This window comes from Trachurus japonicus, chromosome 16 (genome assembly GCF_045865225.1).
Source record: "Trachurus japonicus isolate A0001 chromosome 16, Traja_1.0".
NCBI lineage: Eukaryota > Metazoa > Chordata > Actinopteri > Carangiformes > Carangidae > Trachurus > Trachurus japonicus.
This window is the reverse complement of record NC_140922.1, coordinates 12496535-12612190: the sequence shown is the minus strand read 5'-3', so window position 1 is coordinate 12612190 and position 115656 is coordinate 12496535. Positions and strand designations below refer to the sequence as shown.

The 115656-nt window shown below is 41.7% G+C and overlaps 11 protein-coding genes across 22 annotated transcripts; 6 read left to right on the top strand and 5 right to left on the bottom strand.

Annotated features, from left to right (window-relative positions):
- Positions 1-3556: 3556 nt before the first annotated feature.
- On the top strand, positions 3557-23529 carry chd4b (chromodomain helicase DNA binding protein 4b). Of its 7 annotated transcripts, none has more exons than XM_085801519.1 (41): positions 3768-4040; positions 4376-4605; positions 5167-5291; positions 6209-6463; positions 6576-6691; positions 6811-6910; positions 7017-7224; positions 7362-7483; positions 7620-7743; positions 7918-8090; positions 8659-8904; positions 9246-9449; positions 9592-9803; positions 10181-10312; positions 10402-10501; positions 10726-10917; positions 11256-11456; positions 11690-11827; positions 11936-12057; positions 12156-12329; positions 12466-12607; positions 12713-12962; positions 13072-13196; positions 13292-13384; positions 13504-13645; positions 14373-14542; positions 14739-14913; positions 15830-15916; positions 16878-16969; positions 17161-17294; positions 17483-17627; positions 17738-17894; positions 18486-18571; positions 18672-18930; positions 19006-19062; positions 19308-19478; positions 19639-19747; positions 20256-20388; positions 20508-20703; positions 20879-20954; positions 22176-23529. In XM_085801519.1, the coding sequence occupies exons 2-40, from the start codon at positions 4533-4535 to the stop codon at positions 20914-20916; spliced, it is 5778 nt and encodes a 1925-aa protein (XP_085657645.1). In that variant the 5' UTR covers positions 3768-4040; positions 4376-4532; the 3' UTR covers positions 20917-20954; positions 22176-23529. The 7 variants fall into 7 exon arrangements, with proteins under 7 accessions (XP_085657640.1, XP_085657642.1, XP_085657639.1 ...); XM_085801517.1 differs by having other exon boundaries at positions 3773-4040; positions 14739-14925; XM_085801518.1 differs by having other exon boundaries at positions 3783-4040; positions 14736-14913.
- Positions 23530-27355: 3826 nt separating this feature from the next.
- ptpn6 (protein tyrosine phosphatase non-receptor type 6) lies at positions 27356-43337 on the top strand. 5 transcript variants are annotated; one of them, XM_085801546.1, is made up of 16 exons: positions 27356-27382; positions 27785-27807; positions 29423-29545; positions 31177-31371; positions 34879-35062; positions 35990-36106; positions 36377-36505; positions 37383-37479; positions 37596-37675; positions 37826-37972; positions 39030-39161; positions 39279-39433; positions 40619-40686; positions 40781-40932; positions 41286-41350; positions 43049-43337. In XM_085801546.1, exons 2-16 carry the CDS (start codon positions 27800-27802, stop codon positions 43143-43145), a joined length of 1749 nt encoding a protein of 582 aa, XP_085657672.1. In that variant the 5' UTR covers positions 27356-27382; positions 27785-27799; the 3' UTR covers positions 43146-43337. The 5 variants fall into 5 exon arrangements, with proteins under 5 accessions (XP_085657672.1, XP_085657671.1, XP_085657673.1 ...); XM_085801545.1 differs by having other exon boundaries at positions 27782-27807; XM_085801547.1 differs by having other exon boundaries at positions 27356-27386.
- Positions 43338-45051: 1714 nt separating this feature from the next.
- Positions 45052-47955, top strand: rbp5 (retinol binding protein 1a, cellular). The gene is made up of 4 exons (XM_085801590.1): positions 45052-45483; positions 45873-46057; positions 46612-46713; positions 47537-47955. Exons 1-4 carry the CDS (start codon positions 45408-45410, stop codon positions 47588-47590), a joined length of 417 nt encoding a protein of 138 aa, XP_085657716.1. The 5' UTR covers positions 45052-45407; the 3' UTR covers positions 47591-47955.
- Positions 47947-57482, bottom strand: LOC146971938 (tumor necrosis factor receptor superfamily member 5). Its single transcript, XM_085801602.1, has 8 exons — positions 57013-57482; positions 56690-56818; positions 55226-55372; positions 55025-55118; positions 54658-54731; positions 52685-52795; positions 49690-49824; positions 47947-49176 (listed from the first exon to the last, which is right to left on the bottom strand). The coding sequence occupies exons 1-8, from the start codon at positions 57071-57073 to the stop codon at positions 49028-49030; spliced, it is 900 nt and encodes a 299-aa protein (XP_085657728.1). The 5' UTR covers positions 57074-57482; the 3' UTR covers positions 47947-49027.
- Positions 57483-57882: 400 nt separating this feature from the next.
- Positions 57883-68271, top strand: c1s.2 (complement component 1, s subcomponent .2). Its single transcript, XM_085802470.1, has 24 exons — positions 57883-57960; positions 58255-58453; positions 58542-58722; positions 59340-59462; positions 59731-59924; positions 60534-60684; positions 60775-60890; positions 60983-61064; positions 61159-61293; positions 61408-61482; positions 61607-62400; positions 63440-63561; positions 63911-64124; positions 64467-64650; positions 64759-64899; positions 65320-65525; positions 65633-65780; positions 66120-66238; positions 66348-66426; positions 66521-66655; positions 66996-67070; positions 67154-67359; positions 67439-67653; positions 67902-68271. Exons 1-24 carry the CDS (start codon positions 57947-57949, stop codon positions 68269-68271), a joined length of 4278 nt encoding a protein of 1425 aa, XP_085658596.1. The 5' UTR covers positions 57883-57946.
- Positions 68272-69253: 982 nt separating this feature from the next.
- On the top strand, positions 69254-73795 carry tapbpl (TAP binding protein like). The gene is made up of 8 exons (XM_085801571.1): positions 69254-69578; positions 70507-70719; positions 70813-71082; positions 71215-71415; positions 72303-72470; positions 72556-72659; positions 73238-73463; positions 73579-73795. The coding sequence occupies exons 1-8, from the start codon at positions 69527-69529 to the stop codon at positions 73644-73646; spliced, it is 1302 nt and encodes a 433-aa protein (XP_085657697.1). The 5' UTR covers positions 69254-69526; the 3' UTR covers positions 73647-73795.
- Positions 73796-75264: 1469 nt separating this feature from the next.
- vamp1b (vesicle associated membrane protein 1b) lies at positions 75265-80841 on the bottom strand. The gene is made up of 5 exons (XM_085801593.1): positions 80060-80841; positions 78921-79065; positions 78379-78537; positions 77756-77807; positions 75265-77325 (listed from the first exon to the last, which is right to left on the bottom strand). Coding segments are annotated over exons 1-5 (375 nt in total). The 5' UTR covers positions 80062-80841; the 3' UTR covers positions 75265-77308.
- A 1580-nt stretch (positions 80842-82421) lies between these two features.
- mrpl51 (mitochondrial ribosomal protein L51) lies at positions 82422-85192 on the bottom strand. The gene is made up of 4 exons (XM_085801591.1): positions 85001-85192; positions 84730-84825; positions 82864-82971; positions 82422-82757 (listed from the first exon to the last, which is right to left on the bottom strand). The coding sequence occupies exons 2-4, from the start codon at positions 84818-84820 to the stop codon at positions 82561-82563; spliced, it is 396 nt and encodes a 131-aa protein (XP_085657717.1). The 5' UTR covers positions 84821-84825; positions 85001-85192; the 3' UTR covers positions 82422-82560.
- A 5641-nt stretch (positions 85193-90833) lies between these two features.
- On the top strand, positions 90834-93743 carry lag3 (lymphocyte activating 3). Its single transcript, XM_085801568.1, has 8 exons — positions 90834-91074; positions 91176-91296; positions 91439-91659; positions 91966-92223; positions 92343-92651; positions 92757-93008; positions 93136-93257; positions 93617-93743. Exons 1-8 carry the CDS (start codon positions 91023-91025, stop codon positions 93710-93712), a joined length of 1431 nt encoding a protein of 476 aa, XP_085657694.1. The 5' UTR covers positions 90834-91022; the 3' UTR covers positions 93713-93743.
- A 427-nt stretch (positions 93744-94170) lies between these two features.
- plekhg6 (pleckstrin homology and RhoGEF domain containing G6) lies at positions 94171-105056 on the bottom strand. Its single transcript, XM_085801597.1, has 15 exons — positions 104973-105056; positions 103284-103497; positions 102020-102154; positions 101591-101728; positions 101146-101241; positions 100980-101030; positions 100552-100701; positions 99965-100075; positions 98811-98960; positions 98578-98712; positions 98174-98293; positions 97944-98076; positions 97734-97849; positions 95920-97364; positions 94171-94470 (listed from the first exon to the last, which is right to left on the bottom strand). The coding sequence occupies exons 1-15, from the start codon at positions 104990-104992 to the stop codon at positions 94299-94301; spliced, it is 3186 nt and encodes a 1061-aa protein (XP_085657723.1). The 5' UTR covers positions 104993-105056; the 3' UTR covers positions 94171-94298.
- A 1324-nt stretch (positions 105057-106380) lies between these two features.
- On the bottom strand, positions 106381-111368 carry tnfrsf1a (tumor necrosis factor receptor superfamily, member 1a). 2 transcript variants are annotated; one of them, XM_085801572.1, is made up of 10 exons: positions 111162-111368; positions 109632-109742; positions 109417-109519; positions 109174-109299; positions 108917-109069; positions 108722-108800; positions 107818-107867; positions 107291-107466; positions 107083-107203; positions 106381-106946 (listed from the first exon to the last, which is right to left on the bottom strand). In XM_085801572.1, exons 2-10 carry the CDS (start codon positions 109704-109706, stop codon positions 106648-106650), a joined length of 1182 nt encoding a protein of 393 aa, XP_085657698.1. In that variant the 5' UTR covers positions 109707-109742; positions 111162-111368; the 3' UTR covers positions 106381-106647. The 2 variants fall into 2 exon arrangements, with proteins under 2 accessions (XP_085657698.1, XP_085657699.1); XM_085801573.1 differs by having other exon boundaries at positions 107083-107200.
- Between the last annotated feature and the right edge of the window lie 4288 nt (positions 111369-115656).

Below are 115656 nucleotides of genomic sequence, written 5' to 3'. Positions count from 1 at the left end.
CCTCCTCATGTCGTATTCCTCCTTTGTGTCCCCTGTTTCTCCAAGTGACGTCTTCTGCTGTCTCCCACAGCAACGCCATGGAGATGAGCTGGCCACTGTCATGTCCGGCGCCTCTGTTATGCTCATCCCTTCACCCCTCTCTCGTAAATAACTTGCCCTCTTTTTTTTATCTTTATCTTTCCCCCATTTTGTGGACATTTTATCATGCTGAAATGGTCTGGTGCTGATTGACTGTAGCCAGGTTGCAGAGCCCAAAGAGATGCTTGTTAAAGCTTCAGCATGACATATACATAGAGATGACTTGCATTCCCTCAGTTATAGTGGGGGGCTGCAGTAGACCTTGAGAGACTTGAGTGAGGTGGGGCGGCTGAACTCGTCTTACTTCGTCCACTGATGCTGCTGACTATGGGATGGATGAGTGGCCTCAGTCAGAGATGATTGCCTCAGGGTAATTTTGAACTTCATGAACATACCTCCCTCCATGAAGGTCATTATGAGATATAAGTGTGACCCGTCACCTTTTGCTCTCCCCCTCCCTCCCTCTGATACTCCTCTACCTGCCCCGGCCGTCGGAGCGCAGATGAAATAATCATATCAGGCAGAAACATGACTGCCGTGCATGAGCACGCTCACATTGCTCAGGCATCTCTGCCAACAAAGAGCTGAATGCACTGCTGTGTATGGATGTGTGCGGAGCGTGTGCATGAATATTATGGGATGGCGGGCGGTGGTGTTGTCAGGCAGGGAAGTGGGGGCGGCAGAGTGGGCGGTGAGCTGTGTGCACATGGGGGGGGGGAGGGGGCAGAGGGAATGGACGACCCATGAATATTATGGAGTGATGGTGGTGGTGGTGGTGGTGGTGGAGGAGGGAGGGTGGCACGGGAGGTGTATGGAGTGCGCGAGGTGGAAAGATAGCTGTGCATACGGGATGGAAGGAGGAGGTGTTGGTGACGGCGCTGCACGTGAGCCCATGTGTACGCGCATACATGCATGTGTAAGGGGCATTCGAGCGATGGTAACAGACAACGGCCAGACATAGGCCTTTGTTGCTATGCGATCTGCATGTACCGTACCGTGGGGAATATTGCAGTGTCCATCGCAGTGGAGGAAGCAGTGGAAGGCCTCTGCACTCCCATTTCGACAGTTCGTGCCCTATTCAAGCAGAATGCAACCTCTGGTGCAACAGGGATCTTTGTGTCTGTGAACAAGAGGAGCAAAATGAGTACATCTTATATGACATGCCGTTTTTCACTGTCCATGGTCCTCAGGGAGCAAAACACAGACATACAAGAGGAGTTTAATGATTACATCCCTGCTTTACAGTGAAGAAATTAATAATATTACTCCTACTCTACGCTATTTTATCATGAAAATTAAAGTAAAATGAATAGTAATCTATGCTCATCAATCTCACTTAAGCCTTAACAAGCAGCAGCCTGCCAGCGGGCCAGTCACTCACAACAATCTCATGATGTGCAGCCAAACACTGTTTGAGCCAGCTGAATTTTATTTAAATTCTAGTGGAGATCCTATGGGTTCTTTGCAGACCAAACATGTCAAGCTCAATATCGGGCTAAATGTTAATATAATGTAGCACAAGGCATCTAACTGATTAAGTGGTACAGCTGCTTAGTGTAAACATCATAAAGCTTCAATAAAGAGCTGAAAGAGGATGATATGGAGTAGGCCTAACAGTGGATGTGATATTGTCATCAGACAGCGTGGAATATGTCCAATAAAAATAAATTGACAGTTTAAGCTACAAACTACAGTGGAAAAAGATTATGTATGTGTTGTTCAAAGACCAAATCAGATTATGTGTGATAATGTACAACAAAAAGAGCCTCTCACTGTGTATCAGTAAATCTGTCTGCAAAATGATCAGTATTGCATGTGGTTTCTGACCCACTGCTGAAACATTTTAAATTGGACCTATTGCACACAGACCCCTCCTCAGCCAAAAGCATCTTTTCGTGGGCCATTCTTATATATTTATTTATTCATTGCTTTTGGTTTTTTTTTTGTGTGTGTGTGTTTTGTTTTAAGGTTTTATAAATCATGAAGCATAAAACCTGCAGAACCAAGTGCAGCTGCGGTTGACGCTTGTTTGGTGTTTGAATCAAGCTCTAGTACCATTGAAAAAACTATTTTATCACAGCTATAGCTACTACTTTAATGGGTCTCTCATGTGCAGCAGCTCAGGTGTTGTTTACTGTCATCCAAACAAAATTTGAAGGCAGCGATTTGTGTGTTTTTATGAATCAAATTTAACACTTCAGGGAAACTTGCTTGCTTGTGACCTGCATCCTACAACATAAGAGAAAGAAACTAGCAGGATATTCACCAGGAAAGACTGTGGAGGCCTCGGGCCTACTGAGCAGGAGCATGAGTGTAATTTCTTTATGTATCCAAATGTGATTCAATGTTATAAGGAATGCAGGGGGGTATAAACTAGTATGTCTCAGATTAGTGTCTCTTCGAAACGATTAGACACATTTGGCCTTCAAGTGCCCAGTTTATGCTGTTATTTAGACTTGTTGCACATTCAAGTGTTTTTACTTCGAAACAGAGGTAAGAACAAAACAGACCCTGCTGGGCCAAAAACATCATTTGGGATTTATTTATTGTGAAAGAGATTGTACATAGTAAACAGCACAGGGCCAGGGCCAAGCAGACATGTGTGCAGCTGTAGCAGGCATGTAATGGATATTTAACTTAATTCTTTTGTACAGTATAATTGCCATTTTGTAGTTGATGTGGTTTGAATGCGCTCAGATCCTTGAATGTCAAATCTTGGCAGGAAGCATTCACGGCTATATTTACTGTTTTGATAGGGGTCCAATGCGCAGCAGCTCGAGCCTTATTTACTGAATTACAGACAGGATTTGAAGGCAACATCTTGTTGAGTTTTTGTGAATCAATTTACTCACTTTTGACCTGCTTTCCTCCACAGCTTCGGACCGTGTGGAGCTGGTGGTTAACACAACACCGGCCACCGCTCTTGTGCACTTGAACACCTGTTGACCTGAGTCGCACTTGAAGGACTTGATCCACACATGGTGCGATGGTGGGTCTTCTTGGTCGACGAGATGTGTGTGGTGCAGTCTGGCTGCTGTGACGGCGCTACGTTGAGGCCTCAGCTGCCTGCACCAGGGATGCTGGGCAGGGTTACAGCAGCATCAAAGTCTCTGACACACATCCAGTGCTGTACAGGCCGAGCCCAGCAGGCCTGTTTGACCTGCACACAGCACTGCTGGCGTGCGGTCTACCTGCGCCTGGATCACACCAGAACAAAACTGAAGCCTCTTTGACTTCTTGGAGTAGTCATTCCCACTCTCAGGTGGATGATGACTGACTATTATGGTCTGTCACCAGTGGACTTGAGCTCCCCTGGAGACCATGTGACTGGTGTTTTTTTCTTTCTTGTCTTTTTAGGAGTTGTATATTATGGGATGTATGCTGCTACTGCTGGAGTATTATGGTCTGTCTGTGGGAGTGGGGGGGGGGTGTCACCATGACAACGGGGTTGCTAAGGGGGCTGGGACTACTAGTGGAAAGGGGAAGGAGTGTGCATGCAATGAGCCTGGTGCATGCATGTCTAGTAGTGGCAGTGTGCATGCGCACGTGTGCGAGCGCGCGTGCTTGGTGGAGGGGGTGGGGGCAGGCTGAGTATTATGGTCTGTCCGTTGCGAGGTAACTATGCAGAGTCCTGTGTGAGTGTGGGAGGGGGGGGATTATTATGGGATGTCTGCCCCCTTTGTGTGTTTGTGAGGATGTTAGCTAAGCTCTGCCTGTGAGGTTGGGGGCGAGAGAAAAGGGGGACGGAGCAACGTGTTTTGGGTCATTGACGGCTCTTTTTTTTTTTTCTAAAAATTTCGCTGATCCCTGGTTCAGCCGGACTTGATGAATGAAGACTAAATGACAACAACTGCCGCACAAACAGCGTGACTTGTGTTAATTCTTGCGCCGAGGGAGAGAGGGAGCGCGAGAGAGAGGGGGCTCACCTCGACCCGGGACTACACACACATACACACACTACAGTAAGTTTCTAATGTGAAGGTAGGCTTTCAATGCTTCAACTTTTCTCTTGTGTATTGTTTTAACTCGACAGTGCGAATTTGCCGCTCACACTTGGAGGCAACGCTGGATGCCACACTTTGCTTCATTCACTCCTGTGTAGAGAAAAAAAATTACCTGCAAATCAACAACAGATATAATGTCAATGCACAGATGAGATAATCTAGTTATCCAACTTGTTTGAGTGCGCAGGTGGACAATGAGATGCTGTGTCATTAATAGGCAACGAGTGAGGATTAGCAACCAACCAGTGCCATTTATTTATTATTATTATTATTATTTATTTCTTTTTTTTCAGCACCCGCCGCCCCCTCCCTTCCTGGACACCCCCGGTCCATTCTCCAACAGTCCCACGTCATTTTCCCTCCTCCCTCGCCGACCGAGGAGCGAGGAGCAAGGTTTAGGAGGGATTAATCCGACCAGCAAGAAATTAAAATTAAAAAACGCTGGGAAAAATGTCGGGCAGCGAGGATGAGAGGGAAGACTTTGGAGCCGCCGCGGACGAGCAGCGCTCACTTCTCCACCACGGTAAGCTCGCTGGCTGTCCCCCCTCCTCCTCCCCGGGAGAGGACGGTCCATCTCCCCGTGACTGGAGCCCAGCTCGCCCCTCGCCGAGCCGAGCAGCAGCAGCAGCAGCAGCAGCTAGCGTTAGCCGCGGCTAGCAGCTCCAGGAGGAGTCGGCTCGGTCCGTCCGTCACTCGCCACCATGACAGATTAGTTAGCTAACTTGGCGAGCAAGTGTCCGTGGTCGAGTCCGAGCCGTGACACCCCACGACCCCGCCGTGGGGTTTTTTTTTCCCCATGAGCGCGGGCGTGAACTGTCAAAGTTTCAAAGACAAGTTTCAACCTGTGTTGTTGTGGCATTCACGCTGCGTGTGTGTGTATGTGCACGTGTGCATGCAAGTGCGTGTAGTGCGTGTGCGTGCGCGCATATCTGCCAAGCCGTGCCAGTGCGCGCGGTCCTCTGTCTGTTTTCTCCCTGTGGCCTGCAGCACTGCTCCTGTCTGTCCGTGTGTGTCCGTGTGTGTGTGTGTGTGCGCACCGTGTCTCCTCCTCGCACTAATGAAAGCGTGTTGTTGTCGCCGGCAGAGGAGGACGAGCCGGAGGATGCTGTGTCTGACGTAGAGGAGGTACCCAAGTCCAAGAAGAAGAAGAAAGCCAAGAAGAGCAACCGAGAGAGCAGGAGTAGTAAGAGACAGAGACCCATCAGAGAGGTCAGAGAGCTGCCAAACTTTTCATCTTTAAAGAATTATTTAATATTTATATACTTATTATGGTCACAGTTGAGCTCTTCAAGTGCACCTGTCCTTCAAGGCTGTGACCCAGATTGTCAGACTTGACTTTGTATAGATTTCTGCAGCTGTGCAAGTGAAATATGAAAAAAACCCAACAGCAGGTATTTATTTATTTACGGTTTAATAGCGCACACACACAGAAAATACAAGGACCCCCTTCCCTGTAAGCACTAAGGGTCCCAACAGGTCCAATATAACTGATAGTAGAGAGTGAGACTGAACTTCTGTGAGATTATACGTGCTTACAGAGTGTAATAGATGTAATAGTTTATGGTAAAATAGGTGAGATAATCACATTTCCATTTAGCAATTATTATGATTACCTCATCGTCTGCAGATTAATGTCTCGATTAACTGGTTAATGATTTTTTTCCCCACGAAATAACAGTAGATTTGAAATGATTCTCACTATAATTTGGTCACACATTCACCCAGACTGCTTGTTTAGACTGGCAAACAGTGAGAAAACCAACAGCAGTCAATTAACAATAATATCAAAAGGCAGTGAATCCTCACATTTGAGGACTACGAGATATGTAAAATGTAGATGACGTATAAGAAAAAATACTGTAAAGTTTAATTCAGTTTAACAGCAGTCAAGTACAAATCTGACAGTTGGCTGAAGAGGTAAAGCGATGTGCACTGACCAATGCTGCTCTGTGGATGACAGGGCAGAGCTGTGTGACTGTCCATGCAAACCTCAGCCCAGCTGAGGGAGATGATGTTTACAAGCAATAAAACAAAACAGATGTCATTTTAATGTGTAATTTATAGTTGAAGTGATAAAAAGCACCACTGCCTCCCAGTAATTAGCAGAGTCATTTGTTGTCTTGCAGGAGTTGCCAGTCAGTTCCCCAGAGCACCTGATTGGAGTAGAAGCAGCAGAGAGAGATGCGGACGAGGGAGGTGTGCGGTCAGAGAGTGAAGGAAGTGATTATGCTCCCGGGAGGAAAAAGAAGAAACGGCTCAGCTCCGGCAAAGACAAGAAGAAAGGAGGTGCGGCGGCAGAGAAGGGAGGCTCGTCCAGTTCAAAGAGCAAACGCAAAGAACCTGAACCGGATGACGATGAGGACGACGACGACGATTGCCAGGTAAAGATTCCTGCAGACTCCACTGCAGAGTGCACAGCTGTTTTCCTCAGGCCCAACATATTGAACTAACCTCCCCTGGTTTACTCTTTCAACCTCTCTCCTTGTGCCTCAGCCTAAAAGCTCCTCCCAGCTGCTGGAGGCCTGGGGCATGAAAGACATTGACCACGTCTTTACTCAGGAAGACTACAGCTCCCTCACCAACTACAAGGCATTCAGCCAGTTTGTTAGGTAAGAACCCCCCTTTTTATACGACCAGTTTTATTGTTTGTTTCGACCTCATTATTAAGGAGCTATGCATGTATGAAAATAAGTAATGACTAGATTTCTTGTAAATGTTTTGGCCTTAGGCCTTTAATTGCAGCTAAGAACCCTAAAATTGCCGTGTCCAAGATGATGACTTTGATGATGGCTAAATGGAGAGAGTTCAGCACAAACAACCCACTTAAGGTACTGAAATACTGAACGAGCCAGAAAATCTGACTTATAATAAATGAGATTTGTCTTTCATGTGTTGCCGTATAACTGTCTGATTCTGTGCCGTGCTCCCCTGTAGGGCTGCGCTACTGCCAATGCAGCTCTGGCGGCTGCCAACGTGGCTGCAGCTGTGGAGAACATGGTGGTGGCAGGGACAGACGGAGGGGCAGAGACCAGCGCTGCCCCTTTACCTCCACCTGCTTCCGCTCCTGCTGCTGCCGCTGCGCCCCCACCGCCTGCTCCCCCAGCGCCCCCGCTCCGCAAGGCCAAGACCAAAGAGGGCAAAGGTACAGTAGGACAGATGAGGAATATGGTTATTACAAGGTCATTGTTTAGTTTAGTTTATTTATGACCTAAGGTTGAATTCCTTGTTGTATTTTTCCCTTTATTGATCACTTTTGTCTTAAACATTTGGTTTTCTCAGGTCCCAATGCTCGCAAGAAGTCGAAATCTTCGCTAAAGCCTCCACCCAAACCCAAACCCAAAAAAGTGGCTCCTCTCAAGATCAAACTAGGGGGCCTCAACAGCAAGAGAAAGCGTTCTTCTGTAAGATCTTGTTCCTGTCATTCACTTCTCATGCTTGAGAATAATTTAATCAGAAAATTGATAGTGTATGATAATATAAACACCTTTTCCTCTCCTTCTCCTTCTCCTCTCTCTCTCTCCCTGTCGCTCAAATCAGAGTGATGAAGACGAACCAGATGGTGACAGCGACTTTGATGACGGCAGTTTCTCAGTGTCAGACGGCTCCAATCGTAGCAGCCGTCCTAAGAAGAAGCCCAAGAGCGCAAAGAAAAAGAAGAAAGGTTTGGAATGGAAATATTACTGAAATAAAAAAAAAAGGTCTGCTCTGGAGGGTTTGCTTTGTCAAATGGGATCAAAGTCAAGGCCAAGATGAAGGCTATTACTGCTCTCACGTCTCGTTTCTCGGTGTCTCGTTTTCTTCCCTTCCACTCCTCTGTTAACGTTCCTCTCTTTAGTGGAGACGGAGGACGGTGACGGCTATGAGACGGATCACCAGGACTACTGTGAAGTGTGCCAACAGGGAGGAGAGATCATTCTGTGTGACACCTGCCCCAGAGCTTATCACATGGTCTGTCTGGACCCTGACATGGAGAAGGCACCTGAGGGCAAGTGGAGCTGCCCACACTGTGTGAGTACTGTAATCTCACCCCTCAGTGCTGTGCCGAAAAGGCCATTAGGTCATTAAGTTAGAGAAGAAGTCTTAAGGGTAAAGATGACACCTGTCTCTGAAACGCTGCTCTGTGGAAGTGTGTTCCTAGAAAGTTGCACCTACATGAAAAAGATTTTACTAGAAAAGATTTTGACAATTTTTTTTTGGTGTTTTCCATTTCTCTTTGTCCTTTACTGTACCCGCCACCCCCCACCCCCCCACCCTCCCTCTTTCCTCTCCTATTCCCCACCACACGCCTTATCCGCCCCCCCATCCCCCATTTCCTCTTCTTGTTCCTCCCCTCCCACTCCCTCCCTCCCCTCTGCTATGGCTCCACGCGCACACGCACATGGACACGCACACGCACACGCACTCACCCCACCCCCACCCCCTCCGCCCTTCTAACCCCCCACCCCCCACCCCCACCCCTCTCTTTTTCCTTTCACTCCGTTCCGCATACCTTCCCCTCGTGCCCCCCACCCCCCCCCCTCCCCCTCCTCACACCCCCTCCCCTTCCCCTCTGTCTGTCTGTAATTCTGGCACCAAGGAGAAGGAGGGGATCCAGTGGGAGGCCAGGGATGAGCTCTCCGAGGCCGAAGGGGAGGACGAGGAGGACAGGAGGGACGAGGGGGTGGAGGAGGAAGATGACCACCACATCGAGTTCTGCCGAGTGTGCAAGGATGGAGGGGAGCTGCTTTGCTGTGACACCTGCCCCTCCTCCTACCACATCCACTGCCTCAACCCTCCCCTCCCTGAAATCCCCAACGGAGAATGGATCTGCCCCCGCTGCAAGGTGAGCGCCATGTGCTGGTGCGTTTTGAGTGTGTGCGTGCGTGCGTGCGTGCGTGCGTGCGTGCGTGCGTGCGTGTGCTCATGTGGGTGTGCGCACAGATTGCAGATTCCATCTTGTGCACATTTGTGCTGGATATAAAGAGCCTTTTCTCTGGCTGTGGATAAGTTTGCCTTTAGTATTTTAGACTTTAGACTTTATTATTACAGTCATACAGAGCCGATATCTCATGTCCCAAGAATTCACCCATATTCTGTATAAAAACAGTCATCGGTAAATTGCTTCCTTTTATTGATAAACATCCTTTCCTTGATTATTTCCTTTCCTCCCATGTTTCCTAACAGTGTCTACCAATGAAGGGAAAAGTCCAGAAGGTTTTGACATGGCGCTGGGGGGAGCCACCAGCCCCCACACCTGTCCCCCGGCCTGCTGACCTGCCTGCTGATGCTCCTGATCCCCCGCCACTGGTGGGACGCAGGGAGAGGGAGTTCTTCGTCAAATGGTGCAATATGTCCTACTGGCACTGTTCCTGGGTGCAGGAGCTACAGGTACACTCACACTCTGAGACTGTATCCACCTATGGCTGAGTATGTGCTTTGTTTTTTTTTGTGTGGGACATTTTTCTGGTCCCTAACACCCAAAACTCACATGTTTTTTTGTCTTTACCCGCCCCTGTCCCTGTTTCCCCAGTTGGAGCTGAACTGCCAGGTGATGTTCCGTAACTACCAGAGGAAGACCGACATGGACGAGCCACCGCCTGTGGACTTTGGAGGCGAGGGTGACGAGGTCAAGAGCACCAAGAGGAAGAACAAAGATCCTCTGTTTGTCCACATGGAGGAAGAGTTTTACCGTTATGGAGTCAAGATGGAGTGGCTCATGCTCCACCGCATCCTCAACCACAGGTAGGACACAGTCTCTTAGGAAATATGTTCTTTACACATGAGAAGAAATCCATTTTACCAAATAATCAAGGTGAAGAATCAGACGGAATTAGTTTTAACAGACTATTCATGTGGGCTCTTTGTGCATTTCTATAGTTATAGTATATGTTTCGTCCCATTATTTATAATTATAAGATGCTAAAATTAAGTGTAAAAGTAAATCAAAGCTATGATTGTTAATTGAATATCATTTAATCCCTTGGAAAGAATCAGAATAATATAAAAATAAAATAGCATAACTTCTTATTTTCAGAGAGAAATTATAGAGAAAGCACATGTTATGTTATATATATATATGTTATATCATAACTCCCTCTATTTCTCTTTTTTCCCGTCAGTGTTGACAAAAAGAACAACGTGCATTACCTGATTAAGTGGAGAGATCTTCCCTATGACCAGGCAACCTGGGAGAGTGAGGACATGGACATTCCTGAGTACGACACGTACAAACAGACCTACTGGAATCACAGGTACACAGAGACAAACAAAGGGTTGTGTAGTGTTTGTCTTCAAATTATTTGTGTATGTTTTTCACCAAAACGGCCTTTTTCTCTTCCAGAGAGTTGATGGTGGGTGAAGAAGGCAGACCTGGCAAAAAGCTGAAGAAGCCAGTCAAAGTGAAGAAGGCAGAGCGGCCACCGGCTAATCCAGTTGTAGATGTAGGTATCTTAAAAATGCCAAACCAAAAAAAGAAAAAAAAAAGAAAACAAACTTTTCTACCCTTCACAACCTTGGTGAAACTGATCCTGTTTTTTTTTTTTTTTTTTACAATGGACTGATCTATTATTGATGGTGAAATGAAGGCTCCTTGTCAGTTTTCTTGTTCTGGCAGAACAGAAAGGCAACCTGAATTTATATTTTTCCTGATTTATTTTCCCTCCAGCCCACCATCAAGTTTGATCGGCAGCCTGATTACCTGGACAGCACGGGAGGAACGCTGCATCCTTACCAGCTCGAGGGGTTGAACTGGCTGAGGTTTTCATGGGCTCAGGCCACGGACACTATTCTGGCAGATGAGATGGGTTTAGGCAAGACTGTACAGACAGCTGTCTTCCTCTACTCATTGTACAAGGAGGTGAGGAGCTGTTTAAATGGACACTGGAAAGTTTTGTGTGATTTACGAGTTTGTAGGTAGATTTTATTTAGCTATGATGATAAGACAGGTTTACTTCCACTGACTCTCTATTGTCCGGTCTGCCCACTCCTGTCAATCAAAGCTAGTTGATGGGCTTCAGACATGTGACACACATTAACTCTGCCCAATAAAGGGGATGAGTTCAAAGTAAGGAACTCTATCCTAAAGGCAGGGCAAGACAAACACAACCACTAGTTCATGTATCTTCTGTTTTCACCTAATACCAAATCATCTTTATATCCAAATGTTGATCCTACAATCTTCTTCCACTGGTACAGGGTCACTCCAAAGGTCCCTTTCTGGTCAGTGCTCCCCTGTCAACCATCATTAACTGGGAGAGAGAGTTTGAGATGTGGGCCCCCGACATGTATGTGGTCACCTACGTGGGGGACAAGGACAGCAGGGCTGTCATCAGAGAGAACGAGTTCTCCTTTGAAGGAAATGCCATCCGAGGTGGAAAAAAGGCCTCCAAGATGAAGGTGAGGGGGAAAAAACAGGCCAGTGATGAAACCAAATGAGATGAATGAAAGTTTGTAAAAAGATAGAAAGAATGATGTGATACTGATCAGTTTGAACTTAAATTAAAAGAAATATTATTAGTTAGTGTGTGGCACTTCATCACCAATGACCAATGGCAGATGCCCTGATTGTGTTTCTGCTTATTTGACTGTTTGGCTGCTGAATTGCATCCCTGTTTCTCTGTGCTTTACAGAAAGACTCAACAGTCAAGTTCCACGTCCTGCTGACGTCCTATGAGTTGATCACCATTGACCAGGCTGTGCTGGGCTCTATTGAGTGGGCCTGTCTAGTTGTGGATGAAGCACACAGACTCAAGAACAACCAGTCCAAGGTAACATAAAACACTTCTTTATTTAAGTTTGTGTGTATACCTGCACACCTGCTATTTAGGTTTTCATTGCCAGTTGTCCAAAATGTGCTGTTCTTTTCCTATTACTAGTTCTTCCGAGTGTTGAACAACTACCCACTGCAACACAAGCTGCTGCTGACCGGCACTCCCCTTCAGAACAACCTGGAGGAGCTCTTCCACTTGCTGAACTTCCTGACCCCAATGAGATTCAAGTCAGTATGAGGCCGCAGCACATGTGGCCGTGTCTCGCAGACACAGTGTAGACGCCTACATCGACTGTGTTTATTTATGTTTTTCTTTCTCCCTGCAGCAACCTGGAGGGGTTTCTCGAGGAGTTTGCGGACATTGCCAAAGAGGACCAGATCAAGAAGCTGCATGACATGCTGGGACCACACATGCTCAGGAGGCTGAAGGCCGATGTTTTCAAACACATGCCCTCCAAGACTGAGCTCATTGTTAGAGTTGAGCTGAGCCCCATGCAGAAGTATGTAATAAGAGATTTGTTTTAATCAAAATTAAACGGAAGACTGGCATTTCTAGATGTTATTAGTTTTGCATGGTGCATATATTCTGATCTCTTATTATTTGTTTCACTTTTACTTTTTATTTGTTTCACTCAGGAAATATTACAAGTTCATCTTAACCCGCAACTTTGAAGCTCTAAACACTCGTGGTGGAGGAAACCAAGTCTCTCTGCTCAATGTGGTGATGGACCTCAAAAAGTGCTGCAATCACCCCTACCTCTTTCCTGCAGCTGCCATGGTACGATTCCTGTTCTTCACACAGTAATGTGGGGACAGAGAGGGTGCGTGCTGTATTCATTGAAGACACTTGTTTAATGCATGCTTCTTCCCCTCTTGATTGCAGGAGGCACCAAAACTTCCAAATGGCATGTACGAGGGCAACGCTCTGACCAAGTCTTCAGGAAAACTGCTGCTGCTGCAGAAGATGATGAGGAAGCTGAAGGAGGGAGGCCACAGAGTCCTGGTCTTCTCTCAGATGACCAAGATGCTGGATCTGCTGGAGGATTTCTTGGAGAACGAAGGTTACAAATACGAGCGAATCGACGGAGGAGTCACTGGCAACTTGAGACAGGAGGCCATCGACCGCTTTAACGGTGAGACGTGCACATTCACCGCATGTGTTAAGAATCAGCTGCTGTGGCCACCAGTGTCTAACTGTCGTCTTCTCTGCACTGCTTTGTTTTCTCTTCTTCATCCAAACAGCTCCTGGAGCTCCTCAGTTTGCTTTCCTCCTCTCCACCAGAGCTGGTGGTTTAGGCATTAATCTGGCCTCCGCAGACACCGTGATCATTTACGACTCTGACTGGAATCCCCACAATGATATCCAGGTATGCACACCTTCTTCACCGTCTTATCTGTGTGAGCGCGTGTGTGTTTATTTGGATGATATGTGATTATGCCGTTTGTATCGCGTGTGCTGTAGGCGTTCAGCAGAGCTCACCGTATTGGCCAGAACAGGAAGGTGATGATCTACCGGTTTGTCACCAAAGCCTCTGTAGAGGAGAGGATCACACAGGTCTGGAAAATACACATGACAAGAAATTACAAAAACCCTTAAAACTGTCAGCTATTTCAGGATTCTGTGAGAACCTGCTCTTCACTGGTTTTTGTCTCCCACCTACTTTGCTCCACCAGGTGGCAAAGAAGAAGATGATGCTCACCCACCTGGTGGTGCGGCCCGGTCTCGGCTCCAAGACGGGCTCCATGTCCAAACAGGAGCTCGATGACATCCTCAAGTTTGGAACTGAAGAGTTGTTCAAGGACGAAATTGGAGAGGGTGAGTTGACTTTAACGCACTGTTAAAACACAGTGTATATATCTTTTTATGGTCCATGAATCTGTCCAGTATTTAACCACATTTTACTATTCACAGTAGAGGTTGACTGATAGTGGATTTTTAAAGGCCGATAGGAAAGGGATAGTTTGGAGCAGGAAAAAGCTGATAGCCAATTAATTGGAGCCCATGGGGGAAAAAAAGAAGAATCAGTTTTAAAAAACTTCCAGAGTGTCACAGCAGAGCGGTGAAGTCATACAGAGCTCATGAACTACTTACTGTAAATAAGAGCAATAAAACTTTGTGGTAAAAAGCCCCAAATGCCTGTTGAACCTGCAGAACCACCAGTATGATGAACGATGTATATCTAGTGACAAAGGTGTTAACCTGGCCTTACCTCTGTAGATTTTGTCTTGACAACACAATACTGGATCCGGTCAGTTTCATAGTAATAATTCTGTATAACATGCTGTGTTGCATGTTATAAGGTAAGAAGCAGGGGCTCTTTGGTCAGATATTCAAACAGCCACATTTGTGAGAGTAATTAACAATGTTTATATTTTTGTTGTTTGTCTAATTTAATTAATGAAAGAAAAGAAAAGCCATCGGTGTCAGTCGATGGTTGTTCAGTTGTTTGAAACCAAACTATTTAAATAATTTCATTGTTCTGCAGTGCACACAAGTTTAGATTCTGCTTCCCTCCCTTTTATTTGTTTTGTCCTGCATACAGGGGACAACAAGGAGGATGACAGCAGCGTGATTCACTACGACGACCACGCAATCGACCGCTTGCTGGACAGAAATCAGGATGCCACAGATGACACTGAGCTTCAGAGCATGAACGAGTACCTCAGCTCCTTCAAAGTGGCCCAGTATGTGGTCAAAGACGAAGACGACGAGGTATGAACTAGTGTGTTGCGTGTGTTGTTTCAACTTGACAGGGCTTGGTACTAGTAGAGTTATCTATCTACCTTTTGTTTTTGTTACAAACTTACATACAGTATAATGGCTTTACATTTAAAAAAAAAGCTGAATTCACAAACTTACAGTCCGAATATATTCAATATGAATGACTGTGTTGAATTTCGCTGAGGAGGAGGAGGTGGAGAGGGAGGTGATCAAGCAGGAGGAAAGTGTTGATCCCGACTACTGGGAGAAGCTGCTCCGACACCACTATGAGCAGCAGCAGGAGGATCTCGCCCGCAACCTGGGCAAAGGCAAAAGAACTCGCAAACCGGTCAACTATAATGACGGCTCCCAGGAGGATCGAGGTATAAGACAGGGTACAGAACAATATCTAATGCAACTTCTTCTTGTGTGTGTGTGCTGTGCAGTGCTGTCGGTGTTTGTGTGGTGTTGATGTTATATGGAAGCAGATACAGTGAGTGCAATGCATATTTTCTTCTTTCTCATGCTAAACATCCTTAGAAAAAATAGTTTGTCTTACAACCAGAACCGTCTTGATAAATTCATGTTACTCTCAGTTAACACAGTTGTTTTGGGTTTCACTTGACACCCAAGAAAGAAGTGTATTTTCTACACTCACTGTGTAGAAGTCAGTAACCAGAGATGGCAATGAAGTGAACCTATATGTTTAACTTTAACTGAAGAAAACACAAAATAACAAAAGAGTAACAAGACGATAGTCAGCAGTTTCTTCTCCTTGTTTGGGCAGAGCGACGACATGATTATTTGGCAGCAGTAACAGCAGCATGCTATTGTTATATAGTGTATTTATACAAATGAAATCGTACTGAACAGATCTTAATCAGTCAAAACTCTAACAGACAATTAGTTTGTGATTGGACGGTGTTTATTATTATTACTATTATTGTAGTTGGACTCGTTAAGAACCGCCTCTGCTTTTTTTAATTCATTCAGTTGTGAGGTCACTTCAGAGTCAGCTGTGTGTTTCTAAAAGTTTTTTTCATCATACCAGTATGTGTCGAAGTAGGCCCAGTATTTTTTCCCACTGTTTATTGTTTGCAAAAGTAATAGGTAATTGAAGAAGTTTCTTATTTTGCGAGTAAAAATGTGGCTCGGAGATAGCAGCTAAATAAAGGCAGCCCCATGTGGAGTTTGGACGTGCTTTATCTTATCTTGAGTCGATTTCTGTCGAGTCAGTGAAGAGTTTTGTCTTTTTTATTTTCTCGAGCCTTAATATTTCTCTGTCTATGCTTTGTGCAGACTGGCAGGAGGATCAGTCAGATAACCAATCTGATTACTCAGTGGCCTCAGAGGAGGGCGACGAGGACTTTGATGAACGGACTGAAGGTACGGCTCACTGATTTGATCACTGCTGTTAGAAGAGCGTGCGCGCGTGCGCGTGTGTGTACATTGATGGTAAAATGGCTCATGTCACTGCTCTCAATCGTTTACATAGATGTATCTGAAAGGAAAATATTAACAGCTCAGAGTTTGACCTCCCTGTTTAGATGAAGTACAGATTATGAGGAATCTCTGCTCTCGAAGCCCAAGTTCTGTCTTTCCACTAACATCCTTCAAACCGCCCCTGCAGATGTTTATTCAGACTCAGACGACAGCTACGATATCTTCATTGACAACATCAACAACAACTCGCGAAACAAAACTTGCTCCTGCATCATCTGCGTTGAGCGTAGAAAGGCAAAAGCAGGCAGAAAGAAATTGGAAAAGGCAAAGAAGCAGACAAAGATTTTTCAATTCAATGGTTTCTCAACCAGATGAACTGTCAACTTGCACTTTAAAGTCATTGCCTGTGTTCAGTTTAAGTGTTAATTAAATTGGTTTACAATGCACCTACCAAGACTTGTGTGAAGAGGAAAATCACTTTGTATTGTTTCAAAACAGACTGTTATATTTATAATTTTTATGACTTGTTATTTGTTTTGCAATTCATTTACAGGATGTACATGTTCTGTACTCTTTATATTTTTGTTTAATTTAATTATGATGCTGTTAATTCACTTGTATTAAATCAAATATACTACAATGGTGCGTTCAGTTATAAATGTTCTTAAAGCTTAAATGCTAAAAGAAGAAGCATGTAATTGAGAGGAGGGACAGCTTCAGCAGGATCAGAGTGTGGCGTGATTAGTGAGTAAGTGGAACAACTTCACAGAAAAACTGTAGGACGTTAAGAGCACACATGACCAAACATCAACAATTCAGTTTTGATTAAACTTGTCCTGGATTGAGTGTTTGCTTGACTGGGCACTGTGTTTCAGACTCACTAACATTGTTTATTTTCTTTCAGCTAATGCCCGCAGACCGAACCGTAAAGGGCTGAGGAACGACAGGGACAAACCTCTGCCCCCGCTGTTGGCCCGGGTCGGCGGGAACATCGAGGTGAGTCTTCCATCTGGTCTCTTATTCATCTCATGTACAGATGAGCTGAAACTTGAGAGACATGTCCTGCCAAGGAAGTATCAAGAAACACTGAAGGAGCGCTCCTGTTTGTCACCTTCGCTTCTGCATAAACAGAAGAAACTGAAAATGAATCATGTAATTGACGTCTTAACCTCTTAATCACCTCTCAGGTGTTGGGCTTTAATGCACGGCAGAGGAAGGCTTTCCTAAATGCAGTGATGCGTTATGGGATGCCTCCTCAGGATGCTTTCACCAACCAGTGGCTGGTGCGCGACCTCAGAGGGAAATCTGAGAAAGAATTCAAGTGAGTCTCCAATGAGAAAAGTTTAGAATAAAGAAAAAAAAGAATAAAGTGGGGCGATGGCACAAAAAGCCTCTGAATGCTTTTTACCCGTCAGGATATTTATCACTTTGTTTAATTTGTAGTTTTCCTTTAGGCATTTCTATGGAGTGTGTGTCCGGCTTCAGCTTCTCTTTCACACATGTCCGCAGGGCTTACGTGTCTCTGTTCATGCGTCACCTCTGTGAGCCGGGGGCTGATGGAGCTGAGACCTTTGCAGATGGCGTTCCACGCGAGGGTCTGTCGAGGCAACACGTGCTTACTCGCATTGGTGTCATGTCCCTTATAAGGAAAAAGGTATGTGGTTCTTACAGGGATGAAATAAAGAGCAAAAGAGTGAGTCATTTATTTGAAGAAATATTCAAATACAGGATTAAATCACTGATGGACTGAGATATTGGTAACAGGTGCAGGAGTTTGAGCATGTGAACGGTCAGTGGTCAATGCCCTGGATGGCCGAGCTGGAGGAGAACAAAAGGGCTGCAGCTTTGGCTGCTGGCGAGGACCCCAAGACTCCGTCAACCGGGACCCCCGCAGACACACAGCCCAACACTCCTGTCCCAGGTACACACACACACACACACACACACACACTGCAGAATTGGGTGAAAATGTGAATAAATACACACCTTCATCACCAGAGCAACAAAATTAAACAAACATGCTGTAATTTCCTTTTGGCTTCATGATGCAAAGTTCAACAGACAAGAAGGAGACGTTTCTTCTGCTGTGACAAGCAGCAACACACTCGTGTGTCGTAACAGGGTCTTCGTGAGGATGTTTTGATAAATTACATGCATTTCTGTTTCCTCTTAGTCTCAACCTCAGCATCTAATTCTGACCCAAACTTTTACCCAAACCAAAATGTGATATGAATTCACACTTTGAGCTGTAACACAACTGTAACCCAGTGATAAAGCTGTGAGAACAGTTGTTTCTTTGTGTTGCATTGAGACTGTTAACCCTTTAGTTTTTCTTCTGAGCCAAACAAGACAGACTGACAAGTTTATTCACTGACGCCCTCTTGTGGTTTACATCTCTAAAAACATGAACAAACTAATGACCGACCACCAGACACTTTTCAGTTTTCGACTTATTCAGCCACTAAGATTCAAACCATTTACTGACCATTTCACATGTCGTCTGTATTTACAGAGGATTTGTCTAAATCAGAGGACAAGGAAGACGTAAAGAAGGAAGTAGAGGACAGCAAAGGAGCCAAGAAGACAGATGACCCAGAGGTAAATTCTGCTGTTACCCATCTTTGTTTTAATGTAGCAACATTATTCTGGTGTTGGGAATCAGATTTGTCTAATTTGTTCCCGACTACCTCTCCCACAGATAATTGAAATCCCAGATGAGTCTGAAAAATCCCCCGTGAATGAAAAGAAAGAAGGAGAGGGAGACTCTGGGGCAGGAAAGGAAGAGAAAGAGAAGGAGGCAGGAGATGGAGATAATGGGAAAGAGAAGGACGCTGAAGATTTGAGCAAGGAGAAAGAAGAGAAGGACAAGACATCTGACGTGGGGGAGAAGGACCCTCCTGCCGTGAAGGGTGAAGGCTCGGAGGGCAAGACAGACTCGGAGGAGGACAAGTCCAAAGGTGAGAGGAACGATACTGACACTGTTTTCACAATCTCCTTTCTCTGTGATTCTAAATGTCTTTTTCTAATTTCAGTGGAGGACGGCAAAGACGAAAAGATGGACACCACTTCGGCTGCAGAAGAAAAGAAAGGTAAATACATAAACTCCATATCAACACACTTTGCAATTAAGTTCATTTCAGTAAAATATTAACATGTTCCCTATGACACATCCTTCCTGTGTCAAGGAATTTATCCATTAGATTAAACTTAATACAAAGTTTCACCTATGCCGTTGGTATCATAACTTTTTTCAGTGCATGCCTTAATAATGATTAGAGGATGTGTTTGAATGGAAACTGTCATGTTTCTTTGTGTGTGTGTGGTTTTCTCACAGAGCAAAAAGAGGAGAAAGATGGCGTGAAAACAGAAGAGTCTGGCAAACTGCAGAACGGAGAAAATGCCAAAGAAGGAGCAACAGCTGCGCCCGTGGTTAACGTCAGCGAAGAGAAGAAGAAAGCCACCAAGCAGAGGTTCATGTTCAACATTGCTGACGGAGGATTCACAGGTGGACACACATGCACACACACACACACACACACACACACACACACACACACACACACACACACACACACACACACACACAGACTAACAAACACACATACTCGTTACTTCTCTCCTTTCTCTTCTCTTCAGTCTTTTGACCTTTCTCTCCTCCTTTGCAGAGCTTCACTCTCTGTGGCAGAATGAAGAGCGAGCAGCCACCGTTACTAAGAAGACCTTTGAGATTTGGCACCGTCGTCATGACTACTGGCTGCTGGCAGGCATCATACAGTATCCTTTCAAATGAAAGAAAAAACCTCAATTCTCTCATGGGATCACTGTTGATTGGACAAAACAAGCAACTTGACTTTGGTCAGTTTGGACTTTTTTCTGATATTTTAAAGATCAAACAAAGAATATAAAACCGGCAGATTAATGGCTTAGTAAAATAACAATTAGCTGTGGCTCCATATCGCATGGTTGCATTTTAGATGATAAAAACTATGACACTTCAAAAACAGGGATGAAAGTCAAACTAATTTTTACATTGAAGGGGTTCTGTGGTGCACAGCTTTATTTTGGTCAAGTCCTGAATGTGGCATGCCTATGTGCAATAATTTAGCATTTTGTAAAACTTTAACATCATGAATGTTAAGTGAGAAATAAGCGTAGGATAAGGGTGCATTTTGAAAGTATACATACACACACACACACAGCATCGAGCATCTGTCCTGCACCTGATGATAAGAGAAAACCAGCGTGAAACGACGTTGCTACACTTAACCCCAGCGTCTCCCAGACACGGCTACGCTCGGTGGCAGGATGTGCAGAACGACGTGAGGTTTGCCATCCTCAATGAGCCCTTCAAAGGGGAGATGAGCAGAGGGAACTTCCTGGAGATCAAGAACAAATTTCTGGCCCGCAGGTTCAAGGTGAACTGAGCTCTCATTGTTGTCACATTTCCCTATGTCTGTGTGTGTTTCACTGTGTCTGCGTCTCTTATCAACACGCCTCGCTGGGTATTCGCTGTCTCTCTGGGTTTCCTGTGCAGCTACTGGAGCAGGCGTTGGTGATCGAGGAGCAGCTGCGCAGGGCGGCCTACCTGAACATGACAGAAGACCCGGCCCACCCCTCCATGGCCCTCAACACTCGCTTCAGCGAGGTGGAGTGTCTCGCCGAGTCCCACCAGCACCTCAGCAAGGAATCCATGTCCGGGAACAAGCCTGCCAACGCAGTGCTGCACAAAGGTAAAACACGTGTAAGGCACAGGAGTCGAGAGGGTCCTCATTGACCCCAAAAATGAGTTTGAACCCAATTTAAATAATGTTTGAACACAAATTCATCCTCTGCAAGGAGCCACAGCAGGGAGAAAAAAACACTTTGTTAATGACAGGATAGCATCTTCCATCTTTTTGACCACAGAACCGTACCAACTGTTGCACCAGCCCATTAACCCATAAAGCCAGGCCAGAGTGCTTCTGTGGTACTGCAGTGAGTGGTAGGAGCATTGTTTTCAATATTCTGCAGTATCATCTCACCATACCATTTCCTCAGCTCGAGTCATAACAGTCTGTTGTGTTTACAACTGCAGATTTCACTCCTGTGAGAGAAGCACCTGAATGAGAAGAGTTTGTGTTTGAGCGTTAGACAGAGGACCGAGTGTCGGCTGCCGAACTGCCAGTATCAATATGAAAAGAAAAAAAAAGAGTGCAGCGGTGTAAACACATTTAAATGTCTGAGCTGCAGTCATGGCTGCCAACGTAATCATCCAACACATCAGGTGCAACACTGGGTAAACACAGAGCAGCTTCCATGTTTGAACAAGGGGTGCTTTTTATTACATCATGTGGAGAAAAAAAAGCTCCTCAACCAGCCAGTAATCCATCTATGTGGATTACTGAGAGAGGCGGAGCGCCTCTACAACTCCAGGGCTGAAAATAACCATTATTTTCATTATTAATTAATCAGATCATCATTAATTAATCATTGACTATTACTTGTTTGAAAATAGCAAAATCATATTATCCAGTATTATCCATATTATCATATTATCCCAGAGTCGAGGTTAATTTCCTCAGATATATAAATGTATCCAACCAACGATCACCATATGACACATTTGGATGAAAAGTACTAGTAGCCAGGGACTTCCTGTTGAGTGACTAATTTTTTAATCAGACTATATTTTTCAGATTTAAATCACACTTAGTTGCTTAGTAACAACCACCTCCAACTTCTCCCATGTGCTCCTTGTTCACAAGAGGATCTAGAAAATGAAAGATGTTTATCTCCCTCTGAGGAGCTTTAAACACTTAGACCACTCACTCAGATTTGAAGACTTGAAGGGTAAAACATTTCATACTCACTGAGATTGTGAGGGTCTCCGATGTCCAGCCAGTGTAAGAGACGATGCTGGATCGACCTCTCATTCAGTAAACATTGATTGTTAGTACAGAGTACATGATGGTGATGGGGGTCGACCATAGTAACTGTTTAATTTACAGATGGACTGCTGATGTTAGCCTGATAGCCATGTTACAGTAGCTCCTGCTAACAGTTCAACCTACCTCTAGTGCACAATTCACCAAAACTGGTGAAATCTGGACGACTGCATGTTAAAAAAATAAATAAAAAAAAAACCTCTAGTTTGATGCCCTGAGTTTCACCAAGCAGCACGGACAAAACAAACTCACCCCATTGACATTATTTCTACTTCCAGTTCTCAAACAACTCGAGGAACTGCTGAGCGACATGAAGGCTGATGTCACGCGTCTCCCGGCAACCATCGCCAGGATACCACCCGTCGCCGTGCGGCTGCAAATGTCCGAGAGGAACATCCTGAGCCGATTGGCCAGCCGGGGCCCCGACGTCGGCGCTCAGAACCAGTCACAGACCTCACAGCAGATGCAGGTGCCGCGTTGACCAATCACCTCGCACGTTTCACGCTCACCGACTGAGGCCAGTCGCCCTCACCTCACCGCCATGTAGCAGACGTCCTCCCCCTTTTCAACCGCCATGTACAGCACAGTCAGGTTAACCACCCCCACCCCACCCCCCCTCCCCGCCCCTCGCTCTGCACCCACAACCCATCTCCGGACTCAGAAGAACTTCAGCTGTGCTGCTGCTGGACTTTGACTTGGAACGACTGGAAGTGTAGATGTAGGACGGGAGTGAATGAAGGAATCTCTTCCCTCTCTGTGGCAGACTAGAACCGAGTGTCTCTCCTCCACTGGGATTCAAATGTAACTCCTCTTACCTGAGCACTGTCTTTGTGACCGTACCACGGGCAGCTCCACCGACCTGTCCTGTTCCGTCTTCACAGCAGGGTCAAACATGTGTATGTAACTATGTGTATCATGACGCTGGCGAGGATAGACAGGAGAGAAAGCAGCATGTTTGGAGTTTACTGGTGCTTTGTAGTAACTTTTGGATTCTTAAAGAAATCAAGGGATTTTATTGTGCTCATTTTCACCTTTAGAAAGTTGTGAAATTTTAACTTTTTTTTTTTTTTTTCAACTCACCTGTCCTCACCTGTATGTGTGCGTGTGTGGAGAGAGAGAGAGAGTGTGTGTGTGTGTGTGTGTGTGTGTGTGCTTCCAGGATGTATGTACCTACAAACAGGGCAAATTGATGTGCATCTCTACTGCAGAATGCCCCCACACTGAGAGACTGTTACTCCCTTTTCTATCAGCCGGTCAGACCTGTTACCTCTTCCTGCATCGTCACCCTCCATCCCGAAACCTCCACCTGCCCCATCAGGTGACCTGATTCAGGATCAGCTCTCTGTGCTCGCGCCCCAACTAGCACCTCGACATTCCTAACTGCACCGCAGAATAACTCCCTGGAAAACTTTTCTGTGTCTCTGTGCCCCAGAATATGGACATGCAAGGCTTTTAGGTACATGGGATGGTTTAGAGAATGATGGCAATCTTAAGTTAATTTAATTTCTTACTGTCTATTGTTATGTTGTTTTACATTATTGAATATTATTATTATTATTGTTACCACCTTGTTGTTTTTATCATTGCTATTTGTTTTTATGGACTACAATTAAAAAAAAAAAGTCAACCGTTTTTCAAGGTTTGTTCATTTTAGTTCAAAGAAATTTTATATTTATGTGTTTGTTTTTTCCTTAGGCAGTTACTGTATTCATCCTCTTTTAGCCTTGCTCACGGCGTTGCTTTGGAGATGGCAACATCAGCCTTTAACAACGGGGTGAAGCATTGTAGTTAAATTTTGCTGAGACTTATTCTCTTCTGAGTAGAAAGCCTACTGACCTCTGTCATCCTGTTCTCACCTCCGTGACTTTCACTTTTCTTGGTGTTTGGTAAAATTTCCAAAAAGGCATTGATGGATTGACTTGTTTTATAGTTACTTTGATTGTGATTCTGTCTTCCAGTGGCATCATCAGGTGAAACGTTAAATTTGTCAGTGACATTCTCGGCTGTAATTTGTGTGTCACTGTATTCAGCAAGTGTTGGTTCATCACGCTGAAGTAAAACATTGATCGCTCTCGCAGTAAAGGTCACACCTGCTAAACATTATGTTTGCACTTTTAAATCATTGTTGGAAAAGCATGTACAGATAAGTAAGAGAACATTTACAGTATAAGCAACTTTGTGCTTTAGTTCAATGCTGCAGATGAGCATTAGCAGCTGGAACAGCTTCAGTGCTCTTTGACAGAGACTCTTCAAGTCTTCTCTTGAATCTACTGGATGGATTAACACCACTTTTCCAACCGATATCTGACTGCACTATCCAAAACACTGGTTAATAATCTCCCATAGCTCCATCTGAAATTAGATTTGGTGGTTGAGAAGGCCACAGCACACGATTCACACTGTCATTTTTATACCAGTGACCCCCCCCACCTTTGTTTCAAAACTCATTTCCTTTTCCTCTTTGTTATGTAGAAAATAACTATGAGTGCAGGACTCATTTTGAGTGTGTATCTTTGTAACACATGATAAACTTTGCATACAAGCCTCGAAAGATGAACTAGCGAATTTACATAGCAAATGGTGATTTGCAGGGGCAGACGGATAATTCAAAGGATAGGTTTTCAGTATAGAGGGGTCCGAGAGAGGAAGAGCAAGGGGAAGAAGGGGAAAGGAACAAGCAGATTTTCTCCCATAGATAGTTGGATAATTAAGAAAATTGGAGTAAATTACAGGGCGGCAGGACTGGCTGGGCTGGTAATGGAGCTTGATAGCTTATCATGTGGGAGAGTTGGAGGCCAAACACAAGCCGGACTGGGTGCAAGCGAAGGCGGAAAGTAAGAACAAGGGGAGCTAACTAGCCAGACCGTGCACGAGCTGTAATATAAATGTAACCTGACTCTCTGCGTGAGTTTTTATTTTGCTTGGAGGTGGAGAAACACTGAGCATCATCATCAGGCAGCAGCACAAAAAGGAGAAACTGGATCCAACCCATCACTTCCTTGTGCAGACGAGTCCAAACTACCAGGGATCCTGTGTGCAAAGGGGAGCTCAAACAATGTCTTGTGGGTGAGTATCCTACATTTTTGGAAAATGTTTATGAGGTAAAGTTACTTCCTGTGACATATTTTGTTTAGGCTTTTCCAACTCTCCACTTCTTATGAATGCTTTTGTCCATGTTTGATGTGTGCCTTCCAACACGGCTGTGCATGCTTTCTGTCACTTTGCTTATTTTCTATTTTCTAAAATCTTTACATCTCTTTTCACCAAAGAGACTTTATTTTTCTGTGACAGTTTCTCAAAGTGCCTGTAATCAGATTTGAATTTAGCATAGTAGAAAGTTTATTCCATTCATGGGCTGAGATGTGATGGTGATGCAGATCCAGATGGGTATAAACACATTTTTAAAAAGGCATTTGACAACTCTGAATTTTTTAACATCTCCACTTTTTTTAAAAGAACTTTCACAGTCATGTGTGTCAATCCTGTCAGTGTGTCGGTTTTTTATTCAACTCCAAGTATTTATTATATCTATCATAATACCAACTATAGGAGTGGATGATGTGGATTAAATTCTGTATCTCAGTATATATTATTTTATCTATATGTCACTAAAAAGGGAATTTGCATATTTGTTTTACCACTTCAGCTAAAAAAAAAAATAAAAAAAAATCAAATACTGACATAAAATTTGATGATGCCATAAAAAGCACCCGCTGCATTGTCCATTGTGGTTTCCTACACATAGAAACATTGATGCCACTGTTACGGGAGTTATGAAATCATCTGATGATAGACAACTGCAAATGATCTCATGGTGCATGTTGGTATATTGTTGACCTCACTTTCAGCCTGAATGTGGGACAACCCAGAGTAAGAGCATATGAAATACAGTTCAGAGTTTTGTATTAACTGAGCAGGAGTGATGTGATGTTAAATCAGTTGTTTCAGCCCTGTTAAATAATTACTGATGCTATATTGTGTAGCCTTAGACATAGGGGAATTAGTAACACATCAGCATGTGCAGTAGTAAAGAACAACAAAGATAAAAAGCTGTGATGTTGCTATGCATGTCATTTGCCACCTGAGCAGTGAAGCTCTGTTTGTGTCACTTGGGAGCAGAAGTCAAAACCAGCCCCAACTGTTAAACCCAAGAGGCTGCGTGGAGAACGAAGCAAACTGCAATAGCAGGCGTTAACCACGGTGTATGACACCTGCAGTGTGTGCGTGTGCATTTCTGTATCTGTGTGTGTGTACAGTGTGCAGGCTGTAGCTACAACTGTGTGCAACTGGTATGTTTTTCCACTTATTTTTCCGTTTTGGCTCAACCACGGTGTCAGTGTCGGCTTTGTGAGGTTTTGTTCTCCCCTTGCACATGATCACCGACACCATAAACAGGCTGTTTAAAGTTCACAGCCTCATGAGGAAGATGCGTGTGGCCTGGCAGAGGAGTCGACATGTTTCATGTGAATTCAAATATAAAACCTCTTGCGGGCAGACAGGATTTGCAAGGCAAATTTGGATTACCTGTTTGTTTCGCAGGTTGTAAAATGTTTGTTGCATTTATCACACACGTTGTGTTTGCATTTGCAGCCCAGCTTTTCCTACAGTGTGTATGTGGATTTTTGTGCATTGTGTGGAAACAAGTGTGTCTCTTGCAAGCCTCTGCATGTTGCATCTTTTCATTTCTGGGTTATTGCCCTGGTGGTCTGATAGTGACAGAAACTCACAGTTAAATGGTTTACCAGCTGAAAGTTACACACACACACACACACACACACACACACACACACACACACACACACACACACACACACACACACACACACACAGAGAGGTGGGAAGGCTGAACTGCAAATAAGGAAGTGCTCTGTGACTTTGACCTTTGTGTGTTGCAGACAGTCATACACACCTGGAAGTAGAGAACAGAGTAATAGCAGACAGGTGGGTGGGCAAAGGGGAAAAGCTTTGTAAATAGGAGACAGAGAGTTGAAGTGTGGGCTCGTTTGTAAAAAGGCAGGAGGAGCTCAACCTCGCATTGTGGTGGATTTTACATTTTTATTTTATTTCATCTGGACAGGATTCATCTTTACATGGAGTCATTACAACCACCACTGCTGTATTTTTGTGTCAAGATCTGCATAGGAAATGAGATGAGAGAACAGGTTTCCAGATAAACTTACCCTAGCTACTGCAAAAAAAAAAAAAAAGTGGGTTTTTGTTGTGGTCGTCTTTAAAAAAAAGGAGAAGGGAAAAAAAGGGTCTGTATCTGTTGGAGGAATTCCGGCTTGTCAGCTTTTTTTGGTTCCTTGTTGCTTTCACTATTTTGTGAAAGGGGACGTAAAAAAGGAAGGAAGGGGCGAGAGAGAGAGAACGACAAGAGAGAAGGAGGAGGAGGAGGAGGAGAGACAGACAGACAGACAGACAGACGTACACAGCCTGAACGTCTCGGCGAGGTGTCAGTTGTGTTCAGAGGCGGCTGGGAATAGTAAGTGCTCACCTGCTTTTCCTATTGGGGGCTGGATGTAGGAAGGATAGGATTGGGCGGAGGGAAGCGTGTAGGGAAAAGAGGAGGAGAGAGCGGGTAGTTTGAGGTTTGTGGAGTTGAATGTGGTGTGTGAGACGGAGAGAGATGGGAGTCGATGTTTCTTTTTATACAGTATGTGAGATGGAGGGGATGTCTGTCGAGTGAGTGTGTGAAAGAGCAAACGCATGAGAAAGAAAGTGGCATATCTGGCATTTAAGCGAGTATTAAAGTTGAGGAAGTAGCGAGGGAGGCACAAGCTGTTTTCTTTGTAACGTTGGAGAGATGTAACAAACAAACTCTACGTATGCTGTTGAGTTGTCTGCACATGTTGAGTGACGCTTTCCTTTTCTCTCGTCCCAGAAGACGTGAAGAGACAACATGGTTCGGTGAGTGAGGCCCTTTAATGGTTTTAGACGACTATAAATTGTTCACCAACTCTGCTTGTGTTCACTTGTGTGTTTTGTGCAGGGCGTAATGACTTCTCTGTTTCCATTCCTCCTTCTCTCTCTTACCCCAGCTGTCGACCCGTCCTGCTCTGTTCCTCTATCATGTGATTTATGATGTGTTGTGCGCCGTTCACTGTCTGATTTGCGTAAAATAAAATGTCTAAATGATTTTAGTTGAGCAGTTCAGGAAGAAACCTTCTTCAAAGGTTGTATTTGTTGCGTGGTTGTCATTATCTGAATCTCATGCTTTTATATTTCTGTGATTAACCTTTTCAAACCGTGGTTCTCAGTCTATTTATTGTGTTAAAGTGTTATGGCATCCATAAAAGTTAAAGGGAGGACACATTCCAGCACAAAATCAATCTGATTGTCAAAACTCATACATGTGCAGAGTGCGCCATGTCTAGAATATAGATTTCAAACTCTATAGTTCACATTTTAACACTGCATTAATGAGGAAATCTTCTCTACTGCATTATAATTTAATGTGTCTTAGTCATTGACAATGTACAACAAAGATAGAAGGCTTAATTTGAAAGTTGGAGGAAATTGCCAATAGACAACCAAACATTTTGCTGATATTTGTATTTAATAGTGGCTCATTCAGAGCAGAAACAAACCAAAAAACCTCTAGTCATAATGTTTTTCTTGTGTTGGTTCAGAGGCTGTGAGCTAAGCACCAGGAAATGATAAAATATTAGATATTTCGTCCGTACTGATGCAACTGTGTTAAACTGAGTACCGGTAACTCAGCTTCACAGTGTTGCTCAAAACCAGAGCTTCAGTGTGTCTTTAGGTTTGACCTGTGGACATGTACAGTATAGACTTGTTATAATTTGTAGGCCCCATGTAGTGAAGTGACAAAGTGAGCAGAGGAGCAAACAGGTTTTATTCTGAAGAATAACGGACCATGTGGACGGGACTAGGAAGGCAAATAACATTTAGTTTCGGTGTCAGTTATAACTATTGATTAATCAGTGATTTGTTCTATGTAAAATAATCACAAATGATCATCTAAAGGTACAGATGTATTTTAGTTTGAAGGTTTTCACAATCAAATAGGAGTAAAGTGATAATTTGCTGTTAATGGACGGACCACTAATACCTCTGAATGAAAGAAAGAAAGAAAGTAAGAAAGAAATCCTTTTATTGTCATTGTATGGACATACAACAAAATTAGGGGTGCAACTCCCTCGCTGCTTAAAAAAAAAAGAAATAATATAATATAAGACGACATGTTAAAAAACATATATGCCACATTCACCACAATCTTATCTAGGCTGTGGTGAAATCTGCGTCTCCTGCATTGAAGCTAGACAGGAGATTGATACAGCTCAGTGGAAAAAGCTGAAAGAAACCACAGTTTTGTGTACTTATCTTGTATTTTTATCTGTAAAATACTAGGGGACCATGTGTTACTATTTGTTACTATGTCAACCAAATGTTGTGAGGAAATAACTCAAGGTGTGGACGTTTAGATTTATCTGATGGTCACAAGTGCAGTTCTGTTCATACTGAATAATCATTGTGTCTGTATTTGTGTGTGTTAATGCAGATGGTTCCACCGAGACATCACAGGCTTACAGGCCGAAGAAATGCTCAAGACTCGAGGCATTCACGGCAGCTTTTTGGCTCGTCCCAGTAAGAAGAACGTAGGAGACTTCTCCTTGTCCGTCAGGTAATAGCGCAAATACAAACCCCTTTTGTGGCTTTACTAATTCCACAACTGAGAAGAATTCTTAATTTCCTTCTTTTATTACCATACTGATAGCCTCCTCTTTCCCCCAACTAACCAAAACCCTGAAGCAGAACATGAAGGAAACACCAAACTGTTAATACGGAGCCTGACGGACTGACAGAGGGAAGGTTTAGCTCAGGAAACCCTGATGTACAACACTGATCTTTGAAAACTAAGAAAGAGAAGAGATGTACTGATCACACATACAATGCTAAAAATGATCCTTGACATCCTTGTTACTAAATATAACTCTGCTGAGCAGATCAGTGCTGAATAAACACCCTGAACCCCTGGCACATTCAGTTTAACTGATAACATGCGTGTGAGTTCCTGTTCAGTTGATGAAAAGCTTCTGTAGAGACTTTAAGATCAGTTACTTACACATCACACACAGCGCTGCAGCCTGAGGTTAAAAGAGGCAGAAGTTGGAGTCCGAAAAAGTTTTGTACGTGATTATGTTAAACAGAGGAGCAGGTTTTTGGGCCAGTGCATTGTGGTTATATTCATGCAGTTGTGCAATAAAATTGTATCTCCTCTCATGAGCAGGACCCTTAAGGCCAAAAGCCTCAAGGTCAGTCTGATAATACTGAATGAGTGGATGTAGTTTATAGTTAAGATTAATTGTGTATTTTCTGTTGTGGAATAAATGTTTATAACCAATAATAAGAAAAATGTGCTAATAGCTCTCTGAAATTTCAAGCACTGTCAACAATTAATTATTGAATGTTTTATCAAAACTTCTTGGAGCGATTAGTGTGTAAAACGCTTTCTTGCTTTTGCCTTCATTGATCTTTAATCTTTTTCTGATACATCACCTGTGAAAGTGCTTTTGGATTTATACTCCATTTGTCCTTAGTAAATAACTGTGTGTAAACAGCTGTGAAACAAATATATAGCATTATTTTACACTTTGATTCTCTTATTGAGTAGTTTTCTCATGTTAACATGTGTTTGATCTTGCGACCTTAGAGACCACAGTGCTAATGAGATGGAGCTTTTAAACTGAATGAGTGCGATGAGTTTGATTTTTCACTCACTCACGCAGACGTCACAGAAGCAAGAAAAGAATTTGGGATTATGATTTCTCTAATCTTAAATTATGATGACGATGTAATGACGATGACGGTAATGATTTTTATCTAAACCAAGAATTCCCTATAAGTGACAATGTGATGAGAGGAAAAACGAATTCAGAGAACCTCTTTTCTTGCTGATGTGAAACAACCCAGGCAGCCAGAGGACGTCTGTCGACCCACTGACTTCAGTCTTTGCACGACAGACAGCACTGAGTACAGACACTGAAATGTCACATGTATGTGTTATAGATAAACACAGCTTCTCTATACAGAACGCATTGCAGAGTTCAACTGGCAAATCAAATAAAGCTGTTCCCAGACCTGATTTGTGGTTGAACACTGAAACATTTCATTCTTCTTTTTGTTTAGTGTTTGTTTAGTTAAATGTTATTGTGCGTGTGTAAATCATAGCTAAAACCCATACTTTCTTTTTTTGTCAAGGAAAACTTTGACGGTTAGTTGATGTGGCTTGGCTGTTTTCTGTTTCTGTCTCAGGGTGGGTGATCAGGTGACCCACATCCGCATCCAAAACACAGGAGACTTCTACGACCTGTACGGAGGGGAGAAGTTTGCCACGCTGTCAGAGCTGGTGGAGTACTACACAGCAGAGAACGGCATCCTCCAGGACAAAGACGGCACCGTTATCGAGCTCAAATACCCCCTCAACTCCTCGGACCCCACCACAGAGAGGTCTGTGTCACCCCCATGCTCACTACCTAACCCCTGTAGGTTATTGTGGCCCACAGTAGTCGCTCCTCTGAGCTGCCTCCTCCTACACTTTCAGTGTACTAGTGTTTGGTTAGGTGGTTAAATCAGCTATGTATAGTCAGCTGAGATCAGCAGCTTTTCCTCTCAGTGCTTTTTATGTACTGAGGCTGAAAAGTGGCACTCACTGTACATTTTCTCTCCCATGGAGTTTTCATCTTTTCCTATGGGGGGAAAGACTTTGCATCTGAAGCCTCTTTTTTAAGTAATTGAGGTGTAATAGCAAGCAACTTTGTTTGTCAAAATGTGAGTCAGTGAAAATAAACACCCACTCTGCAGACGCTGATAGCCCGCAGCTGTCGAGGCTTCATTCCTGCGTCTGCCTTGTGGATCTAATGAGAGTGCTGTCAGTGTTTCTTAAAAATTTCCATTCTGGGTAACACCTTTTCTCAAAGTGCAGCATCCACACGCTCGATAAGACGCTATGAAGTAGTGGTTAGCAGCTGTGAAGCCATTTTCAAGTGTTAATTATTGTCAATAGTTATAATTTCAACAACACCAACGTGCAGTGATGGGAGTTGGGAGTTAACAGTTAACAGTTACACCAGTCAGAAGATTACAACTACATACATATAGTTGTAATAGAAATTATGTCATTAGAGGGTTTTTTTTCTAGTAACGGTTTGCTCTTTCTGTACAGATATAGTTTATTCTTCCCCTCTTGTCAACTTTTTATTCCTTTGTTTGCTTGGTCATTTTGCTCTGACTGTAAGTAGCCGCCTTCTTCCTCTGCTGCTGTAAAACCTCGTTTACCTCCAGGAGATCAACTAACTTTATCTTATCTTTTTATTTTCTACTTCCAGTGATGTCATAAATATACTGCTCGTACGTACTTATCTTAACCTCTGATCTAAGAAGAGCACAGGGAAACTGTTCCTTTTCGGCAGGTGAAGAGCTTTATGGTGTCAAATTTAGTGATGGTTCACAATCCAGGTCAATTAAAAAAAACAAGAAAACGAAGCAAAATGTAATTTTTCAGTGGAGCGGGGACTTCCTCAGCACAGAAATGCAGCAATGCAGCTCAAGACAAAACCAAACAAACCTACGCACAAAAACTAGCTACTGCTGAAGTTAGACCAAGAAACAACGTAAAAAAAAAGAAAAGAAGTAGTATAAGAAGAAGTATTAATATTTACTTTCCATTTCCTTTTTTATATACTTGAGACCCAGAAATCATTTTAAGATTAAAAAGAGGAAACGTCGTCATTAATTTCAACCATTCAGCAAAATCAAACCCCAATAAAAGCTAATTAATGCACGTCAAATATGGATATATTCCTGCGGTCGGAGGAAGACCTCCAATATTTATAATCACATGTTTGCAAAAAGGAGAAACAGAAGAGAAACTCTTTTTTTCTCCAGCAGGAAAAATGGTGCTTTTTACTTTTTACAACTAACTTTCAGTAAACACTTTGGCTGTAGTGACTAGTTGCTTTGCAGATTAAGGTTTTATATTTAACCTTAGATGGACTTCTGAAAAAGACTACTACTGTATATGTAATATAATAGCTTTTACTTCGACATTTGAATCAACACAAGGCATTTTAAATGGGAATGCTGACAGAAACAATGCTGCATGAAGATTACTACTACAACTAGAGCATGTTCTCGCTGCTTTTCTGTTATTTGTATTTTTACTGATAGTAACGTGCATGCATCTCTGCTTGCTAAATATAGCCGCAAGATAAGTTTGCAGCCATTCTCTAACATCTGAGTCTGTGTGTCTGAGCCCTCCGCGTGACTCCTTTGGCCCGCTGCAGCAAATCAGATAAAAACCTTCATTTGTTTGCTTGTTTGTCAAATGTAGGTTCAAAAAGTAGGGGTTAATATTATTGTTTCTGAACAAATCTGCCCACTAGTCTGAGCATCTGGGTTCCGTGACATTGCTGCTGGAGGTGGCGTTTGTCTCCCAGCTGGAAACATTGTGCAGCCGTAGGCAGCTTCAAGTGGGTTAACGTCCAACTCTTTTATGACTCAAGGAGGACACTGCTTTCTATCGTGCATGTGCATGCGTGTGCGTGTGTGACACTCTGTACTTCACACAAGCTGGAAGCTCTACCCTCTGCAACCCCACCTCCCTCCCCCCACACACACAACCTGTCCCTCCCCTCCCCCCTCCCTCCCCTCCTCTCGTCCTTCTCTCTCTGTCAGTTGTCTAACTTCCCTTTTGTTGCTGCGGTTGGAAACTTTAAGTTTTGACACTTTTGAAAGCAATGGCCAGACCCGACTTGTCTTCCTCTATTGCACACCCCATCATGTTCTTGCTCACTCAACATCTTCCTCATCTCACATGGCCTTTCTCTCTCTCGTTCTATCTCATCTCAGCCAAGTGTGATTGCATGCACCTCGCCAGGTCAACGTGTGGTGCACTGTTCTTTTGTGCCGTTTTCTCGTGTATCTGGCAGAGCATCTCTTCTCAGAACGGAGGAATGAATATGGTGTGACGCCTTCATTATCACATGTGATCAGTCAGGGTTGCTGACATGGCTGCAGCCAGGCTCCTTCCACCTGTACCCCGACGATAAAACGACAATTTAGCAACAAGTGCACAGCTAAGGTGTTGTCTTCAATGGTGCAGCCATCCATGAGTTATATTTTTCAGCGCAGAGAGTTGTTTAGCGCGTGCAAATTTGTGTGAATGCTACTTTAAAAAAAGAAACTGCGGTGGAGGTGCCTCACGCACCCTGCTGTGAATAAAAACTGTCAGGTTGAGTCTAATTAAAGCGTAAACTGTGATTGAACTGAACTGAATCATATGAAGCATGTGCAAAAAACATGATGGGAGCAGTTGGTTGTGTTTGTGCGCGTGCGTGTGTGTGTGTACGTGCGTGTGTTGTGGTGGTGGTGGTGATGGGGGGTTATCTGAAGATGTTACATCGAAAGGGGGGAGGGAGGGGGGGAAGGCTAAAAATACTTTGTCCTCTTCAGCCATGAAATCTGTCATCAGAAATTTTCCGACCGCAAAGCAGGAAGTTTAGAAGAAGAAATCGAGAACTGTGCCTAAAATTAAGTCACAACCCAACCCCGACCGAGTGTGCATTCACTCATTCACACATGCGCTCCACAAACACACAGAGAGTACAGTGGTGGACTTAAATATGCTCTGCCTGTAACAGCATCTGTAAATACTGTTTTTAACTGTCCACATTAATGATACTTTTGTGGGTTTCTATTTCTACTCACTGATGTGTTCAGCAGTGTAATGCATGTCTGTCTGACAACCTCTAAGCCTTGACTACACAGAGAGATGCGTGTCAGCCACACTGCTGTCACATAGTAGTAAGTAGGAGGCAGCAAAAAAGAGAAGATGTTTTTTTTTCTCTTCTTTGAACATTTAACGGTCTAATACCTGCATGAGAAAGCATATAGTTGCATGTCATTTTGCACGTCATGAGTCACAGAGGCTGCATCGTGTTTTATTTTCTGACACAGGTGGTACCACGGTCACCTGTCCGGCCCAAATGCAGAGAAGCTCCTCAGTGCAAAAGACGAGCCAGGGACCTTCCTGGTCAGAGAGTCGCTGTCCAAACCCGGAGATTTTGTTCTGTCTGTCCAGACGGACGAGAAGGGCAAAACGGGAGGAAAGCGCGTCTCCCACATTAAGATTATGTGTCAGGTGGGTGTGTGTCAGTGTGCGCTTGATAACGGGTGCATGAAACTATGAGTTGTTGTGTTTTTTTGTTCTTGTACAGTATTTGTCCCTGAAACAAATTCACATCACATGAAAATGCTGAGGGGTATTCCCAAAGTTGCGTAGCACTCCTTTTAAATAGGTTTAAAGTGTCATTTCCCCTATGTTGTGCAACAACAGACTGTTGCTCATATTTCAACAAAGCTATTGGTCAGGGAGGGTTTCACTTTAGATGCTCACCAGCAGATATTCACAGGTACAAAGGCTAGTTCTATTTCCAAGAAAGAAACACACGAAAACCGCAAGGTGTAGTCTGTATTGTGACTGTGAACGGCCTCTTAAGATATTCAGAGCGCACCAACGGGTCTCGCGGCCGTCTCTCAAACTCATTTTCATAGATTGTACTATTCAGTCACCAGTCACCATCTAAGGCCTTTGCATTTTATTTTTAGCTGCGGTTGACCTCACAGAAAACACCGTTCAGGCTTCATTTAAATGAGACCTATTGTTTTTGTGAACTGCTGGGGTGCAGAAGATTAATGTGAGATTACTGGAAGGGTCACAAAGGCCTCTCTATGAGCACGTGGTGAGTTTGTCCACCGTGCTCAGCCCTAATCTTCAGGGACTACGTTACTACGGTATACGGTCTGGCCTTTTTACAGAGGAAATCATTTTTATCGTCTGTAAACTGTCATTTAATTGATCAAAATCACTTTTGGTGCATGTGCTTTTCATTCTGTAAGTTTTCCATTATTTTCTATGCTTTGAAGGATATGTAAAAACAAAATGTTGCATGTTGTTACATAATTCTGTCATTTTAGAGTAAGTAATTTTCCATTCCTAAATGGTCAACACGTGTTTTGAAACTTTTGGAACCAGTTTGTCATGTTGTGTGTGTTTGTGTGTGTCCAGAATGACAGATACACAGTGGGGGGCTCAGAGATGTTTGACACGCTGACAGACCTGGTGGATTACTACAAACGCAAGGGCATCGAGGAGATTTCTGGGAACTGGGTGCATCTCAAACAGGTAGACGGGACTCACTTCATACATAATGAACTGCTCAGAGCGTGTGGGGTCTGAATTTATTTCCAAATTGAATATATTGATTTAATAACATGGAAATCAGTGAGGTGAAGTAAAGGGCAGAAACTTATTTTGAAATGTGAGCAGCACAGCCCACAGATAGGAATTATTACTCACATCTTCATGTTCGTCTTAGTGATTGATTACTGCCTCGTCCTTCTCTTTCATCTCAATTATGATTTTCCTCTCCCTCCCTCGCTGTCTGTTTCTCAGCCGTACTACTCCACCCGGGTGAACGCGGCAGATATCGACAGCAGAGTGAAGGAGCTGAATCAGACGGCGCAGCAGAAGCAGGAGGGCGAGGGAGAGAAGAGCAAGGCGGGCTTCTGGGAGGAGTTTGACGTAAGATTTGACCCCGGCCTCCGCTCGGTTTCCCCTCACTGTTTCTCACCATGGTTGTTTATCTGCGGTGTAAGGAACCACGCAGTTGTCCTGATGTGACGGAAAGAAAATGATACATTAGGCATCTCAGTACAGAGTGACTGAAATGTCCATCAGCATTTTACATGAAGACTTACTTCCTTACTGTGACCAACTGGAAAGTAGAGTATAGTACCATCTTGTGGTGGTGGAAAACATCAACTTACACTCGCAGTCACGTTGCATAATAAAAAACTTTGTGAACGGTGTATGGACACTGAAAACCTTGATTATTGAGTGACAAGAAATGGAAAGGATTCCTTGAGGTTCAAAATGTTATTACAATAAATTGCAGGTTGCTGAAGCTAGAACTGTAACTAACTACTGTTTTCATTGTTTATTAATATGATGATTATTTTCTGTTATTATTCTTAATTAATCACCGAAATATTTGACCATAAAGTAATATGTAATTGAGTGTTATATCTTTAAAATTCTTATTTTGTCTGAACGACAGTGAAAAGTTAATGCAACGAAAGACAAACAGGAAATGAAGAAAACTGTCACATCTGAGAAAATGGACAATGTTTTGAATTTTTACTGTAAAACTGACTTAAATAATGAATCCAGCACTTAAAAAGTTGCCATTCTATTTATTGTCACACCTCTGGTGGAGAGAAATCAGGTCTTGTTTTATTTTGAGTTGTATAAAGTCACTGTTTGACACTCTCATTTTAAGATTTGTTGACGTAAGTAAGTAAGTTAAAATGATTACAAAAACTGTCACTATGATGTTGAATGGACTATATGGTATCAGTGTGTGGTTTGGGTGTCACAGTCTGTGTCTCTCTCCTGTCAGACTCTGCAAAAGATGGAAGCAAAGGTGAAAAAGAGCAGAGAGGAAGGACAAAGACCTGAAAACAAGAGCAAGAACAGATACAAGAACATTCTGCCCTGTGAGTTTTGCATCTTCTCTGAGTCATAATGGTCAAAATGATGAAATCCACATTCCTGCAGAGTTGCTGCTCTCTCGCCATGTCTCGCTCTCTAACCACTTGTTTTCTTCCACAAGTCAATGACACCAGGGTCACCCTGCAGGACGCTGATCCTAATGTAGTGGGGTCAGATTACATCAATGCCAACTATGTGAAAGTAAGTCAGCAAAGCCTCAGACAGACCCCACAACAACACAACACGATGAAAACACAACAGCAAACTGCATCCTCCTCATCAGTGAAGTTGTTCTCAGCCTCCAGCGATGTCGTGTTGATCGTGTTTGTGTATTGATCCGGTGTTTTGCAGAACACCCTGTGGGAGTCCCAGGACCAGAAAGTTTACATCGCCACTCAGGGATGCTTAGCAACAACTGTCAATGATTTCTGGCAGATGGTATGGCAGGAGAGCACGAGTGTGATTGTCATGACAACAAGGGAGGTTGAGAAAGGGCGGGTGAGTATCAAGCGATCATGAAAGCTGGTTTAAAGTGTAGACGAGTGTTTGTGTGTGTGTTTGTTTATGAAAAGCTGAAACTGTCAAAGTTGATGTAAAAACTCACAAAAAATAGAATAGAAATATTGAAATATAATAAGACATTTTAAAATATAATGACATGACAAACTCATTGTTAGATCTCATTCTTTACAGTGATATTGTAGCCTAGGTCTGCCAGACAACCTGATATAGGCCTACTCAAAATCTTTCCAAGAATATTTGTCTTATTTCTTATGAAAATGTCTAATTTCTAGTCAAAACTAATCTCTTTCCACTTAAAATAAACTCATCACCTAAAATTTACTTGTTTTTAGATCATTTTCACTTGTTTCAAACAAATTTTCATTTAAATGAATAGAAAAATCTGCCAGTGAAAGCAAGTTTTTTGAGCTTGTAATAAGAAAGAAAAACTTGCTCCACTATCAGATTTTTCTACTTATTTCAAGTGAAAATATGTTTGAAATAAGTAAAAAAAAAAGTATCTTAAAAACAAGCTACTTTTTATGTGATGAGTCTTATTTTAAGTATAATGAGATTTGTTTTGACTAGAAATGACATTTTGACTAGTAATAAGAGAGATATTCTTGGTAAGATTTTGAGTTTTTGCAGTGTACACACATCATTTACTGTATAGAGCAGGCTTCATCGAGCTCTAGGGGGGTTCCCTTGTACCAGATGTTTAATGTAACTGATATTTTGTCAGTTTACCTTGTGCTCATAAAGGGAACAGTTACTCACTGTTTTCTAGCTACAGTTGACGGTTGCTTAAAACCACGCAAGGATGCGACTGTAAATAAATTAACCATCTACATAAGAACAAACTAAAATGCTCTAAGTATCATAAATATTAAAACAAGTATGAGAAGTGACAATTAAAAAGTCATACATTGCAAATATATCAACAAATATACAAAATACTTATTATTTTCAGAAATAAAATAAAATAAAATGAAGCCAAACTGTTTTTTTGGACATGAAGTGCCTTTCAGATGAGTCATTATTTATCCCTGTGCAGAATAAATGTGTGCCGTACTGGCCCGACCTTCATACCACCAAGGAGGTGGGGAACCACGTGGTGACTTGTACGTCGGAGAGAGAAGCTACTGATTATAAAGTACGAGTTCTGGAGATCGCTCTTCTAGCCAAGGTAAACCTCGACCAGACACCGAACTCACTTTACTCACTCACCTCTGTGTATGGAGAAGATGAACTTAAAGCTCAATACGTCGGCTATCTTTTCACCATTCTTATTTCTCTCCGACAGCCCAAACAATCTCGTGAAGTATGGCACTACCAGTACCTCAGCTGGCCCGACCACGGCGTCCCACAGGAGCCGGGCGGCGTCCTCAGCTTCCTCACTCAAGTCAACAATAAACAGGCTGAATTCCCCAATGCTGGACCAATGATCATCCACTGCAGGTACTGACTGACAGACTGACAGACGGAGCCCATGGTGGTCCTTGGGGATGGAAAACGCAGCGTAGTGACTGAGCAGAGTGTAACCAGGGATCACAGATATTTGTTACGTCAGAGCTGTTATTGGTGTTGTTTTCATGGGGCTCAGAGCTCAAACTGTGGAGGTGTGTGATCGCTCAGAGCTCTTAGACTTAGACTTAAATAACCAATTCGGGTTCGGCTTGTGAATATTTTTAGCGTTTAATATTCTCTTCATTGGCTCACCCATTAATAGTTTCGGCACTAAGCAGCTGTAATGCAATTCTCCTTGTCCTTGGCTCTAATTCAAGCCGTTATTTCTGATCTGCATTCTGGAGATGTGAGGGTTTTGCAGGATGTGACAATGTGTTTCCCAGATGGAAGTTGAGCCAAATGGTGGCTCACCCCACGTGTCAGAGAGATCATCAATCCTCAGACGTTGAGTGTGTGATGTGCTGCAGGCTCAGGTTTCATAATGTTAAGTTAGGTGATAATACTTATAGGTTAAAGATTAAAATGTATCATATTTTCAGGATTAAGATTAGTAGTCGAACAATAGATTTAAAGTCAACTCACACTTTATCCTATTGGAATTTTCTCAGTGTGACGTGTGGTGTGCTGAGGCCGTCTGTGCCTTCTTTTACAAACTTGTTGTTTGAATGGTTATATGGATATATGACCCTCGTGTTACGTATTTTTGCACGCAATTATGTCTACAGAGCTACACAGCAGTAACAGGATGTCCTATACTTTACTTTCACACGTTAGTTCCTGAAAGTTGTGGCATGTGGCTCCTTAAATCAACACAACATTAAATATGAATATGAATATGAGCCGTTCACCATTAAAATATGAGAGCAAGAACAGGAAAGTATTAAAGTCTCCTATCTTTTTAATCATCTCACCACCCCTCTGATCTGTCCTGTGGCCCCTCAGAGACTGGGCAGGAACCAGAGTACTATGATGAAAGAAAAACTAGTTTGTTCTATGTTGCCAGCCATTATTATGAAGAGCAAATAATAAAAATGCATTTTGTTCCCCCACTGATTTAGCAGAGCTGCTGGTAGCTGTAGCTCTGATGGTGCAGTTTTTTCTTTAAATGCATCTTGTTTTGATGAATGGAAAATTAATCTATTAATCAAACTAAATTTCTTCTGTGAATTTGTGCAGTGCTGGAATCGGTCGGACGGGCACAATTTTGGCGATTGACATGATTCTCGAGACCATTGACACTCAGGGTAAAAAACAACAACATTTTAAACACACTTTTTTATTTTCCTTTTTGTGGTACAGTCTCCAACCTGTGCTTTCCAATGTCATGATTCCCTGTAGGTCTGGACTGTGATATTGACATCCCCAAATACATCCAGATGGTGAGGGAGCAGCGCTCTGGTATGGTGCAGACAGAGGCCCAGTACAAGTTCATCTACCTGGCTGTGTCCGAGTACATACAGACCACCAAAGCCAAAGACTGTGCCTCCATGGTGAGCTACTGGGACAGAAACGATAAACGACTCCCCATCAAACACATCAGAAACAAAACACACAGGTTTATTCTTGGATAAATATATATAGTTTTGGGGGAAACAGGTTTTCAAGAAGGGAAAATAAAGTTGTGTAGGTCAATAGGCCTTTGCACTTTTTGCTGCTGACTTGAACAGTGGAGCAGACTGGTTCAATACCAACAGCGTGATACGTTATCAGAAAGGAGATTGTGAAAGATGAACATTGACCCTGAGACAGAAAACACTCAACCACATAGACAAGACCAGTCACACGACCTCTTTCTCTCTCTCGCTCTGCGTATGCCTTATCTGACTGTTTTGCTCTTCCCCAGGAGGTCGAGACGGAGTATGGAAATCTGCAGCTCAAACACCAACCAGCGAGCAGGAAGGTCTCAAAGTGAGTGTGTGCGTGTGTGTGTGATTTGGATGTCCCAAATACATTCACATCTGCCCTCTAAACCTCACACTGTCGCCCTACTTTCTTTTAAACCCTATGACTTAGTCACCGTCCTCAGCCTTATGTCAGCAGTTTCTGGAGGAAGAGCCGAGCTGCAGGTCGTCTCAGTTTTTAGAGAGAGGGAGGCGCGGGCGTAGAGAAGATGTGTTGTAGCCGTAGCCTCACCCCACAACTCCCTAGTTGTCACACACACGCTGTGACTCACTCTCCAAACTGCAGCCATCAGCCGTTGTTATTTTTACTTGGCCAACTGAGAGTCAAAGGCAGACCGAGCTTCAGTTTTCTGGTGTGTAATTTAAATATGGCGGCACGTTTTCAGACAGTCTCTCCTGAGACGGTCACTTGGTTCCTTTCTCATCTTGATACAGACACAATGTGATGTTGGAAAAGAGTGAGGGGTAGGCCTGTCACAATTATTACATAATTGCCTGATCGCAATCATTTTAGCTGACCGCAATTATTTAGCACAATCGTTAAAATGGTTTCCATTCATCTGTATAAAAACAGCTGGCTGAAACAGAAATGTCACATTTCCATCACCATTTCCTTGCCATTTTCCACCGTTTGAGGTTTGACTGGTCCTCTTTTAACGACATCATCATGTTTCGCCCCCAAAGGAGCTACATGACACATGAGTGGAGCGCCACAAACTATTTATCTCCGGTCGCTTCATTTCTAATATTCAACAACCAAATTTCGATGATCATCCATTGACATTAGCATTATGGTTATAGTTGCAAGCCAATAAATGTCTCTTCTTCTTCTTCATTAGGTCTACTGTATGTGTATTATTAAGCTTTGTTTAGGTTTATACTATAGTAGTGCCATAAGATGATCAGAAAAAGACAATTAAATCGTTAATCACAATTATTTGTATGGCAATTAATCGTCAACCAAAATTTCCTGATTGTGTCAGCCCTAGTGAGTCCCGTCACAAGTGCTCAACTGAGGCTCATGAAACGCTACATTTGAAAGCCAGGTGTGAACATCTGGTTCTCTTGAGGACACATGTTAACGCCCAGATGCCCTCATCTTTCAAACCTCACACCACCAATGTAGGTTTTCAGTTATATAATGCCAACCCCAAGCTGAGGTAACCCTGATGACATCATTAGGGTTGATTGTTGTGAAACTCTGAAAAAACCCCGACCAGTGACCTGAACTGTTTTCACTTTGTGTTAGTGAGGAAACTGGGGAAGTGACCTTTTAATGATGCCAGAGATAAACAAGAAGGCAGATATTTTTTAACGGTGTAAAAACAAATTGAAGACACCACGGCCTGTTGTTGTTTTGTTTTCTGAATAATGTTTTTGCGACCTCTGAACCTGGAGCTGCTCATATAAATGAGGACTGGTTTAATTAAGCAATTAGGAAAGAAAAACAGTGCACATGCACGGGATAATTCAGCCCAACACGCTGTAAACTTTGACCCAGTTGGAGCTCTTAATTTGGCTGCCAGCTTTGAGTAATTGATTCATGCTTGGTTGGTCAGTTTTAATCATTCTCATTCAGCAGCCTTGTTTTTTTTTTCTGATCCACTTCTTCAGATCTGTGTCTTATCAACTCAATCTGCTTTTTAGAGTGTTAAATCAATGAGTAGATCACTGATCAGCTTTATTTTTTGCTTTTCATTCCCAGAAACAAGGAGGACGTCTACGAGAATCTGTCAAAAGGAAAGAAGGATGCCAAGAAGTCGAAGTCAGAGAAGAAAAGTGGCTCAGTGAGAAAAAGATAGAAGAGACTGAGAAGTTTTATCAGAGTTTGTCGTGTTATTATATTTATGCAAGCGCTGTTTTATGAATTTGTCTTTTGGAAATGACCTGATGCAAAGGTTTTTAAAACAAAGACAAGATAAATTGTTGACACCTCAAGTGACACATGGATGCTTGGTTGTTAGAAATAAAGGCAGAGCATGTGTGTTCACTTATGTAACTGTCTCTTTATTTCATTTTTCTCAAGTAAAGACACCATAATCTTAATAGAATCCAACCGTGACAGAAAGTTTCATCACCTGCTTTGTTTTAAGGGTTCAGCATTGTTTGCAGCAAGAATATTTCAACACTTTATATTGATGAAAATTATTTTTTATAAAAACCTAAGATGTGAATCACATCCTTTCATTTCCTTTTCCTTTCACCAATTATCCTCCTCTATAAAATCTGCCCTGCTCTTTTTCTTTATGCACATTTCTACCTTTCATTAATCATTACCTAGCCAGGCTAGCGCCGCCTACTGGTTCTGGCAAATTTCATTTGCCTCAACAATGTAGTCAGGACACTAGCAATGCGTTTCGGTTTGCTCCGTCCGCCAGAGCGGACGGACCAATCAGCGAACAGACGGGTAAGTGAAGGCGATGACGTTGAACTCAAGCGCTCAAGATTAACCTATGAGCTTAACCGGTGTATAGCACACGTGACCACCAAGCAGCAGCGATTAGTTGAAGCAAATGTAAGCAACCGCCTCCCGGAAGCAAACGAATCCCTATGGCTCAGGTTCAGACGCTTTTTGAAATGTAATGAAATAAGCGGCTGATGCATCAGGCTAATCATTACCTGCCTCCACCCCCAAACGCTGACAGCAGGAGGACAATGCTGTCACGTGTTTGTTTAGATTAGTAATTTAGGCTAATCAGTGTTTTCTCAACAGCTGTTTCCAAGATCCAGACTGGACTTTGAGGGGCACATTGATAGTTCACTTCATTTAGATGCTGTGAATCGAAGTTGGGTTCTTCCTGCTGCAGTAGCAGGGGGGGTCTTATCTAAATGGGCTCTTTTGCTGCAGGTCACCCCATGGCCTCTCTCCCCAGTCTTTCCTGTCACTTTCTACAGTTATTGTCCTTAAAACCTTAATTTTTAAGCCAACAGAGACAGAGAAGTGTTCAAAATGCTCCAAATGGTACATTAAAAATCCTCAATGCATATTGCATGCATATTTGAAAGCTTCAGAAAGGCTGCTGTACTGCATGCAAAATGACCATGAAGAGATGCAAAACATGTGTAGAGTCTCGTTCAGTTTGGGGAGTCTTTAACTCGTCTGTGCCCACTGCTCTGGTGGCTGTAGTCAGGGCCGTTGTATAGGGGAGAAAGGTGGTGATAACTCTATAGGGGCCCAGCGCCCAGTGGGGCCCACAAAAACCCCAGTAGTCTAATCTTTGTATGACTGAATTATTCTGCATAAGACCCTGATTAATACTCATAGTAATGCTGCATTAGGATCAAAACAAAGTAGGCTAAATAAAAAATGATAATACATACGTAGTCTAAGAAAAAAAGTGGAAAAGTCAGGGGGCAGGGGCCCACCTTAATATTCTTTCAGGGGGCCCAGAATTCCTAGCAACGGCCCTGGCTGTAGTGTAAAGAAATTGACCGACCCCCTGGTGGCATCGTTTGTCTCTACTACACTGGTAAAGTTTAAACAAATAAATCTGGACCTGAGCGACCCAGTGTGTTTCTGCACCATGAGAGTGTGTGTCCTTTCACCTGACATCAATACTTTGAATACCTTGAGATTACCCATCTGGATTGTATTGACATCCGAGTCTGCAGACAACACACAGCACGAACCCAAAACAAGTCTGTCACATTTAACATGCTCAGTGGCATCATCACCCCACCCACCACATGTTGCATTGGGTGTGAAGCGCCGCCTCTGCCTGCGCTGATCCCTGTGAGTCAAGCGTTGGGAAAGATGAACGAACCTCCCCCTGCATGTGGAGCTGCAGAAAAACCCCGCTCTCCTGCAACAGGCTCCACAACTCCCCGGCTGCACACTTACTTGGCTGCATACTGTAACCGGAGCCTCAAACGCAACGCTCATCGTCTCAGTCTCATTTTTACGCACAGCCTCCCCGTTTCAATCCAGGCATTGTCCTAAGAGGTTGCGCAAGGGAAAGTGACACCAAAGTAGGCGTCAGATTTTCTGTGGACCCGAGGAAAACAACAAGAAGAAAGAGAAGAGATTTGATTTGAGCTCGTCTGCAACGATCAAAAGGAGAAACATGGCTAAACCTAATTACTCCGGCACCTACCACATGGCAGAGCAGGATAACATGGACTCCTACCTCGCAGCCTTAGGTAAGACTTCTCATGGTACCTTTAACAGCTGTAAGCTATTAAACAAATACACGTCTCTGCCAAGTACAGACAATACGAAGCTCCTCCTCCTCCTCCTCATCTTCCATATTCAGACTTTGTTGCACTTTATTTCATTGCTTTTTTTTTTTTTTGCTTTAAGTTAATCTTTTCTCAGGTAATTATTACTGATTTTATGATGTGGGATCATCTTCGTTTTCAGCAGCACATTAGTGTAATGAAAACTCCACCTTGTCCTTTACATGACCCCAGTCTTGCACACACCCACACACACAATAGAAAATGCGCTCACTCAGTGTGTAACAGAGCTCCCCTGCAGTGAAATAACTTTGATTTATAGCTTGTGTTATTCCCTCTGTCTCTACCCTCAGATATTAATTTTGCTCTGAGGAAGATTGTGTGTCTCTTGAAGCCCACCAAAGAGATCACCCATGATCCAGCCACAGGGTCCATGAAGATCCGCACCATCACCACCCTGAAGAACTTCAACATGGATTTCCATATTGGAGAAGAGTTCACTGAGGACCTGGGGCCAGTGGATGGACGTACCTGTCAGGTGTGAAGTTGTGTTGTTGTTGTTGTCTTTCTTAAATATGCGGATTCACTTGTTTGGACACGCGTGCATTCTAGATGTCAATGGTTGCATTTGCAGTTTCATTACTTGTTACATAAGTCTGGTTTGTATGTGTGTGTTTGTTTTTTTTAAAATTTGCGAGTGTCAGAGCAGAGTTGACCCACCCGCTGCTGTGATTTTGTGTTGTAACTGCCCCCCGCTGCTCAAATCCCAGCCTCGGCCTACAAAGAGCGATGTGTGTGAGAGAAGAGAAAGAAATGAATAAAAAAAAAAAAACTTTGATAGTTTTCAGCTCACAAATCCATTAAAAATCCTGTGCTTGAATCAGAAAAAGCAGCAGTGTCTTACTGTGAAAAAATAAGGAAACGGAAGCAACACAATAGAAAAGCAGAAGCTAAAAAAAAAAAGAAAAGAAGAGAGGAGAAAAAACAGTTTGAACTCCTGGCCGTCCTTTTGCACTGCACAAAAGCTCTTGTGATTGAATGTGTGGGCCACTTTACATACTAATTACACGCAACGTTTCTGTGCTTGTGCAGACTACAGTGAGCTGGGAGGGAGACAAACTGTTGTGTGTACAGCGAGGAGAGAAAGAGGGCCGAGGATGGACGCACTGGCTGGAGGGTGACAAGCTGCATTTGGTAAGGATGGAGTATGTAAGGATGGAGTGTAAAAGAGGTGAAGGGGAGGTCAGAGCAGAGAAGGGAGAGACTAGGGGGAGGGATACGGAACAAGGAAAATGGAAGCACAGAGGGAAAAAGATGCTGAAAATGATATGCGAAATGAGCACATGCAAATGAGAGGAGGGTCGGAAGTCGCTGCCGTACTCTGTTACACTGTGCTTCCTTTGTGAGGAGCTTGCAGGAGACTCCTCGGTGCGTGTTTAGGTGAAATGCTACTATATCTCGGGGCCCAGGGAAAGCAGTGAGAGGATTGAACCTTCTCATTTTAAGATTATAGCTTAAGTGTCAGCGCCGATTAAGATTTTCTAACAATCAGCATTGTTCCAGTAAATAGCTCTCACAGGATTTGAAATACCTCTGTTACAAAAACAGCGTGTTGTTAATGCTGCGTCCAGATTCAGGAGAGAATTGGGAAAGAAATCCCAGCGAGGATCAGGCTTTAAGATGGTGGATTTTTCTTTAGAGGTTTCACAAAGCAGGAGAAGGGAGCAGAGAGTGACTAATGAAGAATGAGTGAGGGGAGGGATAGATGGAGGAAGGGGGATGGGAGGGGATGGGGGGGCTACAGAGAGGAGATAAGTAGACGAGGAATAGAGAGGGAGAGAGGGGGAGACAGATTACAAGGTCAAAGGATGAGGGACAGAGGGGGGTGGGGAGGGTGTTTTGGATACAATCCCAGGTTTGTGTATCACTCATTTAGTTCTCCTTTGATGTGCCAAACTGTCATATTGATTTCCACTATTCATTTACCCCCCCTCTTCCCTCTTTTTCCTCTCTGCAGGAGATGAGAGTTCAGGGCGTCATTGCCAAGCAAGTCTTCAAGAAGGAAAATTGAGGTTGTATAGAGACATGTATTTAGTTAAATAACCTCAATTTATTCTTAACAGAAAATAGTAATAGTCAAGAACTTGGTGCAAGAATTAAAATGTTTATAGATTTTTTTTTTATTATAATCAACAATATTTTGGGGGAGGATATCACATACTGTTATGTACAGTAGCTACTTGTTGTTAATTGTGTCCAGTCTGTGCAATGATACTAACTGAGAAGAGAGTAACAGAGCAGAAAGACTCTCGACTTGTGTAAACATTCCCAACACGTGTCCTCATATTGCACTATCTATCTCCACTATGTTCTAAACAAATCAGACATCTGTCAGGCATCACCCATCCATGTTTAATACATAACATTACACTCCGACTTGCTGGCGTCTGTTTTTCTGTGTGTGCTGCATTTCTGAAGAATTTTATAAATTATAGCCTACTGAAATTCTACAGTCACAATTAACATCATAATGAAGATAGAGAGGTTTGTGTTTTTTGGCTGAATCCTCTGCTGAAGTTTAAGTTAAATTAGATATCCTCTAAATCATAATTACAAAGACATATTTTACATAAAAGGATAATCCAGGGATTGACAAATCTTTCTCTTCTGTCAACAAATTCCATTAAAAATCCAACAACAACAACAAACTACTCCGGTTCTCTAAGTCTTCACTTCCTTACCAAGCCTGTGCCACTCAACCCACTGCTCTGTGTATCTTTACAAATGGATCACAAATGCAAAGATATATGGTTCCTAAAACAGGTTTAGTTATGTCCTACAGCTGGGCACTGTAGCTTTTAGAAAGTGTTGAGAAAACAGGAGTAAACGTAAATACACTGTCAAAATGAACTACAGTGCCCATGTCGATGATGAAGGAGAAACACATCATCACCCAGTACAACGAAGGAGCGGCATCTCACAAAGAAAAATGACATTTACACAGACAATACTTGTTAATCGGAATAATTTGTAGGTCATTTTTGTATTTTCATGGGATTTGTCAACAATAAGAGAAATCTACAATATGACCTGAGACATCCTTTAACTAACACCACTGAGCTGCAGCTAAAGACCACAGACAGCGCTGCTAATACTTGTGAAGCTCCTCTCAAAGACAAATTCACATCAAAGGAAATTATTCAAGTAAAGAGCTGCACCAGTGTTTTCATCCAACAGTCAATTATGCACATATGATCATTTTAGCCATTAGCCTCAACCTCAATGCTACAAAGAAATGTTATGTCACCTAAAGTGAACTTCTCCTGGAAGTCCTGCAGGGGGCGACAAATGATCATCCTCCCTCCTCGACCCTACACAAAGTGAAACCCTGCTTTTTTTTTTTTTTTTGTATAAATAGTAAAAAGTTAAGGATTTGTAAAAAGATATCTCAGCATGTCCAAAGCCAGAGAGCAACTCCATCCGTGTAATCTTACAAGATTTAACGTTGCTATGTCCCACACCACTCGTCCTCCTGTGGCTCTGAGTAGGTCCTGAGGAAACTTCCATTGGTGTGACTGGAATCGATGAACGACACCGAGGCCTTGAATGGGGTGATAGGAAGGCTGCTGTCCATGCTGCAGCTGACCAGCTTCTCATCTGAGGAGGAGAAAAATCAATAGTCAGTGTCACCATCCTTCAAAATAATGTTGAGTGAATACACACTTTGCACTTCACAAGTAAAGATGTATTGTAATACTAAATGGCCTGACAGTATTTATAGACATAGAACATTAGCACAGATTGGTCCTGTGGGGAGGAATATACTTCTCACTCTGAAAATAAAGCGATCAACAAAGGAAACTAACGTGATGAGTTGGGCAACAATATGGCTCCTGTTCAAGTGTTTGAAGAGCAATTTGTTTTAATAATAATAATAATAATAATGATGATGATGATAATGGTAGAGCACTGTCTGACATGTCACTCCCCAATATCCCACATTGGTGATTATGAGACCATAACAGATGATTAATATCAGCTTCATACTTCCAGTGACCCTGTGCACTGCACTGCACTGAAGCCACTTCTCTTTTCTCCTCTTATTGACTCTTTTTGACATCTTCCATCATGTGTATTAGCATGCTACTACAGTGTTGAGGGATTTATCACCTGGGTTGAAAAGCGGTAACTTGCAGCTCTCTTGGCAGTGTCCGTTCAGCTCTGTGGCCGGTAAAGGCAGCTCCATTGATATGGGCAGCGGTGCAGGAACAACCTCCGTCAAGGTACAGGGAACACTGGTCCTGCCTTTCTCATAGAAAGAGGATAAGAAAATAAGATTTTTATTTATTATGCTCACATGGATGCCTTTTATATTCATAGTGGATATGGGGAAAACAACTGCACCAAGTGTATGGCAGAATAACAACTTTTGTCTGTCATCTTGATATCTCATCATGTGGCCTATAGGTGACACTATAATAAGATCAGTGACAAATGCCAAATGGTGTAACAACAAAAGGAAATCATAAATTAAGTGTACTTATAAAAACGTACTTTCTTCTGAAAACACAAAATTGATATAGATTGTTTTGCTGTATTTCTCTGTTAAAACTTTATTGTATTTTGGCAACACTGAGCAAGACATATCTACAGCTTTTCTTCTAGCCTATATAATATGACAAATTATGTAAATTTTGAAAAAAGAAGAAAAATTGCAAAAGTGAATAACATTTATTTCACATTTGAGTCCAGATTTATTTTCCTGTGTATAGTCAGATTTTAATGAAAAAAATACCAGTTACACCACTCCACCAATAACAGATACAGCTCTTGAGTATCGAGAGTTGTTCAGATGTGATCCTGATAAAAATGAGCAAACACTACAAAACTTTTAAAACTTCTTAATAAACAAACCTGAAAAATTCACATACCAGTCTCAGTGTGACTCATGTAAATTAAATTGATTCCCTTTAAAGTCATCGTTTGAGTAATAAAGACTCATCTCCTGCTGACATGAAAGGTGGTTGTGAAAAGCCTGTTTCCTCTTTCACAGAGAAAGATGCTCCGTCGTCAAGTTTGACTCACAGCGACTATGAGAGATTCCAATGGGGTCGAGTGTATAGGTTGGAAAAAAGTATCAAAATCTTGAAAATAAGCATGGCAGTCCTCCCCCACAGCACAATGCAGGGGTGCATGTGCACCTCATGTGCCTCCATTCACCATCTTACTACTAAATACAAGACCATGTGTTGATATTGGAATCTACTGAAACCACCACTTCAAGCCGACATTTGAAAACCTTTAAAGTAGGGCTGAATTACCAACTAGTCAAAGTCAAGTCAAGTCATTTTTATTTATGTAGCGTAAATTCACATAAGTCTCAAGGCACTAATCTCAAAGTGAACAGCAGCCTCAGAAATGAAGAAATCTCAAGTGTCCCAAAATACCCCCTAGCCACTGTGTGACACCTGGTTTTGTGGTATTTGAGTTGTGAATATGTTTGGTAATACACACCACATTATCACTCCAAATAACAAGGATTTTTTTTTAATCTACTGTCTAGGTGCTTTGTACTGTAGAGGTGACCTGCCTGGTATCTCACTTTAATAAACCAAATATCTCTAAAATAAGGCTATCAGCTGGGGCCCAGGCAAAACGTTAAACTTCCTTGAAATAACATCTACGCCTTCCTCATTGAAGAAAAATCTGAATCTATGAATATTAAAAAAAAATGCTTCATGTCTTTTATTTCAATGGAAAGTCCATTCTCACTGGGTTTACTGGAGCCTTCAAGTTCCTGCGTCACTGTCGTATGTTTTACATACTGGGCCATTACTGGCGTCAACACTTGATGTGACGTCACCGAACTGTGCTGGTTAAACCTGAAACGGATATTTTATGTCAGCACGCCACGCAGAGACTTTCCTTTTACAACAGAATAATTTGCAAGCAGTCTTCAACTATCAAACTCGAGTAAACTCAACACTGAGCGGAGCTTCTTTTTTTTTAGCCAAAGTGGGTTTAAGAAAATTCAGCATCTGATTGTCCATATAAAAAGTCTCTGTTTCTTACCCCTACACCACAGACCATGAGCAGTTTTAGAAACAGTGGTCTGAACTCTGCAAACTAAAATGTGCTGGTGGTGAAGAGACTGCTATCTCACAACCTCAGAAGATAAAACCGAAACTATCTACAAGGCACCATCCTGCTATGAGTAGGAAAACATGTCTTTTAGTAATTTGGGTGGAGAACATCCTTAGAAGATATGAGGATAACAAGACAAGACATACTGTGATGATAATAAAAAGTACTGGAAATCACTGACATGAGTAGTTTCTCTGTTGCAGTGAACAACCTAAATTACTACCAACACAACCAAAGTGACTGCTGTACTACTAAACTACTGTAACACAGATTGAATCTTTCGACTAGTGCTTTTAATCTTAAAGCTTATTATCAGAGTGGGGGAGCAGCAAATGTGTTTCCAAAGACTGAACTTCCCTTAATTCACTGCACTTCTTCTGTAAGTTCCAGTATTGGCCCATCGCTTCACTGGAACTGCAGTAAATGTCAATGAAATTACAACCTAACGTCAGACAAAACATTCAGTTCTGGGACTGCGTCGCATACGTACAATCTGTTTCTCTATATTAGTGAGCTGCCTGTGAAGTGTGCGTCACATTATACCAAATAACTGTGTCAGGCTGAATTTGTACAGGATGTGGTTTCCCCATTCAGTTTGTCATGATCATCGAGCTTGTCTAGCATTGTGTTACAGCTCCTTATTTAACCTTAAAGGGCTACACTAACTATCTGATAAACATTTTAAAAGAAAACAAAAGAACATACCATGAATGAGTTATTTCAAACGTGATAGGAAAATCAGGTAGGTAAATTTCATTTTGCCTTACTCAGAGTTTTCAGATTTTTTTTTAATTCACTGTAAAGGAAACAGTGGGAGGGCAGATAGATCGGCAGTGATCTTTAACTGTATGACTTCAAAGTGTCTCACAGTTGTGGCTAACAACGTACGCACTTAATGCCACTGAGTAGGCCTGCTTATGCACTGCTTTGTCGCCTCTTCGGGAAGACTTTTTTTTTCTGTGTGAACAAAGGTATGTGAAAGGCAGTGATGAAACCGGCACATGTGACGTGTGGCACGTACCTGCATTGTATGATCTGCGTTTTGCCCTCCTGCAGATGACAACAGCAAACAGGATGAGTGCGGTCAACACAAGTCCGGACCACAGGCCTGCAGGCAACATCCAGGAACACCCTGAATAACAATACAGAAAGAGAAAGGGGGTTTCTTACCCATCGTCATATAAATACACCATAACATCTGGGAAATAGAGAGGAGGAGTGAATGATTACTGATTACTGCTCTTGTTTTCTCATTAATACTGTTAGAGAGGTGAAGGCGGAAGCAATGAAAAAAAACACGCATACCACATACATTAACACTTGATTTACAGACCCCAAATTTTCTCTATCTTCTCTATCTATATTTAATTTTTATGTGTCCCTCTAGAAGAAATGTAATTTCCACCACCACCATTAGGCCAAAGTCTTAGTGTGTTTTAATACCAATAATACGTGTCTCAGTGGTGGTTTGTGCAAATGCTGACAAGCTGAAATGTGGATGACTGTGGTGGTGAGTCTGCACACCAAAAGTGCTCCTATTAATGATATATCATCACCTAATATGTCTTTGCGACGTTTCGGGCGACCTGCATCAGACAACAGGGTAAACACCTGGTTAGCCTTAGCATATTATCTTTGCCAGTGCGAGCGTGTTATTCTGTTGACCTCCAGGCAACAGCCAACTGATGCTGGTGAGATCGGAGCCATGACCCAGTCAACCACAGGCTGTAAATGAAGACGGACAGAGCCTCCATGACATCACCCATAGGTTTCTGAAGCGGTTTGAAAACTCAAAGTGGGCTTCTCCACCGTCGCCATCTTGGCTGTACCTGTGTTGAACTCCTGGCTAATACAAAGAGGAGGGGTGCATGGCTACAGAGTATGACATCTTCTAACAAGCATGCTCTCCTGCACATCACTCAAAGAGGCAAGCCCTCAATTACATGTTACTTTAAACCTTCATAAAATGTAATCTATTGAGTTATATCGCCATACAATTGTCATCAAGGAGGATAATTAGTTGTAGAAACAGCAACAGCCTTTTGTACCCAGTTGAAAACATTTATTTTTTCCTGTAGATTGGGTCATTTTTACATGGGAGTCAATGGGGATTAACTAACTTTTAGCCTCACTTAAACCCAAAATATATTTGTTATCCACAGATCAGGGCAAAAATATAGTCTGGATCATCACCGGACTCACAAATAACCTGTCACACTCATGTTCACACCTATAGGCACCAAGAAGTCACCATGTGTGCATGTCTTAGGACTTTGGTGAGGAAGCCAGAGTCTGAAATCCCAATAACAGACATCACCACGTCAGCAGAATAGTAGAATCACTTTTTCACTAAATGTAAAACTATTGCTCATTTCCACCCCCAGCAGTTACAGAGCAACATCATCATTCATTTAGAGTCATGTTTGTCAAATGTAAGTCTCTTCTAGCTGTGGTTTTGGTCTCTATCTGGTCTTTAGCTGCCACATGCTCTTCTGTGTTCACAAGATTTTCACAAGCTAGTCGCTATATCTGGGTGGAAGGCGTTGACGTGTGGCAGAAAACAACTGTAGAGCGGTGAGAGTCAACCAAAACAGTAAAGTTGTAAGTTACACAGCTGAACAATGAGCTAAGACTCTAATGAAACACCGTGTTAATGTGACTGAGGGGATAACTCTCTGTAGGTTCATCACCATAAACAGCTGCTTTCACTTTGTCATTTTGCTACATTTTTATAAAAAAAATATGAGATATACCATAACCACAGCCAGTTTCTCTGATTAATCCCTACCCCTGAAATGATTTCCCATCTGTACTGCATCTCCAATTCCAAATAACCTGGTCATATGACACAGGAACGGAAGTCCAACAGGAACTCACTGAGTCACTCGACGTAAGATCAGCCACCACATTGCACAAGTTCAAAGCTAAAGGTTGAGATTTTGAGAAAGGACACACAAGCGAAACAACAGAATGAAGTTGAATATCGAGACTTACTTGAGAAGTCACCACAGACGGCATCAGTTTTTGGAGTTCCCGCAACTTCAAACAATCTCCCCAATTCGTCACATCTAAAAAAAAAAAGATGCACAAAATCCAAAAAATTAACACATTTGTTTATCTGATCATGCTGTTCCTACTACAATCCACATTTTCTTGAAAGCAACATCAATCAACCTTTACTGCACAATTCCAACAGTGCTGAAGAGATGAAGTTTCAGTAGGTGTAATGTGGGATGTTTTTGGGTTTCATTTCTGCTCTGTGTCAATGGATCACCAATGTGTGATTCACTCGCAGTTTACCACATGACACACTGACATCCTCCTTCAGCTTTAATAGTAATAATAACAGTAATAGTCTTACTTGGTATGTGGTTTACAGGCTGAGTAGGAGTCCGTCACATTGCTATAGGTTCCCACTTGGCACGGACCACACTTTGCATCAGTGGTACGGTTGGCTGAAGGAAAGAATGAAACATGAACACGAACACTGATTTACAAGGGATCGGTCATTGTTGTATAGTACTGTGTAAGATGTGAATGCCTGCAGGCGTCACGGTCCTACCTGGATGTATGACTCCGTAACCCTCAGGGCATTTCTTTAAGGGCAGGCAGTGGTCACACTGATCACTATTACAGTAGAAACCAGACGTACACTCACACACTGTATTCTGTGTAGGTGTACAGTGCGATGATGTGTTCAAGTTGTTATCTGAAAAAGTCAGAGAGAGAAAAATTAAGAGAGTGTCTTGTGTCAAGTGAGGTTAAGACCCCAGGACTTTTCCCCCTGCAGAGACTGGAGACTTTAACCACAGAAGCAACCAGGACATTATAAACACAGAGTATATATGATGAAAAAGATGATTGTATGTGTGATGCAGCAAAATATTTTCATGTGTGGAAATAATCATAACTAATATACAATCTGATTTCATGGCCTAGAAGATACAGTTATTAGAATAACAATACCTCATGTATGTTTCCGCTTTAGGATGGTGACTGAGCTGTATTGTAAAGTTTTATCTAGGTTTTTTGTTGTATTGTCACTTTGTTGTGCTTTGTCCTTTTATTTTACAACCACTGCACACTGGAGTGTCTTATTTATGTATGTAATGTATGTCACAGGACATGATTTGACTTAAATTTGAAAACATAGGTTCACCTGCTGATTCGTGAAATAGATTTGTAAAAAAAAGAAAAAAGAAAAAAAAGAAGTAAAACTGGGTTAAATACACTGAACTTAAGCACAAGAGTTCACACATGTTCAGTCAACTTAACACACATCACAGTCAGTTAAAGTTTATGTGGGGTTATTACTTTCAAAGTATCTAAAATAATCTTATTGCCCACTGACAGTATCATATTTTCTTTTTTAGATTTTGTATCTTTATGTGAACACACACTTTCAAGATACAAAAACCATCTCAAAGACGAGGTCCTATTCTTTCACGTTTCATTTTTGTGCCCATGTATCCACGACAGCACAAAGAAGTGCGTGAGATATCTTGTTGTGTAATCAGACCCTTCATCTTCACTTCCCAGAGAATTTGACAGTATCATATATCCATGTACAGGCTTGTTCCAACTCTCCATTTAAACCACATAATGTTTTCCACTGACAGGCCTGAGGTTTTTCAAATAGAAACACTACAGATAACTTGTTCATCATTTCCCCAAAACATGAGCCAGAAAGACATACAGTATATGGTGTCTTTTAAAACTTTGGGGTCTCCACAAAACTTTTAAATAGAGTTTGAAAAAAACTTTGAACCAAACCTTTTAATGTTTAGCACCATATAATAATCCCCCCCCCCCCCATTGGGTCAGGAGAAGTGAAGTGGATTTGTGATGGTGTTCACATGAAGAAACAACTGCAAAGTATCTATTTATACTCTGAAAATGCAGCGGGGAGAGAAGAGGAAGGAACTGTTTGTGTTTTGCACTTGTGATTTGTGTGTGTGTGTGTGTGTGTGTGTGTGTGTGTGTGTGTGCATACACAGTATACTTTATGTGCATGTGTGTGACTTACTGGAACCGCACACAGTGCAGACTTGGCACTTGTTCAAGCGATTTTCTGTGGCTGTGTAGCCTCTTCCAGGTTCACATTTAGCGCACTTTGTCGGAGTTGAAGCGTCACACCTCTCCTGTACATACTCTCCTGAGACAGAATAGAGACGTACAGTAGAATTAGGCTATAAGTCTGACAAATGCTGATTCGGTATATAAGCTACACAGACAGACTGAATATTTTCAAAAAACAGATACAGTGGTTTGCTTAGTCCTATGAATCATTTTATCACCCAAAGAGAAAAGAAGTGTTACTGATACTGATACTTTGTGATATTGACTCACCTGCAGGACAGCCATCGCAGCATTTTCCATCTTTATTGTACTGATCCTCACTGCAGGTCATCTTTGCAAACTGTAGCCCATTCGATTAATCCACCACCTGTGTGTGAAATATCTGAGCTTGACCTCGGCACTCTGTACTCTTCCTCTACAGCTGTTTGAGTGATGTTAGCTCAAAGAGGATCAGTGATGTTGAAACTCTTTTGGCCCTCTCACTGTTTCTGATGCTCACTCACTAGCCGCTCTCGTTTCTCTGTCTCCACTTTCTTTCTGCTGCCAGTGACTACACGTATGTTTCCCCTCCTCTCTCTGCCTTACCTAGTTCTCATCTCTTTTCTAATCCTACACAGTGGAAAACCCCAGTGACCCTCATCTGCTGTTTCCCCCGCCGTCTCTCTCTATTTCTCTCTTGCTCTCTCTCTGTCTCTCTCTCTCTCCCCTGTTTCCTTCCTGTCCTACACTCTCACTGCAAAGTAAGCTGTGTGTGTGTGTGTGTGTGCGTGCGCACATGTGTGGGTTTCCATAGCTACAGGACAGATTTTTGGCTGCACAAAGCAAAGCAGCACAATGAGACATTTCCTCTCCTCAGCACACCCTTTCCTCTCCCTCCATCTCCATTGTTTCAACTGAACCTTTGTCCCGGTGGTAACGGGAATGAAGTTGTAAAGACTAAAAGTGCAGATGGGGTTTTGTTTTGCGGCACTTCATCTGAAAAGATTTGTCTCGGCCTGTCTTCCTGCCATGTCACAAACCCCAAAGTCTCTCCCCTGTTAGCTACTGCAAACGTATGAAAAACAGCCTACAAATAGAAGTATAAATGCTTACTGATGCAGAATGTCTGTGAGACAGGAAGGGGTCCAGTGAAACTAAATTAATAAGAAAAGGGGAAGAGAGATGTTGAGGTAGTTTATTTGAGGAGAGATTTGAGCGGATCACAATGTTAAGATTAAGGTGGGTGAAGATTTTTGCACTTCAATACCATTAAATTGATAAAGACAACACATATTTATTTTAAATAGACGGGTAAAGTGCTTAAAATGTTATCGTATCTGGTTACTGCAGTGAGAATTAGTATTTCTGCTGTTATCTATGACTGTTATATAGATTCCTCTGTCTCTAACATTAAATCTGAATAAATTAAAGGTTCTTTTTCGTAGTTAAAATTTTTTTTTAACTTTATATTCTTTGTCTTTTCCCCACATCAACTTCCTCTTTATTTTTCTCATCTCCTATCCGTCTCCTCAGTCTCCTGCTTATCCTGCTCTCCCACTCGGCCTACTCGATGCTGCTGGGATGGGTGGAGTCTCCGGGATATCCCAGTGGATACCAGCCCCATGCCAGTCTTAACTGGAGCAGGTGTGCCCCTAAAGGTCACACCCTCTCCATCAGGCTCATGCACCTGGACCTGGAGGACAGCCCAAACTGTGAAAACGATGGAGTGAAGGTCGGGGGTCAAGATGAATTAAAATTCTTCTTCTTAAATACTCTGGACAAAGTAATTCTCTGATTCTGTCCGTCATCTCTTTTCATAGATCTCTTCAAATGGAAACTTGATCTCTGTTCTGTGTGGCAAAAGGGAATTTGAGGAACTTCAGTCCACCGTAAACCCCCTGCTCATCTCGTCCCCGGGAGGCTGTCTCTCTCTGTCTTTCTATGCCGACTATTCAAACACAAAGAGGTACACTGGCTTCAGAGGCTTTTACACTGTACAAGGTGAGAGGCTGAGGTTTTTTAATGTCTATTTCAATCATGTTTTTGTGTCGGTTTTATTGTTCTCCCATTCCCCCAGAGGGCCCATATTGTACATAGCCTATTGTTTTCATCAGCGTGAAAACATTTGTACGGTAATTATATTTTTAGATAGGCTACAATTCAAAATTGTTGCAGTTCATTGCAGCTATACCTCACTTGGAAAGAGTTTGGTGCGTCATAAATACTAAGTATCCAGGAGATACTTATTAGACCCACAATAAATAAGTGAGTATAATAATGACATAAAATAATAAATGACTAAAGCTCATGCACATCCGATATTTTTGGTTTCATTTCTGAGGAGCTGCGGTGACTGGTGTTTCATTTATAACTCAGGCTGCGCAATCACGGCTGTCTGGCAGAAAACTGTGTAACTTACCTCATAGCCCACTGTAATAGACAGTCTATCTTAATGTAAGTTAATGTGTCACATCCCATTGGGGTTGTGGTTTGTGTCACTTCTGTTGAGCCACATGTCTGGATCACTTTAGTGTCCGTAGCTTTGTGTTAAATGTGCATGAACCAGTCTAAGTGATGTTTAAACTGTCACTCCACCTTTGACTCATTTGTCCTGTCAGACTTTAACGAATGTGACGACCCAGAAAATGACTGCACCCAGTTCTGCCACAACTTTGTCGGAGGGTATCACTGCTCCTGTCGCCATGGTTACCACCTGGCTGAGGACAAACACACTTGCACAGGTAAAGACAAGCGTATATGATCAGTAAAGAGTGCACGGGGAGAGGAGTGAACAGACAGAGGCAGATTAACGTCAAATCGAGGAAGAAGGAACAAACCCGAAAAGTGAAGTGAAAATGGGATGAAAGAGGAAGCTGAGGCACCAAAAAAAATAGTAGGGTGAGGGGGTGGGGGTGGGGGTTAGATGAGAAGATTGATCGCGCAATGCACATTAATATGCTAATTCAACTGATGATGATGATTACAATCAGCTCTTAATCTTCAACACAGTGAGTTGCAGCAAGGACCTGTCAGGGCTGAACAGCGGCCACATAGCCACTCCCTCCTGGCCTGGTGCGTACGCAGAGAACTCCAACTGTCAGTACACCTTGTCTGTGGACACCCACCTGCAGCTGGAGCTGAATTTCTCTGGGGTCTTCGATGTGGAGCAAGGCCCTGATGGCCAATGCATAGACGCACTGACGGTAGGTGACGACATAAATACGCAAACATGTTACTGTATGGAGATCTGTTTTCTTCAACAGCAAACAAAGTTCACACAAATCTACTGGAACCCCCCTGAGCCATTAAATACGCTCTTCACCCGCTGTATGGGATGGTGTAGTTAAGCTTTGCACATCTGGACATCTTTAAAGCCATTCTGGAGTAGCTTTGTTTTTTTTTCACTTGAGAGCATCATCTTTCACCAAGTTTTTCCTCCAGGATTTCCCTAAATTTGTCTCTCCAAGTCTCTTGGAGCCAATGTAAAGATTGCCTGCCCCCGGCCTGATTTAACCCCATCGATCTCCACGGACTGAACATTTCCCCTCGCTGCTACTCCTTCTTTGTGCTGAAAGTGCCACGATTTTGATCTCCACTTAACCAATTCAGTGTTGCCCGAGAGAAGATTTACTGCAAATAAATCCTATGTTGAAAATGTATGCAAATATGTATTTGTCACTTTACATTTGGTGTCATATTAAAAGTACTGCACATGCAGGAGGAAACATAAATATTTCACCAGAATGAACAGAGCAGATAGGTCATCAGGAATTGCACATTTTGAGACATTACCTGTGTTGCTTCGTTTGCAGATTGAGACTCACTCTGGGCCTCTGGGACCGTTCTGTGGCCACACGCCTCCCCCGTCTCCCCTCCTCACTCACTCACATCGTGTCAAAATCCACTTCACCTCCGACGGCTTTGGCACCAACACAGGCTTCAGCTTCGACTTCCAGACCAAAGGTGCTGCAGCCACAGAGGAAGAAGAATATTTGTTTGAAGGTCAGTTGGAAAGTCATCACAAGTAATTGCTCATTTCCGTGTCTCCTGCAGGCAAAGTCTGTCCAGCTGTGGTAACCTCACACTCCACTGTGGATCCTGTGAAACCAGAACATCATCCTGGTCAAATAGTGACCGTGACTTGTGAACTGGGCTATGTTTTGAAAATTGTGAGTAGAGAATCTCTGAATCTTAAACTCTGTATTTAATGTAAATGTTTGAGACAAAGTTGAGCTTATTAGGTTTTTCTTCTGCCATGTAGCAAGACACCCAGACCCTGGAAACACAGTATGAGGCAACATGTCTGAGTACAGGAGATTGGCTCCCTAATAACCCCTGTGAACGTGAGTCTGACTCAAACCAATTCCTGTTTTATTGAGAAAATCTCTTATTAATTAAAAAATCAGATGTCTAATAATGCTTTTTTTCCCCCTATAGCTGTAAATTGCGGTAATCCTGATATCCCAGAGGGCAGCATCCTTCAACTGGTGGGCTCCTCAGATACTTCACACACACACAATGACCAGATCCAGTTCAGCTGCAGTTCAAAGTACTATACGCTGGAAGGAGAAGGTAATTATAGCACACCTGCTGAGAGCTGAAACTAACTTTCGAGAAAGTAATGTTTTCTGGTTTGACTGATCAATCTATTGTTGTTTCACCAACATGCTTTCTTCCATCTATCAGACACATACACTTGCAGTGCTACTGGTGAGTGGGTATCAAGTGCCGGAGAGAAAACGATACCAAAATGCAATCCAGGTATGATGTTAATTTCTTACATTTTTCTAAATATATTTCTTAATTTTTTCAATATGAATTGTCATTTATTTGGAGAGGTTTCCTTTTTCGTATAACTCCATTGAAGGATTTCTGTGTATTTCAGTGTGTGGGATGCCTGATGTAGAATCCTTGAGTACTGCCAGGATTTTAGGAGGTGAAGACGCAAAGATTGGAGAAATACCTTGGCAACTTTTGATAAGACAGCGAGGAGGCGCATCACTGATCAATGACCGATGGGCCGTCACAGCAGCTCATGTTGTGGAGGGGTTAAAGGAAATGTCTCTGCAAATGTATGGTGGACTGATACATGCGAGGACAAGCCAGACCAGACCATCTGATGTAGTTTCCTTGGGAATTGAGAGGATAATAATTCATCCTGGCTACAGAACAGGCATTGGACTCGAAGAACGCACTGATTATGACAATGATATTGCTCTTATGAGATTATCTTCTAGGGTTAATTTAGGCCCCAAAATTCTTCCCATTTGTCTGCCAGAGTCCAACAGTGTCTTGGAGGACAATGAGCTAGGCTCTGTTTCAGGCTGGGGTAGGTTAGGCAGGGAGAATATTTACGGGATGTCTCCAACTTTGAAATACGCTCATATTGGAGTCTACCCTCGTGATGTGTGTTCAAACACACCTGAATTATCAGGCAAAAGAATGAGATTCACTGAAAACATGATCTGTGCTGGAGCAGAAGGGAAAGACAGCTGCAAGAAAGACAGTGGAGGTCCATTTGTTGTACCTATGGTGATTAGTGGCAATGGACCTTATTACCTGCGTGGCATTGTGTCCTGGGGACCACCCTGTGAGCTGAAGCAGTACAAGGGTTATTATACCAGAGTGGAGAATTATGTAGACTGGATTAAGGAGACAATAAAACAGGTAGAAAATTCTTCCTAAGGGGAAAGTTGAAGTGAAAGCTCATACTGCTACTAACCCTACTATAATCAATGCCACTACTGATCCAGAGCTCTAAAGCAATGGTGCACATGAGAAGACTATCATCTTGTAATCAATGTACCAACACTAGCAAAACAATGATAATAACACTTCATGTTTCATACTTCACTTCTGTATTAATAAAGGAACTGTTTGCAAATCAAATGCATTCAACCTGTTGTTATTATTATTATTATTCTTATTATAATCAGCTAAAATTCAAACAAATGTCACACACACACACACACACACACACACACACACACACACACACACACACACACACACCAGTGTGCCAGTGACAAAGTGATACTGACGGTTGTTTCCAATAATGCTCTTTTAAAAAATAAAATAATTAATGGGTTTGATTGATTTGTGATTTAGACACAACCCGGAGTTGATGTTTTCAAAATATGGCTCTAATGTCACTTCCTCAACGTTGCAATGTTTTTTTGTTTTGTTTTTTTTGGGGGCGGAGTCAGACTCAGAGAGATGGACGCCGTCTCAAATTGCTGATGCTTTGAAAGCAGCAAAGACTAGTGGATCAAACTGATACCGTGCAGTAAGTAACACAAAAATCAAATCTTTATACTTATCTTGACATTGGCGTTGCTGACGTAGTCTGTTGATCTGCCATCGGTCGTTTAACCAACTTGCACGACATCAAGTAAACAGACTTGCATGATGTTGAATAAAGTTAATAAATAGCCCCATCTAGTGGTGGGATGAGGGTTGTTGAGCGGATGACCTACTAAAACCAAAAGAAGACTATAACATACCAGGTAATATTTCAATTCATTTATCATAAGAATAGAATATGAAAAACAAAACAATGCACTGGAGGTGTCTAATTCACATTTATTTTTCTAAATCCGTCTCAGAGGAATTATTCCCTCCATGGACTCTGTTTCTCTCCAATTCAAAGCCAAGCGTTCATTTGATTTTGCCAAGACAAACAAGGCATATTCCTGGCATTAACGTAGTGAGTTGCTAAACACTGGATACAACAGACTTTGTGACATTAATGTTTCACTCGAATCTGAGGCATTTGCTCCCTCGACAGTGGATCAGCTCACTCACAGATGTAAAGATGAGGTGGACATACTGTATCGTCTGGTAAGAGAAATTTAATTTAATTGTATAGCCCATGTATATGTTGCACATGTGTTTTTATGTTATTGCTAGATTACAAATTCACACTGAGGTATGGAGCTGACTCTTATCGTTACATTACTGTTTGTTAACATTTGACATCAATATCAGGAATGAGCTGTGTTTTATAGGTTGTGTGAGTATTAGGTTGCGTTAGTACGAAATATAAAGTCCCAATAATATTATGTGGCTGCTACAGTTGTGTTCGCTGTGTTTGTTCTTCTCTGTTTGCATCAACTTTGGACCAGTGGCTCAGAAGACCGCAGACTGGTAAACAGATCGAACTGCTGACTCTGTTCATGCATCTTTGCAGGTTTCTGTATCTGTCAGTGTGTGAGTGCTGGCCGCTGCCTGACAATGACCCACCAATGTACGGGGAGGTCCAGTCCCCCCAGTACCCCCAGCCATACCCTTCCAACCTGCAGGAGCAGTGGGACCTCAATGTCCCCGAGGGCTACCGAATCCACCTCACCTTCACACACATGGACATTGAAGCTTCTGCAGGCTGCTACTACGACTCCCTGACAGTCAGAGCCATATTTCAACTCATACAATATTTCAATAAACAACAGTGCTGGAATGCTTTAGCTGTAAACTTTCTCCCCTAGGCTGAACATTATAATCGTGTTGATTTTGGACTATAAATGAATACTATACCTCATACTAATACCAGTGCTACAGGCCTGTCTCTACTTCTGTGGGGCTTGTTGACACAGATCCCGTGATTGGAGGGTTAATCATTGACTTTTGGCCTTGTGAAGTGTTATTATAGGCATTAGTAATCATGGATAATTAAGAAGATCCATATAGCACATACACTAGTGTTTTCTCATCATGTTTTAGAGTTTATCCTTTGTATGATCCTTCAGGTTCTCTATGATGGAAAGGTCCTGGGACGGTTTTGTGGCCATGAGAACTCTGATGAGGGGCATCACCCTGGCAACCAGCCCATCTTTTCTCCCGGCAACAGACTCACCCTCATCTTCCAGACAGACAAAAACAACCCGGAGCGCCGCCAGCCTGTGGGCTTCTCGGCACAGTATCAGGCAATAGGTAGTATCTCCTCTTCTCCTTCTTCTCCTTGAAGAACCTGAACCTTTGCTTTCTGCCTTCTCACTGCTGAACCATCTCCCACTAACTTCATGGTTTTCTCATCACCAGACATAGATGAGTGCTCTGCACCCGTCCCTGCAGATGGCTCAGGTCCACTCTGCTCTCAGATCTGCCTCAACACCCTTGGATCATACCTCTGCGCTTGTCACCACGGCTATGAACTTCGCTCAGACCAGCGCACCTGTGTGTGTGAGTAGTGCAAAGATCGGTGCCTCCCCCATACATGAATCTGTGCCAATGACTGCTGTGGTGAAATGTGGCAGAACATGTGCCGCTCTTTGAGGGAGCTCACAAGCATCTAAACAGCCATCTGCTGAGAGAACTAATCCCCACAGCAGACACATTAATGGATATTTGTCTTCAGTAAAAGCAGCAACAATACAAGCGAAACACATAAGGGGGAAGGTTTGGGTGGTGGAGGAAGGTGTAGCAGCTAACTGCACTGGTTATCAGTGAGTGGTCAGTGTTATCAACGGGTTATTCAGAAGTTTCACAAGCAGACAAATGTATAAATCTATTTCCCAAACTATTGAATTATTTCTTTAGCCCAGGATTTACAACATTGTAGTATTACTCATGTGTTGAATCTCTCATTTTCTTCTTTCCCAGTGTCCTGTGGTGGTGGTATTTTTGATGAGCCAGAGGGACATCTATCCAGTCCAGGATACCCCAACTCTCTAACTCATGCCATGTCTTGTCAGTACATCATTTCTGTAGAGGCTGGCTTCACTGTGTTTCTCAACTTCTCTGACAACTTCCACATCGAGAGCATGGACACTGAGCAAGGCCTTGCCTGTCCCCATCACTGGCTGCAGGTACAAGCAGCTTCCATGCACTACCCACTTTTATAAAGAGAAATAGTAAGTATATTGTATATTTTCTTGTTCAATTAAACAACTGTGTCTTACTGATCTTTTAAAAGATGACCATTCAAGATGAAGAGCCCATGAAGATGTGTGGTACAAAGAGCCCAGGTCTGATAAACACAAAGTCCAACACAGTCAAGTTGGACTATCACATTGATGACGAAGGCCTTAGCAACGGCTGGAGCCTGGACTACAGCACACAGAGTGAGAAAGAGATAGATGAAAGTAGAAATAAGCCAGTGAGAAACTTAAGTTAAAACAATTGTCTTTCCAGGTTCTGAGCACCATTGTTGAACTAATTTTGTTAAAAAACATTTTCCATCATTCTGCTTGAAGCTAACTGGATAATGTCATTACTGCACCAATGAGAATCTGTCATCTCACAATGCCTTGATTGAAGCATGTACAATCCAGATTTGATTATATTTACGGTCATAATTTGAAGGTCTGGGCAACTACAGTACATCCCTGAATTCTGAGTATTTTCCACAGTGTCTGATCTGCAGTTGATGTTTAATGTCTGTTTTTCAATGCTGTCTCCAGGAGTGAAGTGTCCAGTCCCTGCTACAGTAGCTAAGGGCAGAGTCACGCCGATGTTGACCGAGTACTTCTACAGAGACTACATCTTTGTGCGCTGTGAACAAGGATACAAGCTGATGGTGGTCAGATGAAACTTTATGTTTTTTAATCATAGTGAACACTAACAAAAGGCATCTTGTTTGTCATTGTGTGATATTGACATGATATCAATTCCTGTCTTTCTTCTTTTAGGATGGACAGGAGATTGAGAGCTTCTCTACCATGTGCCAAAGTAACGGAGAGTGGCACCTCCGTCTGCCCGAGTGCCACAGTATGTTACCTTTGGGCTCAGAAAAACACCCATTGTAAAATGAATGGAAATCAATTTCATGATTTAACAAGTGCCCTTGTTTGATTATCCACAGTAATTGATTGTGGAGAACCTAAACCTTTGCTGAATGGAGGAGTGACCTTCCTGTCTGGCTTTCAGAATCAGTACCGTTCTGTTGTTGAGTATCACTGCAATGAACCGTACTACGCTCTCTTTGGGGGTGAAACTGGTGAGATATTTATGTGCAGCATTTTCTGATGCATGATTTTTTTTGTGAACTGCATTTATACAGTATTATTTTGTGGTGTAATGTCTATATACTTTCTCCAATGGATTTTTACAATATTGCGCCTCTCACATCAATGATGCTGGGATTATGTTTAAAATGGAGAATATGAACAGATCAGATTTTCAATAGTACAAACAAATTGAACCACAAAAAATACATTATTAATACATACAGTGTTTGGCCATGGTCTAACACACATTGGAGACAATCACAATTTAATATTGACAGCTGCTTTTAAGTTGCACTTGACTGTTTTTCTTTTGTCCCCATTGCCCTTCAGTTAGTTCCACCTGTGAAGCAGACAGAAAGTGGAGATCCAATCATGATGCTGTTGTCAGTCAATTGTGCCTGCCAGGTATTGCTTCTCTTTACACAAAAATATGCTAACTAAAACTTAATCAACATCTAAATCTATATATTTTGGGGTATTTTATCCAGTTTGTGGCAAGCCAACGGTGCTCCTTGCTGCCTATCAGAGGATCATTGGAGGCAGTGATACTCAAGCGAATACCATCCCCTGGCAGGTGCTATTGAGTGTAGAAGGACGCAGAGGAGGAGGCATGGTGATCGCTGACCGCTGGATTATGACTGCAGCTCATAATGTTGTCCAACAAAATGTCACAAAGTCAAATGCCGACATAAGGGTAAGTAGGTTACCTGTACAGTATACCCACTGCCTACATGTTTTTGTATTGACATTTACCTTGTGCTGTTGTTTTGCAGATTTACATGGGACTTACAGAAGTTAAAGACTCAGAGCTCTCACATGTTGGTGCTGCCTCAATCCATGTTCACCCTGGTTACAACAACATCAATGGTCAAGACTTCAACAATGACATTGCTTTGCTCAAACTGTATGACCCAATCACATTCAACTCAACCGTAATGCCCATATGTTTGCCAGCAGCAGATGCCACATATGACACTGGCACGATGGGGTAAGGACTCAACTTTCAGTTTTTATTACATAATACTGAACCATCCACTGAAAACAACAATATTTACTGTAATTCCTTTGTAGTTGTTTTTGTGAACTCGATCATCAGTCATTTTATCGTCTGTTTCTCTCTTCTATTTCCTCATTCAGTTGTTGTTCATGTGAATCTTGCCCATATTCCACACAGGAAACTCAGATTTGATTTGTTTTTCTTTTATTCATCATAATTATATTTTGTATCTTTTTCAGAGTGGTGTCAGGCTTTGGTATGACAAAAACAGACACAAATACACAGAAGATATCAAATAAGCTGAAGTATGTGCAGCTCCCCTTGGTGGAGCAGCAGACATGCGGTACTTCATTCACTCGGTTACAGAGGAAAGGCACAGCCGTACTAAACCTGACAAATAATATGTTTTGTGCTGGATTCCCTGAGGGTGGGAAGGACTCCTGCCAAGGTGACAGTGGAGGCCCCTACGCTCTGTACGACGATGAACGGTTCTGGGCTGCAGGGATTGTCAGCTGGGGTGTTGGTTGTGGCCAGCCTGGAGCATTTGGCGTCTATACAAAAGTCTTCAACTACTTGGACTGGATCGAAAAGACCATGCAGGAGAACTGAAATGACAATACAGTATTAAAGCAGTAGTTAGACTTACAGTAATACCTGAATAAAAACAAAACATGCAATATTGAAAAATATGCACAAATTAAAAGTATAGCAAAAATAGAGTGGATAAGTAACTGCTGAGTGCAGTTTTGTATGACAGCAGGGAGGACAAACAAATAAGAACAACTTGACTCTTATGATAAGGTGAAGTCGCCCTGTCACATGTTTAATAAATGACAGCAGCACTGTCTTTGTTGTCTGTTCTTTGGCCACTTAGGCAGCAGAGTCTGTAAAAAAAAAAAAGCCACTAACATTATCCCATTATACATTTGAAGTGAACATTTACAGTTTTTATACATTAAGGAGACACGGGACAATATTAGTATTAATTTGTAGTCGTGTTGGTGTCCGCCTGAGGAATTTATTCCTTTGAGAAGTATCCAACTCTTTGGCTGTGGAATACTCCACAGCTAGCTGCTAGTTTGTCTGTCATTTGTTTGGTGTTGGACCTGTGGAAAAACCAAAGAAACAAAAGCATTGGTTTAACAAAATGTGTCAGATTTAAAGCCAGTTGTCTGCTGCAGCTGGAGAAGAAGCTGATGGACACACTGAGATTTTATGACTGTAACAAACAATACATTAAAAAATAAAACTGTAAAGGCGAAACTGAACATTTTGATTGTACATCCTCTTTCATACTCATACATGCAATCATTTGATCCATATGTGTTTATATTGATTGTGTGTTCAGATAACAGACACATTTGAGGAAAGAAATCAAATAAACTGTGACTGTTCTGCACTGCACAGAGAACAAATCTTTTTCTGAATAGTTTTTCGACCAAAAGTTGTTTTTAGTGTCTACAGTTGAGACCATGTTGAGACAGGTGATTTGAACGTTTCAACAGTGACCCATGACCTGCACCTTGCTGCTCTGTGATTGGACGGTCCGCCCACTTTCATTTTCGCTCCTCTGTCCCTCCCCCGCGCGCATCTCTGAGATAGAGCCGCCGTAGCTCACTTTTATTTAAGAGTTTACAGTGACATTAGACTGTATGTAGGCTTATTTATTGCTGTACTATCCTATCGTAAGTTACTAGTTTGGTGTAAGAAAGGCTGTAAAAACAACCCGATAGTATCGACGCAATGAGCTGCTGCTGTGGTCGTTGAAATCAAAAGCGAAAGTGCGGCGGTGCGTGTGTGTTTTCAGCTGCTGTCCTGACATAACCTTTAAGTTATTGTACAGAAAACACGGAGTCCAGTCTTCATGATGATGATTGAAGTAATTTTGTTCGGATACTTCATGACGTGCGTATGTGGTAAGAGTATTAACCTTGGTTTATGGATGGACGTAATGTAATGCACAGCGTTCATTTGTCAAGCTCAGTCATAAACCTTTCATATAAAATGGTGACAGAAGAGAGTTTTAGTCACACATCAAGCTGCGTCAGTTTCCAGGAAGATACAATATGATTGACACTATAATGTGGATGAAATAAAAAGTGTTCATTACCGGATTCACAGGTTAGCTACATATGCAAAATGGTAAATTTATCTAAATGAAAGTAAAAAATTAAGCCTATAAAACGACTTAACAATAATTCAATGATTACTGGTACAATAAGTTGTCCTCATTATAATATCTAATAATCACCAGACCCATGTTGTATGTTGTTGAGCTGTTTTGTTTTGTCAAACAAAGAAATATGTCATTTTATTCAAGATAAAGCTCAGTTTCTTTTGTCAGAACAAAAAAAGAGACTGTATTCAGGTTGAGGATTCCTGTGGATGTCTATCGCTAAAGTAAACAATATGTCCCGTGTCTATGAACAGAGTCATAGAAACACAGATTTCTAAAATGAGAACCCCTACTCACTTTAAATCATGTGGAACGTTGTTTTGGAGAGGGGGACAATTCAGCTCCTGATGAAAACCAGCCAGATGACTGATACTTAAAGTGTCCTAATACAGACTAACTGGTGGCAGTCGTAATAAAGACAACAAATCCAGTGATCCCACTTGATATGTTTTTACATTTATATAAAAATATATATATTTGTTTACATTGATTCATCCAAGTCAACCAAAAAAGTTTATAGTTGTTTTTAATAGTATTAATAACTTGCAAATTAAAGTTTTTTATTAGTTTAGTTAGTGTATTAGTCAACAAGTACAAACATTTATTCATGTAGATGTCTTTTAAAGAAGTCTTAAACGGTCTTTTTCTATCCGTCTCCTCTCTCACAGCTGATGGGGCTGCAGATGTGGTTCTGTCCTGCACCCTGGTGGAGGAGGGGGCCGGACTGGGTGGAATGGGAGGTGGTGCTGCCTTCAAACGCACTCCAGCTACTCTTGTCTTGAGAGATGTTGCAGTGGCTTCTGACGAAACACTTGAAACGCTCACTCCGTTTGTCCCGCCCTCAGTCCCCGATCCAGACCTCCTCCTGTTTGAGGCCAAAGGTTTTTCCCCCTCTCCTCTCTTCATGTAAAGTTTGGTGTAATATACTAAACCTCTGACCCTGCTGAACCTCTCATCTTATTCCTCTGTGGCAGTGTCGTCAGTTGAGATCCCCAACGCTGACGTGCTGCTCCACGCAGACTGCAATGAGCAGGAGGTGATGTGTGAACTAAGCCGTTACACTCCTCGTGGATCCCAGGAAGGTTCAGATCCAGCCTATTTCATGGTGTCCCTCAGTGTGGAGGGAGTTGAGTTCAACACTGCACTGATTCTGCAGACACTGACGGTGGAGAGGGACCAGTCAACACTGATCCAAAACAAACTGAGCCTGCCTCTCAGCCAGTCGGGTACTCTGCTGACAGAAGGTCAGATTCAGCTTTTAATATGCTCCCATAGTCTTTTCATTGAATCTTTTCTGTTCTGTGTTTTGTTAGAGAGGCAATAACATCCTTCTGATAACTTAGTCTCTGCTGTTGTCTTTGCTCTTTGTCCTCCAGTGATATTTGTGGTGTTTTCCCACGTAAAGTCTGTATCTGCGCCTCTGAGAGGTGATGTCCTCCTCAACTGTGGTTTCAGGCAGCATGAAACACCTTTATCGCAAGAAGTGGGCATCGAATGGCGACTGCAGCACAGAGGAAAAGGGCGGAAAGTGCTTGAAATGCAGACGAGGCTGGATAACTCAGAAGGAAACACAGTGGGTAAGTGCTGTCTGTTGGACAGGTGAGCAACATAGTGTAAAAGATACACTTAACACACTTCTAGTGAGGTTTTGGGAAATTTATTTCCAAAACAAAAAAGAGGTTTTTGCACAACTTCACTTGTTTCCAAGGCGCATGGAGAAATTACAAATACCTCAATGAAGGGTACAATCAAAATGTGTTCAGTCAAAAGCTCCAGAACAAGTGAGAATGTGGACCTTAAAGGGATAGTTCACCCAAAATTCAAATTTCACTCATTATCTACTCACCCTCATGTCGACTAAGGTCCTCCGTGCCTTCTCTGAGTTACGGGGGGGGGGGGGGGGGGGGGGCGTCTGCGCAGCAGTATTTGTCCATATAATGGTTGTGAATGGATACCACTTTTCTTCGTCCAAAAAGACACACCAAAAAACATCCAAATTCCTCCATACTGCTCGTCTGTAATGTCCCTCTTGTATTGAAGCCCCAACATGAGAAATTGTTCCGCCGGTCAGTGCAAACAAGCTTAAATTATAGACTTATTTAATTTTTTTCTGAACAATTTCTCATGTCGGGGATTCAATACAAGAGGGGCATTACAGACGAGCAGTATGGAGGTATTTGGATGTTTTTTGGTGTGTCTTTTTGTTACGAAGAAAAGTGAGCCCCATTCACAACCATTATATGGACAAATACTGCTGTGCGGACCCCCCCCGTAACTTCGAGAAGGCACAGAGGACTCTGAAAATTCTCCCAGCCCTTAGTCGACATGAGGGTGTGTAGATAATGAGTGAAATTTGAATTTTGGGTGAACTATCCCTTTAAAGTTAAAGTGGTTAATCTCTACGTGTAAGAGGGCCTTGAGTTGAGTTAGCTTTGTCAACTCCTGTCTCACTTCATGTTTCCAGTTCATGCAGAAAGAAGAGCCTCAAGCATGGATGTCGCTGAGGTTGTTGGAGCAGGAAACGTCTCTGTGAGTCTGAACAGGCTGAAGGTTCTGGATGAGGGGACTTACATCTGCACAGTCAGTTTGGGCCATTTTCACGCGCAGCAGGTCATTCAGCTGCACGTCATTCGTAAGTGTCGCTCCAATCTACCGTAATCTCTTCATTCAAAAGAGCATCTGTGGCCTGTCCTTCAACTGTTTCTCTTTGTTTCCAGAACTGCCCCAGGTCTCCCTCTCAGAGGAGAAGGTGGTTATGATGACAACGTCACGTCAGACTCTGAGCTGCCACTGCAACAAATACTACCCACTGGATGCTCAGGTCAGTAGCTGATGGAGCCTCATAAGCTTGGGCTTTTTTGCCTTTAATTGATAGGATAGTTGAGAGAGACAGGAAATGGGGAGACAGAGAGAGGGGAAACGACATGCAGCAAAGGGCCACCTGATTTGGGATTCGAACCGGGGCTGGCTGCAGCCTCTGCATATGCACCAATTATTGACTTCACCCAGGTGTTGTGTTTACATAATGCTGATGCATGATGCTGATCAAAGCCACAGTGAGTGAATGCCCACAGCTACTGCAGGGTCCTGTTGATTTTCGTTGGTTTCCTTACCAGAGGAAAAGTGGCTTTTTTTTACCACAGAAAATCAAGGCAAGACATACAATCTCTGAAAACTCCAGTCATTCATTTTTGATGCCATCAAAGCCTAAGTAGATCATAAAAGCAGAGAAAGCTAGGCACGAACCCAACATTTTCATTATTTGATTTTGACTAAAAACAACAACAGAAAAACAACAAGCATTTGTTCTTCAGTCTTTTACATTTAGGTAAGACCCAGTACTGTAAATGTCTTAATGGTTCAGTAGATCACATGTCATAGCTGTTTTCTGCCTTTCAGATGGAGTGGTTATCCCTCTCCCCTTCAGACACGGAGCCCACAGTGCTACCAGATCAGGGGTCTCTGTCCAGCCATCGGCAGCATGGTGATGGGACCTACTCCCTGTCATCGCACCTCACTGTGCCGCCCACCGTCTCCCCGGGCACTAAGATCTCCTGCAGGGTGACTCACCCAGCCCTGGACTCTGAGGTCTCTGTGAGCGTGGTGATAGAGCGTGCAGAGCCAGGTAAATATGCCTTTATTTTATAGGAATATTTTGGTATTTTATTTTCGAACATTGTATACCGTGTACTGTGAATTGAATCCTGCGCTTAATGTCAACTCTGTCTCTCACTCTACAGCTTCCTATTGGTACGTTCTGGGTTTCCTGGTCATCACAGCACTTTTCTTCTACCAGGTTATGAGATAAGTGACCATGAGATTGTCGATTGGTGATATTGACTTGAAATTGATGCAGGAGAGACGCCCTTTGTGTCATTTGATTTTTTTTTTGTAACCACCACCACCGCTAACTTTTTTTCAATGCCAGCCATCCAGACAATACGTTTGGAGGTAGTCCGTCCCTATGTGCGGTCTGCACATACGTACAGTACTGTAGGTCCCATCAGTATCTCAGTCTTCTTCATATTTAGCACAAAAACTCACAGTAAAGGAAATTTTGATAGCCAAAGGTCAAAGGTCATGGTGATGTCATAGAGCACAGTTTTGACCCCTCAGTGCATCATCAAGGGAAGTGACAATCGTCCATTTGGATTCAAAGAGTCCCCTTCGTTCCCACAGTTCTTTAAGTTGTGCCATTGTTTGCCCTTTCCACAACCAGGAGAAGGCCACTGTTAACTGCTGGGGTGAACAAACGCTGTCTTTGTCCTGTTTTGGATGCACAATGGTAGACATACCTTTTTTTGTTCTGTAAATTAAACCTTCATTTCCCTGGGGTATTTCATGCCCGGTTGTGGACAGAATTGCAAAGTGAAGGATAAAAGAAAACAAACAACAAAAAGGCATGATTGGTGCCACTAATATGTAGCCATTGCACTGTACACAAAACATCTACTTTGAAATAAGTTAAAATAAAATAAAAAGTCTATTACCACTTTAAGTTATTTTTTTATTTCTTTAGAGGTCTTTACTGATTCTTTTACCTCTTCTACTGAACAGAAAAGGATACATTTGTGGTAAAAGTGTATTTTAATTTCTTCTTGCACCCTTAGTTACTATACATAATATGTATGTATGTGCCCAATAATACTGTTGAGTGTCATTGTATGGTTCTCCATACAGTGACACTGAATATGAGTCAAATATATGAATTTAATTTAATTCACAAGGTGTCAGTTTATTAAAACAACTTCCTGCTCTGATGTTTAGATTTTTACAGTTTTACAGTGCTGTTGCTCATTAGAGAGCTTTCTACAATAAGAGCAACTCTAAGTGAATACAACTGCAGTAATTTATTTTATAGTATAAAGGTTAACTACTGTATGTGCATGGTACTGTGGGCTGATGCTAAGTGGATTCGGATGTCAAAGTCTTGAATTGAATGTATTTCTTGTAATATTTAAAATCCTGTGATGGGTGCACTGAGGATGATCCTCTTATCAGTATAAAGTGGCAAGGGACTTCTTTTTTTTATTTTATTGTTTTTACCATGGTGATTGAATATTTGCTGTCTGAGCTCAGATTGTGCTGACAACATGCAGACTGTTGTGTTGATTTCTTCATTTTAATGACATTCTTTGTGAATATATTTGTTGTCAGTGCGTGATGTTGATAATGTAACTCTTTTTGACTTTTTTTTTCTTCTCAATGAAGGATTTAATGACCCATGACGTGATCGATATCTGTTCTTTTTTTTGTATTACAAATGACTGAAGCTATAACAGGAGGTAGATTTCAGTCAGGATCAGAGTGTGTGTGTTGATACAGTTGGTATCGGCTAATGGGGGGTTGAAATGTGGTAAAATGCTTTAATACTACGACATCTAAAGTGGCCCAGTATATAAAAAATATATAACAAAGGTCACCTGTCAGTTCTATTGATGATTTATTTATTGGCATCAGCAAAAGTGGTAAGCATGCACAAATCCATTTGTATCTCTTACTGCATCTTCAGGTTGTAAATCACATGTTCTCATACCTCATCTGGTAATTACCTCATAATATTGTAGCACAATATCATCAGATAATTTTGGCTATCCGCTACAGTTATGCATAAATGCACTTTACACATAAAGTTGTTTGCATTTTCACTTTTTTTTTAATCAACTCTCCAAATCAATTCGAAGAGGTAAAACTGAGCTTTTCTTTCATATCCATCAACCCCCACAAAAACCTGAAAGGATTTATCAACACATTTTCAGGAGCATAGTCTGACAGACATGTACTATGGTTCTACTCATACAATACTACATGTTTTTTTTAACAGTTGTATGCAGTTTCTGAATATTATTTTTCTCCCAAAAGCAAATCAATTTCAAATTTTGGCAAACTCTTGAGCATCATTGCATTGCATAAGCAGTAGTTATCAGATCAGAAAGACAATATACATAGGTCCTTAAAACCACTAACAAAAGAAAATGTACAATCGGCAGTTAGATTCAGAAATGGCAGATACACAGGTCACACAAATAGGCAAAACTATGGACACCGTTTGCCATGCAAGTTAGAAACAAACACCTCATTTTGGCCGTTAATGCAGGTGACGGTTGAATCTGTTTTATGTGAGTGAGGTGGGGGGGAGGGGGGCGGGACGGTTGTATAGCCACAGGGATGGGGGAAAGGGGGGGGGGGGGTCCAAATCAAGTCTTATCTCCCATTTTTCTGCTTTTTCTCAAGATCAGGTCAACTTAAACAACAATCAAACAACACTTTTTTTCAGCACAACTCTCGAAACAAGCGGACGTTTGTTCCTGTTTGAAATGTGATGCTACACATTCATCTGTCTATGGCTGTGACTCTGTCCAAGTCAGAGTAGAGAGACCTTCCTCTGGGCCAGAGCGGTCGCTTCACGTGCACAGTAGATTGTCTGTGTTAGTGGCTGCTTGTCTGTCTGCCTCGCTGTGCATATCACTATGCCACTAAGCATAACACTATGACTATGCCACCACATGTGGTACAAAAACCCCATTACAAATGGAGCACAGTTATAGAACTACTTTACCAATAATTGCTTATCAGTCCAGAATTAGTTTTCATTTATTTATACAGAAAAAATGCTGCAAAGCTCTTACTAACTCTCCCTGAATCACCTCATCCTTTACAAAAGCTCTCACACAGTCTCTTTCTATATTCCTCATGATGTTTTTCATGTTGTCACTGAACGTTGCAGAACTAAAGTTAGGCAGGAACATAAAACAAAAAGTTACCAATAAAATCCTATCAGCTAAAACTTGGAAAAAGCTATTAGCTACAATGCTTTGGATCACAAATACACACACGCACGTACAACAAAAATGATCATAAGCCTAATCTAACATGACCTTGTGTTAGTAAGCAGCAATGATGGTAGCGATGGTAACAGAAGGAGTGTGTTAGTTTGGCATGTCAGTATCAATTTACAAATGTAGGACTCTCAAAAAAGGAAACATGAACAAGCTTTGGCGGATCAGGGGTAGACAGGACGGCAAACTCTTGTTCAATCTCCCTGCACACACTCTCCATCTGAACATTGTACATTTCCCCCCTACAGCTCCGTTCAGTGGGCTTAGCCCTGCGTGTTCCCGTGTCACAAGGTTTTTCTCTCTCCCTCCTTCCCGTTCTTTCTTCCTACGTTCACTCTGCCTGCCGAGACCTTCAATAATGCATGAGGTGCAGAGACAGGAGAGAGTGAGTGGGACTTCTCGCCAAAACAGTGGAAGAAAGCAATAAGAAAGGAGGGAAAGGGGGGACAAAGAAAGGAGAGACACCTATAAAACACTACTGTCATGTGTAAGTGCAAGATGGTTTGATGGAAGACTGTGTGAAGAGAGGGAGGAGAGGGGGGAGGAGTGGCGCTTGTTTTATTTTTTTTATTTTTCTCTTCCCTCTCATGTCATTCTCAAGTCCATATCCATCTCTATTGATGGGCTAAGCTCAGTAGAAGAAGTACACTGTGAACAAAGGAAAGAGGAAGTCATTAGTCTAATGAATTTGGCAAAACACAACTCACCTCACTCTCACTTCCATGTAGGATTTACAGTTAAATTGGTTTTATATCAATAATTAATACTGTAATAACAAATCATGAATAATTGACAATCAGAGTAGAAGTAGGTAGACTGATGTGAACGTATTAGAGAAGAAACAGAAAATAATATGCTGATGCTATCTTACACCTGACATCATCTTTATCCTAATATCCTATAAAATCAACAGTATTATTACATCAACACTGAAATATCATTGTCTGCTGCATTTTTTGTCAAACATGTATTAGCAGATTTGGAGGAAAGTCAGATACTTTACACCTATTTCTAAAACATGTTTTCTGTTAAAAATCAACCAATAAATATTTTTTATCAAAGTGAAAAATCTACTTACAGAATATTATTCCAACCACAATGACTCCAATGATGCCCATCATGATCATCATCTGGAAAAAAGAAGAAATATGTTTACTTTAATGGTGCATCCATTCTAAAAAAAAATAAAAAAAAAACTACAGTAAAAGACAAGCCTGCTGTTACTATTCATGGAGTTCAGTGCTTGAAAACAGAAAACTTGAACAAGACAAAGCCAGTTAATACACTTGAGATGTGTTGCGTTTGTTATGCTTCAGTTATATAATCTTCAGAATTTCTGACTCTGTGGTGAAAACTCAACAATAACAGATTTCTCTTTCGCCGTTTTCACTGAGGCATATGTTCATGTTCAGTCCTCCACAGCAGCTCATTAACAGACGAGTGTGTGGAGGGCAGGACCACAGGATCCCCACAACAAACACCATGTTTGCCTCAGTGCAACTCAGCTTGAACAGCTGGATGATGCTTCAAAATAAAACAGCTGATGAGTCACGCTTAATTTAGATCCTCCATTAGCTCTATGGTGAGTTCATGCTGTATCTCTGCACGACACGACATACTAATACTAGACATATTGTTAATGCTAATGAGTTTCTTTCAGTGACAACAGCCTGTGTAATGTACCGAGAGTAACGTGCTCACCTTGCAGTTCTTCCACCAGTACTTGTTCTTTAGCTTGGCTGCGCAGCTTTCAAACTGGGAGGCTCCGGCCTGGAGAGCGTCTGCTCTGTCATCCAGCTCTGAGAGCTTCTGGTCCCTTTCCAAAACCTTGTCCACATTCACCCGCATGATATCCACCACCTAGCCCACAGCGGTGGAGATGAGAAAGCATTTGGCAGTGGTGTGGAGGGGAGATGACAGGGATGACAAGCATAGTTAAAGGAGAGCAGCACAGGGCACAAAGGGTGTTTCTGGAGATATATATCACATATGAATAAGTAAGTAGTTGCAATCCATTTGCAAATTGCAGCAGAGGCCATTAATATATTAAAAGGACAAGATCTTTTCAGAGAACAACCAACGGCCAAGTCTTTTTATATTTCTTGATCTTGTATGAGCAGACCGCATATGGTAAGTTAAGTCCACATATTTCACAATAAGGTTCCACAACCACGTTAACGTTGACTGATTGCTGTAAAATCCCATTTGGGCCTAGGACCTTAGTCTGGCCTGGTCCAGCTCACCTCCTCAACCTGGGCCTGTGTCTGCTGTAGCCTGCGGTTGCTGCTGGTGTTGGGTGGGGCTGGGGGTCCAGCTGGGGCTCCATCTGCACCAGGGGCTCCTGGAGCACCGGGGGCTCCAGCTGGGGCGGCAGCATCTGGGGCAGACCTGAGAAGAAGCAGGAGGAGGATGAGGATGGGAGCATATTCACATTATACATATTTCATATTCTAATAACTCTGCTTCATGCCGAAAGGCAATGTCTGGAAAATGAAATAATGTGACTGTGGCAGAGGAGAGGTGAAGGCAGTTTGAAGAAATCCAAATTCAACACAAGGAAATAGACAGATTGTTCAGGTGTGGGGGGAGGAATGCGGGAAGTAGGATGTGAAAAAGGGAGGAGAGTAAGAAATGAGTGAAGGTTAGAGTGAACAATGGGGTCGGATTAAAAAGAAGATGCAAAGGGAAGAGAGAGAATATAGGACACAGACGTGAAGCAAGAAACAGAAACTCCTGCCAAGTAGACGGAGGCTATAAGGATAATGGAGCAGAAGATTTGGGTGAGGAGAGGGGAGGGGAGGAAGTTCTCCTGGAGGATTAAAAACTGAGGCAGGAAAGTACAGAACAGAGGAAAGGGTTAATCCAGCAGCAGGGGGGAGAGGAATGGGTACAGGGGGGAGTAAAACTGAGCAAACAAGCTCCTCAGGCGAATAGCCACTGACTCAGCTGTAGGACACTTTCAGACAAATTACACACATCACATAAATTACAGCAATTTTGCAGATAAGGATCAGAAATGTCATTTTATCAATGTTTCACAACACCAAGCAGGTGATGAAGCATAAATCCATCAAACCCTCTAATCCTTAACATAATCCATTAGAAACTCTGTTTTCAGTGATGTTAAATGATCTAAAACAACTGGAGTTGATGTTTATGGCGACAGCAGTCAAGCCTTGAATACATAATTTAGTGATGCTGTGACGGAAATTTTTTACTTGCGTCAGCAAAATCCGTCAAGCTGAAAGAAATCAGTTCAGTTGCAAAGCACCAAAGGAAAAACATGCAAAGCTACGAAACAAACATTTCTCCAGTCTCACACACGACATATGTGTTGTTATTACGAAAAAGAGCGCAGTAGAAAAACCGCATTAATACTCACATCTTCTATGCAGCTGTTTGAACTGACTCACGGGCAGCGGAGGAGGGGGGGTGGGCTGCGAGGCTGGGGAGGGGGGGTTGAAGTAAAACACGAAAGAGAGGGGGAAAAAAGAGCAAGATCGCAGGAAAATAAGAGAGGATGTAAATTTAAATGCAGTGGTCCAAACGAAAGTCCAATTTTTCTCCGAGCAAAGTGAGTTAAAGTGGCTCGTAAACAGACGGAGGGTCTTGGCGCAGTGGAGCCGATCTTCTAGCGATGCATTTATACCGCAAGTCACCCGCAAAGTACCGCAATATACTGACACACGTAGACGGGGTGCGCTGGTGATTCACGGTGCGACTCGGCTGGGGAGTGTGGGAAAACAGAGAAACAACGATGCGAGCTCAGGAGAAAAGTACTTGTGAATTATAATCCATTCAGGAGAAATCCGGGGACGTTTAGATTCTCGCAGCGCAGCATCCAGCTCCTCCAAGTGATGCTGTGTCCTTATAGCGCTGCTGCCGGATGCTGAGACGCAGCACTGATTGGCTGGAGATTGACTTGCCTCTTCTAAAAGCGGCTGGCAAATGCGTGCAATTTCAAAATTAAAGAAAAAAGTCCAGTCATGGAAATTCAGTTGATTTCTTTCACCCCCTCCTCCCTCTCTCTCTCTCTCCCTTTCTCTTCCTCTCTGGACGTGCGGTTTGTGAGAAGTGCGCGACTTTGGTCCGTGTGAAGTGTTACGGCACTGTAGGCTACTGCAATAATGCGTCTCTCCTCCTGCCTTCCCCACTTGGACTCGTAACGACAGTGCGGTACCCCCCCTCCCCTCCCCTTACCTCTCCACCCCTCCCCCTCCCCACTCTCTCTCCCCTCACACTTTGCAGTACTGCAGCTCTCTGAGTCGGATGGGGCGGCAGGACGACACTGCGGTACAGTGGATGCCTACAGAGTGTTGACTCGACTGTTTCCTCCCTGGCCTGGGATTCTCCCTCCTCCTCCTCCTCCTCCTCTTCGTGCTGCTCCTACTGCTCCGGTATCACATTTCCATTTGCAATGCTCTTGTTTAATTCCTGCCGGGGTCCTACCTTTCAGCCTGCAGCCTCTACTCAGTTTCCATTTTGGGTCTGTAGCTATACTCTGCATATTTAAGAGAAGTGAGAGGAATCAAGTCAGTCACCGGAAACTGGTTGAAGTCTCGGGACAAAATGGCCAATGGAGGATAGAAACACATCACAGAAACTACACGGCCAGATGTGTGTGGACACCACTGTTTACCTACTTGTATATAAATCTACTTTGGATTTGGAGTTATTTTTCATGTTTCATGGTCCAATTTAAAGAGAAATATAATATTCCAGTAAACAGTCATATTTTAGACCAGTGCTCCTCAAACCCTTTAGTTTCAGACCATTTCAGTCAAAATAATATTGTCTACTTAACAAGCACAGCAATCCGACTAGACATACCGTACGTCTATGGGTTGGAAATGGACAAGACTTTCTTCTTAGATTATTATTTATTTGGAGGAACCATCCAGTATTGCACCATACTGTGCTTGCTTTACCTTTGTTTTTTTTTTAATTATTATTATTATCAGATTTTTTCTTCCTATATTCATTATGCAGCAAAACAAACTACTTGACTGGAAAACAACCTTGCTAATAAACCTACATCTAAATCTGAAGTTACAACGGATAAACTATAATAATTTTGTGGCAAATATTTTTTAAATTTCCTATATCATCATATGATGACATATATATTTTTAATAAATCATTTGATCACTTGGAAGTTGATACCACTGCAATTTACATATTTAAAGAAATAGATGTCAGGGGGAATTGAGGAAGAACTTGACCTAAATATCATCCAAGACCTGTGGTCTGAACACCAGCTGTGAGCCTGACCTTTTAACCCAGCATCACAGACCGACTCACTGCTCTTATAGCTGAATGGGAACAAATCTCTGCAGCCAGCATCTACAGTCTTGTTGAAACTCTTCCCAGAGGAATATGAGTGCCCATATTTTCATATCATGTTTCTTCATCACATACACCACTGTATGTGTTGGTACCCACTCTTTCAGCTGTACTGCATGTAATTAACACCCCAATTAATGTTTTGACAAAGTCTAACTGCCTTAAGACCAAACATAAACATTAACCCCTCTATTGAGTTAATTAATTTAATTTCAATGGTTCCTACAGGAGTTAATGTTGACTGGAAAGAATGACACAAGGCCTCTTTTCCAGTCAATTTTTTATAATGTATTGTTAGGCTTGTATATCATGTATTTTGTATTTGTCATGAAAATTGATTGTTAATAGGGCCAGAGACACCAATAAATGCAGGTATAAGAAGTATGCTACTCTGAAAGACACAAATCAGTTCTCTTTATATGCACATAACTTAGAAAAATTGCAATTATACAGTACAGTGACAGCATGAAATCACACCACTAGACTCCAACAGTCCTTATCGGCTGGTCTGATGTATGTGCCGGTGTGATTTGTTTGAAATTAGCGATGTTTGCCATAGCGGTTGAAGCGTCTGTAGAGGAAACGGATCCTCTTTTCCATGTGGTGTCTGTCCAGAGTCATCATTCTGTCACCCACCATCCTCTTCTTTCGAATCAGTCGCTGCAGTTCATTACCCTTGAAACCCTTCAACCAGCAGGGGGCCTGTATCAGGTCTTTGGGATGAGCTTTAAAATCACCTGCAGACAAAAAAACAGAAAGGTAAAAGGAAGTTCAGATACTCAAAACATGGACCAACACAGGGATGTTGTCATTCAACAAGACACAAATAAACAGTCCACTTACCTAGTATGCCTATGTTATCATACACTCCAAACATGCTCCTCTTCTCAGTCCACCTGTCCACCTTCTTCAGCTCAGGGATGGCATGCATCCTTATCTGACAGCATGTTCCTGAACACAACACATTGTTTCAAGTCAGTATTGATAATCATTGGCACACAATACTACATCTTTTAAAGAATACATTGTTTAAGCCACAAGACACGAAATACCCACTAACTCTCACTTCTTAAATGTAAGGATTTGCTACTGCTGTTTGTTCTGTATCATAATAAATTAATGCATTTTAAATTTAAATAAAAAAATAAACTGAATATATCAATAATAGAAAAATCAATTTGCAGGTTAAACCAAAATATAAAAAACACATTTAAGACCCTTACCCAAGGTGATGTATCTAACTTTCCTATCTTCCACCTTACTTCCCGTTTATACCCGCACACTGATTTGTTATTTAGATTTACAGCCTATGAACTGGTTCTTAATTTGATCAGTTTCTTGCACTGATGTAACACTCAACAGGCTGGGGCAATGTTATTCAGGGGTACCAACACTTTACTTTAGTATTTCCTAATACTACACTATAATGTTTCTTCCTTCATTTAGGAGAGAAATATAGCATTGTTTATACCATTTGATAGTTATAGTTTATTAAAGCAGATATCAGTGGCACGGCCGTTTCGGCTAATGCTGTGTTCAAGGCAGGCTTTTGAAACCGTAAGTTACAGCTTCAAGTCACAACTACGACTTGGTAGCGTTCCAGGTAACCCGTAGCTCGTGTTTTTACCGTCCTGTTGTCTGTGAAAGTTCCCTATAACGGCCACTCGTAACTTCCGACCCGTGAACTCGTACCAGATCGAACTGGTATGACTTCACAGGAAGGAAAAACACAAAGTACGAGTTTCCTTGAACGCACCACGAGTTAGCAGCCCCCGCCTTTGTCAGGCATCAATTGGTCCTCGTGCTACGTCACCACATTCACGCGCATCCCTTGGCTGCACACACAGCCCTTCATGCCGTTCTCTCCCCTCATTGGATAACACTTGTATCCCACAAGGAAAATTTTCTCCTCGGGTTACAGCAGAGCAGAGTGACGGAGAGACTCGTGTTTAGGCTGAAATACTTCATGTAAGTGATTGCTGACGGAAAATAGGACTATTTAGGACTTATATTAACAAAAACATTCCACTGATATCTGCTTTAAAGATTGTAACATTGTATCAGTGAGGATTTATGAGAATTAGTCAACAAAACATAAAACATAAAATCAGTGGTTCCAGCCATTTTAACATTATTTATGGGGAAAAAAAGTATCTGTTGTCAGATAAAAACAACAACAACAACAAAAAAGAATTAATTATTTTGTGTCTTTTTAACCTCACCACCCGTGATATTTATCATACGACCCTGAATGATTGGAGCAAGTAGCAGGCTAGCAGCCTGAACTACTAAGTTAAGCGATCCGGTCGTTTTGGCTTCTTCTTGTCTTCCTGTCAGCCGATGGAGTTAGCAGTCCCCGCCCTCGTCCCTACGCCACCACATTCACACGCATCCCTTGGCTGCACACACAGAGAGGACCGCCCCTTTATGCTGTTCTCTCTCCTCATTGGATAAAGGTTGTAGGATACAAGTAAAGTTTTCTACTCGGCTTACAGAGCAGAGTGACTGACAGACCCGTGTTTCAGACCAAACACTCTATGTAAGTGATTGCCGCCGGAAGATATAACTATTTAAGACTTATATTAACACAAAAAATCCGCTTACTTATGCTTTAACTTAAAACCAGCAACAACAGTAAGATGCTGCATCACCTCTGATAATCTAATTATGTCACTGTAATGCAAATTAAGACTGGACTTGTCTCCTCACCAGTGGAAATGGTCCTGGCTGTGAGCAGCAGGGTCCCTGCAGACTGGCACAAGGACGCTCCGGCCCTCAGCAAACCTCCCACCACAGACATGGCTCCTACGGTAAGACAGGAGCAGATACAGGTTAACGGTGACAACAGTAAACTGTTTAAACGTCTGTTCAAGGTGCTGGCAACGCGTTAGCTGGTCTGTGTACGCTTTAACTTCTCAATGACCCTCAGCTGTAGCTGTGGCTATCACACGCTAACAGAGTCACTCATCATGAACGTTACCTGTGTTCACGCCGACTAGTTGGTCCCTTTGTTACTATGACGACGACAATTGGTCCCTTTGTTACTATAACGACGGAGCACCAGGTGAAGCCTCGTGCAAATATCCAACACTTTTAAAATAAATGTTATTATAGCTTCAACATGCTGCCTACGGCGACCTCCATCTTCCTCTGCATCCCACAATGCATTGCACCACCGGTACCGTATTGTCACTAGAGCAGCGCAAAAATATTCATTTGACGAGGTTGTACCGTAGTGGGTTTTTTTTTTTAATTGCATTTTTCACCCAGTAGATGGAGGTAGCGATGCCTGAGCAACTGATCTGTCAGAAAGCCAGCACTCAGCTGTGAGTCTATCAGTCACACCTAGGTCAAACCCAAGCAGCCTGATACAACAGTTCTGCAAGAAACCCTGCTTTCTTGAAGGTGTTATTCTCAGTTTAGAGAAAAGTGCTTAAACTAGGTGCAACCAAGATTTCATTGTAGCAACAACATAACCCACAGAGCTGTCTTTAGTAGCTATTGAACTTCATTCCAACAAGCTAAAGGCATTTGGCCTATTTTACATCTTTATGAGGATAGCCTACTGACTTTGCTGGCATCTTTGCTGGCAGTGATTCCCTGGGAATTGGCATGAAGCTGCCAAAAAGTGTTGGTTTGATCATATGGTTCTGATTGAACATTTATGGCTAGAGCAGCACTTGTTTTTTACGAGTTTTATTTTATTTTTTTGTTTTTATGCTCGATAAATGAATGTAATAAATAAATAAACTAAACTAAACTAAAATATGCCATTGACTTTAAGTCATGATGCAAAGGTCCCTTTGGCATGGAAGTAGCTACCTTAGGGTCATACAAATAAATCTATCCTAAGACACAAGATCACACTTTGTATCCGAAATAAATGTGTGTTTTCTTTTTTAATTGGCCGCCGACCGCACTTGAGAGGCCCATATCTTTGCTTCTGTTGTGACTATAATAACTAATTTGGTGTCAAGGTGTACATTTGGTCAAGGAAGCCAATAAAATAGGTTTCAAGACAAAATTTATTTAGAGTCTACTATAAACTCAGATCCCCTAATGCCTTCAGCTCCTGGATGTTATCTACAGCTTTGTAGACAACATGGAGCTGCTTGTGTGACAGGATATTGGGTTTTATTAATGTAAAAACATTAATAATACTGATACTGATTTGTTAAAAATCAGACGGAGTTCAACAAATATAGCCTACAAGTAGTTAAATAATAAGATGTAATTCATATCACAGTGGTGGCAGGAAAGACCAATTAACCAAATATTGTGATGGTCAAAATATAGGCCTACCTAGAACATTTTTCAAAGGAGGTTAAATCGAAAGCAACTGGACTTAGTTATTTGTCTAGGAAGACGTTTCACCTCTCATCCAAGAGGCTTCATCAGTTCATGTACGCATCTGACCAGGCTGGGACTGGTCCAACTATCTGGTGTGGAGACTCACTATTTAACCTCTTGTGTGGGCGTTCACAAGGGTGAACGCCCACACAAGAGGTAATAGTGAGTCCCAGCCTGGTCAGATGCGTACATGAACTGATGAAGCCTCTTGGATGAGAGGTGAAACGTCTTCCTAGACAAATAACTAAGTCCAGTTGCTTTTGATTTAACCTCCTTTGAAATACTATGACCTGGGCAAATGAGAATATGCACCGGCCTACCTAGAACAAGTTACTGCTTGTGTATGTTGATTTTTTTTTAAAGTTAAATTTACATGTATGACCCATTCTGGGTCATATTAGAAGTCAACTTAAAGTCAAAGGAAAAATGTTTTTACTGTTCTCAAATGTAAAAATGGATCACATTGAATTCCTCTACATTATTTAAGGCTTATACTGTATAACCTGCTACTGAAAACATTTTTCATTGTGCTCCTAAAGTAAACTAACAAATGTTAGTGTAGAACGCCCTCAATAAGCCATGTTCAGCAGTTTATACTGAGGGAAGTTTAGGTTAGCATCTCCCACATAAAGCATATGATTAGGACTGCCTTCTTTCACCTGCGCAGTATAGCTGGCTTGGCTAAGATCCTCTTACCAGCTATACACTTAATAATGTTGATAAACTGGTAAGCTTCATTATTTTGGTAGATTTTTACTTTTGTGAATGCTTGTTAATGCTCATCTTATCAATCTCATGATGTTACAGTATCTTTATTACTTATTTCAAATTAGCCATAATGGAATGTCGTGACTGGGCTTTATGCTTCCTATGTCAGTCCGCACTACAGATTGAAAAACATTAGATCCCTGTTTATCATTCAAACTGAGAAATAATCCTGAAATATTGCAATCATGTTACAAATAAGCTGTAGATAACATCCAGGAGCTGACGGCATTATAGTTTATAGTGGACATTATAAATGGAATGCGTTTTTGGCATGCATTTTCTTAATAAAAAAAAAAAATTGTGTTTATTTCAGATACAAAGTGTGATCTCACTTGTGTCTTAGGATAGATTTATTTGTATGACGACCCTAAGGTACTTCCATGCCAAACGGGACCTTTGCATCATGACTTGAAGTCAAAAGTCACTTAACCTCCCTACTAACTGGGGAGAAAAATAAAAAGTGTGGCTTAATCAAACTTTGTTTAAGGCTTTCATTTGTGGGGCTAAATGTAATAAAAGTAACTCAAAACATAATTTCACTGTCCTTTCTGAGAACTGTTGCATAATTGTAGAATAATTTTTTTTAAAGCTTAACAGAGTTGTGTATAAAGTTTATACATATATTTTGGCGAAGACATAGGCTATTTTTTAAATTTTGAAACACCTCCCACTGACAGGTGCCCTGCACATACTGTTATTCTCACAGTCTACGGTTATTCTCAACAAAAACAGCGCCACCCTGCCTTTACAACACATACTGTGGTTGAAATGGAACTGCAGCTTGAATGATGGACATAATGTAACACTCTGTTCACATTTGTTCTCAGCAGTTATGAACATGCTTACGTGTTTTGTAGCCTACCAAAAAGTCTGCAGACGGTGCAGCTACTGCCACAATGTGCATAAGCTGCTGTTTTCAAATAGGCAATGAACTTTCAGCTTTTTAAAATCCTACATTCAACAATGAGAAAAATCTAATTACACTGAATTTTACCATTCTCATGAGAAATCTGCTGCTCCCTCCCTCCCTCCCTCCCTCCCTCTCTCTCCCCCCCTCCCCTCTGTGTGTGTGTGTGTCTCTCACACACACAAACACAGATCGATACTTTCAGTTTTACTGTTGTAAAAAGCTGGATGGAATATTTTGTCATTTTCAAAGAAACAAAGTACAGCAAATGTGATCTTTGTCTGAATTTCATTCTTGCGAAGACTTCAGTCAGAATGTGGAAATTTAGACCACATTACAGCATATTATTTAACAGTTTATTCCATTCCACTTCAACAAAAATGCTGCAAAAGCCACTGCAGAGAAAGGCAAGTTGGCTGTACTATAAGGGTGCAGTGTTTCTTTTAAATCTGTTAAACCAAAAAGATATCAGGGAGTACAATCAGTTGTGCAACAAAACAAAAAAACAACAACAACCCAACAACAAATAAACACTAAAAATATGTAGCACAATCAAAAACAAAAAGACAAAGTAATTTTTCCAGAATCCAGCCCTTTACATCTGCTGAAGTGATGCAAAAAATGAGCAAAAAAGAAAAGAAAAACATAAAAAATTAAGATGCAACATGAAACATCAGCCACTTCAACATTTGTTGTGTCTCAATTGCTGATAATCATCTATGCTGTCATGTTCTCATGTATCAACTTCTCGACTGGACAAAATGCTGACATAACAAATTTAACGATTTTTTTTTTGCAGCAGAGCAGCATTTCTTCAATCTGTGCTCTGCTTCCTCTGCCAGTAAAACCCAGTGGAACATTATCATTCATCACCTACCCATACAGGCAGTCATATTTTCATATCAGGTATTGAAAATCAACCACAGGAGTGTTTCTAATAATTCATAAAAAGTGCCTTTTTTCTATTGAACCTTGTTGCTGTGTGTCAGAGTATAGACAACTGATCGAATTATAGATAATTCAGTGTGACCTTGGCACAGGAACAAACTACTCACTCGCCAAATTTCTACAGAAGAAATGTGATTTGACTATTTTCCAACATCATCCTTATTAACATAATGATCTGCATTCAGAGCTCAATTGTTTCCATGTGAGGGGCATTTTCCCTCTCAGTCCCTTCAGCTCATATTCAGATACAGTGGCAGTGACTAAACATCAGCTGTATAGGAAAGACCACTTAACAGTGAGTGACGCACCCGTGCCCCCGACGCTGAGAGTCAGAGGCACAATTTGAACAGATGTTTGTTTTATTTTTCTCTCTCTCTTTCTTTCTTTTCTTTTTTTTACAACACCGAGGTGAAGCCACAGCCTGAAACTAATGTGACATTAATTTGAATTTGAAGGCTGACAGTGTTTTGATGTGTGGAGGATGTGTGGATGGAAGGGTGGAGGACATGAAAAGATTTAACTTACACTATCACTCACACGGCAGTCACACGTCTTTTACTGAGGAAAATGTGTCCACAAGCTGAAGAAAAACAGCTCTGAGGTTTCACCCACACACACTCTCAGGTGTTTCTATCCATCTGTGTGACTTACTCTGTGTCTATGTAGGCCTTTTTAGGGATACATAACTAGGCCGATAACTGATAGAAGGTGAACACAGACAGGCAGACAGATAGATAGATAGATAGATAGATAGATAGATAGATAGATAGATAGATAGATAGATAGATAGATAGATAGATAGATAGATAGATAGAAATTATATAACAATATATATAAACTATATAACATAAAAGCCATGTTTTTCTAAATTCTCTGCTAGTGGATGTCCAGTTATAGTTGTTGACAATAACATTAATAAACAGTATTTCCTAGCAACTACCTCAATAGTATGTTATAAACCATTTGTTGAAAGTGGAAATTAAAGTAATGTGTCCACTGAAACCTCATATACAGAGTCAGCACCACTTTTACTGAGAACTTGTTATCTTCTTCTTTTATAAGCATTGGATCACTTTTATAAAGCGAAAGAAAAAGAAACTGTTCTCTTATACCAAAGTGAAGTTATTTACCGTTATTTACCGTATATCTCTTTGCTTGACGTTTGACAAAATATGCTAAAATATTAGGCATTAAACAAATGTTTGCCTGGCAATGTGGGCCTGTTTACTATAGTGACTGTACGAATTGACGACAAGGAAAAGAGAGAAGCGAGAATGGAGGGGATGATTCACTCTCATGAATATCCATTAGAGCAGGTTATCATGCTACTAAATAGGTTTATTCTCGTACTGGTGATGCTGATGATGTTGACAATGATGCTGAGAGCTGCGAGTTAACTAGTGGTTGTAAACACAAGTGACTGGAAGTGACGGAGGAATGACATAGCGGTTTGTAGAGTTGCAGTTTTACCATCTCGGTTTCAAATCAACGGCTAGGGCTTCCGTGAATGAAACACAAGAGATTTGTAAACAAGTAACGTTCACTGAAGTCAGTGTGGAATCATTATAATGTAGCTCACTGTTTATTTAGCACATTTAGCAATTTAAAAAGCCGTCTTACTGTTGGAGTAAAATAAACTTCAAACAATTCTTACAGATGTTAACATTCATGGGCCTGTACAGTTCACTTTGACTTGTAATTGTGTTGGTTTGCATATTAACTAATGTTACTTAGTGTTACACGGGGTATTTGGTGCGAAGGAGGAAACAGGGTGAAGTAGAGAGAATCCGTGGGAGGAAGTGGGTCCCCTGTTTGCATCTCTGTCTTACAATTTCCAGGCTGACAGCGACAGACCGCATCAAAGTCTGTCTTGTAGCTGAAGTCACATGATCACAGCAGAGGAACTACCAAACAGTCCGCCTCCACCAGCACCCACGGGTTCATATATAAGCCTCATCAGCGGCATGAAGAGAAAGTCACGTACATTCAGCCGGTTACAGGAGCATTTGTGGATTAATTCAACAGCAAAATGGTGTTGATGAAGTGTTTCATCTTTGGGATGTTTACCTTCCTCATTACAGGTAAATTATATGATGGTTTTTAACAATAATCTCCAATAACAAAAAAATACATAGCTTCTTTGCCAATTTTCTGTAATAAACACTTTCTGTTTCTCCCTCAGGAGCTCAGTCTCGGGTGACAGAGGTGTTTGCTGAAGCAGGCTCTACGGCTGTACTTCCATGTAAAGCTGAACGCACCTTCTCTACTGAGCCCAACATTATCTGGACTAAATCCAACAAAGGGTAAGAGACCATTTTTTCCCCTTTAATTCCTCGCTTGTTTGTGTTTTTACCTCTTGTCAACTATCATATTTGTGTATTTCAATACAACAACTTGCGTCTATATGCCGATGACCCCGGATTGTTTTGATATGTTCTTCCTCAGCACTGTCTGGAGAAAGGAAAAGAATGGCCTGGAGTACTGCGGCTCTATCTGGATAGTGAACGGGACCAAACGGGTTCAGTGCCCCCATCCCCAGTTTGACAGAGGGGAGTACAACCTGTACGTCAAGGACGTGAGGGAGGACGACGGAGGGATTTACATCTGCAACGTCGAAAATCAACGCCAGGTTGTCAAAAGCTTGGTCATGCTCAGAGTCATCACAGGTAATAAACTTGTGCAGCCTTGAAACACTGGATGTTTTGCATGTCTATACACGCACTGCATCCATCCAGTGAATTTGATGAATCACTGCAGATTCAACTATCAGATCAGATATTTGAAAAGCACTGATTGAGTGTTGTGACTCATAGTACAACACTATAGTAATTCAACTGTTTTAGTTTGTATATTCACTACATGCTGAGAGAATGAAATAAAAACATCTGTTACCAAATATAAAATGTCTTCTTTACATAAAAGTTTCCAGTTGCTCACATGTCATTAATCCCATCCTCATCTGTGTTCTTCAGTGTCCTTCTCTCCAGCGGTCCCTCTATTTCAAGAGACCTTCTCAGTCAGTTGTGATGTCACTCCTTGGCCTTATGGGGCAGCTGTGATGTGGATCCTGAACGACAGACGATTTGTGCCGACTGGAATCATCTCAAAAGGAGACACCTTTGAAAGAATTGTGGATGAGAAGGCAACAGAGCAGATGATAGGAAAGTGGAAATGTATGGTGGACCACAGCGGCAAAATGGCGCTAGCTTCAGCAACTTTGTCTTTGAGAGGTGAGATGCTGAAGGAGAAATGCCTGCAGATCTCAGTGTCGCAGAAAACCGAGCTGTTGCACATTAACTTTCATGACATACGTTCTAATGTGTATTTTCTTTCTTTCTTTCCCCTTAAGGAATCGTCCAACCACCCAATGACGACACCAAGCTGTATGCAGCTGTGGGATCTTTGGTCACACTCCCCTGTGTCTTCTCCCCTGATTTGGTCCCCCTTACACTAGTCTGGGAAAAAATGAAACCTGGGTCTCTGTTTGATACCCTTCCTCTTCCCCCTTATTCTCAATCCCCACTGACCTCTGAGCACAGCTGGGATAGGAGTATCATTTTGACACAGGTTACATTTCAAGATGAGGGCAAGTACAGATGCCATGCAATGGTAGAACGCAGACGGATGAAGAGATATATGCAGCTGGTGGTGGCCAAAAGTAAGTTCACGTGGATTCAGTTTAAGCCTGAGAAAAGAAATCCACTGAATATGTATTTGGTTTTTGCCAGCTACAATTAACTCTTTTGTCTTGTTTTTCTCTCAGTTGACACCAGCGTCCCATCGAAGAAAAAAGACTCAATCACATTGACCTGCCAACTGTCTGACACGAGCGATGTCACCAGCTACGAGTGGGTTCATGTGACCTACGACATCAATGGCACCCAGTCAGTTGTGTCCGTTCACAAGGAGAAGACCCTGACCATCAGCCAGGAGGAGAACTGGGGTGAATGGACATGTCGGTTCTCCAACAAAGACGGCATTTTGGGAAACGTAACATACCACGCTCTAATGATGAGTAAGTCCTCACCTCTTAAATTTGCTCTGTTTGTACTGATAATAATAAGATAAATATACTACAGCCACTCAAAATGTAACATTGTACCTTTACCTGACTTTTTTCTTCTTTATGTTTTTCTTTACAGGTGGTCTGAGGGGACAAAAATTGGCAGGTGTTCAACACAACACTGGCACTATAATCGGGCTCAGCGTCCTCCTAATTGTCCTGCTGCTGGTTCTTGCTCAGATGTACAAGAACCACCAAAGGGTAAATATCTACAGTTCTTTCAAAACTGATTTGACACAAAGTCAATTTTACTGTGAATTTTTGTTTGTGGGACAAATTCATTTTACGAATTTCTCACAATTTCTTTTCATGCAAGATGCAAAATGTTGAAATAAGGGAGATTATTGTCTCTTTTCGTGAGTTCTGCCAGGAATAAATCACATCATCTCATTAACATTTTTAATATTTTGAGAATTTTATGAAGAAAATATGTTATAAAAAGACTGTGTAGAGTGTACAGATGTGAAATTAGTCCAGTCACATACATGGGCTCTCTGTTAGATCATGGATTCTACTTCGTGATGCTTATTTTAATAATTTTGTTACTGTTTTTTCCACAGAGGAAAAGGATCTTTCAGTACCCTGCGCTGGAGACCATTGTTCATACCATCTCCAATGAGCGGGAGCAGAGAGAAAGATGCCAAGTGAAAATGTAAAGACTCATTGAAGCAGAGGCATCGCAGAAAATTTTGACTTTAAATTGAGTGAAATCAAACTTCTTCAGGCCCACAATATGTTGGGCGACTTTTGTTTGCACATGTTTTGTAAATACCTTAAGAGCAGATGTTGTAGCAGCACTCTTGTTTTTGTTTTAATAGAAATAAAATTTAACTGTTGTATATTATCCTGTGGTTTCAGCTGTAAATGCTTTTGATATTTTTGTATGCATGTATATTACACATTGGGAACAAAATAATTTCCAAATAAAGACAATTTAATAGAAATAAATCTGGTTTCATTTATTACATTATATACAATCTGAAATTTTACATTGAGAGAGGAAACGTGTTTCAAATATAAATTAATATATGGTCCTTTATAAAAAAAAGTTTCATTATATTACACAAAAGATTTACCATGTATATGTGTTAGTCTAAAAAAATAATACATTTTTTCCCTAATTACAGAATCTTACAGTGATGATAAATTCAGAGTGACAACCTGTCCTGTCCTTTGTCCCTCTGAAATTAACATTCATAGACTGAATTTTATTTACGGCCTATGCATAGTGCAGCTTCAAATCTACACCTGACTATATTCACCGTCCTCAGACATTTCAGAAACATCTGATAAGGCCAAGGATCGGCTGATGCTCTCCAGAAGACCTTCATCTGCAGGGTGCAAACGGTTCATGACTTCGTCATCATCAAAGCACCAGCCTGGCCAGTCCACATTTACACCTTCTGTAAAGTAACTGAGGGAAGAGAGAGAGTCATCAAAACTCATTAGTATTTAAAATTCCATGTGCCCACAGTCTCTCCGCTGCTAAATATTGTAATCGTGCAAAACTATATCTCCTCACAAAGCTGCCACAAGACAGATAATACATAAATGTCATTATTATAATTGTATAGATGAAATACTGTTCATTTCAATTTTGCAAAAAATATATAAAGTACCGGCAAAGAATACTTATTAAAGTCAGGTAAAAACAAAGTATTTAGGTTTGCTACTTAATAAAACACTGAAGAGAAGATCAATATTTTATGACGTTGGCTATGCTTTCAGTGCGTCAATCAAGCCATAAATAGTGTAGTTCTTAGACATGACAAACAGATTAGTTTAAAGTTTCCATTCTCAACAAACTCTCTGTTCAGCATATTGTGCCCTGAAAACTCATTTCAGTAGTAGAAGTCTGACAGCTTCAGAGTAAATTTCCCAAATAAGGGGAATACAGATAAATTCATCCAATACAGAAAAGTCAGAGAATGTGCAAGCCTTTTCTTTCAAGAAAAAGAGGGAAAAAGTCTGTGCAAGATTCATTAAAAGCCTGATCTGCACCAGAGATAATGTAAAAGACAATGTGGACAGCCCTCTATTATAAAAACATTTTTAGATGTAAATAGCATCTAAATGTTCAACACAGTAGCCTAATGTACTGCATATTAATAGGTACATTAACATTAGTATCATTGTTATGATCATATCAATGCTGATGTTGTTGGCAGTAGTGGTCAAAGAAAATGCTCAAATTTTGTTCATTGTGTATCAAGATTTTTAAATGTAGGAAGGACCAGGTTTTATCCCCTGTGTGCTGCTAAAGGTGGAGCCACTGGAAAATGTGATGTTGTGTTTGCATGATCTTCATGCAAAATTGTGGCTTTCAGGGTTTTTCCTGTTCTACTTAATCCTTGATAATCCAGGTCTGTTCCTGTTATGAAGCACAAAGACTGAGACTACTGAAGTCTGCTTTTATGATAGTCTTTGAAGATGCATTTGACTGATAGTACTATTTTTAAATGATCACATTATTGTTATTGTGAATAAACTTGGCCACACTAAGCATGTGGTTAAAACGTGCCCTGCTTGATATCATTTAACAGGTTTTATTTTATTGGTATCTCCTCTTTTATTGCTCTTGTTCTTATATTATTTATTGGTTTGTGTTTCAGTTAGTTGCTTGATTGCCTCAAGCAACTTGACTAATGTCTTCTTGGAAATGTGGTAGTGGGTGTGGTTGTGTCAATATGGTAATAAGAGCCAGTTATGACATCTATTGTGAGCTGTCTTAGTGGTGTCTTTTTCTACAGTGCATGGTCAACAAAATCTTTTTTCCACCGATTAAAAAAAAATCAATCTGCCTCTCCAGCCAACAAATTCATACATTTCACAAACAATGTTAATTCATACTACTTATACATACCTGCTCTCGTTTTCATCCTCATCTGCGTCGACGAGCTGCTCTTTCCATCCTTTGCTCACTGTGGGAGCTCTGTGTCTCATCAGTTTCACCTCCTCCTCCCAGTCTGTGTCTCTGTCTCCATCACTGGGCAATGGTGAAGGTGTGGTGGAAAAAGTGGGGGAAGGAGAAAGATGTCTTGACCTCAAGTTGGCCATTTTCACGTCACGCCCTCTCCTGATTCCATCTCGGTCTTTCACTCTCTCTTTGGCTCTTTCCAGAAGGCCCGCCAGGGGGGAGTTTTGTCTGTTAGGATAACGCTGTGAGATATCTTGTTCTTGGGGTAAAGTGTACGGACGACTGTGGTGTGGACGAAATCCATGCTCTCCCTCAATTATGATGTTAGGAATGGAGGCACTCCTTTGGGTTTTCATTACTTTTCTATGGAAATTTGGATCAGGCGACTCAGGCTCAGACAATGTTTGTGGATCCGGAGAGACTCTATCATTCATGTACCAAAACTGGTTTGGTTTCAGGGAACCCAGCTTGAGCACCCGGTGTGAATCTGAGCTTTGGCTAGAAGGCAAGGAGTTTCTCTTGAGGTTCAGGCTGTGGTCTGAGTCAGAGTTGGAGGAAGAGTTGTTTGAACTTTCACCTGTACGCTGCTTGGACATGCGAGTAGAGGAACCCTTATGGATAACTGGCCTTCGCCTCTGTAACCTCGGTGACCTCAGATCTTTTGAGAACCCCAAAGGCTCTGGAGATGTCTCTCCGTCCATAGACTGGCTGCAGCTTGAATTTCTCCTGGTGTCTAGGTCAACAGACTGGGAATCTGTCATTGGAGACACTCCTCCACCTGGTAGTGTTTGAAACTCAGGCCCTTCCCTGGACATCCGGGGTTGGTACGGAAGTTGTAAAGTGCTATCATTGTTGGTTGGGTAGTCAACATCTGGCAACCCGTCTATTAAAAGACTGTGTGGTCTAGTTGCATTGTACCTTAATGGATCTGCAGGAGTGTTATGAATGAAAAAATTCAGGTTGGGGACAGATTGGGCCTTGTGGTTTCGCTCGTTTGTCATTTGAGACTCAACTACTTTCTCTTCTTCCTCAGTGTGGTTCCCATCTTGATCTCTTCTCACTCCCATTTCTATCCATTCATGTCCTTTGACTGTTTGTTGCCTACCAGGAAAGCCCTTACGCACTAATTTATGATTACTGTTAGTAGGCATGTTGTTGATGGCCACATGATCTGCAGGTTGATACTCCCCCTTTGCTTCTTTAGATGCCAAGATCCCATTCACTGACTGGGGGATAATTAGTTCCTCACAAAGATTATCTACAAACGTTCCCCCTTCTTCTGTGTCTACATCATCCATTTTAGTTTCTTCCATAGATTTGGCCTCTTGTTGGATTTTCCAGTTTTCTTGTTGTCTGCTGCTCTCTGTCTTTCTCAGCTTCTCCAGTGTTTCCTGACATAATATAAAGACAAAAAAACATTCAACAATGAAAGTGCTACTAAACACAAAGAACAGCTGAGGAGAAGGCAGGGAATCACCAAAGTTATAAGAATTCATCATGAGCATGAATATGTGCCAAAGTCTACAAGCAAAAGTTACCAAAAGGCATTTGATGTTAAATTTTTACTGAATAATTTTAATCTTTTGTTGCTCAGTCATGGGATCACCAATGTCAGCGGGATTGGCCTTGAGTGGATCATGAAAAGTCTGAACAAATTCAATGGCAATCCATCCCGCTGTTCCAGACAATACTAGTGTGGCTAAAAGCTGAATGAGACTGCAATCCTTTCTAAAGTTTCTGCAAGAAATATCAGATTTTACCTTTGCCTGGTGGATGTTGGAGACCCATGTGGAACATCTTTCTGAGGTGCTGGCTGCGAATATGTAGACATTCATAGGGCTCTGAAGTTCACCCACCTCCACGAGAACAAATGAACCTGTCGTGAAGAAGTAATGAGAATTAAATTGTAAAAACTATCTGTTCAGCAGCACTCTGTTTTGGCTTTGTGTCTGGTAGAAAATGTTACTCACAGCCGTCTTTTAGTGCGATGCAAGAGGTTCTGTCCAAGACCAGAGGGGGCCGAACCATTTTTAGCCGCTCTCCTTTCTTATGGGCTTTGGTGATTAGAAGCACATCTGAGAAAAGTAGAGCCATCACCTCCAGCTGCATGGCACCATGTGTGGAGAACCATAAGAAGAAGTCATGAAAGGGAAGTTCTAGGTCTTAACATACAGTATCTGAGCGCTCAAACTTTGCTCACCTTGCTCTCTTTTCTGTCCCGAATCTTCAAGTTGTCCTCGAGCAGCAGCTTACGAACAACATCACAACCCACTTCTCTGATGGGAGACGTTAGGTCAAACTGGCAGATCTCTCTGACATGCTGCAAAGGAAATCTGTCATTAGTAATCATCAGTAGTGATGTAGTTTTGTCCAGGTAACTGATTATATTGGCAGAAATCTCTGTTGTTCAGTGTTGTCATTACAACCTGACCTCTGACCTTTCACATTTAGATTTCATAGAATACACTGAATTCACAGATACTGATATAGGTGGAATAACACACTTTTATCAATTGCTTTTTAGCAGCGAAAAGCTACAGTAGTCTGGCAGTAAGTTGAATGCCAATATTGAGGTAGATTTTACAAGGTGTTTTAATATTTTACCTTGTCAATTTCTTCATTTATTCCCTCGACCTCATATCCCTCCACCCTCTGAGCAGAGATGGAGAGAGCAAGCCTCTCATCCATCACCCTGAGGTGGTCATTGATAGTCTCCAGGAAACTGTTGACACTTGACAGCTGAAGAGAAGAAGATGGTTTAGTGTGTGTCGGCGGGAGTTTTGATTTGTTCAGCAGATAAAAACAGATTTGATGACTTCATGGTGTCAGATCCTCACCATGCCTTTGAGTATGTTTTGTACGTGAGGGTCCTGGGTGGTTTTGAGCACAGCCTTTAGCAGCAGGGGGTACTTTGTGATCCTCTGATGGGGTTTGGCCTGCATGTCCCCAAGGCGCATCCGCTCACACTGAGGGTGAGTCTCCACCCACTGGACAACACAAAAGCACAAGAGCATAACTTATTGCTTCTCAAAATGGTTTATAATAAAGTCAAATAGTTCCCAATAATAGTTATTTAAGTAGAAATGCAAACATATATAATTAATTTCAAAAGTAGTGCCAAACAACATCTTACAGTAGAATGAGTTGTATCTATTTATACAGATCGTTTGGGGGTTTTCTTCTTAAGTGGCTTGAAAATATATTTTGTTTGTGTTTCTTGAAGCAGTGGAAAATTAAATGGGTTAGGGTTATTCTTCTTTCTTTCTTTTTTTCCATCTCCCCACATCTGCTGTCTCGGGCGGTGGGGACTTAAATAAAACCTCAAATAAAAACTAGACCAAGATGTTTTTGTTGATGACGACCCTTGAACACCCACCACGGCTGCCATTTCCTGGTAAGAGCGTGTCTTTTACTGCTGAACAAAAACATTTCACCTCCCACTCAGCTTGACAAGTATGAGGGTATGACATGCGTATATGAAAAAGCCAAGGCTGAATACACACACATACATAATCAAACATCAAACATGACTCTTTGCACAAGATAGTGTTGCAAGTGTCAGTGCTTGTTTGCAGCATAAACGCAATCGAAGGTACATTTCCTCATTCAGTTTTCCAGGCTCAGCACACAAAGTGGTGCAGAACAGCACTGATTATCACTCACTTTTCCCATAAATATCCTGCAGTCAGCGTAGTGAGCTAGAAATCCTTCAAACTACTGCTGCGGCTGAATCATTTGGTAAGGCGTTGGCGGTTAGGTTGCCCATTAGGAAGTTGCAATGACAGGTCGCCCACAAGGTTATGAAAACATCACCAACAACACAGACCCGCCATTAATAACTGAACAGTCACAGTCATTACAATGAATTCCATTCAGGTAATACTTGGGTTAGTGTGGGCGTGTATTTCAGTGCTTGTGTTTGGGTTTTGCATCATCAAATGATTGTGCAACTGTCTTGCATGTTGTGCATATGGATGCTGCTTCACTGTACCTGAACAAAAGTCACAAAATATGGGTTGTTCTCCATATGCCAGCGCGTGAACTCAAGATTGTCTTCCTCCTCCCAGCAGTAATTATGATAGGATGGGAACCGCTCGTGGAACTTAGGACAAAAAATGTGAAACGATTAGAAATGTCACACATGGATAACTGCTTTATTGTCCATGCAACCAGTCGAATGCTCTAAGGAAGTGCAATGCTAAAACCACCGAAGTGCCTGTTTAAATAAAAGATCTCTTATCAACAAAATGTAATTAACAAAAGTAAAGCTCTCTTTGTTCAGCAGAATGACCTCCGTTAATGTTAAATTAAAATGACTATATTAATAGATTCTTATCACAGATATGTTAATGTGTAAGCTGCACTTTAGGGTTGCATCCCGTAATTCGCTGTTTGATCTTCACAGTGCAGAGTAGAGTATAAGTAGCCTGCGGTGCATGTGCCCGGGGTTTTCCTTTGTTCTTTTTTTTAAATAAATGGTTAGGTTAAGAGAGTGTAGGCAGGTTCTTCGTTGGTTTTCTTTGCTGACGGGCAGAAACACACTCATGAACATGTTTGTTGCAGATGGTGAGCTCATACCTGCAGACAACCAGCTTCTAACTTCATGGGGTCAAAGGGCTTGCCTGTCCTCCGCACTTCCTGCAACATGGGGTATATCACCTCCTGCCAGAACAGTTGGTGTGCAGTGAGGATGGAGGGGACGTTGGAGAAAAGCTGCTTGGGGGTCACCTGGTGCAGAAGACAGTCAAAACAAAAATAAATAAACATAGTGGTGAAGTTAAACTCCTGCGCATTTTGATATTTTCCAGCCTCACAGTGGAAATGTGTCACATGCGACATTTTCCGTTTGTCCGTTTGTATTCTGTATAATCTTGAGCGGATGTGCATGTTCTGGTTATGTCAGTCAGTGTGTTTCAGTGGTATGCAGAACAGTGGAAAATGGGCCTGGAGAGATTATGTATGTTGTGTTTCCAGTGTAGATGGGGCTGCACGCTCTGCACACTGACCTCCAGGAGAAATCCATGCTGATGTAGGTTGACTAGGGCTGCAATCACCAACTGTGAGAGGTAAACACATCTTTGTTATAAACATCCTGTGGAAAATCCCTCGTCAGCACAGACATACATGAACAGAAATCTGGCTGTGACAGCAGGTTAGAAAGCGACTTCTTACATCTGTGATGATAATTAGCTTGTTGATGTAGGTGAGTTCAGTGTGAACAAACTCCCACAGCGCCTCCTGCTGGTGTCTCTGCATCTTAGACATGGTCTGAACGTGACAAAAATGAGAGGGAGGGCAAGGTAAAGAGGAGGGAAAGGAAACACCTATTAGAGGAGCTTTAAGTGAATGCCGATAAAAAGCTAGTTTGTTTGTATTCACAACAGCAGGATGGAAAATTTGAAATTTTTGACTCAAAATAGACCACAATGCCTCTGTTTATTCTAATGAATTAACTTGTCTTCTAGTAGTGATGTGGCTCAGTTATGTCTTGGTTGGTTACAATGGAGGTCTATGACATAATAGGAATAACCTATACTACAAAGGAAATAATTGTTAGTGAGGTTAATTATTATTGTTCTTATTATTTTGGTCTTTCTAGGGAAGAGATGGCTCATACTGAATGAGACTGTACTATATCCGTCCAGTTCTTCTCCAGTGTTGTGCCCTGACTCTCCTCTTTCCATCTCCACTTCAAATTGACTGGTACTTGTAAGGCCTCCAAGTCCTGCTTTAACACATCCAGCTGGCCTCGCTCCTAAGGGGGTGGAGAGAGAGACATTGAAAGATAAGAAAAATGGGGTAGAGAACAGAAGAGGAAATATGGCGTAATAATGAATCAGTAACTTCTTAGAAGTGATATTCAGCACTTGTTCAAACACTTGTGGTTGGTCGTCACATCTCCGTCTAGGCTACTGCCAGCGGAGCAGAACAAATATTGCTGTGGTTGCTTTAGTTGTTTGAGTGGGTGGAACCCGGTTAGAGCAAGTCTGTATGTGTTTCTACATATGTCAGCATGTAGTGTGATGAGCAGGAGACAACAGAATACCTCAGACGCTGGGTTTTTCTCAGACACTCCCTGACTGAACAGGACCTGTCTCAGTGCTGCTCTGGGTTTGGCTCCTGCTGAAGTCCCTTTACTCAGGGTTGCAAAGTCAGTCACAACCTTTTGCTTGGTCCGCCTCTGAAAAATCAAACATTACGTTGGTACATTTCAAGTAGCGCATTTCATTAGAGCGTCGCACACACTATGAGGTTTATCAACCTTTGTCCATCAGATAAGTTAGAAACCAGAGCAATATATGAATCAAGACATTGCTTATCTGGCCATGTCTTTGTTTTACATATTTCAGAACCCTTATCCACTGCGTGATTATGACCGTGTGACACACAAGTAGCATTTCCTCTTAATTTAATGAGTAATATTCACAAGTAGAGTCAGTGTTCAGATCCCTACCCATGGTAAAAGAAGTAATACATTAATATAAAGCTTGTATGTACAGTAACAAGTTCAGTGACTTACTTTTTTTTTTTTTTTTTTTTACATGAGGCGTAACACATTGAAATACCATTCATGGGGTGTCATTTTAGATGACACTGGCAAAAGTCAAAACAGATATTTTAATTTATGAGCTTTTGAGCTTTTTAATGTAAAAATAATCAATTATGGGGCGTCATGTGGCACAGTTGGTAGAGCAGGCGCCCCACCCCTTTGTGACATAAAATGGCAGCTTGTTATTTTTTTCATAAGAAGATAAAGTTTAAGGACTCAAATACAGATACATTTTCAACCTTGGGGTCGGGACTCCATGTGGGGTCGTCTGGAATTCAAAAGGGGTCACCTGAAATGTCTAGTAATTGATTTTAAAAAAAAAGACTGGTAAAAATATTTTTTTAACTAGCTAATTGTTATTCTTTTAAAATTACGATTAAAAACACCACACACAATCTTAAACAATTGTATTCTATAACTTCACTGTCTTGAATATTAATCGAGTTCAAATAAAATGCAGTATATAAAAATATCTGAGCTGGCGCATCTCGATTGACGGCAAATCGCGGGGTCGCCAGAAATTTGTGATGTCAAAATGGGGTCATGAACCAAAAAAAGGTGGGAACCACTGTTTTAGGGTGTCATGGGATGGTTTGTATGAAAAATATGCAAACATGGAGTACAAGCAGTATATCTCTGAAATCTAGGGTAGAAGTACAAAGTAGAAAAATATGGAAATACTAACATGAAGAACCTAAAAACAAACAAACAGTAGTTTATAAATGTTCGTAGATGAAGTCGACTGTCCCATGTCACTTGCCTTAAAGCCCATTGTGTTGAACTTCTGTTTGTCTGCTGACCCCCTGTGGTGATGGGTTACCTCTGCAGCTGCCGTCATCCCATTAACAACATCTGTCTCTCTGCTCTCACTGTCCCTCCTCCTCTCCAAGTCCACGCTGTCTCGCCACGGTCCTTCTTCCATCTGTGATTCATTTCCACCAGCACTGGTTATGTGCACTGCTTTTGAGGAAAGACTGGAAGATAAACACTCAGGGTTACTCATTGCCAAAATAAGGTGTGTGAGGACACAGAGGTGAATAATTTGTTGCAAGAAAGGCTTTGCAAGAGAGTGGACGACAGAATGAAGGGACATTTTGTGCTTTGTTTTCATAAGGGTTTACTCACACTTCCCTGTCAGTGGTTAAACCTTTATAAATCCCTGGCATCACAGGCAAATGTGGATGACTGTGTTTCAATAATTGGTTCCAAACCCTTTTCTCTTCTGACCCTTCAAAATAAAATCTCCATGTCAAAGGTTGCATGAGTATTCTGAACACTTCAACTATAATCATCTTCCCTGTTTTATCTAAATAATAATGGTAGTTGTATTTATTTTTATAAGTACAGATGTACATAAAGTACAAAATGCAAAAAAGAACAAATTCCCCTTAAAAGCATCAGACCAGATTAATAAATATGCCTGATGCCAGGTTTATTTCAGCTTTGTGGTTAACAATGGAGAAAGGCAGGTGTTAAAAAGAGGAATTACAGATGTACAATGTGCACACCCAGATGAAGCAGGAAGGGAACAAACAAAGAAGTCACAGGACTGAAATAAAATCAATAAAAAAAAAACTGTATGTTACATACTTTTAAAACAGAAACAGAAAAGACAATATGAGTGATTTTTGACAGGACTGTTTTTATATTTTGGTAGCTTTAATAGTAACAGGTACAGAGCGGTACAGAAAGTTGTTACTGTAGCATTGTACAGACAGTGATGCTGATTGAACAGGACACTGAAAGTCTCACATGGCTGCAGCTCAACGTGTCTCTGTTGTCTGACAGCAGTTCTCACAAACGTGACATTGCAGCTGGCATATTTAGGTTAAGGCGGAGAATGTGTCTGTATTCTCAGGAAGCTACTGTATCTATAAGACAAACACATCATAATTTACTGCTGTAGACTTTAGAGAAATGCCATTCATGTCACACAAGAGCGGTGTGGGAATTGCTGCTCTGGTATTCAAGATCATTCTTAAATTTGATTCAGTTTTACAAGCTGTTCTGAAGGCAAAGACGCTTGCACGGGCAAACACACTGCAGTCAAGGGCGCTGCACTAATATGCTCAAAACTATGTTGTCAAACATCAAAGGTTTGACGCAACTGCTCTCATCACGCTGTCATACCTGTTTACAATCACTGTCAGAGTCCCACAGTAACACAAAGGTGCCTGATATAGACTTACATCTGATCTGCAAGATTCATGTACAGCTTCATATATGGACAGTAAAGTCAGGCCTACTGGTAGATGTATAGCCTCAGGAAATCAACATATCAAATACTAGAAAGCAATCCATATATCCACACAGAGGCTTTAGCATAAAGGTAACTTACACAAATCTCACACAAAACAAAAGGCTCCTTAAGTACCGTACTCCTGTATCTTCTTCAACTGCTACATATAATTTACATATATTTTATAATCGATAAAATCAGATTCTTTACCTGGACCTGGTTGAATCCATTTCGTTTCACACAGTCATCTTTGGTTTCTGTAAGCTTTCTCCTCCTCCTCTCTCTCTTCAGCTCAATGGGTCCCTCCCTCTCTTCCTTTCACCTGTGCCCCTTCCCTCTGCAACTCGCCCAACAAGAACGACTGGATTCTGCAGCCAACAAATCAGTGCTCAGGACTGGTTAATGTGTCGCAGTTGAAAAAAAAAAAGTCCTCAGTAGAGCCGAGGCGGTGGCTGATTTTTTTTTTAAGGCGTCCTGTTGTTGTTTCATGGCAATCAGACTTATTGATCACAGTGAGCAAACAACGGGGGATGGGAAATCGTGTTATTAGGGGGGGACATGAACAGAGAGGTCTTGTGTGAAGGCAGTTGTCTTTTGTTCATTACGTAACAGCAAAAGAGGCATTGATATGTAATCAACCATGAGATTCTGGCGTTTCATAGCACAGGAAAATGGAGAACAGACTAGAGCATGCAGGTGAGAAGAAGTTAGAAGTGAGCTATGGGGAAGAAGACAAGCCAAAAGAATGTAGCTACAGGACACCAAAAAAAGATAACTAGTTCACGTGAGGTCAACAAAGAGAGACAAAGACTCAAGAGTTGCACTTACAGTAGGTAAAATGTTATTACAAATGTGATTTAATGTTTAAAGCACTTGTGTGGAATGAAAACACAGTGTGACTTAAGTATATGACAATTCATCTTCATAACATTTTTCACATTTAAACACCTGCACACACCTGCATACATACAATCAAAGCCAGTTAATGACCGTTAATGACATAATTACCAGAACATGCCTGCCACGCTACACGGGTAAGCAGAACATATCCCATACATTTCTTTGTTGTTGTTTATTGTGAAAGTATAATACAGTTTGAAACAGGGAAAAAAATGGAATGCCAAGTCTGTACGAGTGTGACTGATTCATATCTGAATCTGCAGGCTGGGGCCGGAGTTATGAAAGCTGCCTGGCAGAGACGGACTGAGACAAGGCGTGTCCTTTCTTTTTCTGTAATGAATAATGCGTCTATGATGGGGCTTAAAAGAATGCTAATGGTGCTGTGAAAAGCTTGTTAAAAGTGTCAGGGGTCTTGTCAACTCAAACAGGAACTGCAAATTCCCTCGTGTTGCTTTCCCCGTGCAGGTTCTGCCATTAAAACATTACCATTTAACTTTGTGGTTCAGACTAAATAGTCACTATTTATTTTACACTTCCCTGTGCTAAAAGAATGTTAACTATAATGTTTTAACATACCTGGGATGACAAAAATGAAATGACTTAATTGCCTTAAACAGCACGTGACAGAGAATGGTAAAATTGCAAATTACAGTCTCTCTCTCGTTTACTCTCACATTCACTCTCTTGCTGACTTCGATGAAAAGGTCAACCAAAAAATCAATTAAAAAACTCTCACATTAGAGGGGGGGTATCAGTCTTTTTGTCTTTGGCCATGTATGACTGCCTGTTTAAATAGTTTTTAAAATATACTACTTTATACAGGATCTTTAAAAAAGAGGTGCACTAACACTATTAGTGCAAAAACCTCTCCTGTGGCTGTTCGTAGCACCGTGTCTTTGTCTCTGCGCTGAGGCCGTCATGGAGTGAGTCTCTACAGGGACAGTACTTGGTTTCATCAGCTTTTTGTTGCACTCATGTTGGGAGATTACTGAATGCAATGGATTGTCTCGAGCTCCTCCGCCGCCCTTCCCAGGTGCATCTTTCTCAGTTTGTCCAACAAGTCCTGCATCAGCGGCCAGTGCAGCATGTCACCTCGTCCTCCTCCGCCCGGCCGAGACCCTCTCTCGGCCCACATCCGCAGCATCTGGTAGTGGGCCTCCCGGCAGGATTTGTTGTCCATCTGCGCCTGTTCGATCTCTGTGTCCGTCACACCGAGGGTACGCACCAGCTGCTTCACCTGCTGCACTGGAACCAGATCCAGCACCGTGTAGATCAGCTCGGGGACTGCATGAGGGGGGAGAGAAGAAGGGAGAGGTGTGTTGAGGGGAAGAGATAAGCGTTAGCACAATAGTTTACTGTATGTTTGAACACACTGGACCATTGAGCATGTGCTGCTATGCACAGTATAAAATACACTCACTCTTGATTTCCAGGGGGACACAGTCAGGCAGATTGGATAGCTGCTGCTCAATCACCGGGCTTTGGGTTTGTGGTATGGCTTTAACACCGCTGTCCAAAGGCGGCTTGACAATAAAGACCTCCTATGAAACAGAGAGTGGCTCAGATTTAACGCGTGTAGATGTGCTTCCAGTCGGAAAAATGAACCACAGACAGACAGATCAGCGTACCTTGCAAGAGTCCTGGGAATCATCAGACGATTGGATGGAGTGTTTTGGCAACTTCCTCTTGGTGAGCCATTTTGTGACCTTGTGGGTGACAATAACCCCCAGCACCAAAAATACAACACCAGCAGATGCAATGCCAACGATTACGTGTATGAGATGTTCGTTTCCAGAGTCGGGACCTTCATGAAGAACCCAAGGAACACATAAAAAAAAGACATGGAAATAGACACATTATGTATTTGTCAGTCTAAAACTTGTTCTGTTGTTATAAAACCTGATTTTAAATAATGCACGTTATCACACAAACAGAATGTAAACTTGGACAAAAGCAGGAATAGTGGGTTAACCGGAAAAAAAAATATTATAGTTAAGTTAAAGTTGATTACACCTTACTGATGTTTAAGTGTTTCTATAAGAGCAGAGTCTATTGCTAAGCAGACTACAGGTTGTCAACAGCACATGTATTATCAGGTTACTTTGTTCATATAGCAGCCTTATAGTTATTCACTCCATCTGGTTTAAGGGCTCACCTTTCGTGGTCTGGGTAGTAGAACAGTGATGTTTGCACTCCTCAGTACAACTGTAGAGAGAAGAGACAACGTTTCACAACACTGAAGAGGAAGTACTGTAGCACATCTCAAGAGGAAGTGATTAACATGAAGGTCGAGGCATCTTTTTAACACCAGTAAAAGAGTTCAAACAACTGCACGTTAACCACTTACAGTACAGGATCCCACTTGCTGTAGAGATAACACTTTATCTGTCATTATTAGCCTACTGTTAGTGGTTACACTCGGATGTTTGTGTGTAGTAAGGATTGTGGCATCTAAGGGCAGTTCAGTTCTGGGCTCCCCTCCTTTTTCCTCTTTTTATCTGTGACACATATCTTTGTGTCTATCCACCCACACTAACATGATAACATAATCATGATAATAACATCAACAACAACTTCTGATACCAATTTTCAAAATATTTTGAAGTGAGCTATTTCATTTTGTCTGAAATTATTTTATCAAATTTATCTCTCTCTTCCATTAAACAGGGATGGAAAATGGCAATTTATGTAATTTAACACAATTTGATATAAATGCTTCATAAAATATTTATTAGAAATTCAGTGTAGGCCTACACAAGGGATTTTTACCCATAAATCTTAGGGGTCTTCCCTGTGAGCCAGGCGGACTGTGAAACAGAAGCCCAGAAGTCAGTATATTTAACAAACGAGCACTTGTTGCGTAAATGTCACGATGTGACTAAACCCTGCTTTGGTGCCTAACTTCTCTCTTCTGTTGCCAACAAATGGAAAGATTGAAAAAAGTCGGAAGTGTGCTGCAAGTTTCAATTCAACAAACCCACTTCCCTATCACTGACAAAACAAACATCCCAGGCAGCAGAATGGGAACAGTGTTCACAAACGACAAACGGTGCACTCACTTGTTGCAGGGTTGACACTTGGTCTTGACTTTGTAGTAGCCCTGCTTACATACACAAACAGTGTTTTTCTGTGGTGTGCCTGTGTACAACAAGAATAGTAACATTTACACACCACTGAGGAAGAGGAAATACTTTATGAGCCAAATAACTGATAAAGAGAAAGTCTTTACATGGATATAACATCACTGAACTTACATTTTTGTTCTTCCTTTTCATTAGCGCCACATTGTTTGCATCTGCGACACTCATACGTGTCTTCAGTGATTTCAAATTTGAAATAACCGTCCTTACACTGACAAATAGTGTTTCTGTCACTTTTACATGGCTCCACCTGAAATTCATTCGGTTCTGTGGAAAAAAATCGAGAAAAAATTAATAAAGCAAACCATTGACTGGTACAAAACTGATATATCCAGAGGTCAAAGTGAGTCCGAAAGAAGTTGTTACTCTACTTGTACATCTTCGGCATCCATTGCAGTTAATGGCAAAGTTCATGTTTTCCTGGTACTGATTTTTAGGACATTTGGTGCAGTTACTTCTCTGGCCCTCAAAACGGCAATGCTCTGCTAGCTTAGAACCTGAAAAACATGTCACGTGTAAACATGGTTAAGCCTTGATAGACTGATTTGAAAGAAGAACATAATCACTGGTGTGACATTTCCAACAATAAACATGCTAATTGTGTGTTTGTGTACCTGGAAAGCATCGGTTGCAACAAACTCCATGGTCACTGAAATATTCGTGTGCCGTACACTTGGACTCCTCTGAAGGTTCTGACCATGCCAAAGTCAACATGCACTGCAACACAGATCAAACAATGAATCCTCAAAGAGAACATGCATCGCCATTGTCTGGCAGCTGTTCCTGTTTATCTCAGAGTATTGGATGAAACACTTAAGGGTTTTCTCACCATGAGGAGCAGGAGCCGTGTTGTGCCAGCAGGGGCTTTTTTATTCTGTTTTCCTCTGTGCCCAGCTCCCTCCATTATCTTATAGGTTTAACTCAATCCATCTGAGGTCACCTGTGAAGGGATGACAGCGCACATCAGTGTGTCATTCAGCTGGACTTTGAAACATCTTTACAGGAACTGGATCGAGTGCCATTTATTTATGTAAAAAAAACAAACACAAGCCACCAACAGCTCATGGCTTTGTGCTCCACCACAGTTTGAGAAAGGTGTGACAATAAACACTCCCACTGGGTTCAAGTGGACATTGACATTAACAAAATGCTATCTGTAGGAGGAATAAAATGTTTACAATGCCACTCTGGGTGTTGTTGTAAAGCCTTGTGCAGGATGGAGGGTTAACTGCTGCTGAGCTGTTACATGGAAATTTGATTGAACCTATTACACAACACATCATTACAATGTCTCAAAAAGAAAGAAAGACAAAAAATTGTGCAGAGCCTCAAGTTTTAACGTCTTGGCGTGTCAGTCAATCTGCTGGTATTGTGTATTATCACCATATGAATATTTTATATTCAGCCATGAGTTCCCTTTAATTTTCCTGCATCCAAAAATCAAGTTCACAGTCCCACAGTGCTACTCCAGTGCCAAATGGTGTGTGTGTGTGTGTGTGTGTGTGTGTGTGTGTATGTGTGTGTGTGTGTGTATGTGTGTGTGTGTGTGTGTGTGTGTGTGTGTGTGTGTGTGTGTGTGTGTGTGTGTGTGTGTGTGTGTGTGTGTGTGTGTCATATTTCTCTACAGGCTAATTATATCAGTTTTATCCATGAGCTGAGCCCTGACTCCAAACTCACAGATTTCTCAGGAACTATCCATTATGTGTCAGGTCTCCTGCCAACCAAATACAATTAAAGTCAAAGGAATGTACAATCGTGTGCAAGTTAATTATAGGGATAAATGTGTTCCATTTTGCTGGAGAATTGATTTTAGTGGATTTATACTTTCTAACAAAACATAACTGTAGGCCCTACAGTTAAAATGAGTTGACAGGTAGTTGTGGCACAGCTCAACAGCGTAAATGAAACTAGTCTCTACTTGTCGACTTGAGAGAAGAAGGAGACGCCTTATCTGTCAAATGTCAAGTGGTCTGAAAAACTTTCACACAGTGGTTCAGCACTTTACATACATCAAAAAAGAAAAGAGGGTAAATAAATGCATGTTTTGCTGTGGACTGCTGAGATGCAGTTGTTTTGTTGACGGCAGTTTCTTATTTCCCTCGTTGTTGAGAAAAGACGGGACTCTTGACATTTACTAAATCCGTTTAAAAAACTTTCAACAACGACTAACGCACGTACAGATAAGATTGACGTGTTTAAGGACTAAATCTAACCTCAAAGATACAGTTTTTTTTTTTATCTCACTGGTTTCGATTTAGCTGGGGAGCATACCACACCGCCCACCTACGGCAATAAGCCCGATACCAATCTCCCCTCTGCTTCCCTGGCTCACATGTAGAGGTATTTTACCGCGACTTACCTGGACAACCACCGCTGACAGAAGCAGAGAGATATCTCTTTACATCAGACCCATAAATCCACATCAATGTAAATACTCGTATTTCTTTCTATTCAAGTTCAGCGACGCCGTTGAGTTGCCCCTCGCAGAAACAGAGCAGCAGACGGAGAGGGAGGGAGGGCTCAAACGGGAAATAGCTGCGTCACGAGTGCATTTCAAGGAATAGTGAGGCAGAGCTGGCAAGAAAGGCACCTGCGGGTTAAAACAAACAAACAAACAAACAAATCAAAACAAAAGAAACACACTCACACTTACACTCACACTTAACTGAAGTGAACCTCAAACAGCTGAGCGCCCTCAAGTCTGCAGAGGAGCCAGCGCTATCAAAAGGGCACGGTAGTCTTTATCCCAACTTTATTCTCCCGTTCACATTAAAACATCCTCATTTACTGACAGATATCCATAAGAACAGTAAAGGGTGTGACTCTAAAACAAACAAAGAAAACACTATTTTTATATTATCATTGCGATTCAAGACAGTGATAGTGTGCCAATTCATAATATAAAGTTCATCATATTATTTCAAGTCACGTGGAAAGTTGGAAACCTACTGTATTATAGAGCCCACATAGCACTAGTGCACAGCATGAGCACTAGGCGACAGTAGAGAGGAGGAACTGCCCTGTAAGAGGAAGAGACTAAAGAGACAGAGCCAGACTCTGAGTGGGTGGTGGGGATTAGACTCAAGGGAGAGAGAGGAAGCTGGTGGGAGTTGCATAAACCAAGTTTCAGGCTGAAGGGCTGTTGCAAAACACAATGTTAACCCAGAAACTGTTTAGATGGTATTAATAATAGTGATGATCAAAGTGTAATAGTAACAGCAGTCTAATAGTAACTGTAATAATAACGATATGCCAATGAATGATGACCCAAGACACAGTTAGGATCATAGTGTTAGTGTGATATAGGGTAAGGTTTGGAGGAGGTCATAAAGAGACAGTGGAGCTTGGTTGTTTGGACCTTTAAGAAGAGGGATATTGAATTGTTGTATGGATTTTACAAGGAGCCTATAGGAGCTAACATGGGAGATATATGTTCTCTAGCTCTAGTTCCCTTTTTCTAGGCTAAGGTCCTAGACCTGGAAACAAATGCATGGTCTGATCAGACTATAGTGATTAAACCAAGCCTTGCCTTAATTGATGCTTAAAAGGTGCAGAATCATGCCTTGATGTAATCAGCCATATAGATTATGGATGAAACAGACAAACAAAATAATGAATAGTTATTGATGCATTAATTTCCCACCAAATAATCATATTATTCACACAATTTCACAATCATTAGTGTATGTGTCAATGCATCAATTCCTGAGAAAAAATAATCAATTAGAATAAAATGTTTTGTGTTAATGAGTGAAGATTACCCTAATCTTTTAGATATGTAACATAGAGAAAGTATAGTTACTATAGACACCACAATAATAATAGACACATATCAATTAATACATGCATTAATTTATTCAGCAAGCCAGCAGAGTGTAGCCTCACATGACTTTTCTAGCTACAGTATATGAAAGAGCTCAGTCAGCAGAGCACAACAAGTGCTTCCTTAGAAAAACCACATCCTTCCTTTTCAGTGAGCAAACAGGAGAAAAAAAAGTGTCTTCATCTGTCAGCTCCTCCTCCTTCTTCTCACTCTCTCTGTGTCAAATACCTATTTAGCACATTTCATACAGTATACAGATACTTGAAGTAGGTCCTCCCATGCCTGCACGTGCAAACACTCATTTCACACAGAGTTTCACATGATATTTTAGACCAGCAGTGAGAACAGGACATCCCACTTCTAACTATGTGGGTCGATTTTTTACGTTTAACTGCCATATAAAATAGCTTCTGTTTATCACCTGTTGACTTCATCACAACAACACTAACATGTTCCTGGCAAGGATTTCTTTGAAGTGTTAATCAAATGTACTAATCCTTACGGTCAAGCAACAGTAATAGTGAAACCTCAAGATAAGCATGGCCAGGTTTGCTCTAAGTCAACTCAGAGTAATTTTGTTGCTCAGTCATCTCTTGTACAGTCATCACTGTACTCCATTTGAGTGTTGCTGCTTGCGGAGAGCCACACAGGGCCGCAGAGGCAGTCCCTTTATGTCGCCGCTTCTTCACTCTCAGTCCCCGGTTCACAGTTGACAGGAGGTCACGTGTTGTGGTCTGGTTTCTGTAAAAAGAGGCCAACAGGGCAATGAGTGGAGCACAATATGACAGCTGACTGAGTGTCTCACTGCTCTTATTCAACAGAAGATGAACATCTTTCAGAAGTCTAAAAGATGCTGATGGTTAAACTACATTAAAAAAAGCAAGTCATGTAAAAAAAAAAAAAAAAAGGTTGTCAAGATTTAGTGTTTTTGTTTTTGGGAAAGCAAAGAAATGCAAATTAGTAATCACTGATTAAGTCAAAAAGTTTTCACCCCCACATTAAGGTTGCACTGGAATTTCTCAGAACCTCATCTTTCTGTTTACGGCCAGCATCATTTATTAAATGCCTGGACAATACATTTCAGTGTCATTACGTAAAATGACACCGAACCACCAGAGATGACAGTGTGTAATATAGTGTGTGTTCAGCTTATGGCCTCTCTTTCTCACTGCATCTGTGTCAGGGACCAAACAAGAGAGGCTCAAGAACACAAGGTGTAAACATAAAAAAAATGTTAGTTTATTGACAAACTCAGTTCAAATTAACAACATCAAAAGGTATTGGTTGTACAAATACAAAAATCAGGAAAAATAACAACTCTTAACGAGGACCCTATTAACTTAAACTGAGGTCTTAACTCCACAACTGAGCTAACAGACGAGACAGTTAGTAGGTGGGGGTTATAAAGACACCTGCTGGCTGATAGACAATAAAAGGGAACAGACATAAACACTTTTTCCAACATAATGTGAACAAAGACCCCAAATGGAAACCTATGCTCAAAATAACATTCAAATCATGAAGTACTTATGTAAGTAACATCGCTCCTCTGATTCTGCTACAAAAAAGAGCAGTTAGAGTTATCCACAAGGCAGGTAATAGAGATCCCTCAAATAGATTTTTTATTTCTGCAGGTTTGTTGAAAATGGCTGATATAATAGAATTACAGACCCTAAAAATAATGTTTAAAGCAAAGAACAGATCATTACCAGAACATTTACAAAGCTTGTTTAAATTGGAGGAAGGGGACAACAGACTGAAGCTTGACTTTAAACATACATTTGCAAGGTTAAGCTTAAAACAAATGTGTATTTCTGTTGCAGGTGTAAAAGTATGGCATTCACAAAGCAAGGAATTGAAAAGTTGTACAAGTATGTCTCAGTTTAAGAAAATGTTTAAAAAAGAAAAGGTAAGTATCTACAAAAAAGAAGAAGGAGAAAGAGAAAAAGAAGGGGAAAAAAGAAAAAGATAGATAGACGAGTGGTGTTTACCGTTATTTTGTTTTTTTGTTTTTTTGTCATTACTATGTTTCACTATCTTTAATATTTTGAAACAGAGAATAATACTGGTGTTGAAGCAAGCCAATGAAATTTGTAACAACAGAGAGGGGCAGGTATTATAAGTTTTTTCTTCATCCTGCTCCTTTTCATTCATGGTGAAAATGTGTACACAATGTATATGTGCAACTATGTGAGAATGTACAAACCATGAATAAAATAAATCAAAAATGAAATGAAAAATGAATGAAGTAAACTTAGAGCTCTTAATCAGCTCAAATGAGGAAAAGGCCGCCTCCCCTCCCACACCTCCAAGGCAGCCTCCTCCACTGCCTGCTCTGCTTCCATGAGGATGATGCCACTTCCTTTCTGGAGCCGGGGAGAGCGGCATGCAAAAGACACACAAGGTGAGTCTCAACTCAAACAAAAGAAATGTTAATCAACAGCCTGTTAACTAAAATGCATGCACTTGAATTAATCAACAAAATCAATAAATGTGATGTATGAAAAGAAAAGACTGTGTCATTACTGACAGTAAGATAAAAACAAAAGAAAAATACTGAAATTAAGTGGTACCACATCGTGTTGCCACCACAATCTGACAGCACAAATATCACTGATTTCACATGCTATGTTTTATATGTTCACACTCATGATGAGATGACTAACTTTTTTAATAAGGAATTTTGATCTAATCTGTGTATTGGTATTGTTAAAAGCAATACTCCTGTGTGTCATAAAGCTGCACACCACTTCATCAACATAAATGCCATTTCTTGGAATACTGTTTATCTCATCACAGCTTTTTGTAACAACTGCAGGGTTTTGCAGATAAATGAGTGGTTCATGATATTTTAGTAAGGCAACCTCGTAACCCAACTCTGAGAGGGAGAGTGATAGATGAAAGAGAATGAGAGAGAGAGAGAGAGAGAGAGAGAGAGAGAGAGAGAGAGAGAGAGAAAGAGAATTAGATGGTTCAGAGCCGAAAGGTTGATTTTGGATGAAACGAGACAGACAGAGATCGACAGAGAGAT

Excerpts from the sequence above, each read along its gene's own strand:
- chd4b (XM_085801513.1), top strand. The coding sequence starts at position 4,533 with ATGTCGGGCAGCGAGGATGAGAGGGAAGACTTTGGAGCCGCCGCGGAC. Across the intron at positions 12,608-12,712 it reads TCTTTCCTGCAGCTGCCATG|GAGGCACCAAAACTTCCAAA; the intron begins GTACGATTCCTG and ends TCTTGATTGCAG. Across the intron at positions 17,628-17,737 it reads TGTCCCTTATAAGGAAAAAG|GTGCAGGAGTTTGAGCATGT; the intron begins GTATGTGGTTCT and ends TATTGGTAACAG.
- ptpn6 (XM_085801546.1), top strand. Across the intron at positions 35,063-35,989 it reads ACATTAAGATTATGTGTCAG|AATGACAGATACACAGTGGG; the intron begins GTGGGTGTGTGT and ends GTGTGTGTCCAG. Across the intron at positions 36,506-37,382 it reads GCTTCTGGGAGGAGTTTGAC|ACTCTGCAAAAGATGGAAGC; the intron begins GTAAGATTTGAC and ends CTCTCCTGTCAG.
- rbp5 (XM_085801590.1), top strand. The coding sequence starts at position 45,408 with ATGGCTAAACCTAATTACTCCGGCACCTACCACATGGCAGAGCAGGAT. Across the intron at positions 45,484-45,872 it reads CTCCTACCTCGCAGCCTTAG|ATATTAATTTTGCTCTGAGG; the intron begins GTAAGACTTCTC and ends CTCTACCCTCAG. Across the intron at positions 46,058-46,611 it reads TGGATGGACGTACCTGTCAG|ACTACAGTGAGCTGGGAGGG; the intron begins GTGTGAAGTTGT and ends GTGCTTGTGCAG.
- LOC146971938 (XM_085801602.1), bottom strand. The coding sequence starts at position 57,073 with ATGACCTGCAGTGAGGATCAGTACAATAAAGATGGAAAATGCTGCGAT. Across the intron at positions 56,819-57,012 it reads CTGCGATGGCTGTCCTGCAG|GAGAGTATGTACAGGAGAGG; the intron begins GTGAGTCAATAT and ends ATTCTGTCTCAG. Across the intron at positions 49,825-52,684 it reads ACGCAGATCATACAATGCAG|GCAGGACCAGTGTTCCCTGT; the intron begins GTACGTGCCACA and ends TCTATGAGAAAG.
- c1s.2 (XM_085802470.1), top strand. Across the intron at positions 59,925-60,533 it reads AATGCATAGACGCACTGACG|ATTGAGACTCACTCTGGGCC; the intron begins GTAGGTGACGAC and ends CTTCGTTTGCAG. Across the intron at positions 67,071-67,153 it reads CAGTCAATTGTGCCTGCCAG|TTTGTGGCAAGCCAACGGTG; the intron begins GTATTGCTTCTC and ends TATTTTATCCAG.
- tapbpl (XM_085801571.1), top strand. The coding sequence starts at position 69,527 with ATGATGATGATTGAAGTAATTTTGTTCGGATACTTCATGACGTGCGTA. Across the intron at positions 71,083-71,214 it reads GGGTACTCTGCTGACAGAAG|TGATATTTGTGGTGTTTTCC; the intron begins GTCAGATTCAGC and ends TTTGTCCTCCAG. Across the intron at positions 71,416-72,302 it reads CTCAGAAGGAAACACAGTGG|TTCATGCAGAAAGAAGAGCC; the intron begins GTAAGTGCTGTC and ends TCATGTTTCCAG.
- vamp1b (XM_085801593.1), bottom strand. Across the intron at positions 78,538-78,920 it reads CACAGGCCCAGGTTGAGGAG|GTGGTGGATATCATGCGGGT; the intron begins GTGAGCTGGACC and ends GCTGTGGGCTAG. Across the intron at positions 77,808-78,378 it reads ACTGGTGGAAGAACTGCAAG|ATGATGATCATGATGGGCAT; the intron begins GTGAGCACGTTA and ends TCTTTTTTCCAG.
- mrpl51 (XM_085801591.1), bottom strand. The coding sequence starts at position 84,820 with ATGTCTGTGGTGGGAGGTTTGCTGAGGGCCGGAGCGTCCTTGTGCCAG. Across the intron at positions 82,972-84,729 it reads AGCCAGGACCATTTCCACTG|GAACATGCTGTCAGATAAGG; the intron begins GTGAGGAGACAA and ends TGTTGTGTTCAG. Across the intron at positions 82,758-82,863 it reads TGATAACATAGGCATACTAG|GTGATTTTAAAGCTCATCCC; the intron begins GTAAGTGGACTG and ends TTTTGTCTGCAG.
- lag3 (XM_085801568.1), top strand. The coding sequence starts at position 91,023 with ATGGTGTTGATGAAGTGTTTCATCTTTGGGATGTTTACCTTCCTCATT. Across the intron at positions 91,075-91,175 it reads GTTTACCTTCCTCATTACAG|GAGCTCAGTCTCGGGTGACA; the intron begins GTAAATTATATG and ends TTTCTCCCTCAG. Across the intron at positions 91,660-91,965 it reads CATGCTCAGAGTCATCACAG|TGTCCTTCTCTCCAGCGGTC; the intron begins GTAATAAACTTG and ends TGTGTTCTTCAG.
- plekhg6 (XM_085801597.1), bottom strand. The coding sequence starts at position 104,992 with ATGGATTCAACCAGGTCCAG. Across the intron at positions 101,729-102,019 it reads AGAAAAACCCAGCGTCTGAG|GAGCGAGGCCAGCTGGATGT; the intron begins GTATTCTGTTGT and ends CCACCCCCTTAG. Across the intron at positions 100,076-100,551 it reads TAGAAGCTGGTTGTCTGCAG|TTCCACGAGCGGTTCCCATC; the intron begins GTATGAGCTCAC and ends TTTTGTCCTAAG.
- tnfrsf1a (XM_085801572.1), bottom strand. The coding sequence starts at position 109,706 with ATGGAGGGAGCTGGGCACAGAGGAAAACAGAATAAAAAAGCCCCTGCT. Across the intron at positions 109,070-109,173 it reads TGGATGCCGAAGATGTACAA|AACCGAATGAATTTCAGGTG; the intron begins GTAGAGTAACAA and ends TTTTTTCCACAG. Across the intron at positions 107,868-108,721 it reads AAGTGTCAACCCTGCAACAA|TTGTACTGAGGAGTGCAAAC; the intron begins GTGAGTGCACCG and ends TTCTCTCTACAG.